The sequence below is a fragment of the Brassica napus genome, unplaced genomic scaffold, assembly GCF_020379485.1.
Source record: "Brassica napus cultivar Da-Ae unplaced genomic scaffold, Da-Ae ScsIHWf_1473;HRSCAF=2065, whole genome shotgun sequence".
Taxonomy (NCBI): domain Eukaryota; kingdom Viridiplantae; phylum Streptophyta; class Magnoliopsida; order Brassicales; family Brassicaceae; genus Brassica; species Brassica napus.
Genome location: NW_026014884.1, coordinates 116,238 through 260,416, shown reverse-complemented (window position 1 = coordinate 260,416; position 144,179 = coordinate 116,238). Strand labels below are relative to the sequence as shown.

Below are 144,179 nucleotides of genomic sequence, written 5' to 3'. Positions count from 1 at the left end.
TGTTCCACGAGAGAACCAAGCACATTGAAGTTGATTGCCACAAGGTGAGGCAGATGATCATCCTAGGAGTCATCTTGCCATGCTACACAAGGAGTGAAGATCAGTTGGCTGATGTGTTCACCAAGGCTGCAAGACAGAAGACAATGGAGTCAATTCACATCAGGTTGGGCCTCATTGATCTTGGGAAGAGAAGGAGATGATCCCCTTTGGCTGTGAGGTCTTTACTCTTTTTCCCTCATCAAGGTTTTGTCCCAATGGGTTTTCCTTGGTGAGGTTTTTAATGAGGAAGATCTCATGGCTGTCCAAGCTTAGACTTTCACAAAGCTAAGCTTGAGGGGGAGTGTTGAGATGAGTTGAGGCATTTGAGGTAAAGACACAAAGGAATTGAGAACATAAAGAGAGAGCAAAGAGTTAAGAGGAGGAATGAGCTGACAAGGATGGTACGGACGGATAGGCCGTACCATTGGTCGTACAAAGGTAAAAGCGGCCAAGTAACTCTCCGGGTAACTTACATGGACCGACTTGAAGTTACACTTGACCAAAGCCTTATCCGAACGTTGGAGAGGATAAGGGAGGCGCGGCTTGACAGCTAGGATGTGAGATTTTCAGAGATCTCAGGTTGTGTGTGTGTATAAGCTCCAATGGAGCAAGATGAGAAGATTAGAGTTTGTTTTAGATGATTTTAGAGAGAGAGTTTTATAAGAGTGTTTATGTGTTTACTTAAATCAGAAACAAGAGACTTTGAGAGATTAAGAGTATAAGAAAGGGAGAGTTTAAAGGGAATCTGATTCAAGAACACATTTCATTATGAAGTGGAGAGGGGAAATCCCCCAAACTCCCTTAAGGCTCAAAATCGCCTCTTACAAGCTTATTTATAAGCTTAATAGGTTTGCACAATCTGAAACCTAAATCTAATGGATAATATTAACTTGAGAGAATGGATGGTGTAGATGAGAGCTTGGTATTGCAATCTGTGTGATGTCTTGTGATTGGCTGAGGGCTGATGATATCTGATTGGCTGATTCAAACTGGTCAAAGGGAAGGCTGTTCTCCCATTGGCTCCTTATAGGCTCCCATGTATCAAGCCTTCATTCAGACCATGTTCATGGTCGTGCCCCCCTTTGGCTTTACAGCCAAGGCCAGCCTGTCCATCCTCCAAAGTAACCAATCAGCTCCATCTTTGCTCTCATTGGCCGCTTGCCTCCACAAAGGATCTTCTTGATTTCCTTTTGATGCTTCACGACCAGACTTCTTTTTATTATCCCTAAGTATGCACAAAGTCTCCCGGACATGTTCTGATCACGCCCTAAGTTTGCACATCTTGTCTCGGACTTTGCACCACCTCAAAACATCTCAAATGGCCAAGTTGTGTATCCTCGGGTTGTCTCGGTCCGTACGGATCCGTACAGGTCCGTACCATCCGTACTGCCTCGCCCTAAGTATGCACACTTGCCCATTTGCTCCCAAACACTCTTCTAAGTCCCTCCTGGACTTGGCCCTATCTTTGCACAGCCATATGAGCACTTCTGGACACCTTTAAACACTCCTAAAGTCTTCATAGATAATCTCCGGAGGTCTTGCCCTATTCTTGCTCAAGACTCAATCTCAACTCAACACTTCACCACTCCATTTCTTTTCTTCAAGTCAACACTCCCCCTCAAGCTTGACTCTAGCTGATCCTAAGTCAAGCTTGGAACCTTGAAGAACTTCCTCATTAAAAACCTCACCAAGGAAAACCCTTTGGGACAAAACCTTGATGAGGGAAAAAGAGTAAAGCCTCCAATGAAAGTTTAAGAGAATGAAATGATTTAGAGAAGATTAAGGACCAGAATGAGAGATTATGAAGAGATTAGACTAGAATCATGTTTAGGAGAGTATGAACTTCAAGAGATAAACTCAGAACTGTACGATTTCTTATTAATGACAAGAGTTACAATATATAGTGTGAGATCATAAGGTTTTTCGAAATCAAAGAGATAAGCTAAGCATGTGAAGTCAACAAGGAGAAGATAAGCTTTCTTTGGACCGGCCAATCAGCTTCTCCACACGCTTGGAGCATCCGGCATCTTCGACCAAGATGCTCTTGCCTTTCCAGCTGTGCCAGCCGGTCAAGCCGCGCCTCTTCTTATCCTCCAACGGTCTGATCCATCAGCCAAAGTCTCTCCTTTCCACATGAGTTACTCGGGTAACTCATTGTGACCGTGGTCGAGGTTTCACCCATCTGAATGTGTACGGACCGTACGGCCTTGTACGGCCTTGTACGGTCAGGCCATTGTGAACCTCTCCCATCACACCAATGCTTAACACACCCTCTTCAGCCTTAACCCCTTTGTGCTTCACATCTTTATACTCAACTCTTCAACACTCCCCCTCAAGCTTAGCTTTATGAAGTCTAAGCTTGGACACTATGAGATCTTCCTCATTAAAAACCTCACCAAAGAAAACCCATTGGGACAAAACTTTGATGAGGGAAAAAGAGTAAAGACCTCATAGTAAGGGGCTCAGCTCCTAGGTGAAAGATCAATGAGTCCCAACCTGATGTAGATGGACTCCATTGTCTTCATCCTTGCCGCTTTTGTGAACACATCAGCAAGTTGATCCTCACTCCGTGTGTAGCATGGCAGAATCACTCCCAAGACTATCATCTGCCTCACCTTGTGACAATCCACTTCAATATGCTTGGTTCTCTCGTGGAAGACTGAGTTAGAGGCAATGTGGATTGCGGCTTGGTTATCACAATGCATTGTCATTGGCGCCACTTGCTAAATCCCAATGTGCTTCAAGATCCCCTTGATCCATACCAACTCATTAGTGAGCTTCAGCATTGCTCTATACTCTGCCTCCGCACTAGAACATGAGACCACCTTTTGCTTCTTGCTTTTCCAAGTCACAAGGTTCCCTCCAATGAAGGTGCAGTAGCCGGTTGTGGATCTTCTGTCTGCTCTATCTCCAGCCCAATCTGCATCACAGTAGCCAACAACTTCTGTACTCCTATTGCATCCCATCCAGACTCCTTGGCCTTGTGATCCGTTGAGATAGCTCAGCACTCTATCTACCATTCTCCAATGGTGATCCTTTGGAGCTTGCATGTGTTGGCTCACCTGATTCACAGCAAAGCAGATATCAGGACGTGTGATTGTTAGGTAGATTAGCTTACCTACTAGCTTCCTATAAAGCTTAGGGTCATGGAACAGCTTGCTGTCTTCAAGCTCCCCCTCTCTTGGTACTTTGTACCCATCCTCCATTGGCATTTTTGCGGTTTGTCCTCCAAGTTTACCTGCATCTTTCAAAAGATCAAGTGTATATTTCCTTTGGGACATGAATAATCCTTCCTTGGATCTACAAATCTCAATCCCAAGAAAGTATTTCATCTCTCCAAGATCTTTAATCTCAAACACAGATTTGAGATAGTCTTTGGTTTCTTGTATTCCAACCTTATCACTCCCAGTAATGATAATGTCATCAACATAAACCAATAGACAGATGATACCTGAGGTTGTGTTTAGAGTAAACAAGGTATGATCCAGTTCAGACTTCCTGAAGCCTTTTCCATTCAGTGTAGTACTCAGCTTGTGATACCAGGCTCTAGGCGATTGCTTCAATCCATAGATAGCCTTCTTCAATCTTAAGACATTCCCTGGCTTCACAAGATTCTCAAGACCCGGAGGAGGCTGCATATACACCTCATCTTCAAGTTCTCCTTGTAGAAATGCATTCTTCACATCCATTTGCCACAATCCCCATTCAAGGTTAGTGGCAATTGATAAGATGATCCGGATGGTGTGAAGCTTGGCTACTGGAGCAAATGTGTCTATGTAGTCCTCTCCATATGTCTGTGTGAACCCTCTAGCCACAAGCCTTGTTTTCTTCCTATCAACCGTCCCATCTGGTCTATACTTGATTGTAAATATCCATTTACATGAGACTGCCTTCTTCCCTTTAGGTAGCCCACTCTCATACCAGGTTCCATTCTTAACCATTGCATCAGCCTCATCCGCAACTGAGTTTCTCCACTCTTTGTCTTTCATTGCCTCCTCATATGTCCTTGGTATGTAGCTTGCATCCAAACTTGTCATAAAGGCACAATGCTCGTTTGGGAACTCAGCAAATGAACAGACAGCTTGACTAGGATGTGAAACGGCTTGAGCATTGTAATAGACTCTGGTATTGGTCCAGTTAGATGGATCCTTCCTTACTCTCGTACTTCTTCTCAATGGCACTGTCTCCATAATTGGCTCACTGACCACCTCAGGTTCTATAGCCGTTTCATTCAGTACCTCTACCTCTTCCCTTTCTTCAGGTTGTATCTCCATCTGATCTCTTCTTCCTTCAGTTGCATCTTCATTGTGCATCCCTTGTTGATCAGGACTTGAGCTCCCTTCATTCTCATGAGCTGTACAAGACTTGTTTCCCCCTTCATGATCAGCATGGGATGTGTCTTCAGCTTCATTTTGAACTGGTGCTTCTCGCCCTTTTGGATCCTGGGTTGTATTGATCCCAAGACCATCCAAGATCATCCTAAGACTCGCGGCCTTATCAGATGGTTGAGCTAGATCTTCCAGATCTTCCCAGCTCCTTTCTTCATAGTAGCCTTTAGTTTCTATGAACTTAACGTCCCTTGAAACTAAAAGTCTTCTTGTTTGCGGATCAAAGCATTTGTATCCTCTTTGTGTTGTTGAGTACCCCACAAACATGGCTTTGGTACTCTTAGGCTCCAACTTGTTCCTCATGTCTCCTGGAATCAGCACATAACATAGACTTCCGAACACTCTCAAATGACTTAGGAATGGCTTGACCTTATTAAGTACTTCAAATGGTGAGTGATCTTCCAAGACTCTTGTAGGGATTCGGTTGATCAAGTAGCAGGCTGAGATCACAGCATCACTCCAAAATCTCTTTGGGACATTGGTTTAACATCATTGATCTTGCAACCTCCAATAGATGTCTGTTCTTTCTCTCAGCCACACCATTTTGTTGTGGAGTGTAAGGACAGCTAGTTTGATGAAGGATTCCATGTAAGGCTAGATGTTGCTTGAAGGCATTGTGATTTTTAAAGAGATCTCTACTCTGGCTGTATGTGTGTGTGTATAAACTCCAATGGAGAAAGATGAGAGCTTGTTCTAAATGATTTAAGAACAAAGATTGATGAGAGTGTTTAAGTGTTTAAGAGACTAAAGAGAATGAGATTAAGAGACTGTGAGACTAAGAGAATAAGTGTTTAGAGATTAGAGTTTCAGATTCAAGAACTAGTTTTTCATTTCCATGAAGGAGAGGGGAAATCCCCCATTCTCACTTAGAGCTTACAAATCGTCTCTGCCTCTTATTTAAATAGGACAGACTGTTTTCTACTAGGGTTTACAGTCAGATACATCACACATGTGAAGTCAAACAAGGAGGAGCCTTATTTTGAATTCTATGGACCATAAGCTTCACATGCTTGGCCAATAGGAAGCTTGGGCGTTCCTGGTCTTTACACAGGCTGTCATGAGCTGTCTTGTTGACTGAATAAGCCAATAGGAGTGAAGACCTTATCCATACACGGACAGAAGCAAGGGCATCTTGCCTGATCCTTTCCAAGGCCATCCAAGATGCCATTTTGATCCCTTCTTCATGTATAAGGTCCAAATGAGTTTCTCCATGCCTTGTGACCCAAGACATGACCAGACCATGCTGTACGGACTTCCTGGCCGTACACATTGTGCCCTAAGCTTGCACATTCCTCAACTATGCTCAAATGGTCGAGATGATAAGTTTTGGGTTGCCCTGGTCCGTACGGTCCGTACAGTCCGTACGGCCGTCCGTACAGATCGTCCTAACTTTCTTATTAACCATTTCAGCCTAAACTCCTCCAATGTCCTCCCAAGTCTGATTAGAACCCTTCTTGGACATTTTCCCAATCTTGTATCAGCTTCTCATCACTTCTGAAGCTTCATAGAACTCTTCTTAAGATCTTCAAGAGCTTGCCCTATATGTACAAGCTCCATTCTTCTCTTCAGTTCAACACTCCCCCTCAAGCTTGACTTTAGGAGATCCTAAGCCAAGCTTGGAACTCTGAAGAGTCTCCCTCATTAAAAACCTTACAAGGAAAACCCATTGGGACAAAACCTTGCAAGGGAAAAAGAGTAGAGCTCTCCAAAGCCTAGGGATTGGCCAGTGAGCCCTTGTGCCTTAGAACCAGTGTGGTTGGACACAAGAAGCTCTGGATCACGGCCTAATAGGTGCAGCAACTCTTCACAGCTTTGCGCACACTTCACACTTCAGCTTCACCTCTTCTTGGAACCGATTTGAAGTCTCCCCCCTCTCAACTGACTTCTCAGCCATCTTAGAGAAGCTAGGACACTACCAGATCATCTTTAAAACACCAGTGAGCCTGATCAACACTTCACACACTGCTTGCCCTCCTCATAGACCTGGTTTGGATCTCCCCCTCTCAACAGACTTCACAGCCACCTTAGAGAAGCTAGGAAATGACCAGGAACACCTTTAGTGAGGCTCAAGCAATGGTACCTGATACATTATCCCAAAGGTGCATCAGTACCTATCAAAACCAAGAAAGTGAATATCCTGCATCACACTTGATGCACACAATCTCACACTTCAATCATAATCTTTTTAAGTATCTTTTCACGCACAAGCAATGAATAAGATGAATGAAGAAGATTTGAAGAAAGAGTTTAAAAGTCTAAGGGAACTTCCCTTGTGTTTTTGTGAGTTTCCTAACTCGGCCAATGCACCATCTTCATGGCATCATCAACTTCTTGGAAAGGCAGAATGGATTCATCAGCTTCTCCTCAATCACCTCTCATTGAAGCCGCATTGATGGAGAGCCTTCTTCCTCACTCGCCAAGGCTGCTCTGAACAGCCTCTTGCCTAGACACGCCACTGACTTGGTCCGGTTGATGATCCTTGTAGAAGCTTTTGCAAAAGACTTGTTACTGACCATGGATCATATGCATTAAGACTCCCCCTCAAGCTTAGAACCAAGACTAGAAGGAGCTAAGCTTGTGATGATCCTATGCATCTCCATGGTCTAATAACTATCATCTTTTATGATAGCTTTCTTCTTGTGAGTTTACTCTCTTCCTTAACCAGGAACTAGGGTGTTTGAATCACCATAGAGAGTCTCACAAGACACACCTCTCATTGCATAATGACCCATGCTACACTTCCTGTAGACTAAGGACTAGATATGTCCAATGGTATTATGCAATGGCCATCTCTCATTGCATATTCTATCACACTACACTTCCTGTAGATTATGGACTAACATGTCCTAGTGATGATATGCAATGGCACAAGACCTTTGTCTTTACATTCTTGGTTGTTGGCGAGTTACATATATCACATTTCTTGTGTACCTAACACCACCATAACTCAATGCTAGATCAGATCATCCCATTGGGACCAAACCAAGATCATCCATCCTGTTTGATCACCAATGCCACAACAATATATAAACCTTGAAACAAGCCAATCAATCAAGGCAAGAACAAGCAGTTTTAAATCTCTAAAATGACAATGCAAGCTTTAAACAATACATTGACAATTTAGGCTCATTTTAAATGCATCAATACATGAATGCACAATCTTAAAGCATTAACTACATGAATGCAACAATCTTAAAGCATTAGCTATATGAATGCACCAGGTTCAATCCGTGAGCAATATTAAAGCTATGCACAACAGTTCCAATCAATACCAATGATGCAAGCAACTTAGACAGTTTCTAATTGATGCAAGACAATCAATGATGGATTAAACATAGGCAATAGCATCAGATAACAATAGGATTGAACTTAGACAGTATGAGACATGCTTATGTATGCAAAACAGCTTATCAATCATGATGCAAGCAGCAGAGACATTCTACTCAATTCTACAACACATTCATGATGATTTCAAGCTATGGCAATACACAAGACAATGCAATGAACAGAACATGAGATTTTGGGACTCTAGACATTACTTAATATCAATAAGACCATGCAGCAGCAAAATATTTCCAGTGCAATTAGCCTAGACATTCTACTAGAAGCTATAAACTCTTAATGTAAATTTGGGAAAGCACAGAGTATAATCAAGAGATAGACCTATCAAGACATATTAAAAATAGATGAGACTAGGTTTACTCCCTTGTTGAAGATGGTGAGGAGTGGTCTCTTCATTTCGCCACTTGAGTCCTCACTTGCTAAGCTTAACAGCTTCTCCTTTCATCACACAAGCTCACTAACACTCCTTCTCAAGCTTGAGACCGAGTATAGGGAAGGTCCAAGCTTGAAGGTGAGCGCTTACTAAGCTTCATGAACAACCTTGTGGGAACACCTCCATCTTCTTCAGACTTGATGCTTACTTCCCCACTTAACCACCATTGCACTGAGGAGATACCTCAGCTTACTCTCCAAGTACTTCTTATTCGAAGCTCATTGAGTCGCTTTCATCTTCCCTCTACTTCGGCTGCATCTACACATGATCAGCTTGCAATGGCCTTGAGGAACCAGGTCATTGAGCTTAGAGGATCTTCTGGTAGCTCACTTGAATCCACACCTCAAGCTTGACTTAGTATAGGTGCAAGCTTGAAGTGAGTCTCAATGAGACTTCAAACCGGGAGCGCATCACTACCTACAGCTGCGCTTAACCCAACCGATCTGCCATTGCCTTCAGCTCCAATGCCTTCAGGTCATCAGTCTCCCCAAGACTTAGGTGATGACCTTTACTTGTGTGTCTCCATGAACCAGGAGCACATCACTATTACTAGCTGCGCTATCTCAACCGGCCATACACACAAGTCTTTCTCCATTGCTTTAACAATGGCAAAGTCTTCCTCTTCTACTTGGATGGATGGTGAGCAAAGAACACTTCTTGTGAACCTGAAACACCACTCAAACTCCAGCAAAGATAAGACACAATTGCATTGGGATCCATCCTTGACTTCATCAAGTTTGATCACCAATGTCTCAAGCTTTATAGCATTAGATAGAATCAAGACAATGTCAAGTTCTTATCTATGCAAACAACCATTCTCTAAATACAAAGCAAGACCTTATCAGATTCAAGTCAGCGTATTTAGGCAATTTTAACAACTCCTTAATATGCAACTTAGACTTTAATCTAAATGCAACAATACAAGGCAGCAACAAAGCAGTATGCATTAATCTTAATCAGTTTCTAACTCATGAAAGCAAGCATGATAATATAATCTATCATCTTAACAAGACAAGTTAATTTAGAACTGACATTAAGCATTTAACCATTTTCAATAGTATTGATGTCAATTCTTGATTAATAAATCATCAAGTTTGATTCCCAATATCACAAGCAATGCAACAGATAGACACAAGGCATTATCAAGTTCTAATCTTTGCAAGCTCACTCTCTAAGTACAAGCAAGATCATAACAGATTCAAGACAAGTTACTTAGGCATTTTTAAATGCTTCTTTACTCAGCAATTTAGACATGAATCTAATGCTTCAATGTAAGACAGCCACAAGACTATATGCAACAGCTTCCAATTCAGTTTCAATCCATGTATGCAAGCAGATTCAATTAATCACAACAAGCATTACTATGAACCGGAGCTAACCATATTAAACAATCTTAATCACCAAATAAGGCTCTTTAAGCATACTGAGACAGATTCTAAAGTATTCATTTAGCAATCTTTAAACAGTCCTCAGGATTTCAATCACATCACAACATCACAACCAGTCAATATACTCAAGCTTTATACAAGAGAAAGAGGTTTCTTACAGCCAAGGAACTAGTGTTAGTTCCTTGAAACTCCATAGAACATGGCAAGACAGTGAGCTGTTGGTGTCGATTCCAACTTCTCCTTCTCCCATGGACCTTTCTCTTGAACTTTCCATGTCAAAGACCACACCTTTCTTCATGTTGAATTCGCCACACCAGTACCAGCTGAAAGCTATCACCTTTCTTCTTGGACAGTGGATAAGAACTAGCTTGGACATAGCTTTGAAGCATGGTTGATTAGACCACCTCATACACCATTGCTTCCAAGGTTCTTTCTTCTTCATGGGCTTCATGAGAGAGTGTAGATCAGCCAGAGACAGCTTCTGGACACCATGGATGAGCACACCTTCTTCTTGAGGAGTAGAACAGCCGGCTGGACCATGGAGCTTCTTCTTGGCTTCAAGCGACATGGAGGTGAGCTATGAGCTTCAGCGGAAGCAAGAACCAAGTTCTAATCAACCTGGCTCTGATACCATGTGATTTTTAAAGAGATCTCTACTCTGGCTGTATGTGTGTGTGTATAAACTCCAATGGAGAAAGATGAGAGCTTGTTCTAAGTGATTTAAGAACAAAGATTGATGAGAGTGTTTAAGTGTTTAAGAGACTAAAGAGAATGAGATTAAGAGACTGTGAGACTAAGAGAATAAGTGTTTAGAGATTAGAGTTTCAGATTCAAGAACTAGTTTTTCATTTCCATGAAGGAGAGGGGAAATCCCCCATTCTCACTTAGAGCTTACAAATCGTCTCTGCCTCTTATTTAAATAGGACAGACTGTTTTCTACTAGGGTTTACAGTCAGATACATCACACATGTGAAGTCAAACAAGGAGGAGCCTTATTTTGAATTCTATGGACCATAAGCTTCACATGCTTGGCCAATAGGAAGCTTGGGCGTTCCTGGTCTTTACACAGGCTGTCATGAGCTGTCTTGTTGACTGAATAAGCCAATAGGAGTGAAGACCTTATCCATACACGGACAGAAGCAAGGGCATCTTGCCTGATCCTTTCCAAGGCCATCCAAGATGCCATTTTGATCCCTTCTTCATGTATAAGGTCCAAATGAGTTTCTCCATGCCTTGTGACCCAAGACATGACCAGACCATGCTGTACGGACTTCCTGGCCGTACACATTGTGCCCTAAGCTTGCACATTCCTCAACTATGCTCAAATGGTCGAGATGATAAGTTTTGGGATGCCCTGGTCCGTACGGTCCGTACAGTCCGTACGGCCGTCCGTACAGATCGTCCTAACTTTCTTATTAACCATTTCAGCCTAAACTCCTCCAATGTCCTCCCAAGTCTGATTAGAACCCTTCTTGGACATTTTCCCAATCTTGTATCAGCTTCTCATCACTTCTGAAGCTTCATAGAACTCTTCTTAAGATCTTCAAGAGCTTGCCCTATATGTACAAGCTCCATTCTTCTCTTCAGTTCAACAGGCATTGCTTGTATATTCCCCACCATTATCTGATCTGAAAATCTTAAGCTTGGCATTATAATGGTTAGAAACATAAGCTTGAAAGTTTTTAAATGCTTCAAGAACTCTATCCTTAGTTTTAATGAGTGTTATCCAGGTGTATTTGGATTTTTCATCAATGAATGTTACAAAATACTTATAATTTTCCCTAGACAAGCAAGGAGCAGTCCAAACATCAGAATGCACAAGATCAAAGCATTTCTCATAGATAGTAGTTGAGTTTTTAAAGACTGTCTTACAATGTTTGCCCAAGATACATGCTTCACATTCATTATTTTTAAACATGACACCTGGTAACATTAAGCTTAAAGCTCTAACATGTGGATGGCCTAATCTAGCATGCCATAATGCATCATTATTCAAACTGGAAATAGAACTAAACGAGAAACTTGAATTGGAAATGGGAGCTATGTCTTCTAGCATATAAAGCTCTCCTTTGGTAACTCCCTTGCCAATCATCTTTCTTGTGTCAATATCCTGAAACTTCACATCATTAGGACTAAAGATAACATTACAATGTAAATCAGTAGTACATCTTTTAACAGATAATAAATTTGATGTGAATTCAGGCATATAGAAAGCTTTAGACTCCTTATCAAACAGATTTAGATTTCCTATCCCTTTAATTGCAATTCTATCACCATTTGCAATCATCACATTACCACAAGCAGGTTCTATATCCTTAATAAGACTAGTGTAACTAATCATGTGATGAGATGCACCTGAATCTACAATCAAGGGTTTTATCACATTTTTAGCAGCAAGGGTTCTAGGCAAATCATTCAAGCTGTTTAGAAATCTAGATGCATCATTCATCTCACTGTTATGACTTAGATAACCATGAGTTCTATCTATGTATGATGCAGCAAGAGAGTATCCTAGAGGAGTGTTCATACAGTTACCATTCTCCTTGAGAGCTTTGATAAGAGCATCAATGTCTGATCTCCTTATCATCTCACCATCAGTGCTCTTCCCCGGAATGTGCTGAGTGGTTAAGGCCTTCCCTTCACCTTCTCGCATGGCCTGTCCAGCTCCAGATGTTCCAGCTTCACTAGCTCCATCAGATAGATGCGCCCTTGCCTCTCTATCCTTCATGAACTTGGTGGGCTTGAGATGGGGGTGTAGAATCCAGCATTGGCTCCTCTTATGGCCCTGCTTCTTGCAATGATCACACTTCCCTCCAAACCTTCCCTCCTCAGTCCGGTAAGCTGCTTTGTTTGCTTGGATAGCATCAGCTTGATTTGCGAGTGTAAGCTCCCCCTTTCCTCCAAACAACCCAACTGATCCCTCCTCTCTTTGTATCTGCGCACATACATCTTCAATGGAAGGGAGCTTTGGTGATCTCAAGATGTGTTTGATGAGATCATTGTAGACCGGGTTCAAGGTGAGCAACAACCCAAACACTTGATCCTGCTCTCTTCTCTCCATGAGAACATCTTGATCAGTGGTGTTAGGCCTCAGCATCTCTAGCTCAGACCATAAGGCTCTGAACTTTCCCAAGTGTTTAGTAAACTCCACCTCTTCTTGCACAAGCGTGTTGATTGATCCCTTCAACTCAAACACACGGCTCAGATTAGAGATGTTACCATAGACCTTTTGGAGCGTATCCCACAGGTCCTTTGGCGTCTCACAGTAGCTGTAGGCTTCTAAGATTGAAGCTTCAAGTGATCCATGTAGTACCGTAAGCACCTTCAGGTCATCTTGATCCCACTTCTCTTGATCTACCACCATCAGCTCTTGACCGCCTTCTCCTTCTTTAGCAACTGGTTTTGGAGCTCCCTCTGAGATATGGCTCCATAAACCCTTGCTCCCAACTGCCGCCTTCACCAAGCGAGACCACAACAGGTAGTTAGTACCACCCTTCAATGTAACCGCAACCGAGAGAGCCTTGCTCTTGCTTTTTTCCATTCCAAATGCTTAAGACCAACCGTGATTGAAATGAAGCTGAAGATTACTGAGATTTAGAAACCAGGAAATGGGGAACCTGGCTCTGATACCATGAAAGTTTAAGAGAATGAAATGATTTAGAGAAGATTAAGGACCAGAATGAGAGATTATGAAGAGATTAGACTAGAATCATGTTTAGGAGAGTATGAACTTCAAGAGATAAACTCAGAACTGTACGATTTCTTATTAATGACAAGAGTTACAATATATAGTGTGAGATCATAAGGGTTTTCGAAATCAAAGAGATAAGCTAAGCATGTGAAGTCAACAAGGAGAAGATAAGCTTTCTTTGGACCGGCCAATCAGCTTCTCCACACGCTTGGAGCATCCGGCATCTTGGACCAAGATGCTCTTGCCTTTCCAGCTGTGCCAGCCTGTCAAGCCGCGCCTCTTCTTATCGTCCAACGGTCTGATCCATCAGCCAAAGTCTCTCCTTTCCACATGAGTTACTCGGGTAACTCCTTGTGACCGTGGTCGAGGTTTCACCCATCTGAATGTGTACGGACCGTACGGCCTTGTACGGCCTTGTACGGTCAGGCCATTGTGAACCTCTCCCATCACACCAATGCTTAACACACCCTCTTCAGCCTTAACCCCTTTGTGCTTCACATCTTTATACTCAACTCTTCAACATCCAAGGCCTAGGGATTGGCCAGTGAGTCTTTGTGCCTTACCAGCAATGTAAGGGACACAAAGACTCTGGATCATGGCCCTCATTTGATGCAAGATAGAACCCACTCCTCTTGCTCATCATCAACACTTCTTGTACTCTTCTTTAGACAGATCTTGGTCTCTCCCCCTTTCTCACAACCTTCTTGGTTGTATCAAGTGCTCGGACTACCAGATCTTCCTTGATAGATACAAGCTGATTCTTGGCTGCTTCTTCTTCATGAGTCACCACCATGTTACTGAAACCTTCATGACAGGATGTTTCAGACTGTAGTACCAATCACCTCACTCTAGAGGCCGCATTGGTGATTGCTTCTTCATCCTTCATTATGCTTCATAACTGATCTGCTCCTCTTCTTGAATAACCACCAAGTACTCTCAGATCATGTAAGCTTCAACACTCCCCCTCAAGCTTGAGACTCTCACAGGAACAAGCTTGGATGGATAGCTTCATGATCTGTACCATTACTCCATTGCAACACCTTCTGAACTCGCCATCTTCATGGAGTGCTTGTGGAAGCTTCAGCTACCTCTTCAGTCACCTCACACTAGAAGCCGCACTGATAGAGTCTTCATCTTCTCACAGCCAAGAGTGCTCTGAACACTCTCTTGCCTAGACACGCCACTGCCTAGACCCGGATGGCTCCTTCTTCTTCAGTTGCTTGCAATGGACCTTCTGAACCTTCTTGGTCCGACTGATAGCTCACTAAACTCCCCTCCTCAAGCTTGGATTGAGTATAGGTCCAAGCTTGCAAGTGAGCTTCAGTGAAACTACACACCAGTGGCGCATCACCACTTCTTTCTCAACTCTCCATTGCTCCACACAATGGGCACAGTCTTCCTCTTTCAACTCGGATGGATGGTGAACCAAGAACACCTCTTGTGAACCTGAAACATCACTCAAACTCCAGCAAAGATAAGACACAAGTGCATTGGGTCAACCCTTGATGCATCATCAAGTGTGAACACCAATGTCTTTAAGCAATGCAACAGATTAAACTAGACATTTTCAAGTTCTAATCTTTGCAAGCAAACTCTCTAAGCACAAGCAAGATCCCTTCAAGATTCAAGACAAGCTACTTAGGCAATTTTAATGCTCCTTAATCTGCAACTTAGACATGAATCCAATGCATCAATACAAGGCAGCAACAACAGTCAATGCTTCACATTTAAACTTGGTTTCATTTCATGAAAGCAATCAGGTTTAGACATTACTACTATCATCCTAAAAGACAATCATTATGAACCAGTATGCAAGCAACAACTTCTCAGTCACCAAACACAACTCAATAAGTATCCTGGGACAGATTCTAAACAATTGTTTATTTAGCAATCTTAACACATCCTCAGGTTGTTCAATCACAACACCACAACACAACCTGTCAATATACTCAAGCTTTATACAAAAGGAAAGAACTTTCTTACAGCCAAGGACCTTTGTATAGATCCTTGATTCCATTGGACAGATTCTGAGTTGTTAGTGTGCACTCCAACGCCTCCATCTTCCATGGACCTTTCCTTTTGAACCACCATGTCTTAGCTCCCACCTTTCTCCATGTTGTACACGCCACACCAGTACAAGCAGCAAGCTTTCTTCTTGAGAAACTTCTTCTTGGACTTTGAATAGCAAGAACCAGGAACTGGCTTTGCTAGAGAGGGTAGCTAATCCACTCCATTGCCTTTGTTTCCTTGGATCTTCTTTCTTCAAGGGCGACATGGGATGATGAGGAACAGCACCAGACAGCTTCAGGACTCCAGGATGAACACGCCTGCCTCTTGAGGTGTTGAACAGCCGGATTGAACAGACAGCTTCTTCTTGGTTGTAATGGACATGGGAGTGAGCTCTGAGGTTTGCGGAAGCTTCAACCAGATTCAGATGAACCTGGCTCTGATACCATGTGAGATTTTCAGAGATCTCAGGTTGTGTGTGTGTATAAGCTCCAATGGAGCAAGATGAGAAGATTAGAGTTTGTTTTAGGTGATTTTAGAGAGAGAGTTTTATAAGAGTGTTTATGTGTTTACTTAAATCAGAAACAAGAGACTTTGAGAGATTAAGAGTATAAGAAAGGGAGAGTTTAAAGGGAATCTAATTCAAGAACACATTTCATTATGAAGTGGAGAGGGGAAATCCCCCAAACTCCCTTAAGGCTCAAAATCGCCTCTTACAAGCTTATTTATAAGCTTAATAGGTTGGCACAATCTGAAACCTAAATCTAATGGATAATATTAACTTGAGAGAATGGATGGTGTAGATGAGAGCTTGGTATTGCAATCTGTGTGATGTCTTGTAATTGGCTGAGGGCTGATGATATCTGATTGGCTGATTCAAACTGGTCAAAGGGAAGGCTGTTCTCCCATTGGCTCCTTATAGGCTCCCATGTATCAAGCCTTCATTCAGACCATGTTCATGGTCGTGCCCCCCTTTGGCTTTACAGCCAAGGCCAGCCTGTCCATCCTCCAAAGTAACCAATCAGCTCCATCTTTGCTCTCATTGGCCGCTTGCCTCCACAAAGGATCTTCTTGATTTCCTTTTGATGCTTCACGACCAGACTTCTTTTTATTAGCCCTAAGTATGCACAAAGTCTCCCGGACATGTTCTGATCACGCCCTAAGTTTGCACATCTTGTCTCGGACTTTGCACCACCTCAAAACATCTCAAATGGCCAAGTTGTGTATCCTCGGGTTGTCTCGGTCCGTACGGATCCGTACAGGTCCGTACCATCCGTACTGCCTCGCCCTAAGTATGCACACTTGCCCATTTGCTCCCAAACACTCTTCTAAGTCCCTCCTGGACTTGGCCCTATCTTTGCACAGCCATATGAGCACTTCTAGACACCTTTAAACACTCCTAAAGTCTTCATAGATAATCTCCGGAGGTCTTGCCCTATTCTTGCTCAAGACTCAATCTCAACTCAACACTTCACCACTCCATTTCTTTTCTTCAAGTCAACACTCCCCCTCAAGCTTGACTCTAGCTGATCCTAAGTCAAGCTTGGAACCTTGAAGAACTTCCTCATTAAAAACCTCACCAAGGAAAACCCTTTGGGACAAAACCTTGATGAGGGAAAAAGAGTAAAGCCTCCAAGGCCTAGGGATTGGCCAGTGAGTCTTTGTGCCTTACCAGCAATGTAAGGGACACAAAGACTCTGGATCATGGCCTCTTCATTCTTCCCATGCCTTGTACTCTCCTTACTGCCTGATCTTGGCCTCTCCCCCTTTCACCTAACCTCTTGTTAGGTTGAAGTGCTCGGACACACCAGATCAGCCTCTTCTTGGAGATACAACACTCTTGCTGAGTCTTGGCTGCTTCTTCTTCTTCTAGAGTCGCCACCTTGTTGCTGGAACTACATGAGGATGCTTCAGCCACTCTCCAATCACCTCAACACTTGAAGCCGCCTTGGACATTGCTTCTTCATCCTTCATCATACTTCCCAACAGGTTGCTTCCTCTTCTAGAATAACCACCAAGCTCATTCTGATCATGTAAGCTTCAACACTCCCCCTCAAGCTTGAGACTCTCACAGGAACAAGCTTGAACGGATGGCTTCATGATCAACACACACACACCATTGCAGCCTCTTCTTGAACTCGCCATCTTGAATGGAATGCTTGTGGAAGCCTCAGCTATCTCTTCAACCACCTCACACTAGAAGCCGCCTTGATAGAGTAGCCTTCATCTTCTCACAGCCAAGAGTACTCTGTCTTAGTTTGAGTAATCTCTTGAATAGACTCGCCACAGCCTAAACCCGGATGGCTCCTTCTTCAGGTGCTTGCAATGGACTTCTTGGATCGCCTAGGAAGCTCACTCAACTCCCCTCCTCAAGCTTGGCCTAATCTAGGTTCAAGCTTGAAGTGAGCTTCAGTGAGACTTCACACCAGTGGCGCCATATCACACTAGTAACCACTCTCCATTGCACACACAATGGGCAACAAGTCTTCCTCTTATACTCGGATGGATGGTGAGCAAAGAACACTTCTTGTGAACCTGAAACATCACTCAAACTCCAGCAAAGATAAGACACAATAGTATTGGGATCAATCCTTGATTAATCATCAAGTTTGATTCCCAAATATCACAAGCATTGCAACAGATTAAACAAGTCATTTTCAAGTTCTAATCTTTGCAAGCAAACTCTCTAAGCACAAGCATGATCTTAACAGATTCAATACAAGCTACTTAGGCAATTTTTAAAGCTTCTTTACTCAGCAATTTAGACATGAATCTAATGCTTCAATGTAAGACAGCCACAAGACAGTATGCAATAACTTTAAAACGGTTTCAATCCATGTATGCAAGCAGATTTAAGCAATCACAACAAGCATCACTATGAACCTTAGTTAAGCACTACTATCAACAACCAATATCAGACCCAATGCATAACCTTAGGTGATCTCATTTCATGAAAGCAATCAGGTTTAGACAACTTCTAACTCCCTAACAAGCCTCACTAGAATCAGGGTTAAGCATTTTTAAACTTTTCAACCACCAAACAAGACTTTTTAAGCATTATGGGACAAATTCATTTCATTTCATTTAGCAATCTTTAATATATCCTCAAGTTTTCAATCACAACACCACATCACAATCAGTTTAATATAATTTTCAGTTCAAATACTCAAGCTTTATACAAGAGAAAGAGATTTCCTTACAGCCAAGGAACTAGTGTTAGTTCCTTGAAACTCCTTAGTACATGGCAAGATCTGAGCTGTTGGTGTCGACCCCAACATCTCCTGCTTCCATGGACCTTCCTCTTGAACCCACCATGTCAAAGAGACCACCTTTCTTCATGAGAATCACCATGAGACTCGCCTGGATCTGGTTTGTTGAAGAGGCTAGCTAGACCACTTCATAACCTTTGCTTCCAAGGCCTTCTTTCTTCAAGGGTGGACATGAGAACGTGGAGAACAACCAGAGACAGCTACTGGACGCCATGTATGAGCCCACCTTCTTCTTGGAGAGGTTTTACAGCAGGCTGAACATGAAGCTTCTTCTTGGTTTGGAAATGACATGGGAGAAGCCTTGAGCTTAGCGGAAGCTTGAACCAAGTTCTAATGAACCTGGCTCTGATACCATATGAGATTTTAAGAGTCTAGGATGTGTGTGTGAAGAACAAGCCTCTTAGGGCAGAATAGAGTCTTGAAATGGTGAAGAAAGAATCTGATGAACTAGTATGAACTTAGATCAGAAACAAAGAGACTTTGAGAGATTAAGAGATTAGAGACTAAGAAAGGGAGAGATTAAGAGAATCTGATCAAGAACATACTTTATAATATGAAGGAGATGGGGAAATCCCCCATACTCTCTTAAGAGCTTTAATTTTCGTCCATACACATGCTTTTATAAGCTTTACACTTTGAAACATTAGAAACCCTTAATCTAATGGCTAGAAATGACTTGTGAAATGGATGGCTTGGATGTAGTCTTGTTTTGATCTTTGCAATCTTGGTGATGGCTTCTGATTGGTTAAGGAAGGCTGGCTGGTGATTGGTCCATTCAAACTGGTCAAGGCAAGGGCTGGCTTCTGATTGGTTCCTTAAAGGCTCCCATGAACCTTCCCACTTCTTTAGCTAGATACATGGTCCCCTTTGCTTTCCCTTTACACCTCTTGACAGCCTGTCCTTGTTGACCACGTCCTCTCTCTTCCTTATCCACAAACAGTCTGATTACAATCAGACAAGGTCGCCTAATCGCTCTCTAAACCGACGCCCTAAGTTTGCACAACTTCTGGTCGATCCTGGGTGAAGTACGGTTGATGGTACGGACCGCCTGTCCGTACCTCACCCTATTTTTGCACATCTCACCCAAACATCTCCAATGGTCAGACCTGACTCGGTTTGGGTCGCCCTAAGATTGCCCGGCCCGTCCGGTTTTGTACCGTCCGTATCGTCTGATCATCTGGTCGCCCTATCTTTGCACCATCACCCATCTGTCTCCAAATGGTGTCTAAGTCCCTCCTGGACTCAAACCCTATCTTTGCACAGCCTTCATGACACTTCTAGACTTCTCTAAACCTTCATGAAGCCTTGATAGACAATCTCTTAAGATCTTGTCCCTATTCTTGCTCAAGACCCAAACTCAACCCAACTCCTCCTTTGGCTCCATTTCTTTCTTCAAGTCAACACCTTGAGCCTCCTTTGCAACCGGTCATGCTCTTTTAATGGACTGGAGATGCTGAATCTTCACCCAACAGCCCCTCCTGGTGTTTATGAACGCTACTTGAACTTTCACCTCCAAAGGTTCCTCCTTTCTTCATCTCTTGAACTCGCCAGCTTCTGGAACTAGGGAAAGAACTCTTCTTCAAAGGTTTCCTCTTGGACAGAAGGAATGGCTCGCCTTGTATGGACTGGAACAGGAAGGAACCGCCATGATAAACCTCCATAATAGCTTCAGACATCTTCTTCTCGAAGTGAGAGAGCTGGCTGGACAGATCTTCATGGCTTGGCTTCATGGTGAGACAGACTTGTGACTTGAATGCGGAAGCTACAGCTCAGGTTCTGATGAACCTGGCTCTGATACCATGAGAGTTTATAAGGATTCACTCAAGGTGTGTGTGTAAGAAAGTGTTTAGGAGAGTTTATGTGAACAGATTTAAGACTTAGGAGTATGGGGGAGAGATTTAGAGTATGAAAGAGACTAGGTAACCAGATTAAAGAAACTGAGAGACTTGGAGAATAGATTAGAGACTTAGTATCAAGAACAGACTTTCATAGAACATGAAGGAGAAGGGTTTCCCCCTTACTCACTTAGTTATTACAAATCGCATACAAGAGGCTTTTATAAGCCTTTACATGTCACAAAGACTTAACCTAAATCCTAAGGCTGTAACTAATGGATAAAATGGATGGACAGGATGAGAGTAGACTGGTCCTGGTCTTCTTAGTGCAAGCTGGAAAGGATAGGCGCGCCTTTGACTGAATGGAGGGAGGAGATAGCTTCATTTGAATTACATGGCTAGGATGGATCCGTGAGTGACCAAGGCTGTAAAGGTAAAGCTCCTTTCCCTTTCCAGCCTGTCTCTTGACTCATCTGATCCTAAGGAATATTCCTCTCCTCCCTTAGCTTCCAACGGTCACATTTCTTCAAGCAAGCCACGTCCTAACTTTGCACTTCTCTTCTTTTGAGTTTCCCGGATGTGTGGTCGAGAGGTATAGTCGTACGGTCGATGGTACGGATCTCCTGTCCGTACCACTCTCCCTATTTATGCCCAATACTCTTCCTTCTTCTTCTGATGATCCACACACCTTCTCTTAGTTGCCCATGTCCGTACGAGGCCGTACACACACCCTATCTTTGCACCTTGGACCATCTTCTCTCAAACTCTTCCAAACCCTTCTTCGGATCAGTCTAAGTTCTTCCTGGACTTATCTCCACAAGATAACTACTTCAGAACACTTCTGAAGCTTGATTGAACTCTTCTAGACATCTTCTAGATCTTGCCCTATTATTGTACAAGCTCCATCTTCTCTTCAGTTCAACAATTGTCACAAGGTGAGGCAGATGATGATTCTTGGGGTGATTCTACCTTGTTATACTCGAAGTGAGGATCAGTTAGCAGATGTGTTCACAAAGGCAGCAAGGCAAAAGACAATGGAGTCCATACACATCAGGTTAGGACTCATTGATCTCTCGCCTAAGGGCTAGTCTATACACTCTCCTGATCATGTGATCTCTACTCTTTCCTCATTAAGGTTTTGTCCCAATGAGTTTTCCTTAATGAGGTTTTAATGAGAGAGATCTCTATGATTTTAGAGAATAGGAAAGGAATTGAGAAGTTTAAGAGAGATTTAAGAGTGTTTAAGAGAAAGTGTATGAGATTATCATGATGAACTAGAGAGAGAGACTCATGGAATCGTTTTTTTCATTAATCAAGACAGAGTTTACAATATATAGGATCAGATACAAGGGTTTTAGAGAGACTAAGCATGTGAGGTCAAGGATAAGGTTGCTTTAATTCAAACTTGATCCAATGGAAGCTGTCACACGTTTTTGGCATCTTGGACCAGGTTCCTTTTGCCTTTACAGCCTGTTCCAGCCTGTGTGGATAAGGCTCAGTCACTCTATCCATCCAAACGGTCATCTCCCTTAAGGTAAATCCCTTTGGCCGTTTACTCCTTTCACGCGGTAACTCCTCTTCTTGGTCGAGTGATGGATTGATCCGGACCGTACGGATGGTACGGCCGGTACGGCCTTGTACGGCCTGATCATTCCCAAGCTCTCCCTCTCTTTGCCTTCACACTATCTCATTCCCAACTCCTTAAGCCATCTTCTCCCATATTGATCAACTCATTTCAACACTCCCCCTCAAGCTTAACTTAGTATCTTAGTTAAGCTTGGAACAACCATGAGATCTTCCTCATTAAAAACCTCACCAAAGAAAACCCATTGGGACAAAACTTTGATGAGGGAAAAAGAGTGAAGAACTCATGGCTAAGGGGATCAGCTCCTTGGTGTAAGATCTATGAGTCCCAATCTGATGTGAATGGACTCCATAGTCTTCTGTCTTGCAGCCTTGGTGAACACATCCGCAAGTTGATCCTCACTCCTTGTATAGCATGGCAAGATTACTCCCAAGACAATCATCTGCCTTACCTTGTGACAATCAACTTCAATGTGCTTGGTTCTCTCATGGAAGACTGAGTTGGTTGCAATGTGTATAGCAGCCTGGTTGTCGCAATGCATGGTCATTGGAGTGGATTGAATAATCTCCAAGTGCTTCAGTATCCCTTTGATCCATACAAGCTCATTAGTCAGCTTTAGCATGGCTCGGTATTCAGCTTCAGCACTTGAGCATGAGACCACCTTCTGCTTCTTACTCTTCCAAGTTACTAAGTTCCCTCCAATGAATGTGCAGTAGCCGGTTGTGGACCTTCTATCTGCTCTATCTCCTGCCCAATCAGCGTCACAATATCCCACCACTTCAGTACTCTTGTTGCATCCCATCCATACTCCAAGGCTTGATGTCCCGTTCAGATACAAGAGGAGTCTCTCCACCATGCGCCAGTGATGTTCCTTTGGGACTTGCATATGCTGGCTCACTTGATTCACAGCAAAGCATATGTCTGGTCTTGTGATGGTGAGATAGATGAGCTTCCCTACCAGCTTCCTGTATAGCTTTGGATCATGAAAGGCCTTGCTATCTTCAACCTCCCCCTCACGTGGAATCTTGTATCCATCTTCAAGAGGCATCTTTGCTGTCTTATCTCCTTGTATACCTGCATCTTTCAAAAGATCAAGTGTATACTTCCTTTGGGAAATGAATAATCCTTCCTTAGATCTACACAACTCAATTCCAAGGAAGTATTTCATTTCTCCTAAGTCTTTGATTTCAAACACAGATTTCAAAAACTCCTTTGTGGCTTTTATACCAGCCTTATCACTACCAGTTATTATAATGTCATCAACATATACAAGTAGGCAAATGATACCTGAGGGTGTAGTGAGAGTGAAGAGAGTGTGATCCAGTTCAGACTTCTTGAACCCACGTCCGTTTAAAGTAGTACTCAATTTGTTGTACCATGCTCTAGGAGATTGCTTTAATCCATAGATGGCCTTCTTGAGTCTCAATACATTTCCAGGTTTCACAAGATGCACTAGACCTGGTGGGGGATGCATATACACTTCATCTTCTAGCTCTCCTTGAAGAAAGGCATTCTTTACATCCATCTGCCAAAGCTCCCACTCAAGATTCACAGCAAGGGACAATACAATCCTTATAGTATGTAGCTTGGCAACAGGAGCAAAGGTATCAATGTAGTCTTCCCCATATGTTTGAGTGTATCCTCTAGCCACCAGTCTAGTCTTCTTTCTCTCAATAGTTCCATCAGGTAGATACTTGATAGTGAATATCCATTTGCTTGTTACTGCCTTCTTCCCCTTTGGTAATTCACTTTCAAACCAAGTGTCATTCTTTATCATAGCATTAGCTTCATCACCCACTGATTCTTTCCAATCTTCATGTAGCATTGCTTCTTCATATGACCTTGGTACACTACTTTCATCTAAGCTTGTAATGAAAGCGCAATGTTCCTTTGGGTAACTGGCAAAGGAACACACAGCTTGAGAGGGATGCTTCACAGCTTGAGCATTGTAGTACACTCTCGTGTTTACCCAGTTGGAAGCATCCTTCTTCAACCGTGTGCTTCTCCTTAATGGAACTGGTTCCACCTCTACCACTGTAGGCTGAACCACTTCTCCTTCTACTTCATCTGGTTCCACTTCTTGAATGGGTTCTTCCTCGCTTTGTATCACACCTTGATCATGACCATCTGAGTCTTGATCTTCATGATCTTCAGGCTCAGCCTCATTTCCCCCCTCATGATCATGGTGTGATGATTCTTCAGCTTCATTAGCCTTTGTTGGTTGCTGATCCTGGGACATGTTGATTCCAAGTCCTTCCAGCACCAGCCTGAGACTTGTAGCTCGATCAGATGGTTGAGACAAATCTTCAAGATCTTCCCACTTTCTATCTCCATAAAAGCTCTTATCCTCCAAGAACTTAACATCTCTAGACACAAGAACTCTCCTGGCTTCTGAATCATAGCATTTGTATCCCTTTTGTGATGTTGAGTAGCCAATAAACATGGCTCTTGTGCTCTTTGCTTCTAGCTTATTCCTTAGCTCCCCGGGTACAAGTACAAAGCACACGCATCCAAAGACCCTCAAGTGATCCAGCACCGGTTTGCTTCTGTTTAGAACTTCATAAGGTGACTGATCCTCCAAGATCTTGGTTGGTATCCTATTGATCAGATAACAAGCCGAGATCACAGCATCACTCCAGAATCTTTTAGGCACGCTTGTGTGAAACATCATAGACCTTGCCACCTCCATCAGGTGTCTATTCTTTCTCTCAGCCACACCATTCTGTTGAGGAGTGTATGGACAACTTGTCTGATGTAGGATCCCATGTTGAGCTAGATGACTCTTGAATGCATTACCAGTATATTCTCCACCATTATCAGACCTGAAAATCTTAATCTTGGCATTATACTGGTTAGATACATAAGCTTGGAAGTTTTTAAATGCATCAAGAACCCTATCCTTTGTTTTAATGAGTGTTATCCAGGTGTATTTAGATTTTTCATCTATAAATGTGACAAAGTACTTGTAATTATCTCTAGATAAGCAGGGAGCAGTCCATACATCAGAGTGAACAAGATCAAAACACTTATCATAGATAGTAGTAGATCTTTTAAACACAGTCTTACAATGTTTTCCCAAGATACAAGCCTCACAATCATTATTTTTAAACATGACACCTGGTAACATTAAGCTTAAGGCTCTAACATGTGGATGTCCTAGCCTAGAGTGCCATAATGCTCCTTTACTTAAAACAGAACTCAGCAAACAACTAGAAATGGGGTTAATATCCTCAAGTACATAAAGATCCCCCTTGGTTACTCCTTGTCCAATCAACTCATTGCTCTCAATATCCTGAAATGTCACATTGTTAGGACTAAAGATAACATTGCATTGAAGATCATTGGTACATCTTTTAACAGATAAGAGATTAGAAGTGAATTCAGGCATGTAAAATGCCTTAGAGTTCTTATCAAATAGCTTTAAGTCTCCTACACCTTTAATAGGAATTCTGTCTCCATTTGCAATCATTACATGTCCATGAGCAGGTTCTATGTTTTTAATTAAGCTATCATCACTAATCATGTGATGAGATGCACCAGAGTCAACAATCAATGGTTTTATTCCCCTAGCTAGGTGAGTTCTAGGTGATTCATTTCTCAGTTTCAATTCCTCAATGATATCTATCAACCTATTCTCAGTCCTAGGCATCATATGAGCAGTGTAAGAGTAACCAAGAGTATTTCCGAATGTACCAGACTCCTTAAGAGCTTTGATGAGGGCATCAATGTCAGATTTGCGAATCACTTCATGCTCCAAACTCTTTGCGGCCGTGTAGTGAGTTGCCATTGCCTTTCCTGCGCTTTCACCCACTTGTGCACTTGAGCCTGCTCCTGATGGACCGGCTTCACTTGCTTCAGTAGACAGGTTAGCTCTGGCTTCTCGGTCTTTGTTGAACTTGGCCGGTTTGAGATGGGGATGAAGGATCCAGCACTGGCTCCTCTTGTGTCCCAACCTCTTGCAGTGATCACAATTGCCTCCAAACCTCCTCTCATCACCATACTTCCTCTCATCAGTCTTGTATGCTGCACGGTTAGCTTGTGCTCCTTCCTCAGCCTTGTTGGCTAGAGCTAAGTCTCCCTTGCTTCCGAAGAGTCCAAGTGACCCTTCCTCCTTCTGGAGTTGCGCACACACTTCCTCCATAGATGGTAGATTTGGCATCCTCAACATGTGCTTGATCACATCATTGAATGGAGGATCCAACGTCAACAGCAATCCAAACACCTGATCCTGCTCCCTCCTCTCCGTGAGTAGCTCTTGATCATTAGTGCTTGGCCTCAACGATTCAAGCTCAGACCACAACGATCTATACTTGCCCAAATGCTTGGTGAACTCCTCTCCATCTTGTACCAGCGTGTTGATAGCTTTCTTGATCTCATACACACGGCTCAGATTGGTAATGTTCCCAAAAGTCTTTTGGAGTACCTCCCACAGGTGTTTTGGAGTCTCGCAGTAGCTGTAGGCTTCCAAGAGATGTTCTTCAAGTGATCCTTGCAGCACAGATAGCACCATCAAGTCATCTTGAATCCACTTCTTTCCATCAGCAACCGCGAGCTCTCTTCCACCTTCTTCCTCACTGGCCACAAGTGCTGGAGCTCCATCTGTGATGTGATCCCATAACCCTAGCCTCCCAATGGCTGGCTTCACAAGCCTAGACCACAACAGGTAGTTTCCCCCACCCTTGAGTGAAATCGGAACCGTAATGACCTTGTTTCCTCCCATCTTGATTTGCTTGAACTTTGTTTAGAATCTCACAAGAAATAACTTTTATCTGAAGCTGAAGAACAAGAAATCTCAATACCACAGCCAACCTGGCTCTGATACCATATGATTTTAGAGAATAGGAAAGGTATTGAGAAGTTTAAGAGAGATTTAAGAGTGTTTAAGAGAAAGTGTATGAGATTATCATGATGAACTAGAGAGAGAGACTCATGGAATCGTTTTTTTCATTAATCAAGACAGAGTTTACAATATATAGGATCAGATACAAGGGTTTTAGAGAGACTAAGCATGTGAGGTCAAGGATAAGGTTGCTTTAATTCAAACTTGATCCAATGGAAGCTGTCACACGTTTTTGGCATCTTGGACCAGGTTCCTTTTGCCTTTACAGCCTGTTCCAGCCTGTGTGGATAAGGCTCAGTCACTCTATCCATCCAAACGGTCATCTCCCTTAAGGTAAATCCCTTTGGCCGTTTACTCCTTTCACGCGGTAACTCCTCTTCTTGGTCGAGTGATGGATTGATCCGGACCGTACGGATGGTACGGCCGGTACGGCCTTGTACGGCCTGATCATTCCCAAGCTCTCCCTCTCTTTGCCTTCACACTATCTCATTCTCAACTCCTTAAGCCATCTTCTCCCATATTGATCAACTCATTTCAACAATCTCATGGTCCTTCCAAGCTTGACTTGTTCCACATGGTCAAGCTTGAGGGGGAGTGTTGAGATGAGAGAATAAAGAGTTGATATATTGAGAGAGGAAGAGATTTGGAGCAGACAGTAACTTTGGAGTTTTACTGTGGTAACTTTATTTTAACCACAATAACTACTTGGGGAAGTTATCTGATGGGATGAGAAGGTAACTTAGTGAAGAGAAGAGATGAGATTCGACCAGAAAGGATAAGGAAGGATAAGGGAGCACTTTGACAGCCTGTATGATGCTGGAAAGGAGAGGATGCTTTTACACTAGTGCAAGCATGTGAGAAAGCACAGCCAAGTGATTCAAAAGGAGTTCCAGCCTGTCATTTGACTACACATGCTTATACATTTCGAATTTCCTTGTTGCTCTCTCTATTAATACTTGTAAACCTCATCAGTTATTAATTAATGGAGTTTTGAGTCTCTCTCTCTCTTGTTCTTAATCTCCAATCTTTTTAAGTCTCAGATTAAACTTAATCACTCTTTAAATCACAAAATCTAATAGAGAGGCTAACCATGAGTAGGAGTGAGAGCTCATGGAAGCCAACTGGGAGTAGGAGTGAGAGCTTCCAGAAGCTAACCATGAGTAGGAGTGAGAGCTCATGGAGGCTAACCGGGAGTAGGAGTGAGGGCTTCCGGAAGAAGAGAAGGTGCAGAATGCTATCCAAAGCTTCTATCAACATAGGAAAGGGTAGGAAGAGAGTTGTGGGAGAGTGTTCTTACTCAGCCTACATGGGGGAATCAGTAGAAGACAGTGGGGTGTTAAAAGAGCAGGAGAAAGGGAGTGGAGCTGATGATCGCATCACCAGGAAGGAATGGAGAGTGTTCATGGAACAAGTACAAGCCTTAGCAGCAAGCAGGAAGCATGCTATACAATCCGGAGCTTCTAAACCCATTGTGATTGATTCTGGAGCAAGTCATCATATGATCAGTGATAGGAGGCTTATAAGTGAGATCAAGGCTGCAACAGGGAGTGTTATGATAGCTAATGGTGCCATGATCCCAATAGAAGGAGTGGGAAAGCTAAAAATGTTTGAGAAGGACACGGCTGCCTTCTACATGCCTCAATTCACTTCAAATCTATTATCTGTGAAGAAATCTACCATTGATCTTGATTGTCAAGTAGTATTCAGACCTGATGAAGTGGAGTTTCAAGATTTGAAGACTGGGAGAGTCATTGGCAGAGGAGACAGCAAGAATCAGCTATACCACCTCAACTTGGCTAAGACCTCTAATCCCTTTGATTCTATTTGCTTGAGTAGTACTGCTGAGAAGATTGATAGTATTACTTGGCATGCTAGATTAGGACATCCTCATGCTCGTGCCATTGAATTGATAATCCCTAATATGTCATTCAATCACTTGAATTGTGAAGCATGCATATTTGGAAAGCATTGTAGGACTGTTTTCCCAACATCTGAGACTACTTATGAGCATTGCTTTGATCTAGTTCACTCGGATGTGTGGACCGCTCCATGCATGTCTAGAGACAGCCATAAATACTTTGTGACATTCATTGATGAGAAGTCTAAGTATGATATTTAGGGATCCTTAGAGTAACTAGAATATAAGTAAGAGTTTAAGTAGAGATTAGGAAGAGATTGTGAAAGATTAAGAGACTTGAGAGCTGTTTAGTGTCTAAGAGAGATTCACGGTGACTTAGGAAATTAGAGAGAGACTCAGAACTGTATGATCTTATTAATGAGTGAGGTTACATATTTATATTGTTCTAGACATTAGGGTTTTCGAAACACAAGAGTAGATAAGCATGTGAGGTCAAGGGAAGAGACTTTGCTTTTGTTTGAACCGGCCAATGACTAGCTTCACACGTTCGGGCATCTTCCTGATCCTGGTCCAAGATGCTCTTCCTTTCCAGCACTTGCCAGCCTGTCCTAGCTGTCAAGCCGCGCCTCCCTTATCCACTCCAACGTCTGGATAAGCTTTTGGTCGAGTGTAACTTCACCTCGGTCCATAAGAGTTACTCGGTGAAGTTACCATCCTAGTTTTACCTTGGTACGGTCAGTGTACGGATGGCCCGTCCGTACCATGCCTTAGTTTACTCTTAACTCCCTTTCCTTTCACTCCTTAGCTTTCTCATGTCCTTAACTCCTCAATGCCTTCACATATACCTCAACACATCTCAACACTCCCCCTCAAGCTTAGCTTTATGATAGTCTAAGCTTGGACAGCCATGAGATCTTCCTCATTAAAAACCTCACCAAAGAAAACCCATTGGGACAAAACTTTGATGAGGGAAAAAGAGTAAAGACCTCATGACTTAGGGGATCAGCTCCTTCTCTTCCCAAGATCTATGAGTCCCAATCTAATGTGAATGGACTCCATAGTCTTTTGTCTTGCAGCCTTAGTGAACACATCAGCCAACTGATCTTCACTCCGAGTGTAGCATGGTAAGATGACTCCTAGGATGATCATCTGCCTCACCTTGTGACAATCAACTTCAATGTGCTTGGTTCTCTCATGAAACACCGAGTTGGAGGCAATGTGAATAGCTGCTTGGTTATCACAATGCATTGTCATAGGTGCGGCTTGATCAATCTCCAAATGCTTCAAGATGCCTTTGATCCACACCAGCTCGTTGGTAAGCTTCAGCATAGCTCTATACTCAGCTTCAGCACTTGAGCAAGAGACCACCTTCTGCTTCTTACTCTTCCATGTAACTAAGTTGCCTCCAATGAATGTGCAATAGCCGGTTGTTGATCTCCTATCAGCTCTATCTCCTGCCCAATCAGCATCACAATAGCCCACCACTTCAGTGCTTCCATTGCACCCCATCCAGACTCCTTGATCTGGCGAGCCATTCAGATACATCAGTAGCCTCTCCACCATGTGCCAATGATGTTCCTTGGGAAGCTGCATATGTTGACTCACCTGATTCACAGCAAAACATATGTCAGGTCTTGTGATGGTAAGGTAAATCAATTTGCCAACAAGTTTTCTATAGAGTTTAGGATCATGAAATGGCTTGCTGTCTTCAATCTCCCCCTCTCTTGGTACTTTGTAGCCATCCTCCATAGGCATCCTTGCTGTCTTGCCTCCATAAGCACCTGCATCTTTCAAAAGATCAAGTGTATACTTCCTTTGGGACATGAATAACCCTTCCTTGGATCTACAAATCTCAATTCCAAGAAAGTATTTCATTTCTCCCAAATCTTTGATTTCAAACATGGATTTGAGAAACTCCTTGGTTGCTTTGATACCCTCCTTATCACTACCTGTGATAATGATATCATCCACATACACAAGGAGAGCAACCATACCTGAGGGTGTAGTGAGGGTGAAGAGTGTGTGATCTAACTCTGACTTCCTGAAGCCACGTCCATTCAAAGTTGTGCTCAACTTGTTATACCACGCTCTTGGTGACTGCTTTAAGCCATAGATAGCCTTCTTTAACCTCAGTACATTCCCTTTCTTCACTAGATGGTCTAGACCTGGCGGAGGATACATGTAGACTTCATCCTCAAGTTCCCCTTGTAAGAATGCATTCTTTACATCCATTTGCCACAATCCCCATCCAAGATTAACCGCCAAGCTTAGAACAATCCTAATGGTGTGTAGCTTAGCTACAGGGGCAAATGTCTCAATGTAATCCTCCCCATATGTCTGAGTGAACCCTCTTGCTACTAATCTAGTTTTCTTCCTCTCAATCTGTCCATCAGCCTTGTATTTGATTGTGAAGATCCATCTACTAGACACTGCCTTCTTCCCTTTTGGTAGTTCACTCTCATACCATGTATCATTCTTTATCATAGCTCCTGCCTCAGCTCCTACTGATTCCTTCCATTCCTTATCCTTCATTGCCTCTTCATAGCTTCTTGGGATGTGATTCTCATCCAAGTTTACCATGAAAGCACAATGTGCTTCTGGATATTGAGCAAAGGAGCACACGGCTTGAGAAGGATGCTCCACAGCTTGGGCATTGTAGTACACTCTCGTGTTTACCCAGCTAGAAGGATCCTTCTTTATCCTTGTACTCCTTCTTAGTGGCTGCACAACCGGTTCTTCTTCCTGTGCTTCTTCTACCACTTCGTTTTGAGAAGGTGTTTGTATCACACCATGATCATGCCCATGACCATCAGAACCTATGCTCTCTTCTCCTTCGTTCTCTACTCCTCCTTCATCTTGGTTAGCCTCTTGTATAGGCTCTTCATGCTCCTCTCCTCCCTCATGATCAAGGTGGGATGGTGAACCAACTTCAGGAGGTGTAGTCGTGTGATCTCTTGGATCCTGGGATGTACTGATTCCAAGACCTTCAAGGATGATCCGCAAGGTGGTGGCCTTGTCTGATGTTAAGTCCTTCAGGTCTTCTTGATTCTTTTCTTCATAGTACCCTCTATCTTCTAAGAACTTCACGTCTCTAGATACAAGTACTCTTCTTGCTATAGGATCATAGCACTTGTATCCTTTCTGTGTAGCTGAGTATCCTATGAATACAGCCTTGGTACTTCTTGCTTCTAGCTTGTTGCGCATCTCTCCTGGTTTGAGCACAAAGCATAGACATCCAAAGACTTTCAAGTAATCAAGAACTGGCTTGTACTTGTTTAGAACTTCAAATGGAGCCTTCTCATTCAGAATCTTGGTTGGAGTTCTATTGATCAAGTAACAAGCAGTGGCAACCGCATCACTCCAAAATCTCTTTGGAACGTTACTCTGAAACATAAGTGACCTTGCCACCTCCATGAGGTGCCTATTCTTCCTCTCAGCCACTCCATTTTGCTGTGGAGTATACGGACAACTTGTTTGATGTAGAATCCCATATTGTGATAAGTGTTGCTTGAATGCATTGCTTGTGTACTCTCCTCCATTATCTGATCTCAAAATTTTAATCTTAGCATGATAATGGTTAGTCACATAAGTTTGAAAGTTCCTAAATGCATCAAGCACCCTATCTTTGGTCTGAATTAAGGTTAACCAGGTGTATTTGGATTTTTCATCAATGAATGTGACAAAATACTTATAGCTATCTCTAGATAAGCAAGGGGCAGTCCACACATCTGAATGAACTAGATCAAAGCAATTCTCATAAACGGTAGTAGACTTTTGAAACACATTCCTACAATGCTTGCCTAAAATGCAAGCTTCACAATTTTTGTTTTCAAACACAACACCTGGTACCATTAAGTTCAAAGCTTTAACATGAGGGTGTCCTACTCTAGCATGCCACAATGCATGTTTATTCAACAAAGAAGCAGAAGTAAACGAGCAACTATAATCAGGAACAGAAGTGAGTTCTTCAAGCATATAGAGATCTCCTTTAGTCACTCCTTTCCCAATCAATCTACTGCTCTCAATATCCTGAAATTTCACATCATTAGGACTAAAGATAACATTGCATTGTAAATCATTAGTACATTTCTTTACAGATAATAGGTTTGATGTGAATTCAGGCATGTAAAAAGCTTTAGATTCTTTGTTAAACAACTTAAGCTTCCCTATTCCCTTAATAGGTATCTTATCTCCATTTGCTATCATTACATGCCCATGAGTAGGTTCTATATCCTTAATCAGTTTCTCATCACTTATCATATGATGTGATGCACCAGAATCAATAATCAATGGTTTATCTACTCGTTTAGCATTATGACATAGATTACTAAGTGATGGAGACATCCTATCATTTCTAGCAATGTGTGCATATCTATACTCATTCCTAGCTTCTAACCGTTCTACTAGTTCTCTAATCAAGTGATCATCCTTATATGCAATCATAGAGGCTCCAAAGGAATAACCATAAGTGTTACCGTTTTCCTTTAGCATTTTGAAGAGTGCATCAAGGTCTGATCTCCTGATGTAGTCATTGTTGCTGCATGAGCTTGAGGCGCCTGTGTAAGCCACCAGAGACTTCCCATTCCCATCATTGCCTCCATGACCATCCACCTCACTTGTCTTGATGGTGCCAGCTCCACTTGATCCTTCAGTCACATTTGCCCTTCCCTCACGCTCCTTCATGAACTTGGCCGGCTTGAGGTGTGGGTGTAGTATCCAACATTGGCTCTTCTTATGACCATGCTTCTTGCAATGATCACAGTTACCATTGAACTTCCTGTCCTCATACTTCCCGTGAGATGCCTTGTTAGCTTGTGGAGCTTCGGTTAAGTCCTCATGAGCTGCCTGATTGGCAAGAGAGAGCTCCCCCTTTCCTCCAAACAACCCCATAGACCCTTGCTCCCTTTGGATTTGCGCACACACATCCTCAAGGTCCGGAAGCTTGTCAGCCCTTAACATGTGCTGGATGAGTTGAGTGTAGGCCGGGTTCAACGTGAGAAGCAGCCCAAAGACCTTATCTTGCTCACGCCTCTCATTCAACTGATCAGGATCAGTTGTGCTCGGCCTCAGCATCTCCAGTTCTGACCATAAGGACCTGAACCTTCCCAAGTGCTTAGTGAACTCCATATCCTCTTGTACTAGACGGTTGATAGCTTGCTTCACTTCAAACACACGGCTGAGGTTGGAGATGTTCCCATACACCTTCTTCAGCGTGTCCCACAGCTCCTTGGCTGATTCACAGTAGCTGTAGGCATCCAAGATAGCTGGATCCAAGGATGCGTGTAAAACCGTCATCACCAGCATGTCTTCTTGTTGCCATTTCTCTACAGCCACTTCATTGGAGACCTCTTCTTGATCTCCTCCCTGAGTAATGAGTTTCGGAGCCTCCCCTGTTGTGATGTGCCCCCACAAACCCTTACTTCCCACCGCAGTCTTCACCATCCGAGACCACACAAGGTAGTTGTTACCTTTGAAAGTAACCGCTACCTTCATCCTCATGTTCATACCATGTTCCATCTTTGCTCAGCTTGACTTGAACAGCTTGAATCTGATGAAATCTTGAGTCTTGAATCACGTACACACACCAATCTTGAGTCTAGGATCGCGTAAACACACACTGAACGTAGCACAGCCCAAACACCTTCAAAGCCACTCGCGTGTAGCTTCAAAGCCTTCAGCTTGTAACTCTCTAAAGATCAAACCCCAGATTCTAATGAACCTGGCTCTGATACCATATGATATTTAGAGATCCTTAGAGTAACTAGAATATAAGTAAGAGTTTAAGTAGAGATTAGGAAGAGATTGTGAAAGATTAAGAGACTTGAGAGCTGTTTAGTGTCTAAGAGAGAATCATGGTGACTTAGGAAATTAGAGAGAGACTCAGAACTGTATGATCTTATTAATGAGTGAGGTTACATATTTATATTGTTCTAGACATTAGGGTTTTCGAAACACAAGAGTAGATAAGCATGTGAGGTCAAGGGAAGAGCCTTTGCTTTTGTTTGAACCGGCCAATGACTAGCTTCACACGTTCGGGCATCTTCCTGATCCTGGTCCAAGATGCTCTTCCTTTCCAGCCCTTGCCAGCCTGTCCTAGCTGTCAAGCCGCGCCTCCCTTATCCACTCCAACGTCTGGATAAGCTTTTGGTCGAGTGTAACTTCACCTCGGTCCATAAGAGTTACTCGGTGAAGTTACCATCCTAGTTTTACCTTGGTACGGTCAGTGTACGGATGGCCCGTCCGTACCATGCCTTAGTTTACTCTTAACTCCCTTTCCTTTCACTCCTTAGCTTTCTCATGTCCTTAACTCCTCAATGCCTTCACATATACCTCAACACATCTCAACACTAAGTATACATGGCTCACATTGCTTCCATCTAAAGATAGGGTGCTAGAAGCTTTTATGAACTTCCAAGCATATGTATCTAATCAATACAATGCCACTGTGAAGGTACTGAGATCAGACAACGGGGGTGAATACATCAGCAATGCCTTTAAGAGTCATCTAGCCAAGCATGGGATTGTGCATCAGACCAGTTGTCCCTACACACCACAGAAGAATGGTGTAGCTGAGAGGAAGAATAGGCACTTGATGGAGGTTGCTAGGTCGATGATGTTTCATGCAAATGTCCCAAAACCTTTTTGGGGAGATGCTGTACAGACTGCTTGCTATCTCATCAACCGGGTCCCAACCAAGATACTGAAGAATCTGGTGTAGCCATGAGTAGAGACATTGGGGAGCTGAGTGAGTCTGACGAGGAAGAGCCAGACTTGAGAAAAGAAGAGCCAGACTTGAGAAGAGAAGAACCAGACTTGAGAAAAGAAGAGCCAGACTTGAGAAGAGAAGAACCAGACTTGAGCAGAGAAGAACCAGACTTGAGCATAGAAGAACTAAATGAGCTAGCCAGCTTGTGGAGTGGACCAGTAACCAGATCAAGGCTGAGAGCACAAGAGGAGAGGCTCCAGGAGATAGCCAAAATCGTGGGTCTTGGATCAAGACAAGGAGATCAAGATAAACCAGCCTGTTGGTTTAATTTAATTACTTTGTAAGGGCTTTGGTTATTGGGCTTTCATTTAATTTAAACCAAAGACAATTAGGATTTTAAAATAAACCAATTTCAATTGGATTAGGATTAGAATTAGAATTAAACCATCCTGGTTTACTTCTAGGGTTTCTGTTTGTCGATTTCTTTAAGAACATGGGGGGAGGCAGCTTTGTTTTCTCAACTTTCAATCTAAGAATTATTCAGTCAACTTTGTTGTCTTGTCTCTAGCTTTCTCTGTTCAGCTCAAGAACATTGATCTCACTTAAAGGAAGGAATTCCTGTGAATCCCATCTTAGACAATACAAGGTGATCTTGTGTCTTTGAGTAGCAAACCATCTCTGTTGCCATTCCATAGCTTCAGAGAGACGTCCATAGTCCAGCAGAGTGCTAGTAGCCTCCAAGGACATCCCTATTTCGTTCCCCCTTCAAGTGATCCAGGAGCAGAAGCCATACCCAGGCTGCACCAAGTGGTATCAGAGCCACTTGAAGGTTAGGGTTTGCGATTTTGACTACTCAGATCATTCATTCCATCAAACACTTCTCTTATCTTTCTATCTGTTGTAAGCCAGCTGAGCCAACCCTGCAAATCAAAAAAAAAAAAAAAAAAGAGATCTCTGATCCAAATCAAAAAAAAAAAAAAAAAGCTGAAGAGTAATCCAGCTAGCTGAAGAGAAATCCAGCTCAGGGTGGTAAAGTCAGCTGGTGCCTAAATCTCTTAATACTTTCTTTCTGATTCATTGGGGTTTAGTTCTAGATCTTAAGTGTAGAACTTTGTTTTTCAACTGAACTTGTGGGAAGAGCTGAGACTTGGCGATTTGAAAACTTGAGTGAGAGAGAGATACTTTTGTTCTTGGCTTTGTGTTTTCTCTAACTATTTCAGGAACAATGAGTGAAGAGAGACGAGATGGAAAGCAACCAGAGGGTTCAGGAGAACCGGCTGTCCAGCAAATCAACCTCAACCAAGTTCAATTTGAGGCTATGATGGCTGAGATAAGCAGAAGAATGCAAAATACTTACAACCTTGCACAACAAGCTAATGAAAACTTACCTGGTGTTAATGCAGGGCAAGAGAGGGATGCGGGTGCTGCTGGAGCTCAGAGAGCACGCATTGGACCTATAAGAGGGCCACGAGTTGAGATTGGGGGTCGTGGGGTTTATGGAGAACATTATCAAGAAGATTCAACTGATGAAAGTGATGATGGATCTCAGGCTAGTCAGCATGGTAGAAACTACAACCGTAGGCGACCAGCTACTGATAACCTAGGCAATCTCAAGCTTAGAATCCCTCCATTCCATGGGAAGAATGATCCTGATGCTTACTTAGAGTGGGAGAAGAAGATTGAACTGGTTTTCAATTGCCAGCAGCTCACTGAGGAGAGAAAAGTGAGACTAGCAGCTACTGAATTCTGTGGATATGCTATTAGCTGGTGGGATCAGATTGCTACTACCAGGAGACGCAATGGAGAGCCTCAAGTAGCTTCCTGGTTTGAGATGAAAACTGTGATGAAGAAGAGATTTGTTCCTAATCACTATGGAAGAGATCTACACCAGAAGTTGAGAAGGCTTTCTCAAGGGTCTAAGAGTGTAGAGGACTATCACCAGGAGATGGAAACACTCATGTTAAAAGCTGATTTAGAAGAAGGTGTAGAAGCTACTATGGCTAGATTCCAAGGAGGTCTTAACAGAGATATACAAGATAGGTTGGAGCTACAAGAGTATGAGGACATGGATGAACTGCTACATAAGGCTATTTTGATTGAGCAGCAGAACAAGAGGAAGAGCTCTACCCGGTCTTCATACACTCCTGCTTCAAAACCGGCCTACTCCAAGGAAGATAAGCCAGGGGATAAGTCCAAGGACGGTTCTTCTTCAGTAGAGACCAAGAGAGATGACAAGGGTAAAGGAGTTGCCACATCTACTAAGACCAGGAACATTAAGTGTTTCAAGTGTCATGGCTTTGGTCACTATGCTAATGAGTGCACCAACAAGAAGGTGATGACTATCTTAGCCAACGGGGAGGTGATATCTGAAGAGGAGGACGCCGGCCAAGAGTCAGATGAGGAAGGCGTGGAGTACCCTGTCCGTGGAGAGCTACTAGTCACCAGGAGACTTCTCAATGCTCAACCTAAAGCCAAAGAAGATGAGCAAAGGGAAAACTTGTTCCACACCATATGTTTGGTTCAAGAAAAGGTTTGTAGCCTGATCATTGATGGAGGCAGCTGTACTAATGTAGCAAGTGCTGAGTTGGTGGAGAAGTTGGGTCTTCAAGTGTTTCAACATCCTAAACCATATCTCTTGCAATGGATCAATGATGAGGGTGGATTAAAGATCACCAAACAAGTGAAGGTCTTGCTATCAGTGGGAAAGTACCAGGATGAGATCACTTGTGATGTAGCACCCCTTGAAGCTAGCCACATCCTTCTTGGTCGTCCATGGCAGTATGATAAGAGATCAGTACATGATGGCTTCACCAACAGATACACTTTTATCCATAAGGAGAAACAAGTTACCCTGGCGCCAATGACCCCTCAGGAGGTACACCAGGATCAGATGCATCTCAAAATGAAGAGAGGAGAGTCCAAGGCCGCCAGCAAGTCCTTGCTTCTTGAAGAGACCAGCCAGGTAAGTAAACTCAACCTCTTTGCTACTGCTAAAGATATCAAAACTGCTGTGATTGAACAATCAAATTTGATACTAGTGGTTTATAAAGAATTGTTGAGCTCTACTACTAACCCTGCTCCTGAGATTCCAGAGGAGATTGAGTGCCTTTTGCAGGAGTATAGAGATGTGTTCCCAGAGGACAATCCAATAGGTCTGCCGCCTATAAGGGGAATAGAGCACCAGATTGATTTTGTACCAGGAGCTACTTTACCAAACCGTCCAGCATACAGGACCAACCCTGTGGAAACCAAGGAGCTTCAGAAACAAGTCAATGAGCTAATGGATAAGGGACATATCAGGGAGAGTTTTATGAGATTTAAGGATATAGATGATTATCTGAGTTTAGAAAGGATTATAGAAGAGAATAAGAGATTAAGAGACAGATTAGAGACTAATGGAGAATCATAATGAAATGAGTATAGAGAGAGATTGTTTAGAACTGTCTAGTCTTTATTAAGGGATGAGATTACATATATATAGGTCCATACACTTAGGATTTTCGAATACATAAGCATGTAGAGTCAAAGGAGAGCCTAAGCTTTAATTTGAACCGGCCAATGGGTGTCTCCACACGTTTGAAGCATCTTTCTTATCCAAGACCAGATGCTCTTCCTTTCCAGCCCTTGCCAGCCTGTCCTAGCTGTCAAGCCGTGCCTTCCTTATCCTCTCAACGTTTGGATAAGGTCTTGGCCGAGTGTAACTTCTCCTCAGTACATCAAAGTTACTTGGATAGTTACTTGACCGCTTTCACCTTGTACGGCCTGGTCACTTGTACGGCCTGGTACGGCCTCTCCATCCGTACCATCCCCTTCACCTTATTCAGCCTCTTAACCCTTTTGCTCTCCTTATGATCTCAACTCCTTTGTGTCTTTACTTCACATGTCTCAACTCATCTCAACACTCCCCCTCAAGCTTAGCTTTGTAAAAGCCTAAGCTTGGATGGCTATGAGATCTTCCTCATTAAAAACCTCACCAAGGAAAACCCATTGGGACAAAACCTTGATGAGGGAAAAAGAGTAAAGACCTCACAGCCAAGAGGATCAGCTCCTTCTCTTCCCAAGATCAATGAGGCCCAACCTGATGTGAATGGACTCCATTGTCTTCTGTCTTGCAGCCTTGGTGAACACATCAGCTAACTGATCTTCACTCCTCGTGTAACATGGCAAGATGACTCCTAGGATGATCATTTGCCTCACCTTGTGGCAATCAACTTCAATGTGCTTGGTCCTCTCATGAAACACCGAGTTGGATGCAATGTGAATGGCTGCTTGGTTATCACAATGCATTGTCATTGGTGTGGCTTGATCAATCTCCAAATGCTTCAAGATGCCTTTGATCCACACCAACTCGTTGGTAAGCTTCAGCATAGCTCTATACTCAGCTTCTGCACTTGAGCAAGAGACCACCTTCTGCTTCTTACTCTTCCATGTCACCAAGTTGCCTCCAATGAATGTGCAATAGCCTGTGGTTGATCTCCTGTCTGCTCTATCACCAGCCCAATCTGCATCACAGTATCCAACCACTTCAGTGCTTCCATTGCAACCCATCCATATTCCTTGGTCAGGTGAGCCGTTGAGATACATCAAGATCCTCTCCACCATGCGCCAATGATGCTCCTTAGGAACTTGCATATGTTGACTCACCTGATTGACAGCAAAACAAATGTCAGGTCTAGTTATGGTAAGATAAATCAATTTGCCAACTAGTTTTCTATAGAGTTTAGGATCCTGATAAGGTTTGCTGTCTTCAATCTCCCCCTCTCGTGGGACTTTGTAACCATCCTCCATAGGCATCCTTGCAGTCTTGCCTCCATAAGCACCTGCACCTTTCAAAAGATCAAGTGTATACTTCCTTTGGGACATGAATAAACCTTCCTTGGATCTACATATCTCAATTCCAAGAAAGTATTTCATTTCTCCCAAATCTTTAATCTCAAACATGGATTTAATGAACTCCTTGGTTGCTATGATACCTTCCTTATCACTTCCTGTGATAATGATATCATCAACATACACAAGAAGTGCAATCATACCTGAGGGAGTTGTGAGTGTGAAGAGAGTGTGGTCTAGTTCAGACTTCTTGAAGCCTCGTCCATTCAGAGTAGTGCTCAGCTTGTTGTACCAAGCTCTTGGTGATTGCTTCAGCCCATAGATAGCTTTCTTCAATCTCAACACATTCCCTCTCTTCACTAAGTGTTCTAGGCCTGGAGGTGGATGCATATATACTTCATCCTCAAGTTCACCTTGTAAGAATGCATTCTTCACATCCATTTGCCATAACCCCCATCCAAGATTCACAGCCAAGCTTAATACAATCCGTATTGTATGTAGTTTAGCTACTGGTGCAAAGGTTTCTATGTAATCTTCTCCATAAGTTTGAGTGAAACCTCTTGCTACTAGCCTTGACTTCTTCCTCTCAACCTTTCCATCAGCCTTATACTTGATTGTGAATATCCATTTACTACTCACAGCCTTCTTCCCTTTTGGTAACTCACTCTCATACCATGTATCATTCTTGATCATGGCTCCTGCCTCAGCTCCAACTGATTCCTTCCATTCTTTATCCATGATTGCTTCTTCATAGCTTCTTGGAATATAGTTCTCATCCAAGTTAACCATGAATGCACAATGTTCTTCAGGGTATTGAGCAAAGGAACACACAGCTTGAGAAGGATGCTCCACAGCTTGGGCATTGTAGTACACTCGCGTGTTTACCCAAGAGGAAGGATCCTTTCTAAGCCTTGTGCTTCTCCTCAATACTGGTTGTTCTTGCACTTGAACCGGCTCATCTTGTATATGTGGTTCTTGTGCTTCATCTCCTTGGTCTTGCTCACCTTGATGATGAGAACCTGAGTTGAACTCTTCTCCTTCTTCACTCAAGCCGACTCCTTCTTGGCCATTTTCTTGAGTTTCAGGTTCACTTCCCCCCTCATGATCAAGGTGAGGTGTTTGAGCAGCTCTACTTGGTTCATTTGAGCTCTCTTCTGGTTGTCTATTTCTTGTGGACTGATCCTGATTCATCTTGATACCAAGACCTTCCAAAATAATCCTTAAGACTCCAGCCTTATCTGATGTGAGGTCCCTCAAGTCTTCTTGATTCTTCTCTTCATAGTATCCTCTTTCTTCAATGAACTTCACATCTCTAGATACAAGTACCCTTCTAGCTTCTGGATCATAACACTTATATCCCTTTTGAGTTGTTGAGTAGCCAATGAACATTGCCTTTCGGCTTCTTGCTTCTAGCTTGTTCCTCAACTCTCCTGGTACCAACACATAACACAAGCATCCAAACACTTTCATATATGCCAAAGATGGCTTGCGCTTGTTCAGTACCTCAAATGGTGCTTGATCCTTCAACACCCTTGTCGGCATTCGGTTGATTAGATAGCAAGCAGTGGATACAGCATCACTCCAGAATCTCTTAGGTACATTGGCTTGGAACATCAATGACCGAGCCACCTCCATCAAGTGCCTGTTCTTCCTCTCAGCTACACCATTCTGTTGTGGTGTGTAGGGACAGCTTGTTTGATGAAGTATTCCATGATGATCTAGATGACTTTTGAACGCATAGCTTGTGTACTCTCCTCCATTATCTGATCTCAAAATTTTAATCTTAGCATGATAATGGTTAGTCACATAAGCTTGAAAGTTCTTGAATGCATCTATCACCCTATCTTTTGATGGAATAAGTGTTAACCAGGTGTATTTAGATTTTTCATCAATGAATGTGACAAAGTACTTATGATTGTCTCTAGAGAAACTAGGTGCAGTCCACACATCAGTATGAATCAAATCAAAGCAATTTTCATAAACAGTAGATGTTCTTGGAAACACATTCTTACAATGCTTGCCTAAGATGCAAGCTTCACACTTATCATTTTCAAAAACCACACCTGGTAACATCAAGTTTAAAGCCCTCTCATGGGGATGACCTAGTCTAGCATGCCACAATGCATTTTTATTCAAACTAGAAGCAGAAGTAAATGAGCAGTTATGATTGGAAACAGAATCAAGCTTCTCAAGCATGTATAACTCTCCCTTTGTGACTCCTTTTCCAATCAATTGGCTGCTCTCAATATCCTGAAACTTCACATCATTAGGACTGAATATAACATTGCAATTCAAATCAGTAGTACATTTCTTAACTGAAAGTAGATTTGATGTGAATTCAGGAATGTAAAATGCTCTAGTGTTTTTATCAAATAGCTTTAAGTTTCCTATTCCCTTAATAGGTATCTTATCTCCATTTGCAATCATCACACATCCATTAGTAGGTTCTATATCTTTAATCAGGTTGGTGTCACTAATCATATGATGAGATGCACCTGAATCTATAATCAATGGTTTGTATGCATTGCTAGCATGATGGCAGATACAGTTTGATCTATATGCATTCATCCTAGCATTTCTATCAATGTACTGCTCAATTCCAGCCTTACTATCAATCCTAGCAATCTCAGCCTCATCGTGAGTCATTTCTATAGTTCTAGCAATCAAAGAAGCACCAAATGACTGCCCATGAATGTTACCATTATCCTTGAGCATTTTGATGAGTGCATCCATCTCGGACCTCCTGATGAAGTCTTGATCATTGCCTCGGGGGTTGCTAGTTCCAGTATAGGTCACCAAAGCTTTTCCATTTCCTTCACGGTTCTCCACCTCAGCTCCTTTGTTGGATGGCCCTGCTCCGCTTGATCCTTCAGTCATATGAGCTCTTGCCTCTCTCTCCTTTATGAACTTGGCCGGCTTCAAGTGGGGATGGAGTATCCAGCACTGAATCTTCTTGTGCCCATACCTCTTGCAATGATCACAGTTCCCATTGAACTTCTCATACTTGTTGTAGCCAGCTTTGTTAGCTTGTGGAGGCTCTTCTCGGTCAGATTGCACAGCATTTGCAAGAGATAAGTCTCCCTTGCCTCCAAACAAACCCATTGAGCCCTGCTCCCTCTGTATCTGAGCACAAACATCCTCAAGGTCAGGTAGCTTCTCGGACCTTAGCATGTGTTGAATGAGACCATTGTAGCTTGCGTTCAATGTGAGCAACAACCCAAAGACCTTGTCCTGCTCACGCCTCTCATTTAGAAGCTCTGGATCAACCGTGCTTGGTCTCAACATCTCCAGCTCTGACCACAGTGTCCTGAACCTCCCCAAGTGCTTAGTAAACTCCATGTCATCTTGGGTTAACTCGTTGATTGCCTTCTTGACTTCAAACACTCGGTTCAGGTTAGAAACGTTTCCATATACCTTCTTCAGCGTGTCCCACAGCTCCTTGGCTGTCTCACAGTAGCTGTAAGCATCTAGGATAGCCGGCTCCAAGGAGGCATGAAGGACTGACATTACCATCATGTCTTCTTGTTGCCACTTCTCCACAACACTCTCCTCGGAGCTCTCTGCGTCACCCTCTTGAGTAATCGCCTTTGGAGCTTCACCAGACGTGATATGCCTCCACAAACCCTTGCTTCCCACAGCAGTCTTCACCATCCTAGACCAGACTAGGTAGTTGCTTCCTTTGAATGTCACCGCGACCTTCATCTTCATAATACTTTCCATCTTGAACAGCTTGACGTCTACAGCTTGAACAACTGGTTAGATCTTGTACTGAGAACCCACGCTGCTCTCTAGAACACAGATTTACTCTTGAGTCTTCAAATGAACCTCCCACGGATCACCGAGACACACACAAAACACTTTGAGCTTTTGAACTCTCAAGAAACTCTCAAACACACTCACTTGTTCTCTTAAAGTTTCAAACTTGAATCCTTAAGAGAGTCACTCACGAACTCAGATTTCAATCAACCTGGCTCTGATACCATATGAGATTTAAGGATATAGATGATTATCTGAGTTTAGAAAGGATTATAGAAGAGAATAAGAGATTAAGAGACAGATTAGAGACTAATGGAGAATCATAATGAAATGAGTATAGAGAGAGATTGTTTAGAACTGTCTAGTCTTTATTAAGGGATGAGATTACATATATATAGGTCCATACACTTAGGGTTTTCGAATACATAAGCATGTAGAGTCAAAGGAGAGCCTAAGCTTTAATTTGAACCGGCCAATGGGTGTCTCCACACGTTTGTGATAGTTTTAATGATGTTAAGAGTAATCTGAGTGTTTAGAGAAGATTAGAATGAGTTTAGAAAAGATTAAAGTCTGAAATAAGATTTGGAGTCTAGAGAGAGTTTTAGAGAGACTAAGAGAGACTCATAACTTGCTTGATTGTATTAATGAGAGTGTTTACAACTTTATAAGAGAAGAGACAAGGGTTTTCGTAGCTAAGAGGATAAGGTAAGCATGTGGAGTCAAAGGCCATTTCAAACTTGTCCAATGAGGTGAGCCGCGCGTTTGAGCCTTCATTAGCTGGCTCATACCTTTTGCTTTTCCGTGTCCAGCTGTGCCAGCCTGTCCAAGACTCTCCCTTATCCTTTCCAACGGTCTGATCCATCCACAAATGCCAAGGTAACTTCTCCTCTTTACTTAAGTAACTCGGATAACTTATGGTGAGCTTTGGTTGAGCTTTGGTCGATCCTATCTTGTACGGCCTGTCCTGTCATGTACGGCCATGTACGGCCTTGTATGGACAGGCTGATCCCAAAGCTCCCAAACCTTCCTATCCTTCCTCTTCTTCATTCTACTCAACCCTCATCTCCATTCTTCACTTGACACTCTTCATCTCAACACTCCCCCTCAAGCTTAGCTTTGTGAAAGACTAAGCTTGGACAGCCATGAGATCTTCCTCATTAAAAACCTCACTAAGGAAAACCCATTGGGACAAAACCTTAATGAGGGAAAAAGAGTAAAGATCTCATGACTAAGGGGATCAGCTGCTTCTCTTCCCAAGATCAATGAGGCCCAATCTGATATGAATGGACTCCATTGTCTTTTGCCTTGCAGCCTTGGTGAATACATCAGCCAACTGATCTTCACTCCTAGTATAACATGGCAAGATGACTCCTAGGACAATCATCTGCCTCACCTTGTGGCAATCAACCTCAATGTGCTTTGTTCTCTCATGGAACACCGAGTTGGAGGCTATGTGAATGGCGGCCTGGTTGTCACAATGCATTGTCATTGGAGTGTCTTGTGCTATCTCCAAATGCTTCAAGATGCCCTTGATCCAAACTAGCTCGTTTGTAAGCTTCAGCATGGCTCTATATTCAGCTTCTGCACTAGAGCATGACACCACCTTCTGTTTCTTACTCTTCCAAGTCACCAAGTTGCCTCCAATGAATGTGCAATAGCCGGTTGTTGATCTTCTGTCAGCTCTATCACCTGCCCAATCAGCATCACAATAGCCCACCACTTCTGTGCTTCCATTGCACCCCATCCATACACCTTGATCCGGCGAGCCATTTAGATACATCAGCAACCTCTCCACCATACGCCAATGATGTTCCTTGGGAAGCTGCATGTGTTGACTCACCTGATTCACAGCAAAGCATATATCAGGTCTTGTGATGGTTAGATAAATCAATTTTCCAACAAGTTTTCTATAGAGTTTAGGATCATGAAATGGCTTGCTGTCTTCAATCTCCCCCTCTCTTGGTACTTTGTAGCCATCCTCCATTGGCATTCTTGCTGTCTTGCCTCCATAAGCACCTGCATCTTTCAAAAGATCAAGTGTATACTTCCTTTGGGACATGAACAAACCTTCCTTGGATCTACAAATCTCAATTCCAAGAAAGTATTTCATTTCTCCCAAGTCTTTTATTTCAAACATAGACTTTAGAAACTCCTTGGTTGCTTTGATACCTTCTTTATCACTTCCTGTGATAATGATATCATCCACATACACAAGGAGAGCAACCATACCTGAGGGTGTAGTAAGGGTAAAGAGAGTATGGTCCAATTCTGACTTCCTAAAGCCTCGGCCATTCAGAGTTGTGCTCAGCTTGTTGTACCATGCTCTTGGTGATTGCTTCAGCCCATAGATAGCCTTCTTTAACCTCAGTACATTCCCTCTCTTCACTAGATGTTCAAGACCTGGTGGAGGATACATATAGACTTCATCCTCAAGTTCTCCTTGTAGAAATGCATTCTTCACATCCATTTGCCACAATCCCCATCCAAGGTTCACAGCCAAGCTTAAAACAATTCTAATTGTGTGTAGCTTGGCTACTGGTGCAAATGTCTCAATGTAATCCTCTCCATATGTCTGAGTAAACCCTCTTGCTACTAGTCTAGTTTTCTTCCTCTCAATCGACCCATCAGCCTTGTACTTGATTGTAAAGATCCATCTACTAGACACTGCCTTCTTCCCTTTTGGTAGTTCACTCTCATACCATGTATCATTCTTTATCATAGCTCCTGCCTCAGCTCCTACTGATTCCTTCCACTCCTTATCCTCCATTGCCTCTTCATAGCTTCTTGGAATGTGATTCTCATTCAAGTTTACCATAAATGCACAATGTGCTTCTGGATATTGACTGAAAGAACACACGGCCTGAGTAGGATGCTCCACAGCTTGGGCATTGTAGTACACTCTCGTGTTTACCCAACTGGAAGGGTCCTTTCTCAGCCTTGTACTTCTTCTTAACATTGGCCCTTCTTGTGCCATCTCTTGTTCTTCTTCTTGTGACAACATTTCGGATCTTTCTTCTCCTAGCTGACTTGCTTCAGCTCCCTCTTCCCTTAGCTGATCATTAGCTTCTTCTTGTTGATCATCTGATTCCACACCTTGATCATGAGAGCCAGAACTCTCTTCTCTACTTGTTTCTTCACGCTCAAGGTTTGGAGTTCTTGTTTCATTCCCCCCTTCATGCTCAAGGTTGGAAGTCTGATGATCCGGTGCTGGAGTTGTGCTTCTCCCCCCCTGATGTCCTTGGTTCATGTTGATTCCAAGCCCTTCTAGGATCAACCTCAAGGTTTCAGCTCTATCAGATGTAAGATCCTTCAAATCTTCTTGAATCTGCTCTTCATAATATCCTTTTTCTTCAACAAACTTTACTTCTCTAGATACTAACACTCTCCTTGTGTTAGGATCATAGCACTTGTATCCTTTCTGACTTGATGAGTATCCAATGAACATTGCCTTTGAACTCTTAGCTTCTAGCTTGTTTCTTATCTCTCCAGGCACCATCACAAAACACAAACATCCAAAGATCTTCATATGCTCGAGTGAAGGTTTGTACTGATTCAATACCTCAAATGGTGATTGTCCTTGAAGGATCAGAGTTGGTGTCCTGTTGATGAGATAACAAGCCGTAGCAACTGCATCACTCCAAAACTTCTTAGGCACATTGGATTGAAACATCATGGACCTGGCTACTTCCATCAAGTGCCTGTTCTTCCTTTCAGCCACACCATTCTGTTGTGGTGTATAGGGACAGCTTGTCTGATGAAGTATTCCATGTTGAGATAGATGTAGCTTGAATGCTTGTCCTGTGTACTCTCCTCCATTATCTGACCTAAAATTTTTTATCTTGGCATTGTAATGGTTAGTCACATAGGCTTGAAAGTTTTTAAATGCATCAAGTACCCTATCTTTGGTTGGAATTAAAGTTAACCAGGTGTATTTGGATTTTTCATCAATGAAAGTTACATAGTACTTATGATTGTCTCTAGAAAGGCAAGGTGCAGTCCAAACATCAGAATGAATAAGATCAAAACATTTTTCATAAACAGTAGTAGACTTGGTAAAGACAGTTCTACAATGCTTGCCTAAGATGCAAGCTTCACACTCATTATTCTCAAAGGAAACACCTGGCAACATCAGTTTTAAAGCCTTATTATGAGGGTGTCCTAATCTAGCATGCCACAATGCATTTTTACTTAAACTAGAACCAGAAACAGAAGTAAACGAGCAGCTATAACTAGAAACAGGAGCAAGATCTTTGAGCAAATACAATTCTCCTTTAGTCACTCCCTTTCCAATCATCTTGCTGCTTTTAATATCCTGAAACTTCACATCATTAGGACTGAATATGACATTGCATTGCAAATCAGTAGCACATTTCTTAACAGATAACAAGTTTGAAGTAAATTCAGGCATATAAAAGGCTTTAGTCTCCTTACCAAACAGTTTAAGACTTCCTATTCCTCTAATAGGTATCTTATCTCCATTAGCTATCATCACATTACCATTCATTGGTACAATGTCTTTAATTAAACTAGTGTCACTTATCATATGATGAGATGCACCAGAATCAACTACTAAAGGCTTAATGGTATGTGACCTAGCAATATGAGCAAGGATACTAGATGGTTTGAATACATGATCATTCCTAGCAAAACTAGCCGTTCTAGATTGGTTTAACATCTCAATCACACTTTCATGCATCCTATCAGTTCTAGTTAGATTCTCATCATTCTCTATAGCCCTAGCACCAAAGGAATAAGCAAATGTGTTACCATGCTCTTTAAAGAGCTTGATGAGAGCATCCAGGTCGGATCTCCTTAGATACTCTTGATCATAGTTCCCACGGTTGCTTGGGGCTCCAGTGTAGGCTACAAGAGACTTCCCATCACCTCCTTCACGCCCATCTATCTCCTTTCCTTTGCTTGGACCAGCTCCACTCGTTCCATCTGATACATTAGCCCTTGCCTCACGGTCCTTCATGAACTTTGCCGGTTTGAGATGTGGGTGAAGGATCCAGCATTGACTCTTCTTGTGGCCATGCTTCTTGCAGTGATCACAGTTCCCATTGAACCTCCTCTCCTCATACTTCCCATGCGCAGCAGCCTTATTTGCTTGTGTAGCTTCATTCCCTTCCTCTTGAGTCGCTTGGCTTGCAAGGGAAAGGTCTCCTTTCTTGGCAAACAACCCAATGGAGCCTTGCTCCTTCTGAATCCGCGCACACACATCCTCAAGGTCAGGTAGAGTGTCTTCTCTAAGCAGGTGCTGGATGAGACCATTATACGCCGGGTTGAGGGTGAGAAGTAGGCCAAAGACCTTGTCTTGCTCTCTTCTCTTGTTGAGCTCATCTGCATCTGTAGTGCTTGGCCTTAACATCTCCATCTCGGACCATAGTGATCTGAATCTCCCAAGGTGTTTAGTGAACTCCATATCCTCTTGTACCAGGTTGTTAATCGCTTGCTTCACCTCAAACACCCTGCTCAAGTTTGATGTATTCCCATACACCTTCTTCAGTGTGTCCCACAGTTCCTTAGCAGACTCACAGTAGCTGTAGGCATCTAAGATTGCTGGCTCAAGGGATGCGTGAAGCACTGACATCACCAGCATGTCCTCTTGATACCACTTCTCAGCCGCGTTGCTTGCAGCCTCACCATCATCCTCTCCTTGAGTGATGAGTTTTGGAGCTTCTCCGGGGTTGATATGCTTCCACAACCCCTTGCTTCCCACCGTGGTTCTCACCATCCTTGACCATACCAAGTAGTTGTTTCCCTTGAAACACACGGCTACCTTCATGTTCATGTTCATCCCACTCTCCATGTTGAATGATGAACTCTCTAAGCTTCAGGAACTCTATCTTGAGTTGAATGACTTGTAGAAACCCTCACAGCCTCGATCTTCAACCCACGCAGCTTCAGACAACACACCACAACTAGTCTTGAACTTGAAAAGTACCCGGAACCTCTCAAACACCCAAGAACACACAAGAGTTTCTTCAAAGCTTCAAACTTGTAACTTCAAAGAATCTCACACGACCTCAGGCTCTCACTAACCTGGCTCTGATACCATGATAGTTTTAATGATGTTAAGAGTAATCTGAGTGTTTAGAGAAGATTAGAATGAGTTTAGAAAAGATTAAAGTCTGAAATAAGATTTGGAGTCTAGAGAGAGTTTTAGAGAGACTAAGAGAGACTCATAACTTGCTTGATTGTATTAATGAGAGTGTTTACAACTTTATAAGAGAAGAGACAAGGGTTTTCGTAGCTAAGAGGATAAGGTAAGCATGTGGAGTCAAAGGCCATTTCAAACTTGTCCAATGAGGTGAGCCGCGCGTGTGAGCCTTCATTAGCTGGCTCATACCTTTTGCTTTTCCGTGTCCAGCTGTGCCAGCCTGTCCAAGACTCTCCCTTATCCTTTCCAACGGCCAAGGTAACTTCTCCTCTTTACTTAAGTAACCGGATCTTATGGTGAGGTTTGGTTGAGCTTTGGTCGATCCTATCTTGTACGGCCTGTCCCTGTCATGTACGGCCTGTACGGACATGATCCCAAAGCCTTCTTCAACTCAACCCTCATCTCCATTCTTCACTTGCATCTCATTCTTATGATCTCAAGCCTCCTTTCTGCCTTCCTCCTCTCAACGTTCAGGTCTTGGCCGAGTGTAACTTCTCCTCAGTACATCAAAGTTACTTGGATAGTTACTTGACCGCTTTCACCTTGTACGGCTTGGTCACTTGTACGGCCTGGTACGGCGTCTCCATCCGTACCATCCCCTTCACCTTATTCAGCCTCTTAACCCTTTTGCTCTCCTTATGATCTCAACTCCTTTGTGTCTTTACTTCACATGTCTCAACTCATCTCAACAAGTTTGAGTCCTTGTGCTGTACCTGTCCTCTTGGTACCAAAAAAAGATGGAAGCTGGAGGATGTGTGTGGACTGCAGAGCCATCAACAACATAACAGTTAAGTACAGACACCCTATTCCTCGCTTAGATGATATGCTAGATGAGTTACATGGTTCATGTTGTTGAGATGAGATCACTTTGAGATGAGATCATGAGATGAAGTGTTGAGTAATGTATGTGAGGAGAGAGTATGAAGTGGTGAAGCATTAGGAAGAAAGGGATTGAGGAGGCTTAGTCCGTACAATCCGTACAGGCCGTACATGAGGAGTGGCCGTACAAGTCTTGGGTAATACTCTTCACTATTCAGGATGGTTACTTGTGAAAAGGGTGATGGTAACTATGGAGAGTTACCAGCACTTGATCAGACCGTTGAGAGAAGGATAAGACCGCGACTTGGCAGGCTGTATGCAGCTGGAAAGGGAAAGCAACCTTATCCATTCATCCCACACATGTGGAGTCTCCCATTGGCTTAGTTTGAAACCGGCGCCTAGCTCTTCCTTGACTTCACATGCTTTGCTTACTTTACCTTTAGGAAAACCCTTGTATCTTCTCCTATATATTTGTAAACTCTTCATTAATGATAATCTGACAGTTCTTGACACTAAAACAATCTCTTAGACTCAAAGGCTCTCAATCATGATCATACACTAAACTCTTAGCTAAACTCGTCCTAAATAAACTCTAGACTCTTTCTAATCTCTTTCTTTCCTTATATCAAACTCAGATTCTCTAAAACTTATATGGTATCAGAGCCAGGTTCATCATAATCTGGGTTTGAGTACTAGATGTTGAGATAAGGAGATGAAGAGTTGATACATGGATAGAGGAAGGGATTTGGAGCAGGCAGTAACTTTGGTGATTTACCACAGTAACTTTATTGTTACTGTGGTAACTGAGTTATAAGACTTGGGAAGTTACCTTGCACCTATTTGGAGAGTGAAACACGCCAGGGGGAGTATGGATAAGCAAGGAGGAGTTTGGATAAGGTCTGGTCAAGGGAAGAAAGCTTTAGACAGGCTGGCACAGCTGGAAAGCTAAAGCAAGATACCCAAGCATGTGAGGAACCTTATTGGCTAGTTTGAATAAGGCATCTTTGACTACACATGCTTCTTATCCTAGCTAGACTGAACCTGGACGTTTTTATGTATCCCTACTCTATATATGTTGTAAACTCTCTCATTAATCAATCTAATGGAGTTTTGAGTATTCTCTCTTGTTCTTTATTCTCTTAGTCTCTCTTAAATCTCCAAATCTACACTAATCATCTCTTGATATTTATTCATCACTCTACATACACAAAAGTGTTTATGGTATCAGAGCCAGGTTGGCAAGGAAGGGAGTGGTGATTTGCGAGAATCTGTTGTGTGTTCTTGAGCTGTTCTTGAGCTGTTCTTCAGTTTCTGGGTATTTGGGAGGTTGTCTGGTCGATTCAAGCAACCTCAACAGGAGATGAAGCACAGGTTTAGTAAATCTTTGGGGCGTGAAGAAGAAATGGATGGAGTGTGTTCAAGATGGATAAAGGGAGCTTTGGAAAGCTGTGGGTTATGGAGCAGTCATGGAAAGGGGAAACCTTTCATGGAAATGGCTACTGAAGAAGGTCAGACAAGAGGTCTGAATCTGGGAAATGAAGTTGTTCAAGGAGACACTACAAAGAGTGAAATTGAAGCAACTTTAGGCAAGTCCAAGCTTGTAAGAGTCGTTGAGGACAAAGGGATGATCCGCGGCTTGAGACAAGGAAGGGATGAGTGTTATCAGCTTGTGGGAAGGCTGAGAGAAGTATGGTCAGAGTTAGATGTGGTGAAGGCACACACATCAAATCCGAGATGTGGTCAAGAAAGGAGGAAGCAAGATGTGATCTTTGGCTTCCTTATGGAAGAGGTATGTGAGCTTGTTAAACACAATTGTGATGTGTGGGAGATGAACAGGAAACCAGAAAGATGGAAGGGAGGTACAAGCTGTAAGAAGGGAAGGTTGAGAAAACTTTCCAAGGAGTGGTTAATGAAGAGAAGGGCATGGAGAAAGGGTAGCGAGTCTGAGCACTTAAGTGACAGGATGAGTGTGATCTTGAAGAGAATCAAGGATATACTTCAGCAGATGGTTATAGGAGAGTGTTCATACTCAGCTTACTTGGGAGAATCAGTAGAAGATGGTGTAAGTACAAGGAGGCAGGAGACCAAAGGAGGAGAGGATCCAATCACAAAGAAAGAATGGGATGAGTTTGTTAAGTGTGTGTATGAACTGATTGCAAGAAAGAAGCAAGGTGCTCTAGCTGCAAGTGAGAAGCAAAGCGATTCCTACACAGCCTCTAAACCTATCATAATTGATTCTGGAGCAACACATCATATGATCAGTGATAGGAGTCTGATAAGTGATGTCAGGGCTGCAACAGGGTGTGTTACCATAGCTAATGGCGCTCAGATCCCAGTAGAAGGAATGGGAAACCTCAAGCTGTTTGAGAAGAGCTCAACCGCCTTATATCTGCCTCAGTTCACTTCAAATCTGATATCTGTTAAGAAAGCTACAATTGATCTGGATTGTCAAGTAGTATTCAGGCCAAATGAAGTTGAGTTTCAAGATTTGAAGACTGGAAGAGTTATTGGCAGAGGGGACAGCAAGCATCACTTATATCATCTCCAAACAGCTAAGACTCTTAATCCCATTAACTCTATGTGCCTGAGTAGTGCTGCTGATAGGTGTGATAGTATGACTTGGCATGCTAGATTAGGACATCCTCATGCTCGTGCAATTGAGTTAATCATGCCTAATATGTCATTTAATCACTTGGAGTGTGAAGCATGCATATTAGGAAAGCATTGTAGGACTGTCTTTCCAGCATCAAAGACTATATATGAGCATTGCTTTGATCTAGTTCACTCAGATGTGTGGACATCTCCGTGTGAGTCTAGGGATAGCCAGAAGTACTTTGTAACTTTTATTGATGAGAAATCAAAGTATACATGGGTCACTTTGATTCCCTCTAAAGATAGAGTCCTAGAAGCCTTTATGAACTTCCAAGCATATGTAACTAATCAATACAATGCTACTGTGAAGGTGCTAAGATCTGATAATGGAGGAGAATACACTAGCAATGCATTCAAGAGTTATCTAGCAAAGCATGGGATTGTGCAGCAGACAAGCTGTCCTTACACACCACAGCAGAATGGGGTGGCTGAGAGAAAGAATAGGCACTTGATGGAGGTAGCAAGGTCAATGATGTTTCATGCAAATGTTCCAAAGAGGTTTTGGGGGGATGCTGTTCAGACTGCATGCTATCTCATCAACAGAGTTCCGACCAAGATCCTAAAGAATCTGTCTCCCTTTGAGGTATTGAACAAGACTAAACCACACCTTGATCATTTGAGAGTCTTTGGGTGTTTATGTTATGTGATGGTTCCCGGAGAGAGGAGGAACAAGCTAGAAGCAAAGAGTACTAAAGCTATGTTCATTGGGTACTCAATCACTCAGAAAGGGTACAAATGTTATGATCCAATAACCAGGAGGGTTTTGGTATCCAGAGAAGTGAAGTTTGTGGAGTCTAAAGGATATTATGAGGAGAAGAAATGGGAAGACCTAGAGGATCTGTCCCGAGCTCCAACAGAGAAGGCAACAACACTGAGAGTGTTGTTGGAGAGGCTAGGGATAGGATTATCCCAAGATCAGAAACCAGGAAGGAGAGAACCTTCTAACCAAGCTGGAGAAGCTGGAGAAACAACCCCTCTTGATCATGAGAGGGGGAATGGATCTGAATCAGAGGAGCAGGAGCAAAACCAAGAGGATTCAGGACAGCATGATCACGAGGAGACACATGAAGTAGAGAATGTTGTTCAGTCTACTGGTACAGAGGAGAGTGAGGATCAGTCAGATGGAAATGAGCAGGGAGAACCTACTGGCTTAGGAGAAGAAACACAAGATAATATTCAGGCTGAAGAACACGTTGAGACCCTGCGGAGGAGCACAAGGATAAAGAGGGATCCTTCCAACTGGGTAAACACGAGAGTGTACTACAATGCCCAGGCTGTGGAGCATCCTTCTCAAGCTGTGTGTTCCTTTGCTGAGTTTCCAGAGGAGCATCATGCCTTTATGATTAGTCTGGATGAGAGTTATGTACCAAGGACTTATGAAGAAGCTATGTTAGACAAGGAATGGAAAGAATCAGTGGGAGCTGAAGCAGGTGCTATGATCAAAAATGATACATGGTATGAGAGTGAGCTGCCTAAGGGAAAGAGGGTTGTATCTAGTAGATGGATCTTCACAATCAAGTATCTAGCAAATGGACAGATTGATAGGAAGAAGACCAGATTGGTTGCAAGAGGGTTTACACAGACCTATGGAGAGGATTACATTGATACCTTTGCACCAGTAGCTAAGCTACATACAGTTCGGATTGTGTTGTCCATTGCAACAAACTTGGAGTGGGATTTGTGGCAGATGGATGTGAAGAATGCTTTCTTACAAGGTGAGCTAGAAGATGAGGTATACATGCTTCCTCCTCCTGGTCTTGAGCATCTAGTAAAACCAGGAAATGTTTTGAGATTGAAGAAGGCAATCTATGGGCTGAAGCAGTCTCCTAGAGCTTGGTACAGGAAGCTGAGTACAACCCTGAATGGCAGAGGATTCAGGAAGTCTGAACTGGATCATACACTCTTCACTTTGGTTACTCCATCAGGGATCATTGTGATACTGGTATATGTGGATGATTTGATTATCACAGGGAGTGATAAGGCTGGGATTAAAGCCACTAAAGAGTTCCTCAAGTCTGTGTTTGACATCAAAGACTTGGGAGAGATGAAGTATTTCTTGGGGATTGAGATATGCAGATCCAAGGAGGGTTTGTTTATGTCTCAAAGGAAGTATACAATGGATATGCTGAAGGAGACTGATGTACTTGGAGGAAAGGTAGCAAAGACACCTCTTGAGGAGGGGTATAAGGTCTTGCGTGAGGGGGAGGTTGAAGAGAAGCAATTGTTTGAGGATCCTAAGCTATACAGGAAGATGGTTGGCAAGTTGATCTACTTGACCATCACACGGCCAGATATATGTTTTGCAGTGAACCAAGTGAGTCAGCATATGCAGGCGCCAAAGGTACATCATTGGAAGATGGTTGATAGGATACTGAGGTATTTGAGTGGCACGCCTGGTCAAGGAGTTTGGATGGGTTGCAATGGCAGTACAGAAGTGGTTGGGTATTGTGATGCTGATTGGGCAGGAGATAGAGTGGACAGGAGATCAACTACTGGATATTGTACATTCATTGGAGGGAACTTGGTTACTTGGAAGAGTAAGAAGCAAAAGGTTATCTCTTGTTCAAGTGCTGAAGCTGAGTATAGAGCCATGTTGAAGCTGACAAACGAATTGGTGTGGATCAAGGGGATCTGGAAGCATCTAGAGATTGAGCAGAGTACTCCTATGACTATGCATTGTGATAATCAAGCAGCTATCCACATTGCCTCCAACTCAGTGTTTCATGAGAGAACAAAGCACATAGAGGTGGATTGTCATAAGGTGAGGCAGATGATTATCTTAGGAGTGATTCTGCCATGTTATACAAGGAGTGAAGATCAGCTTGCAGATGTGTTTACCAAGGCAGCGAGATTGAAGACAATGGAGTCCATACTATCCAGGCTTGGACTCATCGATCTTACTCCCAGGAGCTGAGCCCCTTAACCATGGAGTGTTGAGATGAGTTGAGACATGTGAAGTAAAGACACAAAGGAGTTGAGATCATAAGGAGAGCAAAAGGGTTAAGAGGCTGAATAAGGTGAAGGGGATGGTACGGATGGAGAGGCCGTACCAGGCCGTACAAGTGACCAGGCCGTACAAGGTGAAAGCGGTCAAGTAACTATCCAAGTAACTTTGATGTACTGAGGAGAAGTTACACTCGGCCAAGACCTTATCCGAACGTTGAGAGGATAAGGAAGGCACGGCTTGACAGCTAGGACAGGCTGGCAAGGGCTGGAAAGGAAGAGCATCTGGTCTTGGATAAGAAAGATGCTTCAAACGTGTGGAGACACCCATTGGCCGGTTCAAATTAAAGCTTAGGCTCTCCTTTGACTCTACATGCTTATGTATTCGAAAACCCTAAGTGTATGGACCTATATATATGTAATCTCATCCCTTAATAAAGATTAGACAGTTCTAAACAATCTCTCTCTATACTCATTTCATTATGATTCTCCATTAGTCTCTAATCTGTCTCTTAATCTCTTATTCTCTTCTATAATCCTTTCTAAACTCAGATAATCATCTATATCCTTAAATCTCATATGGTATCAGAGCCAGGTTGATTGAAATCTGAGTTCGTGAGTGACTCTCTTAAGGATTCAAGTTTGAAACTTTAAGAGAACAAGTGAGTGTGTTTGAGAGTTTCTTGAGAGTTCAAAAGCTCAAAGTGTTTTGTGTGTGTCTCGGTGATCCGTGGGAGGTTCATTTGAAGACTCAAGAGTAAATCTGTGTTCTAGAGAGCAGCGTGGGTTCTCAGTACAAGATCTAACCAGTTGTTCAAGCTGTAGACGTCAAGCTGTTCAAGATGGAAAGTATTATGAAGATGAAGGTCGCGGTGACATTCAAAGGAAGCAACTACCTAGTCTGGTCTAGGATGGTGAAGACTGCTGTGGGAAGCAAGGGTTTGTGGAGGCATATCACGTCTGGTGAAGCTCCAAAGGCGATTACTCAAGAGGGTGACGCAGAGAGCTCCGAGGAGAGTGTTGTGGAGAAGTGGCAACAAGAAGACATGATGGTAATGTCAGTCCTTCATGCCTCCTTGGAGCCGGCTATCCTAGATGCTTACAGCTACTGTGAGACAGCCAAGGAGCTGTGGGACACGCTGAAGAAGGTATATGGAAACGTTTCTAACCTGAACCGAGTGTTTGAAGTCAAGAAGGCAATCAACGAGTTAACCCAAGATGACATGGAGTTTACTAAGCACTTGGGGAGGTTCAGGACACTGTGGTCAGAGCTGGAGATGTTGAGACCAAGCACGGTTGATCCAGAGCTTCTAAATGAGAGGCGTGAGCAGGACAAGGTCTTTGGGTTGTTGCTCACATTGAACGCAAGCTACAATGGTCTCATTCAACACATGCTAAGGTCCGAGAAGCTACCTGACCTTGAGGATGTTTGTGCTCAGATACAGAGGGAGCAGGGCTCAATGGGTTTGTTTGGAGGCAAGGGAGACTTATCTCTTGCAAATGCTGTGCAATCTGACCGAGAAGAGCCTCCACAAGCTAACAAAGCTGGCTACAACAAGTATGAGAAGTTCAATGGGAACTGTGATCATTGCAAGAGGTATGGGCACAAGAAGATTCAGTGCTGGATACTCCATCCCCACTTGAAGCCGGCCAAGTTCATAAAGGAGAGAGAGGCAAGAGCTCATATGACTGAAGGATCAAGCGGAGCAGGGCCATCCAACAAAGGAGCTGAGGTGGAGAACCGTGAAGGAAATGGAAAAGCTTTGGTGACCTATACTGGAACTAGCAACCCCCGAGGCAATGATCAAGACTTCATCAGGAGGTCCGAGATGGATGCACTCATCAAAATGCTCAAGGATAATGGTAACATTCATGGGCAGTCATTTGGTGCTTCTTTGATTGCTAGAACTATAGAAATGACTCACGATGAGGCTGAGATTGCTAGGATTGATAGTAAGGCTGGAATTGAGCAGTACATTGATAGAAATGCTAGGATGAATGCATATAGATCAAACTGTATCTGCCATCATGCTAGCAATGCATACAAACCATTGATTATAGATTCAGGTGCATCTCATCATATGATTAGTGACACCAACCTGATTAAAGATATAGAACCTACTAATGGATGTGTGATGATTGCAAATGGAGATAAGATACCTATTAAGGGAATAGGAAACTTAAAGCTATTTGATAAAAACACTAGAGCATTTTACATTCCTGAATTCACATCAAATCTACTTTCAGTTAAGAAATGTACTACTGATTTGAATTGCAATGTTATATTCAGTCCTAATGATGTGAAGTTTCAGGATATTGAGAGCAGCCAATTGATTGGAAAAGGAGTCACAAAGGGAGAGTTATACATGCTTGAGAAGCTTGATTCTGTTTCCAATCATAACTGCTCATTTACTTCTGCTTCTAGTTTGAATAAAAATGCATTGTGGCATGCTAGACTAGGTCATCCCCATGAGAGGGCTTTAAACTTGATGTTACCAGGTGTGGTTTTTGAAAATGATAAGTGTGAAGCTTGCATCTTAGGCAAGCATTGTAAGAATGTGTTTCCAAGAACATCTACTGTTTATGAAAATTGCTTTGATTTGATTCATACTGATGTGTGGACTGCACCTAGTTTCTCTAGAGACAATCATAAGTACTTTGTCACATTCATTGATGAAAAATCTAAATACACCTGGTTAACACTTATTCCATCAAAAGATAGGGTGATAGATGCATTCAAGAACTTTCAAGCTTATGTGACTAACCATTATCATGCTAAGATTAAAATTTTGAGATCAGATAATGGAGGAGAGTACACAAGCTATGCGTTCAAAAGTCATCTAGATCATCATGGAATACTTCATCAAACAAGCTGTCCCTACACACCACAACAGAATGGTGTAGCTGAGAGGAAGAACAGGCACTTGATGGAGGTGGCTCGGTCATTGATGTTCCAAGCCAATGTACCTAAGAGATTCTGGAGTGATGCTGTATCCACTGCTTGCTATCTAATCAACCGAATGCCGACAAGGGTGTTGAAGGATCAAGCACCATTTGAGGTACTGAACAAGCGCAAGCCATCTTTGGCATATATGAAAGTGTTTGGATGCTTGTGTTATGTGTTGGTACCAGGAGAGTTGAGGAACAAGCTAGAAGCAAGAAGCCGAAAGGCAATGTTCATTGGCTACTCAACAACTCAAAAGGGATATAAGTGTTATGATCCAGAAGCTAGAAGGGTACTTGTATCTAGAGATGTGAAGTTCATTGAAGAAAGAGGATACTATGAAGAGAAGAATCAAGAAGACTTGAGGGACCTCACATCAGATAAGGCTGGAGTCTTAAGGATTATTTTGGAAGGTCTTGGTATCAAGATGAATCAGGATCAGTCCACAAGAAATAGACAACCAGAAGAGAGCTCAAATGAACCAAGTAGAGCTGCTCAAACACCTCACCTTGATCATGAGGGGGGAAGTGAACCTGAAACTCAAGAAAATGGCCAAGAAGGAGTCGGCTTGAGTGAAGAAGGAGAAGAGTTCAACTCAGGTTCTCATCATCAAGGTGAGCAAGACCAAGGAGATGAAGCACAAGAACCACATATACAAGATGAGCCGGTTCAAGTGCAAGAACAACCAGTATTGAGGAGAAGCACAAGGCTTAGAAAGGATCCTTCCTCTTGGGTAAACACGCGAGTGTACTACAATGCCCAAGCTGTGGAGCATCCTTCTCAAGCTGTGTGTTCCTTTGCTCAATACCCTGAAGAACATTGTGCATTCATGGTTAACTTGGATGAGAACTATATTCCAAGAAGCTATGAAGAAGCAATCATGGATAAAGAATGGAAGGAATCAGTTGGAGCTGAGGCAGGAGCCATGATCAAGAATGATACATGGTATGAGAGTGAGTTACCAAAAGGGAAGAAGGCTGTGAGTAGTAAATGGATATTCACAATCAAGTATAAGGCTGATGGAAAGGTTGAGAGGAAGAAGTCAAGGCTAGTAGCAAGAGGTTTCACTCAAACTTATGGAGAAGATTACATAGAAACCTTTGCACCAGTAGCTAAACTACATACAATACGGATTGTATTAAGCTTGGCTGTGAATCTTGGATGGGGGTTATGGCAAATGGATGTGAAGAATGCATTCTTACAAGGTGAACTTGAGGATGAAGTATATATGCATCCACCTCCAGGCCTAGAACACTTAGTGAAGAGAGGGAATGTGTTGAGATTGAAGAAAGCTATCTATGGGCTGAAGCAATCACCAAGAGCTTGGTACAACAAGCTGAGCACTACTCTGAATGGACGAGGCTTCAAGAAGTCTGAACTAGACCACACTCTCTTCACACTCACAACTCCCTCAGGTATGATTGCACTTCTTGTGTATGTTGATGATATCATTATCACAGGAAGTGATAAGGAAGGTATCATAGCAACCAAGGAGTTCATTAAATCCATGTTTGAGATTAAAGATTTGGGAGAAATGAAATACTTTCTTGGAATTGAGATATGTAGATCCAAGGAAGGTTTATTCATGTCCCAAAGGAAGTATACACTTGATCTTTTGAAAGGTGCAGGTGCTTATGGAGGTAAGACTGCAAGGATGCCTATGGAGGATGGTTACAAAGTCCCACGAGAGGGGGAGATTGAAGACAGCAAACCTTATCAGGATCCTAAACTCTATAGAAAACTAGTTGGCAAATTGATTTATCTTACCATAACTAGACCTGACATTTGTTTTGCTGTCAATCAGGTGAGTCAACATATGCAAGTTCCTAAGGAGCATCATTGGCGCATGGTGGAGAGGATCTTGATGTATCTCAACGGCTCACCTGACCAAGGAATATGGATGGGTTGCAATGGAAGCACTGAAGTGGTTGGATACTGTGATGCAGATTGGGCTGGTGATAGAGCAGACAGGAGATCAACCACAGGCTATTGCACATTCATTGGAGGCAACTTGGTGACATGGAAGAGTAAGAAGCAGAAGGTGGTCTCTTGCTCAAGTGCAGAAGCTGAGTATAGAGCTATGCTGAAGCTTACCAACGAGTTGGTGTGGATCAAAGGCATCTTGAAGCATTTGGAGATTGATCAAGCCACACCAATGACAATGCATTGTGATAACCAAGCAGCCATTCACATTGCATCCAACTCGGTGTTTCATGAGAGGACCAAGCACATTGAAGTTGATTGCCACAAGGTGAGGCAAATGATCATCCTAGGAGTCATCTTGCCATGTTACACGAGGAGTGAAGATCAGTTAGCTGATGTGTTCACCAAGGCTGCAAGACAGAAGACAATGGAGTCCATTCACATCAGGTTGGGCCTCATTGATCTTGGGAAGAGAAGGAGCTGATCCTCTTGGCTGTGAGGTCTTTACTCTTTTTCCCTCATCAAGGTTTTGTCCCAATGGGTTTTCCTTGGTGAGGTTTTTAATGAGGAAGATCTCATAGCCATCCAAGCTTAGGCTTTTACAAAGCTAAGCTTGAGGGGGAGTGTTGAGATGAGTTGAGACATGTGAAGTAAAGACACAAAGGAGTTGAGATCATAAGGAGAGCAAAAGGGTTAAGAGGCTGAATAAGGTGAAGGGGATGGTACGGATGGAGAGGCCGTACCAGGCCGTACAAGTGACCAGGCCGTACAAGGTGAAAGCGGTCAAGTAACTATCCAAGTAACTTTGATGTACTGAGGAGAAGTTACACTCGGCCAAGACCTTATCCGAACGTTGAGAGGATAAGGAAGGCACGGCTTGACAGCTAGGACAGGCTGGCAAGGGCTGGAAAGGAAGAGCATCTGGTCTTGGATAAGAAAGATGCTTCAAACGTGTGGAGACACCCATTGGCCGGTTCAAATTAAAGCTTAGGCTCTCCTTTGACTCTACATGCTTATGTATTCGAAAACCCTAAGTGTATGGACCTATATATATGTAATCTCATCCCTTAATAAAGACTAGACAGTTCTAAACAATCTCTCTCTATACTCATTTCATTATGATTCTCCATTAGTCTCTAATCTGTCTCTTAATCTCTTATTCTCTTCTATAATCCTTTCTAAACTCAGATAATCATCTATATCCTTAAATCTCATATGGAGTCTCCACTCTTTTTCCCTCATCAAAGTTTTATCCCAATGGGTTTTCTTTGGTGAGGTTTTTAATGAGGGAGGTCTTCATGGTTTCCAAGCTTGACTTGTTCCACATGGTCAAGCTTGAGGGGGAGTGTTGAGATAAGGAGATGAAGAGTTGATACATGGATAGAGGAAGGGATTTGGAGCAGGCAGTAACTTTGGTGATTTACCACAGTAACTTTATTGTTACTGTGGTAACTGAGTTATAAGACTTGGGAAGTTACCTTGCACCTATTTGGAGAGTGAAACACGCCAGGGGGAGTATGGATAAGCAAGGAGGAGTTTGGATAAGGTCTGGTCAAGGGAAGAAAGCTTTAGACAGGCTGGCACAGCTGGAAAGCTAAAGCAAGATACCCAAGCATGTGAGGAACCTTATTGGCTAGTTTGAATAAGGCATCTTTGACTACACATGCTTCTTATCCTAGCTAGACTGAACCTGGACGTTTTTATGTATCCCTACTCTATATATGTTGTAAACTCTCTCATTAATCAATCTAATGGAGTTTTGAGTATTCTCTCTTGTTCTTTATTCTCTTAGTCTCTCTTAAATCTCCAAATCTACACTAATCATCTCTTGATATTTATTCATCACTCTACATACACAAAAGTGTTTACTAGAACACTCAAGAACACATCAGCCGCTTAGCTTTCATCCGAGTGATTCTGAAATGGAAAGCAACAAGGCAGTGGTTCCGGTTACTCTCAAGGGGGGTAACTACCTTTTGTGGTCTCATTTGGTGAAGACAGCAGTGGGGAGTAAGGGTTTATGGGGACACATCACACAGAGTGAAGCCCCAAAGCTCATTACTTATGAAGGCGACAAGGAGATCGTCGAGTGCGATGAAGAGAAGTGGGAGCAAGATGATCAGCTGGTGATGTCCATACTCCAACGGTCTCTTGAAGTGTCTATCCTGGAGGCATACAGCTACTGTGAGACAGCAAAGGATCTTTGGGACACGCTAAAGAAGGTTTATGGTAACATCTCAAACTTGAGCCGTGTGTTTGAAGTGAAACGTGCTATCAACAGCATGACACAGGAGGATATGGAGTTTATTAAGCACCTTGGGAGGTTCAGAGCCTTGTGGTCTGAACTGGAGATGCTGAGGCCAGGCACAACCAACCTAGATGAGCTGGCTGAGAGACGTGAGCAAGACAAGGTGTTTGGGTTGCTACTCACGTTGAATCCAAGCTACAACAGCCTCATCAAACACATCCTGAGGTCCGGGAAGTTACCTGACCTTGAGGACGTGTGTGCACAAGTTCAGAAGGAGGAAGGTTCTATTGGTCTCTTTGGAGGAAAAGGAGAGATCACACTTGCAAACCAAGCTGAGGTTCCGCAAGCAAACCGTGCAAGCTCTAACCAGTATGATGCAAAGAAGTTCACGGGAAATTGTGATCATTGCAAGAGACAAGGTCACAAGAAGAACCAGTGCTGGATCTTGCATCCTCATCTGAAGCCGGCCAAGTTCTCAAGAGAAAAAGATGGGAGAGCCAATGTCTCGTATGCTGGAAGTGATCCGGGAAGTTCAAGTGTTGCTGGGAGCTCAGGCCAAGCTGGAGAGGGCGGGACACGTGAGCCTGGAGATAGCAAGGCCCTGGTGACTTACACACCTCAGCCAAGCCTTCAGAACAACCGTGAGAACGAGTACCTAAGGAGATCAGACATTGACTCCCTCATCAAAATGCTAAAGGAGAATGGTAACACACTTGGTACTCTTGGTTACTCCTTTGGTGCATCATATGAATCGTGTAGTATTGCTAGAGAACCTGATCATTCAAGCATTGCTTATAAACCTACTAGCATACTAGGACAGTCTCATATTGCACACAATCTGTTTAAACCATTGGTAGTTGATTCAGGAGCTTCTCATCATATGATTAGTGATACTAGTTTGATTAGAGACATTGAACCTACAAATGGACATGTCATGATTGCAAATGGAGATAAAATCCCAATTAGAGGAATTGGCAAGCTAAAATTGTTTGATAAAGACTCTAAAGCATTTTATATGCCTGACTTCACATCAAATCTATTATCTGTAAAGAAGTGTACTACAGATCTTAATTGCAATGTTATATTTAGTCCTAATGATGTGAAGTTTCAGGATATTGAGAGCAGCCAATTGATTGGAAAAGGAGTTACCAAGGGAGATTTATATTTACTTGAAGAACTAGCTCCTGTTTCTGATTACTTATGCTCATTTACTTCTGCTTCTATGATGAATAAAAATGCATTGTGGCATGCTAGACTAGGTCATCCCCATGTTAGGGCTTTAAACTTAATGTTACCAGGTGTGGTATTTGAAAATAAGGATTGTGAAGCTTGCATTTTAGGCAAGCATTGTAAAACTGTGTTTCCCATTTCATCTACTGTTTATGACAAATGCTTTGATCTAATTCACTCTGATGTTTGGACTGCTCCTTGCTTGTCTAGGGATAGTTTTAAATACTTTGTCACATTCATAGATGAAAAATCGAAATACACCTGGATAACACTTATTCAAACCAAAGATAGGGTGCTTGAAGCTTTTAAGAATTTTCATAACTATGTGACTAACCATTACAATGCCAAGATTAAAATTTTGAGATCAGATAATGGTGGGGAATACACTGGTCAAGCCTTCAAGCAACATCTAGCACAACATGGGATACTACACCAAACGAGTTGTCCTTATACTCCTCAGCAAAATGGAGTGGCTGAGAGAAAGAATAGGCATCTCATGGAGGTGGCAAGGTCAATTATGTTTCAAGCAAATGTTCCTAAGAGGTTTTGGAGTGATGCTGTGGCTACATCTTGTTATCTAATCAACCGGATCCCAACTAAGATTCTACATGATCAGTCTCCTTTTGAAGCCTTGAACAAGTACAAGCCATCATTGGAGCATATGCGAATCTTTGGATGTCTATGCTTTGTCCTTATGCCAAAAGAGTTGAGAAACAAGCTTGAAGCAACCAGCACAAGAGCTATGTTTGTTGGCTACTCTACTACTCAAAAGGGTTACAAGTGCTATGATCCTACTACTCGAAGAGTTCTAGTCTCTAGAGATGTAAAGTTCATTGAAGCTAAGGGGTTCTATGAGGAAAAGAATCAAGATGAGCTGCTAGAGTTGACAAGAGAGTCAGATAGAGCGGCCAGCCTTAGAAGTATTCTAGAGGGGCTTGGGATACATACTACCCAGGATCCGAAGGAGAGACGCAGTACAACAACCATGTTGAGATGAGCTGAGTATATGGAGATGAAGAGAGAAGGAGTTGAAGAGAAGAGGAGATGAAGTACTTAGGGAAGTTTGGGAGAGTATGGTACGGTAGGCCGTACAAGGCCGTACAAGGCCGTACCATCCAAACCTCAACCAAAACTTACCATACCTTATCCAAGTGAGACGGTAACTAAGGAGGAGTGACTTGGGTAGCTTAGGGAGAGGATCAGACCGTTGAAAGGATAAGGGGACGCGGTGCCAGGCTGGAACAGGCTGGAAAGCTAAAGCACCTTTAGTCCAAGATGCCATAAGCGTGTGATGCATCCTAGTGGTTGATTTGAATCCATTGCCTTGACTACACACGGCTCAATAGTGCTCATTTCCCCTCTTGTAAACCCTTGTGTTCCTCTTATAAATATGTAACCTCACTCATTAATATTATTAAGAAAGTTATGAGTCTCTCTTAGTCTTTACTCTCAACATGATTCGATCCTAGACTTCTAATCTCATTTCATACTCAAATCTCTTCTAAATCACTTCTAATCTTTCTTATTTACTCAGATTACTCTACTCAATCCTAAAAGTGATATGGTATCAGAGCCAGGTTCATAGGAAACTTGGTTTCGTTGAGTTCTTTAAAGATTCAAGATTGAAGCTTTGAAGAGACAGTTTGGTGTTCGTGTGTTCTTAAGCGGTTCTGGGTAATCTTTCTGAGTTCTATTGGTTGTGTGAGGTGTTATTGAAGCTGTGTGGTGTTCGCTCAAGACAAGTTACCTCAAGAGAAAGTTATTGAAGTCTAAAGGGTTCTACATTCAACATGGAGAGTGGGATGAACATGAACATGAAAGTGGCGGTGTGTTTCAAGGGAAACAACTACTTGGTGTGGTCTCGGATGGTGAGAACCACAGTGGGAAGCAAGGGGCTTTGGAAACACATCACGCCAGGAGAAGCTCCAAAGCTCATCACTCAAGGAGAGGCTGAAGATGAAGCCGCAAGCAAAGCAGAAGAGAAGTGGCATCAAGAGGACATGTTGGTGATGTCTGTGCTCCATGCGTCCCTTGAGCCGGCTATCCTGGATGCATACAGCTACTGTGAGTCTGCTAAAGAGCTGTGGGATACTTTGAAGAAGGTGTATGGCAACACTTCAAACCTAATCCGAGTGTTTGAGGTGAAGCAAGCTATCAACAACCTTGTACAAGAAGACATGGAGTTCACTAAGCATCTAGGAAGATTCAGAAGCCTCTGGTCCGAGATGGAGATGCTTAGGCCAAGCACAACGGATGCTGATGAGCTTAACAAGAGGAGAGAGCAAGATAAGGTCTTTGGGTTACTCCTCACCCTAAACCCGGCGTACAACGGTCTCATCCAGCACTTACTTAGGGAGGATACTCTACCTGACCTTGAGGATGTGTGTGCACGGATTCAGAAGGAGCAAGGCTCCATTGGGCTGTTTGGGAAGAAAGGAGATCTTTCCCTTGCAAGTCAAGCAACTCAAGAGGAGGGGAGTGAAGCTCCACAAGCAAACAAGGCTGCGCATGGGAAGTTTGAGGAGAGGAGGTTCAATGGGAGTTGTGATCACTGCAAGAAGCATGGTCACAAGAAGAGCCAATGCTGGATACTCCACCCCCACCTCAAGCCGGCTAAGTTCATGAAGGATCGTGAGGCAAGGGCTAATGTCTCGGATGGTACAAGTGGTGTTGGTACAAGCAAAGGAAAGGAGATAGATGGGCGTGAGGCAGGTGATGGGAAGTCTCTTGTAGCCTACACTGGAGCACCAAGCAACCGTGGGAACAATGATCAAGAGTATCTAAGGAGATCCGACCTTGATGCTCTCATTAAGTTGTTCAAGGAGAATGGTAACACATTTGGGTATTCATTTGGTGCTAGTGTAGTAGAGAACTATAAGAATCTAACTAGAACTGATAGGATGCATGAGAGCTTGATAGAAATGGTAAATCAATCTAGGATTGCAAACTTTGCTAGAAATGATCATACATTCAAACCATCTAATATCCTTGCACATATTGCTAGTTCTCATGACATTAAGCCATTAGTGATTGATTGAGGAGCATCTCATCATATGATAAGTGATACTAGTTTGATTAAAAACATTGTACCAATGAATGGAAATGTGATGATTGCTAATGGAGATAAGATTCCTATTAGAGGAATAGGAAGTCTTAAACTGTTTGATAAGGAAACTAAAGCTTTTTATATGCCTGAATTTACTTCAAACTTGTTATCTGTTAAGAAATGTGCTACTGATTTACAATGCAATGTTATATTCAGTCCTAATGATGTGAAGTTTCAGGATATTAAAAGCAGCAAGATGATTGGAAAGGGAGTGACTAAAGGAGAACTATATTTACTTGAAGATCTCACTCCTGTTTCTAGATATAGCTGCTCGTTTACTTCTGTTTCTGGTTCTAGTTTAAGTAAAAATGCATTGTGGCATGCTAGATTAGGACACCCTCATAATAAGGCTTTAAAACTGATGTTGCCAGGTGTTTCCTTTGAGAATAATGAGTGTGAAGCTTGCATTTTAGGCAAGCATTGTAGAACTGTCTTTACCAAGTCCACTACTGTTTATGAAAAATGTTTTGATCTCATTCATTCTGATGTTTGGACTGCACCTTGCCTGTCTAGAGATAGCCATAAGTACTATGTAACTTTCATTGATGAAAAATCCAAATACACCTGGTTAACCTTAATTCCAACCAAAGATAGGGTACTTGATGCATTTAAAAACTTTCAAACCTATGTGACTAACCATTACAATGCCAAGATAAAGATTTTTAGGTTAGATAATGGAGGAGAGTACACAGTGTTGAGATGAGGTAATAAAGAGTGAATACATTGATAGAGAAAGAGGATTGAGACATACAGTAACTTTGGAGTTTTACCACAGTAACTTTGTTTTACTGTGGTAACTAAGTAAAAGCTTGGAAACTTACCTTGCTTCACCTTGGAGAGTTAGCCACGACCAAGGAGCTTCTGGATAAGGAAGGGGCAGTCTGGATAAGGTTTCCTCACAGCTAGAGAGGCTGGAGACAGGCTGTAAAGTAGACAGCATCTAGTAAAAGATGCCAAAGGGATCAAGCATGTGAAGACTCCCATTGGCTGCTTTTGGATAGCTCTCTTTGACTACACATGCTCTGAATCTCTACCCTATCAGATACATTTCGAAAATGGATTGTCTCACTCATATAAATATGTTGTAAACCTCATCTTTAATAATTAATGGAGTTTTGAGTATTCTCTCTATTCTCTCTCTACTTATTCTCTTAATCTCTTTAATCTTACACAAAACAATCTGATTGTTCTTAAACACACTCTAATACACAAAAGTGTTTATGGTATCAGAGCCAGGTTACTAAAAGGGTGGAAGTGTGTTATTCATGTTCTTAAAAATCTGGTTTTGTGTTCTTGAGCTGTTCTTGATGTTCTTGAGTGTTCTTGGTGGTTTTGAGCTCTGTTCTTCATTTGCTGGGTTTTATTGAGGACATCTGATGGAGTCAAACGTGAGCAGAGAGATGAAGACAAGATCAAGTTATCAAGTGAAGAAAGGGAGAGAAAATGAGTGGATCTGGTCAGGTTGGGTAGAGACAGCTTTGGAAAGCTGTGGGATTTGGAGTAATCATGTAAAGGAAGAGCCTTTAAAGGTGAGAGCTGCTGAGAAAGATCAGACAGCAAGTTTGAAGGAGATTCAAGTAAAGGTAGAACCTTTAAAGGAGGTAGCTGCTGAAGAAGGTCAGACAGCAAGGTTGGAGGTTCATGAAGCCAAGGGCGTGATCTATAGTCTAGGACAAGGGAAGGACGAGTTGTATCAGCTTGTGGGGAGGCTGAGAGAAGTAGAATCAGAGTTGGGTATGGTGAAAACTCATACAGGAAGGAGGAAGCAAGATGTGATCTTTAGCTTTCTTATGGGAGAGATATGTGAGCTGGTTGAACACATTTGTGATGTGTGGGAGATAAACAAGAAGCCAGGTAGATGGAAGAGAGGTACAAGCTGCAAGAAGGGAAAGTTGAGAAAGCTTTCTAAGATGTGGGTTATGATGAGCAGATTATGGAGGAAGGATATCAAGGAGAGTATGCAAGTAGGAGAGTGTTTCTACTCAGCTTACATGGGAGAATCTGAAGAGAGCAGTGGGGTTATGAGGAAGCTAGAGTCAAAAGGAGCGGATGAACCTGTCACAAAGGATGAATGGGATGAGTTTGTCAAGTATGTGTATGCTTTGGCTACGACCCGGAGACAAGGTGCTCCTGCCAAAGCATCCACATCCAACAAACCCATCATTATTGATTCTGGAGCAAGTCATCACATGATTAGTGACAGAAGCTTAATGAGTGATGTAAAGAAAGCTACTGGGGGTGTGATGATAGCAAATGGTGATAGGATTCCAATAGAAGGAGTTGGAAAGCTCAAGCTATTTGATAAAGACTCAGATGCCTTCTACATGCCACAATTTGCTTCAAATCTACTATCTGTGAGGAAAGCCACGATTGATCTTGGCTGTCAGGTAGTCTTCAGGCCAGATGATGTTGAGTTCCAAGATTTGAAGACTGGAAGGGTCATTGGGAGAGGAGACAGCAAGAATAATCTATACCAGCTCCAATTGGCTAAGATCTCTAAACCCTTTGATTCTATGTGTTTGAGTAGTACTTATGAGAAGATTGATAGTAGTACTTGGCATGCTAGATTGGGACATCCTCATGCTCGTGCTATTGAATTGATAATTCCTAATATGTCATTTAATCACTTGGAGTGTGAAGCATGCATATTAGGAAAGCATTGTAGGACTGTTTTTCCAACATCAGAAACTACTTATGAGCATTGCTTTGATCTAGTTCATTCAGATGTGTGGACTGCTCCTTGTTTGTCTAGAGATAGCCAGAAGTACTTTGTGACATTCATTGATGAGAAGTCTAAGTATACTTGGCTTACATTGCTTCCATCTAAAGATAGGGTGCTAGAAGCATTTATGAACTTCCAAGCATATGTATCTAATCAATACAATGCTACTGTGAAGGTACTGAGATCAGATAATGGAGGTGAATACATCAGCAATGCCTTCAAGAGTCATCTAGCCAAGCATGGGATTGTGCATCAGACTAGCTGCCCTTATACACCACAGCAGAATGGTGTAGCTGAGAGGAAGAACAGGCACTTGATGGAGGTTGCTAGATCAATGATGTTTCATGCAAATGTACCAAAACGCTTTTGGAGTGATGCTGTGCAGACTGCTTGCTATCTCATCAACCGGGTTCCAACCAAGATATTGAAGAATCTGTCTCCATTTGAAGTGTTGAACAAGAGCAAACCTGTCATTGATCACCTACGTGTCTTTGGGTGTGTGTGCTATGTCATGGTTCCAGGAGAGCAGAGAAACAAGCTGGAGGCAAAGAGTACTAAGGCTATGTTCATTGGTTACTCTATCACTCAGAAGGGGTACAAGTGCTATGATCCTGAAGCAAGGAGGGTGATGGTATCTAGAGAAGTGAAGTTTGTTGAAACAAAAGGTTATTATGAAGAAAAGGAGTGGGAAAATCTGAAAGGTTTGTCTCAAGCTCCATCTGATAAGGCAACAATACTGAGAGTGTTGTTGGAGAAGCTTGGGATAGGGTTATCCCAGGATCAGGAAGCAGGAAGGAGAGAGCCTTCCAATCAGACTGGTGGAGCTGGAAGAACAACTCCTCTTGATCATGAGAGGGGGAATGGAACTGAATCTGGTGAGCAAGAGCAAAACCAAGAGAATTCAGGTCTTCATGATCAAGATATATCACAAGAAGTTGAGAACAATGTTCAGTCTAGTGGAGAAGTGGATGAGGTTCAGTCTAGTGGAGAAGTGGATGAGGTTCAATCTAGTGGAGAAGAGCAAGTGGAGCCGGCTAGTGTGCAAACTGAAGATCAGGTTCAAGCTTTGAGGAGGAGCACAAGGATAAAGAGGGATCCTTCCAACTGGGTAAACACGAGAGTGTACTACAATGCCCAGGCTGTGGAGCATCCTTCTCAAGCCGTGTGTTCCTTTGCTGAGTTTCCAGAGGAGCATTATGCCTTTATGATTAGTCTGGATGAGAGTTATGTACCAAGAACTTATGAAGAAGCTATGTTAGACAAGGAATGGAAAGAATCAGTGGGAGCTGAAGCAGGTGCTATGATCAAAAATGATACATGGTATGAAAGTGAGCTGCCTAAGGGAAAGAAGGCTGTATCTAGTAGATGGATCTTCACAATCAAGTATCTAGCAAATGGACAGATTGATAGGAAGAAGACTAGATTGGTTGCAAGAGGATTTACACAGACCTATGGAGAAGATTACATTGATACCTTTGCACCAGTAGCTAAGCTGCACACAGTTCGGATTGTGTTGTCCATTGCGACAAACTTGGAGTGGGATTTGTGGCAGATGGATGTGAAGAATGCTTTCTTACAAGGTGAGCTAGAAGATGAGGTATACATGCTTCCTCCTCCTGGTCTTGAGCATCTAGTAAAACCAGGGAATGTTTTGAGATTGAAGAAGGCAATATATGGGCTTAAGCAGTCTCCTAGAGCTTGGTACAGGAAGCTGAGTACAACTCTCAATGGGAGAGGATTCAGGAAGTCTGAACTTGATCATACACTCTTCACTTTGGTTACTCCATCAGGGATCATTGTGATACTGGTATATGTGGATGATTTGATTATCACAGGGAGTGATAAGGCTGGGATTAGTCACTAAAGAGTTCCTCAAGTCTGTGTTTGATATCAAAGACTTGGGAGAGATGAAGTATTTCTTGGGGATTGAGATATGCAGATCCAAGGAGGGTTTGTTTATGTGTCAAAGGAAGTATACAATGGATATGCTGAAGGAGTCTGATGTACTTGGAGGAAAGGTAGCCAAGACACCTCTTGAAGAGGGGTATAAGGTCTTACGTGAGGGGGAGGTTGAAGAGAACCAGTTGTTTGAGGTTGCTAAGCTGTATAGGAAGATGGTTGGCAAGCTGATCTACTTGACTATTACCAGGCCAGATATATGCTTTCCTGTGAATCAAGTGAGTCAACATATGCAGGCGCCAAAGGTCCATCACTGGAAGATGGTTGATAGGATACTGAGGTATCTGAGTGGGACGGCTGGACAAGGAGTTTGGATGGGCTGTAATGGCAGTACAAAAGTGGTTGGGTATTGTGATGCTGATTGGGCAGGAGATAGAGTGGACAGGAGATCAACTACTGGGTATTGTACATTCATTGGAGGGAACTTGGTTACTTGGAAGAGTAAGAAGCAGAAGGTTATCTCTTGTTCAAGTGCTGAAGCTGAGTATAGAGCCATGTTGAAGCTGACAAACGAGTTGGTGTGGATTAAGGGGATCTTGAAGCATCTAGAGATTGAGCAGAGCACTCCTATGACTATGCATTGTGACAATCAAGCAGCTATCCACATTGCCTCCAACTCAGTGTTTCATGAGAGAACAAAGCACATAGAGGTGGATTGTCATAAGGTGAGACAGATGATTATCTTAGGAGTGATTCTACCATGTTATACAAGAAGTGAAGATCAGCTTGCAGATGTGTTTACCAAGGCAGCGAGATTGAAGACAATGGAGTCCATACTATCCAGGCTTGGACTCATTGATCTTACTCCCAGGAGCTGAACCCCTTAACCATGGAGTCTCCACTCTTTTTCCCTCATCAAAGTTTTATCCCAATGGGTTTTCTTTGGTGAGGTTTTTAATGAGGGAGGTCTTCATGGTTTCCAAGCTTGACTTGTTCCACATGGTCAAGCTTGAGGGGGAGTGTTGAGATGAGGTAATAAAGAGTGAATACATTGATAGAGAAAGAGGATTGAGACATACAGTAACTTTGGAGTTTTACCACAGTAACTTTGTTTTACTGTGGTAACTAAGTAAAAGCTTGGAAACTTACCTTGCTTCACCTTGGAGAGTTAGCCACGACCAAGGAGCTTCTGGATAAGGAAGGGGCAGTCTGGATAAGGTTTCCTCACAGCTAGAGAGGCTGGAGACAGGCTGTAAAGTAGACAGCATCTAGTAAAAGATGCCAAAGGGATCAAGCATGTGAAGACTCCCATTGGCTGCTTTTGGATAGCTCTCTTTGACTACACATGCTCTGAATCTCTACCCTATCAGATACATTTCGAAAATGGATTGTCTCACTCATATAAATATGTTGTAAACCTCATCTTTAATAATTAATGGAGTTTTGAGTATTCTCTCTATTCTCTCTCTACTTATTCTCTTAATCTCTTTAATCTTACACAAAACAATCTGATTGTTCTTAAACACACTCTAATACACAAAAGTGTTTACACAGGACAAGCATTCAAACTACACCTATCTCAGCATGGAATCCTTCATCAGACAAGCTGTCCCTATACCCCACAACAGAATGGTGTGGCTGAGAGGAAGAACATGCATTTGATGGAAGTAGCCAGGTCTATGATGTTTCAATCTAACGTGCCTAAGAAGTTTTGGAGTGATGCAGTTGCTACGGCTTGTTATCTCATCAACAGGACACCAACTCTGATTCTTCAAGGACGATCACCATTTGAGGTACTGAATCAGTACAAACCCTCTCTAGAGCATATGAAGATCTTTGGATGTTTGTGTTTTGTGATGGTGCCTGGAGAGATAAGAAACAAGCTAGAAGCTAAGAGTTCAAAGGCAATGTTTATTGGATATTCATCAAGTCAGAAAGGATACAAGTGCTATGATCCTAACACAAGGAGAGTGTTAGTATCTAGAGAAGTGAAGTTTGTTGAAGAAAAAGGATACTATGAGGAGCAGACTCAAGATGATTTGAAAGATCTCACTTCTGATGGAGCTGAAACATTGAGGATTATCCTAGAGGGTCTTGGAATCAACATGAATCAAGGTGGAAGAAGCACTACTCCAGTACCGGATCATCAGACCTCCAATCTTGACCATGAGGGGGGGGAATGAAACAAGAACTCAAAACCATGAAGATGAGATTTTTATAGGATTAACTCAAGGTGTGTGTGAGAAAGTGTTTAGGAGAGTTTATGTGAACAGATTTGAGACTTAGGAGTATGGGGAGAGATTTAGAGTATGAAAGAGACTAGGTAACAAGATTAAAGAGACTGAGAGACTTAGAGAATAGATTAGAGACTTAGTATCAAGAACAGACTTTCATAGAACATGAAGGAGAAGGGTTTCCCCCCTTACTCACTTGGTTCATACAAAATGCCACATATAAGCTTATATATGCTCTTACAAGATGCAAATCATAAACCTAAATCTAATGGCTGATATAACTTGAATTTAAATGGATGGACAGGATGGAGAGTAAGGCTGGTCGTGATTCTCCATTGGCTGTGCTCTTGTTGCTTCATGATTGGCTCATTTGAATCTGGTCAATGTGGAGACTGGCGCCTGATTAGTTGCTGTAAGGCTCCCTTGAACTTTCCCATATATCAGACTAGATACATGGTCAATACACAGCTCTTGGCCAGCCTGTTCCAGCCTGTCTTTGGCGCCAGCTCCCTTCTTTTGTCTTCTTCTCTTAAGAGCTTATTTTGTCTTCTTCTCTTAAGAGCTGACCTCTGCCCTATTTTTGCACCAACTTCAAATGTGCTCTACTAGTCGACTGGTAAACTTTCGGGATGTCTCGGTCCGTACAGATCCGTACAGTCCGTACAACGTCCGTACCAAATCCGTACGGCCAGTCCCTAAGTTAGCACACTCTCCCAAATACTCTTCTAAGTCCCTCCTGGACTTCGCCCTATCTTTGCACAACCATCAGATCACTTCTGGACAATCCCTGAAGGACTTGCCCTATCTTTGTACCAGACCCAACTCCTCCATACTTCTCCTTTCACTCCATTTCTTTCTTCAAGTTAACATTCTAGAGCTTGCCCTATTATTGTACAAGCTCTATCTTCTCTTCAGTTCAACACTCCCCCTCAAGCTTAACTTTAGTTGATCCTAAGTTAAGCTTGGAACTCTGAAGAGTCTCCCTCATTAAAAACCTTACAAGGAAAACCCATTGGGACAAAACCTTGCAAGGGAAAAAGAGTAGAGCTCTCCAAAGCCTAGGGATTGGCCAGTGAGCTCTTGTGCCTTAGAACCAGTGTGGTTGGACACAAGACGCTCTGGATCACGGCCTACTAGGTGCAGCAACTCTTCACAGCTTTGCGCACACTTCACACTTCGGCTTCACCTCTCCATGGAACCGGTTTGAAGTCTCCCCCTCCCAACTGACTTCACAGCCATCCTAGAGAAGCTAGGACACAACCAGATCATCTTCAAAACACCAGTGAGGCTGATCAACACTTCACACACTGCTTGCCCTCTTTATAGAACTGGTTTGGATATCCCCTTCTCAACAGACTTCACAGCCACCTTAGAGAAGCTAGGAAATGACCAGGAACACCTTTAGTGAGGCTCAAGCAATGGTACCTGATACATTATCCCAAAGGTGCATCAGTACCTATCAAAAACAAGACAATGAATATCCTGCATCACACTTGATGCACACAATCCCATAATTCAATCATGATCATCTTAAGTATCTTTTCAAGCACAAGCAATGAATAAGATGAATGAAAAAGATTGAAGAAAGAGTTTAAAAGTCTAAGGGAACTTCCCTTGTGTTTTTGTGAGTTTCCTAACTCGGCCAATGCACCATCTTCATGGCATCATCAACTTCTTGGAAAGGCAGAATGGATTCATCAGCTTCTCCTCAATCACCTCTCATTGAAGCCGCATTGATGGAGAGCTTTCTTCCTCACTCGCCAAGACTGCTCTGAACAGCCTTTTACCTAGACACGCCACTGACTTGGTCCGGTTGATGATCCTTTGTAGAAGCCTTTGCAAAGACTTGTTACTGACCATGGATCATATGCATTAAGACTCCCCCTCAAGCTTAGAACCGAGACTATAAGGAGCTAAGCTTGTGATGATCCTATGCATCTCCATGGTCTAATAACTATCATCTTTCATGATAGCTTTCTTCTTGTGAGTTTACTCTCTTCCTTAACCAGGAACTAGGGTGTTTGAATCACCATAGAGAGTCTCACAAGACACACCTCTCATTGCATAATGACCCATGCTACACTTCCTGTAGACTAAGGACTAGATATGTCCAATGGTATTATGCAATGGCCATCTCTCATTGCATACTCAATCACACTACACTTCCTGTAGATTATGGACTAACATGTCCTAGTGATGATATGCAATGGCGCAAGACCCTCGTCTTTACATTCTTGGTTGTTGGCGAGTTACATGTATCACTTTCCTTGTGTACCTAACACCACCATAACTCAATGCAAGATCAGATCATCCCATTGGGATCAAACCAAGATCATCCATCCTGTTTGATCACCAATGCCACAATAATATATGATACTTGAAACAAGCTAGACAATCAAGACAAGAATATGCAAAGACAATGTATGCTTTCAACAATACACTGATCCCTTTAGATTCAATTTAGTTTCAGTTTTTTTTATTTTTTTTTTTAAATGCAACAATAGATGAATGCATTAGATTACACACTAACCATATGAATGAACCAGATTCAATTCAAATGAACACAAGACTAGATGGTACTTATGCAATCAAGACAATAAGCGTGACTATGATTCAAGTAGCTTATGCTTATGCTCACTAGTTTTATCACAGCCAATGATTCAAGTAGCTTAGACATACTTCTAAATGCTTATAAGACATCACTGATGGATTTAACTATGGCATAGCAACACTCAGAACTGGACTGAGTCAAGACAAGTAGATTTCAATCTCTAACAATGACAATGCAAGTTCTAGATACTACAATGACATCCTAGGTTATTATGATTATTAAGTTCTCTAAATGCAATGCAAGCTTACATCAGTACATTTGCAATTTAGGCTCATTTTTAAATGCATTACTACATGAATGCACAATCTTAAAACATCAGCTATATGAATGCAACAGGTTCAATCCATGATTAATATTAAAGTTATGCACAACAGTTTCAATCAGAACCAATGATGCAAGCAACTTAGACAATTTCTAATTGATGCAAGACTTTCATTGATGGATTAAACATAGACAGTAGCATCAGATAACACTAGGATTGAACTTAGACAGTATGAGATATGCTTATGTATGCAAAATAACTTATCAATCATGATGCAAGTAGCAGAGACATTCTACTCAATTCTACAACACATTCATGATGATTCAAGTTTATGACCACACCCAAGACAATGCAATAAACAGACAGTGAGTTTCTGGGACTCTAGACATTACTTATTATCAATAAGACAATGCAGTAGCAACACAATTTCAGTGCAATTAGCCTAGACATTCTACTAGAAGCTATAAACTCTTAATGGAATTAGGGAAAGCACATAGTATAATCAGGAGATAAACCTATCAAGACATATTAAGGTAGATGAGATTAGGTTTACTCCCTTGGTTAAGATGATGAGGAGTGGTTCTCAACGTTACCACTTGAATCCTTACTTCTTCTTCTTCTTCTCTTATTGCAATCACCCTTCTGAATTCACCACCATGATGGAATGCTTGTGGATGCTTCAGCTACTTCTTCAATCACCTCACAATAGAAGCCGCCTTGATAGAGTAGCCTTCTTCTTCACACAGCCAAGAGTGCTCTGTCTTAGTTTGAGCACCCTCTTGAATAGGCACGCCACTGCTTAGACCCGGTTGGCTTCTTCTTCTGGTACTTGCAATGTTGAGAAGAAGAACACTAGTGAGTTTTACAACCATCTGTGCTTCTCCCTTCTTGTAACACCTCTCCATTGTACACACAATGGGCATCATTCTTTCTCTTTCAACTTGGATTTGATGATGAACTAGGAACACCTTTTGTGAACCTGAAACATCACTCAAACTCTAGCAAAGATAAGACACAATTGCATTGGGATCAATCCTTGACTTCATCAAGTTTGATCACCAATGTCTCAAGCTTTATAGCATTAGATAGAATCAAGACAATGTCAAGTTCTTATCTATGAAAGCAACCATTCTCTAAATACTAAGCAAGACCTTATCAGATTCAAGTCAAAGTATTTAGGCAATTTTAACCATTCCTTAATATGCAACTTAGACTTTAATCTAAATGCAACAATAAACAGGGGCAGTATGCATTAATCTTACTCAGTTTCTAACTCATGAAGGCAAGCATGATTAGATAATATAATCTATCATCTTTAACAAGACATGTTTATTTAGAACTGACATTAAGCATTTAACCATTTTCAATAGTACTGATGTCAAATCTTGATTAACAACTTATCAAGTTTGATTCCTACTATCACAAGCAATGCAACAGATAGACACAAGGCATTCTTCAAGTTCTATTCTTTGCAAGCTAACTCTCTAAGTACAAGCAGGATCCTAACAGATTCAAGACAAGTTACTTAGGCACTCTTAAGAGCTTCTTTACTCAGCATTTAGACATGAATCTAATGCTTCAATGTCAGACAGCCAGCAGATTCATTTCATGAAAAGCAATCAGGTTTAGACGTCTACTAACTCCCTGACAAGCATCATTATATCCAGGACTACACAGTTCTCAGCATTACTTCAATCAATTTTCAGTTCATGAGCACAGGATTCAAACAATAAGTTTTAATATCTTAGCAAACTCATGACTGAACTAGAGCAATCACTTTATTCTTCAAAACACTAATCAAGCCTTTGAAGCATCCTGGGATATACACAGAACATCAATCACCACACCACCTCAACATTTCTATACTCAAGCTTTTTAATAAAGAGGGAAAGAGATCCAGCTTACAGCCAAGGAACTTTTACTAGTTCCTTGAATCTCCATGGTTCATGGCCAGATGTTGAGCTCTTGGTGTCGTATCACACCCCTTCTTCTTTCATGAACCATCCTCTTGACCCCACCATGGCTGAGACACCTCATTTCCTCCCTTTCAAGTCGCCAAACCAGTCCCAAGTAGAAAGCTATCACCTTTCTTCTTGAACCACCACTAAGACTCAAGGATCTAGCTCTTGAAGAGTGTTGTCAAACAGCTTCAAGGCTTTGTTCTTCAGGGTCTCCTTTCTTCAGGTTGAGCTTGATAAGTCAGGATAGAGCACATACAGCTTCTCAAGCACCTCAGATGTGTTTATCTTCCTCATGAAGATGAACAAACGTTGGCTGGACTAAAGAGCTTCTTCTTTGCTTCAAACAGCCATGGAGGTGGGCTTGAGCTTTGCGGAAGTTAGATACCAGGTTCTGATGAACCTGGCTCTGATACCATGAGATTTTTATAGGATTAACTCAAGGTGTGTGTGAGAAAGTGTTTAGGAGAGTTTATGTGAACAGATTTGAGACTTAGGAGTATGGGGAGAGATTTAGAGTATGAAAGAGACTAGGTAACAAGATTAAAGAGACTGAGAGACTTAGTATCAAGAACAGACTTTCATAGAACATGAAGGAGAAGGGTTTCCCCCCTTACTCACTTGGTTCATACAAAATGCCACATATAAGCTTATATATGCTCTTACAAGATGCAAATCATAAACCTAAATCTAATGGCTGATATAACTTGAATTTAAATGGATGGACAGGATGGAGAGTAAGGCTGGTCGTGATTCTCCATTGGCTGTGCTCTTGTTGCTTCATGATTGGCTCATTTGAATCTGGTCAATGTGGAGACTGGCGCCTGATTGGTTGCTGTAAGGCTCCCTTGAACTTTCCCATATATCAGACTAGATACATGGTCAATACACAGCTCTTGGCCAGCCTGTTCCAGCCTGTCTTTGGCGCCAGCTCCCTTCTTTTGTCTTCTTCTCTTAAGAGCTTATTTTGTCTTCTTCTCTTACGAGCTGACCTCTGCCCTATTTTTGCACCAACTTCAAATGTGCTCTACTAGTCGACTGGTAAACTTTCGGGATGTCTCGGTCCGTACAGATCCGTACAGTCCGTACAGATCCGTACAGTCCGTACAACGTCCGTACCAAATCCGTACGGCCAGTCCCTAAGTTAGCACACTCTCCCAAATACTCTTCTAAGTCCCTCCTGGACTTCGCCCTATCTTTGCACAACCATCAGATCACTTCTGGACAATCCCTGAAGGACTTGCCCTATCTTTGTACCAGACCCAACTCCTCCATACTTCTCCTTTCACTCCATTTCTTTCTTCAAGTTAACATTCTAGAGCTTGCCCTATTATTGTACAAGCTCTATCTTCTCTTCAGTTCAACAGAAGAGACAAGTAGAGAAGAGAGTTCTGGTTCTCATGATCAAGCTGAGGAATCAAATGATCAACAAGGAGCTGAAGAGAGTCAGCTAAGGGAAGAAGGAGCTGAAGCAAGTCAGCTAGGAGAAGAAAGATCTGAACCAAGTGTACTGCCACAAGAAGAAGAACAAGAGATGGTGCAAGAAGGGCCAGTGTTGAGAAGAAGTACAAGGCTGAGAAAGGATCCTTCCAGTTGGGTAAACACAAGAGTGTACTACAATGCCCAAGCTGTGAAGCATCCTACTCAGGCCGTGTGTTCTTTTGCTAAATATCCAGAAGCACATTGTGCATTCATGGTAAACTTAGATGAGAATCACATTCCAAGAAGCTATGAAGAGGCAATGAAGGATAAGGAATGGAAGGAATCAGTAGGAGCTGAGGCAGGAGCTATGATCAAAAATGATACATGGTATGAGAGTGAACTACCAAAAGGGAAGAAGGCAGTATCTAGCAGATGGATCTTCACAATCAAATACAAGGCTGATGGGCAGATTGAGAGGAAGAAGACTAGATTAGTAGCGAGAGGGTTCACTCAAACATATGGAGAGGATTACATTGAGACATTTGCACCAGTAGCCAAGTTACATACCATTAGAATTGTACTAAGCTTGGCAGTTAATCTTGGATGGGGATTGTGGCAAATGGATGTGAAGAATGCATTCTTACAAGGAGAACTTGAGGATGAAGTATACATGTATCCTCCACCTGGTCTTGAACATCTAGTGAAACGAGGGAATGTACTGAGGCTAAAGAAGGCTATCTATGGGTTGAAGCAATCTCCAAGAGCTTGGTACAACAAGTTGAGCACAACTCTGAACGGCCAAGGCTTTAAGAAGTCAGAATTGGATCATACTCTCTTTACCCTCACTACTCCCTCAGGTATGGTTGCTCTCCTTGTGTATGTGGATGATATCATTATCACAGGGAGTGATAAGGAAGGTATCAAAGCAACCAAGGAGTTTCTAAAGTCTATGTTTGAAATAAAAGACTTGGGAGAAATGAAATACTTTCTTGGAATTGAGATTTGTAGATCCAAGGAAGGTTTGTTCATGTCCCAAAGGAAGTATACACTTGATCTTTTGAAAGGTGCAGGTGCTTATGGAGGCAAGACAGCAAGGATGCCAATGGAGGATGGCTACAAAGTACCAAGAGAGGGGGAGATTGAAGACAGCAAGCCATTTCATGATCCTAAACTCTATAGAAAACTTGTTGGCAAATTGATTTATCTTACCATCACAAGACCTGATATATGCTTTGCTGTGAATCAGGTGAGTCAACACATGCAGCTTCCCAAGGAACATCATTGGCGTATGGTGGAGAGGCTGCTAATGTATCTGAATGGCTCGCCGGATCAAGGAGTATGGATGGGGTGCAATGGAAGCACAGAAGTAGTGGGCTATTGTGATGCGGATTGGGCAGGTGATAGAGCTGACAGGAGATCAACAACCGGCTATTGCACATTCATTGGAGGCAACTTGGTAACTTGGAAGAGTAAGAAACAGAAGGTGGTGTCATGCTCAAGTGCAGAAGCTGAATATAGAGCTATGCTGAAGCTTACAAACGAGCTAGTTTGGATCAAGGGCATCTTGAAGCATTTGAAGATAGAACAAGCCACTCCAATGACAATGCATTGTGACAACCAAGCAGCCATTCACATAGCCTCCAACTCGGTGTTCCATGAGAGAACAAAGCACATTGAGGTTGATTGCCACAAGGTGAGGCAGATGATTGTCCTAGGAGTCATCTTGCCATGTTATACTAGGAGTGAAGATCAGTTGGCTGATGTATTCACCAAGGCTGCAAGGCAAAAGACAATGGAGTCCATTCATATCAGATTGGGCCTCATTGATCTTGGGAAGAGAAGTAGCTGATCCCCTTAGTCATGAGATCTTTACTCTTTTTCCCTCATTAAGGTTTTGTCCCAATGGGTTTTCCTTGGTGAGGTTTTTAATGAGGAAGATCTCATGGCTGTCCAAGCTTAGGCTTCCACAAAGCTAAGCTTGAGGGGGAGTGTTGAGATGAGCTGAGTATATGGAGATGAAGAGATAAGGAGTTGAAGAGAAGAGGAGATGAAGTACTTAGGGAAGTTTGGGAGAGTATGGTACGGTAGGCCGTACAAGGCCGTACAAGGCCGTACAAGGCCGTACAAGGCCGTACAAGGCCGTACCATCCAAACCTCAACCAAAACTTACCATACCTTATCCAAGTGAGACGGTAACTAAGGAGGAGTGACTTGGGTAGCTTAGGGAGAGGATCAGACCGTTGAAAGGATAAGGGGACGCGGTGCCAGGCTGGAACAGGCTGGAAAGCTAAAGCACCTTTAGTCCAAGATGCCATAAGCGTGTGATGCATCCTAGTGGTTGATTTGAATCCATTGCCTTGACTACACACGGCTCAATAGTGCTCATTTCCCCTCTTGTAAACCCTTGTGTTCCTCTTATAAATATGTAACCTCACTCATTAATATTATTAAGAAAGTTATGAGTCTCTCTTAGTCTTTACTCTCAACATGATTCGATCCTAGACTTCTAATCTCATTTCATACTCAAATCTCTTCTAAATCACTTCTAGTCTTTCTTATTTACTCAGATTACTCTACTCAATCCTAAAAGTGATAAACCACACAACCTACCGAGGCATCAAATGTAGATCATGGGGGGGGAAAACACACCTGAACCAGCTGAAGTACATGTTGAAAGTCATGATCAAGAAGGCTCAGGTGATCATGATCAAAGTATGATGCAGGAAGATAGGGAGGTACCAAGCCAAGATCAAGAGGAGGAAACTAATGCAACTACAACTGAACCTGAACCAGAGCCGGCGGTGCAGCCATTGAGAAGAAGCACCAGAGTGAGAAAGGATAGTTCCAACTGGGTAAACACGAGAGTGTACTACAATGCCCAGGCTGTGGAACATCCCTCTCAAGCTGTGTGTTCCTTTGCTCATTATCCAGAAGAACATTGTGCCTTTATGGTAAGCTTAGATGAGAGCCATGTACCAAAGTCATATGAGGAAGCCATGAAGGACAAGGAGTGGAGGGAATCAGTAAGAGCTGAATCCAATGCAATGATCAAGAATGACACTTGGTATGAGAGTGAGTTACCTAAAGGAAAGAGAGCAGTGTCTAGTAGATGGATCTTTACAATCAAGTACCAAGCAAATGGACAGATTGATAGAAAGAAGACTCGTTTGGTTGCAAGAGGATTCACTCAAACATATGGAGAGGATTATATAGACACATTTGCGCCAGTTGCTAAGCTACATACCATCAGGATTGTCCTATCACTTGCGGTGAATCTTGAGTGGGGCTTGTGGCAAATGGATGTAAAGAATGCATTCCTACAAGGAGAACTAGAAGATGAAGTGTATATGTTACCTCCTCCTGGTCTAGAGCACTTGGTGAAGAAAGGGAATGTTCTCAGACTAAAGAAAGCTATCTATGGTCTAAAACAATCACCACGGGCATGGTACAACAAGTTGAGCACAACTCTGAATGGAAGAGGCTTTAGGAAGTCAGAGCTTGATCATACTCTCTTTACACTCAACACACCTTCAGGTATTGTCGTTCTACTTGTGTATGTAGATGACATCATTATAACAGGTAGTGATAAAGAAGAGATACAAGCCACTAAAGACTTTCTTAAATCTGTTTTTGAGATTAAAGACTTGGGAGAGATGAAATACTTCCTTGGGATTGAGATATGTAGATCCAAGGAAGGTTTGTTTCTATCCCAAAGAAAGTATACACTTGATCTGTTGAAAGATGCAGGTAAGCTTGATGGAAAGACGGCCAAGACTCCCTTGGAAGATGGATACAAGGTTCCACGTGAGGGGGAGATTGAAGACAGTCCACCATTCAAGGATGCAAAGCTTTATAGAAAGCTAGTGGGTAAGCTCATATACCTAACCATCACACGTCCTGATATTTGTTTTGCTGTGAACCAGGTGAGTCAGCATATGCAAGTTCCAAAAGAACATCATTGGGGAATGGTGAACCGGATCTTGATGTATCTTAATGGCTCAGCGGATCAAGGAGTGTGGATGGGGTGTAATGGGAGTACAAAAGTTGTAGGCTACTGTGATGCAGATTGGGTAGGAGATAGAGCAGATAGAAGGTCCACAACCGGCTACTGCACATTCATTGGAGGGAACTTAGTAACTTGGAAGAGTAAGAAGCAGAAGGTGGTCTCATGCTCAAGTGCTGAAGCTGAATACCGAGCCATGCTGAAGCTGACTAATGAGCTTGTATGGATCAAAGGGATACTGAAGCACTTGGAGATTATTCAATCCACTCCAATGACCATGCATTGTGACAACCAGGCTGCTATACACATTGCCACCAACTCAGTCTTCCATGAGAGAACCAAGCACATTGAAGTAGATTGTCACAAGGTGAGGCAAATGATTCTCCTTGGAGTCATCTTACCATGTTACACGAGAAGTGAAGATCAGCTAGCAGATGTGTTCACAAAGGCAGCAAGACAGAAGACAATAGAGTCCATTCATAGCCGGCTAGGACTCATTGATCTCACGAGAAGGAGCTAAGCCCCTTGGCTATGAGGTCTTTACTCTTTTTCCCTTACCAAAGTTTTGTCCCAATGGGTTTTCTTTGGTGAGGTTTTTAATGAGGAAGATCTCATGGCTATCCAAGCTTAGACTTTCACAAAGCTAAGCTTGAGGGGGAGTGTTGAGATGAGATCACTTTGAGATGAGATCATGAGATGAAGTGTTGAGTAATGTATGTGAGGAGAGAGTATGAAGTGGTGAAGCATTAGGAAGAAAGGGATTGAGGAGGCTTAGTCCGTACAATCCGTACAGGCCGTACATGAGGAGTGGCCGTACAAGTCTTGGGTAATACTCTTCACTATTCAGGATGGTTACTTGTGAAAAGGGTGATGGTAACTATGGAGAGTTACCAGCACTTGATCAGACCGTTGAGAGAAGGATAAGACCGCGACTTGACAGGCTGTATGCAGCTGGAAAGGGAAAGCAACCTTATCCATTCATCCCACACATGTGGAGTCTCCCATTGGCTTAGTTTGAAACCGGCGCCTAGCTCTTCCTTGACTTCACATGCTTTGCTTACTTTACCTTTAGGAAAACCCTTGTATCTTCTCCTATATATTTGTAAACTCTTCATTAATGATAATCTGACAGTTCTTGACACTAAAACAATCTCTTAGACTCAAAGGCTCTCAATCATGATCATACACTAAACTCTTAGCTAAACTCGTCCTAAATAAACTCTAGACTCTTTCTAATCTCTTTCTTTCCTTATATCAAACTCAGATTCTCTAAAACTTATACATGTGTCTTTTCTAAGATTGATTTAAAGAGTGGTTACCACCAGATTAGAATGAAAGAAGGAGATGAGTGGAAAACTGCTTTTAAAACTAAGCTAGGATTGTATGAATGGCTTGTGATGCCTTTTGGACTTACTAATGCACCTAGTAGTTTCATGAGGTTAATGAATCATGTCTTGAGAGCTTTGATAGGACGATTTGTAGTTGTTTACTTTGATGATATCCTGATTTACAGCAAGACTATGAAAGAACATGTTAACCACTTGAAACAAGTTCTGGATGTGCTTAGAAAAGAAAATCTGTATGCTAACTATAAAAAGTGTTCTTTTGGCACAGATAACCTTATCTTTTTAGGTTTTGTTGTGACTTCACAGGGCATACAGGTTGATGAGGAAAAAGTGAAGGCTATCAGGGAGTGGCCGATTCCTAAATCTATTGGAGAGGTCAGAAGTTTTCATGGACTTGCTGGCTTCTACAGGAGGTTTGTGAGAGATTTCAGTACAGTTGCAGCACCACTGACTGAAGTAATCAAAAAGAGTGTAGGTTTCACTTGGGGACCAACCCAAGAAGATGCATTTCAAATGCTAAAAGAGAAGTTAACAAGTGCTCCCTTACTTGCACTTCCTGACTTTTCTAAAACTTTTGAAATTGAATGTGATGCATCTGGTATTGGAATTGGAGCTGTGTTGATGCAGGATAAGAAACCCATAGCTTACTTCAGTGAGAAACTAGGAGGCGCCACCTTGAACTATCCTACCTATGACAAGGAGCTGTATGCCTTGGTGAGAGCTTTACAAGTGTGGCAACATTACTTGTGGCCTAAGGAGTTTGTGATCCATACAGATCATGAATCCCTTAAACATCTCAAAGGGCAACAGAAGCTGAACAAGAGACATGCCAGGTGGGTGGAGTTCATTGAGACCTTTCCTTATGTCATCCACTACAAGAAAGGTAAGGAGAATGTAGTGGCTGATGCACTCTCCAGAAGGTATACTCTTTTATCTTCAATGGAAACTAAACTCTTAGGCTTTGAACATATTAAATCTTGCTATGCTAATGATCCTGAGTTTAAAGATGTGTTTAGAGAATCTGAGAAACATGCTAGTGGAAAATTCTACCAAGTAAAAGGATTTCTTTTCTATGATAACCGCCTGTGTGTTCCTAGTGGCTCTTTGAGAGAATTGTATGTTAGGGAAGCTCACGCAGGAGGGCTGATGGGACACTTTGGAGTCGCCAAAACACTCTCCACCTTGCAGGAGCACTTCTACTGGCCGAGTATGAAGAAAGAAGTGGAGCGTGTGTGCTCAAGGTGTGTCGTGTGCAAACAAGCCAAGTCTAAGGTCCAACCAACAGGTTGGTATACACCTCTCCTATTCCTACTGCACCATGGATTGATATCTCTATGGACTTTGTCTTAGGATTGCCTAGGACTAGGAAAGGAAGAGATAGTATCTTTGTGGTTGTTGATAGATTTTCTAAGATGGCTCACTTCATACCTTGTCATAAAACTGATGATGCATCTTTGGTAGCTGATCTATTCTTTCGAGAAGTTGTTAGATTGCATGGTATGCCTAGGACTATAGTTTCTGATAGAGATACTAAGTTCCTTAGCTATTTCTGGAAAACTCTGTGGGGAAAGTTGGGAACTAAGCTATTGTTTTCAACTACTTGTCATCCCCAAACTGATGGTCAAACTGAATCAGTCAATAGGACATTGTCTACTCTTTTGCGTGTTGAGATGTGTTGAGGTATATGTGAAGGCATTGAGGAGTTAAGGACATGAGAAAGCTAAGGTGTGAAAGGAAAGGGAGTTAAGAGTAAACTAAGGCATGGTACGGACGGGCCATCCGTACACTGACCGTACCAAGGTAAAACTAGGATGGTAACTTCACCGAGTAACTCTTATGGACCGAGGTGAAGTTACACTCGACCAAAAGCTTATCCAGACGTTGGAGTGGATAAGGGAGGCGCGGCTTGACAGCTAGGACAGGCTGGCAAGGGCTGGAAAAGAAGAGCATCTTGGACCAGGATCAGGAAGATGCCCGAACGTGTGAAGCTAGTCATTGGCCGGTTCAAACAAAAGCAAAGGCTCTTCCCTTGACCTCACATGCTTATCTACTCTTGTGTTTCGAAAACCCTAATGTCTAGAACAATATAAATATGTAACCTCACTCATTAATAAGATCATAGAGTTCTGAGTCTCTCTCTAATTTCCTAAGTCACCATGATTCTCTCTTAGACACTAAACAGCTCTCAAGTCTCTTAATCTTTCACAATCTCTTCCTAATCTCTACTTAAACTCTTACTTATATTCTAGTTACTCTAAGGATCTCTAAATATCATATGGTATCAGAGCCAGGTTCATTAGAATCTGGGGTTTGATCTTTAGAGAGTTACAAGCTGAAGGCTTTGAAGCTACACGCGAGTGGCTTTGAAGGTGTTTGGGCTGTGCTACGTTCAGTGTGTGTTTACGCGATCCTAGACTCAAGATTGGTGTGTGTACGTGATTCAAGACTCAAGATTTCATCAGATTCAAGCTGTTCAAGTCAAGCTGAGCAAAGATGGAACATGGTATGAACATGAGGATGAAGGTAGCGGTTACTTTCAAAGGTAACAACTACCTTGTGTGGTCTCGGATGGTGAAGACTGCGGTGGGAAGTAAGGGTTTGTGGGGGCACATCACAACAGGGGAGGCTCCGAAACTCATTACTCAGGGAGGAGATCAAGAAGAGGTCTCCAATGAAGTGGCTGTAGAGAAATGGCAACAAGAAGACATGCTGGTGATGACGGTTTTACACGCATCCTTGGATCCAGCTATCTTGGATGCCTACAGCTACTGTGAATCAGCCAAGGAGCTGTGGGACACGCTGAAGAAGGTGTATGGGAACATCTCCAACCTCAGCCGTGTGTTTGAAGTGAAGCAAGCTATCAACCGTCTAGTACAAGAGGATATGGAGTTCACTAAGCACTTGGGAAGGTTCAGGTCCTTATGGTCAGAACTGGAGATGCTGAGGCCGAGCACAACTGATCCTGATCAGTTGAATGAGAGGCGTGAGCAAGATAAGGTCTTTGGGCTGCTTCTCACGTTGAACCCGGCCTACACTCAACTCATCCAGCACATGTTAAGGGCTGACAAGCTTCCGGACCTTGAGGATGTGTGTGCGCAAATCCAAAGGGAGCAAGGGTCTATGGGGTTGTTTGGAGGAAAGGGGGAGCTCTCTCTTGCCAATCAGGCAGCTCATGAGGACTTAACCGAAGCTCCACAAGCTAACAAGGCATCTCACGGGAAGTATGAGGACAGGAAGTTCAATGGTAACTGTGATCATTGCAAGAAGCATGGTCATAAGAAGAGCCAATGTTGGATACTACACCCACACCTCAAGCCGGCCAAGTTCATGAAGGAGCGTGAGGGAAGGGCAAATGTGACTGAAGGATCAAGTGGAGCTGGCACCATCAAGACAAGTGAGGTGGATGGTCATGGAGGCAATGATGGGAATGGGAAGTCTCTGGTGGCTTACACAGGCGCCTCAAGCTCATGCAGCAACAATGACTACATCAGGAGATCAGACCTTGATGCACTCTTCAAAATGCTAAAGGAAAACGGTAACACTTATGGTTATTCCTTTGGAGCCTCTATGATTGCATATAAGGATGATCACTTGATTAGAGAACTAGTAGAACGGTTAGAAGCTAGGAATGAGTATAGATATGCACACATTGCTAGAAATGATAGGATGTCTCCATCACTTAGTAATCTATGTCATAATGCTAAACGAGTAGATAAACCATTGATTATTGATTCTGGTGCATCACATCATATGATAAGTGATGAGAAACTGATTAAGGATATAGAACCTACTCATGGGCATGTAATGATAGCAAATGGAGATAAGATACCTATTAAGGGAATAGGGAAGCTTAAGTTGTTTAACAAAGAATCTAAAGCTTTTTACATGCCTGAATTCACATCAAACCTATTATCTGTAAAGAAATGTACTAATGATTTACAATGCAATGTTATCTTTAGTCCTAATGATGTGAAATTTCAGGATATTGAGAGCAGTAGATTGATTGGGAAAGGAGTGACTAAAGGAGATCTCTATATGCTTGAAGAACTCACTTCTGTTCCTGATTATAGTTGCTCGTTTACTTCTGCTTCTTTGTTGAATAAACATGCATTGTGGCATGCTAGAGTAGGACACCCTCATGTTAAAGCTTTGAACTTAATGGTACCAGGTGTTGTGTTTGAAAACAAAAATTGTGAAGCTTGCATTTTAGGCAAGCATTGTAGGAATGTGTTTCAAAAGTCTACTACCGTTTATGAGAATTGCTTTGATCTAGTTCATTCAGATGTGTGGACTGCCCCTTGCTTATCTAGAGATAGCTATAAGTATTTTGTCACATTCATTGATGAAAAATCCAAATACACCTGGTTAACCTTAATTCAGACCAAAGATAGGGTGCTTGATGCATTTAGGAACTTTCAAACTTATGTGACTAACCATTATCATGCTAAGATTAAAATTTTGAGATCAGATAATGGAGGAGAGTACACAAGCAATGCATTCAAGCAACACTTATCACAATATGGGATTCTACATCAAACAAGTTGTCCGTATACTCCACAGCAAAATGGAGTGGCTGAGAGGAAGAATAGGCACCTCATGGAGGTGGCAAGGTCACTTATGTTTCAGAGTAACGTTCCAAAGAGATTTTGGAGTGATGCGGTTGCCACTGCTTGTTACTTGATCAATAGAACTCCAACCAAGATTCTGAATGAGAAGGCTCCATTTGAAGTTCTAAACAAGTACAAGCCAGTTCTTGATTACTTGAAAGTCTTTGGATGTCTATGCTTTGTGCTCAAACCAGGAGAGATGCGCAACAAGCTAGAAGCAAGAAGTACCAAGGCTGTATTCATAGGATACTCAGCTACACAGAAAGGATACAAGTGCTATGATCCTATAGCAAGAAGAGTACTTGTATCTAGAGACGTGAAGTTCTTAGAAGATAGAGGGTACTATGAAGAAAAGAATCAAGAAGACCTGAAGGACTTAACATCAGACAAGGCCACCACCTTGCGGATCATCCTTGAAGGTCTTGGAATCAGTACATCCCAGGATCCAAGAGATCACACGACTACACCTCCTGAAGTTGGTTCACCATCCCACCTTGATCATGAGGGAGGAGAGGAGCATGAAGAGCCTATACAAGAGGCTAACCAAGATGAAGGAGGAGTAGAGAACGAAGGAGAAGAGAGCATAGGTTCTGATGGTCATGGGCATGATCATGGTGTGATACAAACACCTTCTCAAAACGAAGTGGTAGAAGAAGCACAGGAAGAAGAACCGGTTGTGCAGCCACTAAGAAGGAGTACAAGGATAAAGAAGGATCCTTCTAGCTGGGTAAACACGAGAGTGTACTACAATGCCCAAGCTGTGGAGCATCCTTCTCAAGCCGTGTGCTCCTTTGCTCAATATCCAGAAGCACATTGTGCTTTCATGGTAAACTTGGATGAGAATCACATCCCAAGAAGCTATGAAGAGGCAATGAAGGATAAGGAATGGAAGGAATCAGTAGGAGCTGAGGCAGGAGCTATGATAAAGAATGATACATGGTATGAGAGTGAACTACCAAAAGGGAAGAAGGCAGTGTCTAGTAGATGGATCTTCACAATCAAATACAAGGCTGATGGACAGATTGAGAGGAAGAAAACTAGATTAGTAGCAAGAGGGTTCACTCAGACATATGGGGAGGATTACATTGAGACATTTGCCCCTGTAGCTAAGCTACACACCATTAGGATTGTTCTAAGCTTGGCGGTTAATCTTGGATGGGGATTGTGGCAAATGGATGTAAAGAATGCATTCTTACAAGGGGAACTTGAGGATGAAGTCTACATGTATCCTCCGCCAGGTCTAGACCATCTAGTGAAGAAAGGGAATGTACTGAGGTTAAAGAAGGCTATCTATGGCTTAAAGCAGTCACCAAGAGCGTGGTATAACAAGTTGAGCACAACTTTGAATGGACGTGGCTTCAGGAAGTCAGAGTTAGATCACACACTCTTCACCCTCACTACACCCTCAGGTATGGTTGCTCTCCTTGTGTATGTGGATGATATCATTATCACAGGTAGTGATAAGGAGGGTATCAAAGCAACCAAGGAGTTTCTCAAATCCATGTTTGAAATCAAAGATTTGGGAGAAATGAAATACTTTCTTGGAATTGAGATTTGTAGATCCAAGGAAGGGTTATTCATGTCCCAAAGGAAGTATACACTTGATCTTTTGAAAGATGCAGGTGCTTATGGAGGCAAGACAGCAAGGATGCCTATGGAGGATGGCTACAAAGTACCAAGAGAGGGGGAGATTGAAGACAGCAAGCCATTTCATGATCCTAAACTCTATAGAAAACTTGTTGGCAAATTGATTTACCTTACCATCACAAGACCTGACATATGTTTTGCTGTGAATCAGGTGAGTCAACATATGCAGCTTCCCAAGGAACATCATTGGCACATGGTGGAGAGGCTACTGATGTATCTGAATGGCTCGCCAGATCAAGGAGTCTGGATGGGGTGCAATGGAAGCACTGAAGTGGTGGGCTATTGTGATGCTGATTGGGCAGGAGATAGAGCTGATAGGAGATCAACAACCGGCTATTGCACATTCATTGGAGGCAACTTAGTTACATGGAAGAGTAAGAAGCAGAAGGTGGTCTCTTGCTCAAGTGCTGAAGCTGAGTATAGAGCTATGCTGAAGCTTACCAACGAGCTGGTGTGGATCAAAGGCATCTTGAAGCATTTGGAGATTGATCAAGCCGCACCTATGACAATGCATTGTGATAACCAAGCAGCTATTCACATTGCCTCCAACTCGGTGTTTCATGAGAGAACCAAGCACATTGAAGTTGATTGTCACAAGGTGAGGCAGATGATCATCCTAGGAGTCATCTTACCATGCTACACTCGGAGTGAAGATCAGTTGGCTGATGTGTTCACTAAGGCTGCAAGACAAAAGACTATGGAGTCCATTCACATTAGATTGGGACTCATAGATCTTGGGAAGAGAAGGAGCTGATCCCCTAAGTCATGAGGTCTTTACTCTTTTTCCCTCATCAAAGTTTTGTCCCAATGGGTTTTCTTTGGTGAGGTTTTTAATGAGGAAGATCTCATGGCTGTCCAAGCTTAGACTATCATAAAGCTAAGCTTGAGGGGGAGTGTTGAGATGTGTTGAGGTATATGTGAAGGCATTGAGGAGTTAAGGACATGAGAAAGCTAAGGTGTGAAAGGAAAGGGAGTTAAGAGTAAACTAAGGCATGGTACGGACGGGCCATCCGTACACTGACCGTACCAAGGTAAAACTAGGATGGTAACTTCACCGAGTAACTCTTATGGACCGAGGTGAAGTTACACTCGACCAAAAGCTTATCCAGACGTTGGAGTGGATAAGGGAGGCGCGGCTTGACAGCTAGGACAGGCTGGCAAGGGCTGGAAAGGAAGAGCATCTTGGACCAGGATCAGGAAGATGCCCGAACGTGTGAAGCTAGTCATTGGCCGGTTCAAACAAAAGCAAAGGCTCTTCCCTTGACCTCACATGCTTATCTACTCTTGTGTTTCGAAAACCCTAATGTCTAGAACAATATAAATATGTAACCTCACTCATTAATAAGATCATACAGTTCTGAGTCTCTCTCTAATTTCCTAAGTCACCATGATTCTCTCTTAGACACTAAAAAGCTCTCAAGTCTCTTAATCTTTCACAATCTCTTCCTAATCTCTACTTAAACTCTTACTTATATTCTAGTTACTCTAAGGATCTCTAAATATCATATTGCGTGCCATCATTAAGAGTAACATTAGGACATGGAAGGATTGTTTACCACATGTAGAGTTTGCATATAACAGAGCAGTGCATTCAGCTACTAAACTCTCACCTTTTCAAGTTGTTTATGGTTTTAACCCATTGTCTCCTCTTGATTTATTTGCTTTACCTTTAAAAGAGCAAACTAACCTTGATGGCAAGCAAAAGGCCGAGTTTGTTTTGTCTTTGCATGAGCAGGTCAGGAAGAACATTGAGGAGAGAACCAAGATGTATGAGAGGCAGAAGAACAAGGGGCGCAAGGAGCTAGTACTTGAACCGGGTGATCTTGTGTGGATTCACATGAGAAAAGAGAGGTTTCCTGTTGAGAGGAAATCAAAGTTGCTACCAAGGAAAGATGGACCTTTCAGAGTGCTGAAGAGAATCAACAACAATGCCTACCAGATCGATCTTGAAGGGAAATACACAATCAGTTCTACTTTCAATGTTTCTGACTTGGACCCTTTTATTGCAGATGATTTTGATTTGAGGTCAAATCCTTTTAAAGGAGGAGGGGATGGTGTAGCCATGAGTAGAGACATTGGGGAGCTGAGTGAGTCTGACGAGGAAGAGCCAGACTTGAGAAAAGACGAGCCAGACTTGAGAAGAGAAGAACCAGACTTGAGAAAAGAAGAGCCAGACTTGAGAAGAGAAGAACCAGACTTGAGCAGAGAAGAACCAGACTTGAGCAGAGAAGAACTAAATGAGCTAGCCAGCTTGTGGAGTGGACCAGTAACCAGATCAAGGCTGAGAGCACAAGAGGAGAGGCTCCAGGAGATAGCCAAAATCGTGGGTCTTGGATCAAGACAAGGAGATCAAGATAAACCAGCATGTTGGTTTAATTTAATTACTTTGTAAGGGCTTTGGTTATTGGGCTTTCATTTAATTTAAACCAAAGACAATTAGGATTTTAAAATAAACCAATTTCAATTGGATTAGGATTAGAATTAGAATTAAACCATCCTGGTTTACTTCTAGGGTTTCTGTTTGTCGATTTCTTTAAGAACATGGGGGGAGGCAACTTTGTTTTCTCAACTTTCAATCTAAGAATTATTCAGTCAACTTTGTTGTCTTGTCTCTAGCTTTCTCTGTTCAGCTCTGATAGTTTTAATGATGTTAAGAGTAATCTGAGTGTTTAGAGAAGATTAGAATGAGTTTAGAAAAGATTAAAGTCTGAAATAAGATTTGGAGTCTAGAGAGAGTTTTTAGAAAGACTAAGAGAGACTCATAACTTGCTTGATTGTATTAATGAGAGTGTTTACAACTTTATAAGAGAAGAGACAAGGGTTTTCGTAGCTAAGAGGATAAGGTAAGCATGTGGAGTCAAAGGCCATTTCAAACTTGTCCAATGAGGTGAGCCGCGCGTGTGAGCCTTCATTAGCTGGCTCATACCTTTTGCTTTTCCGTGTCCAGCTGTGCCAGCCTGTCCAAGACTCTCCCTTATCCTTTCCAACGGTCTGATCCATCCACAAATGCCAAGGTAACTTCTCCTCTTTACTTAAGTAACTCGGATAACTTATGGTGAGGTTTGGTTGAGCTTTGGTCGATCCTATCTTGTACGGCCTGTCCTGTCATGTACGGCCATGTACGGCCTTGTACGGACAGGCTGATCCCAAAGCTCCCAAACCTTCCTATCCTTCCTCTTCTTCATTCTACTCAACCCTCATCTCCATTCTTCACTTGACACTCTTCATCTCAACACTCCCCCTCAAGCTTAGCTTTGTGAAAGACTAAGCTTGGACAGCCATGAGATCTTCCTCATTAAAAACCTCACTAAGGAAAACCCATTGGGACAAAACCTTAATGAGGGAAAAAGAGTAAAGATCTCATGACTAAGGGGATCAGCTGCTTCTCTTCCCAAGATCAATGAGGCCCAATCTGATATGAATGGACTCCATTGTCTTTTGCCTTGCAGCCTTGGTGAATACATCAGCCAACTGATCTTCACTCCTAGTATAACATGGCAAGATGACTCCTAGGACAATCATCTGCCTCACCTTGTGGCAATCAACCTCAATGTGCTTTGTTCTCTCATGGAACACCGAGTTGGAGGCTATGTGAATGGCGGCCTGGTTGTCACAATGCATTGTCATTGGAGTGTCTTGTGCTATCTCCAAATGCTTCAAGATGCCCTTGATCCAAACTAGCTCGTTTGTAAGCTTCAGCATGGCTCTATATTCAGCTTCTGCACTAGAGCATGACACCACCTTCTGTTTCTTACTCTTCCAAGTCACCAAGTTGCCTCCAATGAATGTGCAATAGCCGGTTGTTGATCTTCTGTCAGCTCTATCACCTGCCCAATCAGCATCACAATAGCCCACCACTTCTGTGCTTCCATTGCACCCCATCCATACACCTTGATCCGGCGAGCCATTTAGATACATCAGCAACCTCTCCACCATACGCCAATGATGTTCCTTGGGAAGCTGCATGTGTTGACTCACCTGATTCACAGCAAAGCATATATCAGGTCTTGTGATGGTTAGATAAATCAATTTTCCAACAAGTTTTCTATAGAGTTTAGGATCATGAAATGGCTTGCTGTCTTCAATCTCCCCCTCTCTTGGTACTTTGTAGCCATCCTCCATTGGCATTCTTGCTGTCTTGCCTCCATAAGCACCTGCATCTTTCAAAAGATCAAGTGTATACTTCCTTTGGGACATGAACAAACCTTCCTTGGATCTACAAATCTCAATTCCAAGAAAGTATTTCATTTCTCCCAAGTCTTTTATTTCAAACATAGACTTTAGAAACTCCTTGGTTGCTTTGATACCTTCTTTATCACTTCCTGTGATAATGATATCATCCACATACACAAGGAGAGCAACCATACCTGAGGGTGTAGTAAGGGTAAAGAGAGTATGGTCCAATTCTGACTTCCTAAAGCCTCGGCCATTCAGAGTTGTGCTCAGCTTGTTGTACCATGCTCTTGGTGATTGCTTCAGCCCATAGATAGCCTTCTTTAACCTCAGTACATTCCCTCTCTTCACTAGATGTTCAAGACCTGGTGGAGGATACATATAGACTTCATCCTCAAGTTCTCCTTGTAGAAATGCATTCTTCACATCCATTTGCCACAATCCCCATCCAAGGTTCACAGCCAAGCTTAAAACAATTCTAATTGTGTGTAGCTTGGCTACTGGTGCAAATGTCTCAATGTAATCCTCTCCATATGTCTGAGTAAACCCTCTTGCTACTAGTCTAGTTTTCTTCCTCTCAATCGACCCATCAGCCTTGTACTTGATTGTAAAGATCCATCTACTAGACACTGCCTTCTTCCCTTTTGGTAGTTCACTCTCATACCATGTATCATTCTTTATCATAGCTCCTGCCTCAGCTCCTACTGATTCCTTCCACTCCTTATCCTCCATTGCCTCTTCATAGCTTCTTGGAATGTGATTCTCATTCAAGTTTACCATAAATGCACAATGTGCTTCTGGATATTGACTGAAAGAACACACGGCCTGAGTAGGATGCTCCACAGCTTGGGCATTGTAGTACACTCTCGTGTTTACCCAACTGGAAGGGTCCTTTCTCAGCCTTGTACTTCTTCTTAACATTGGCCCTTCTTGTGCCATCTCTTGTTCTTCTTCTTGTGACAACATTTCGGATCTTTCTTCTCCTAGCTGACTTGCTTCAGCTCCCTCTTCCCTTAGCTGATCATTAGCTTCTTCTTGTTGATCATCTGATTCCACACCTTGATCATGAGAGCCAGAACTCTCTTCTCTACTTGTTTCTTCACGCTCAAGGTTTGGAGTTCTTGTTTCATTCCCCCCTTCATGCTCAAGGTTGGAAGTCTGATGATCCGGTGCTGGAGTTGTGCTTCTCCCCCCCTGATGTCCTTGGTTCATGTTGATTCCAAGCCCTTCTAGGATCAACCTCAAGGTTTCAGCTCTATCAGATGTAAGATCCTTCAAATCTTCTTGAATCTGCTCTTCATAATATCCTTTTTCTTCAACAAACTTTACTTCTCTAGATACTAACACTCTCCTTGTGTTAGGATCATAGCACTTGTATCCTTTCTGACTTGATGAGTATCCAATGAACATTGCCTTTGAACTCTTAGCTTCTAGCTTGTTTCTTATCTCTCCAGGCACCATCACAAAACACAAACATCCAAAGATCTTCATATGCTCGAGTGAAGGTTTGTACTGATTCAATACCTCAAATGGTGATTGTCCTTGAAGGATCAGAGTTGGTGTCCTGTTGATGAGATAACAAGCCGTAGCAACTGCATCACTCCAAAACTTCTTAGGCACATTGGATTGAAACATCATGGACCTGGCTACTTCCATCAAGTGCCTGTTCTTCCTTTCAGCCACACCATTCTGTTGTGGTGTATAGGGACAGCTTGTCTGATGAAGTATTCCATGTTGAGATAGATGTAGCTTGAATGCTTGTCCTGTGTACTCTCCTCCATTATCTGACCTAAAAATTTTTATCTTGGCATTGTAATGGTTAGTCACATAGGCTTGAAAGTTTTTAAATGCATCAAGTACCCTATCTTTGGTTGGAATTAAAGTTAACCAGGTGTATTTGGATTTTTCATCAATGAAAGTTACATAGTACTTATGATTGTCTCTAGAAAGGCAAGGTGCAGTCCAAACATCAGAATGAATAAGATCAAAACATTTTTCATAAACAGTAGTAGACTTGGTAAAGACAGTTCTACAATGCTTGCCTAAGATGCAAGCTTCACACTCATTATTCTCAAAGGAAACACCTGGCAACATCAGTTTTAAAGCCTTATTATGAGGGTGTCCTAATCTAGCATGCCACAATGCATTTTTACTTAAACTAGAACCAGAAACAGAAGTAAACGAGCAGCTATAACTAGAAACAGGAGCAAGATCTTTGAGCAAATACAATTCTCCTTTAGTCACTCCCTTTCCAATCATCTTGCTGCTTTTAATATCCTGAAACTTCACATCATTAGGACTGAATATGACATTGCATTGCAAATCAGTAGCACATTTCTTAACAGATAACAAGTTTGAAGTAAATTCAGGCATATAAAAGGCTTTAGTCTCCTTACCAAACAGTTTAAGACTTCCTATTCCTCTAATAGGTATCTTATCTCCATTAGCTATCATCACATTACCATTCATTGGTACAATGTCTTTAATTAAACTAGTGTCACTTATCATATGATGAGATGCACCAGAATCAACTACTAAAGGCTTAATGGTATGTGACCTAGCAATATGAGCAAGGATACTAGATGGTTTGAATACATGATCATTCCTAGCAAAACTAGCCGTTCTAGATTGGTTTAACATCTCAATCACACTTTCATGCATCCTATCAGTTCTAGTTAGATTCTCATCATTCTCTATAGCCCTAGCACCAAAGGAATAAGCAAATGTGTTACCATGCTCTTTAAAGAGCTTGATGAGAGCATCCAGGTCGGATCTCCTTAGATACTCTTGATCATAGTTCCCACGGTTGCTTGGGGCTCCAGTGTAGGCTACAAGAGACTTCCCATCACCTCCTTCACGCCCATCTATCTCCTTTCCTTTGCTTGGACCAGCTCCACTCGTTCCATCTGATACATTAGCCCTTGCCTCACGGTCCTTCATGAACTTTGCCGGTTTGAGATGTGGGTGAAGGATCCAGCATTGACTCTTCTTGTGGCCATGCTTCTTGCAGTGATCACAGTTCCCATTGAACCTCCTCTCCTCATACTTCCCATGCGCAGCAGCCTTATTTGCTTGTGTAGCTTCATTCCCTTCCTCTTGAGTCGCTTGGCTTGCAAGGGAAAGGTCTCCTTTCTTGGCAAACAACCCAATGGAGCCTTGCTCCTTCTGAATCCGCGCACACACATCCTCAAGGTCAGGTAGAGTGTCTTCTCTAAGCAGGTGCTGGATGAGACCATTATACGCCGGGTTGAGGGTGAGAAGTAGGCCAAAGACCTTGTCTTGCTCTCTTCTCTTGTTGAGCTCATCTGCATCTGTAGTGCTTGGCCTTAACATCTCCATCTCGGACCATAGTGATCTGAATCTCCCAAGGTGTTTAGTGAACTCCATATCCTCTTGTACCAGGTTGTTAATCGCTTGCTTCACCTCAAACACCCTGCTCAAGTTTGATGTATTCCCATACACCTTCTTCAGTGTGTCCCACAGTTCCTTAGCAGACTCACAGTAGCTGTAGGCATCTAAGATTGCTGGCTCAAGGGATGCGTGAAGCACTGACATCACCAGCATGTCCTCTTGATACCACTTCTCAGCCGCGTTGCTTGCAGCCTCACCATCATCCTCTCCTTGAGTGATGAGTTTTGGAGCTTCTCCGGGGTTGATATGCTTCCACAACCCCTTGCTTCCCACCGTGGTTCTCACCATCCTTGACCATACCAAGTAGTTGTTTCCCTTGAAACACACGGCTACCTTCATGTTCATGTTCATCCCACTCTCCATGTTGAATGATGAACTCTCTAAGCTTCAGGAACTCTATCTTGAGTTGAATGACTTGTAGAAACCCTCACAGCCTCGATCTTCAACCCACGCAGCTTCAGACAACACACCACAACTAGTCTTGAACTTGAAATGTACCCGGAACCTCTCAAACACCCAAGAACACACAAGAGTTTCTTCAAAGCTTCAAACTTGTAACTTCAAAGAATCTCACACGACCTCAGGCTCTCACTAACCTGGCTCTGATACCATGATAGTTTTAATGATGTTAAGAGTAATCTGAGTGTTTAGAGAAGATTAGAATGAGTTTAGAAAAGATTAAAGTCTGAAATAAGATTTGGAGTCTAGAGAGAGTTTTTAGAAAGACTAAGAGAGACTCATAACTTGCTTGATTGTATTAATGAGAGTGTTTACAACTTTATAAGAGAAGAGACAAGGGTTTTCGTAGCTAAGAGGATAAGGTAAGCATGTGGAGTCAAAGGCCATTTCAAACTTGTCCAATGAGGTGAGCCGCGCGTGTGAGCCTTCATTAGCTGGCTCATACCTTTTGCTTTTCCGTGTCCAGCTGTGCCAGCCTGTCCAAGACTCTCCCTTATCCTTTCCAACGGTCTGATCCATCCACAAATGCCAAGGTAACTTCTCCTCTTTACTTAAGTAACTCGGATAACTTATGGTGAGGTTTGGTTGAGCTTTGGTCGATCCTATCTTGTACGGCCTGTCCTGTCATGTACGGCCATGTACGGCCTTGTACGGACAGGCTGATCCCAAAGCTCCCAAACCTTCCTATCCTTCCTCTTCTTCATTCTACTCAACCCTCATCTCCATTCTTCACTTGACACTCTTCATCTCAACAAGCTCAAGAACATTGATCTCACTTAAAGGAAGGAATTCCTGTGAATCCCATCTTAGACAATACAAGGTGATCTTGTGTCTTTGAGTAGCAAACCATCTCTGTTGCCATTCCATAGCTTCAGAGAGACGTCCATAGTCCAGCAGAGTGCTAGTAGCCTCCAAGGACATCCCTATTTCGTTCCCCCTTCAAGTGATCCAGGAGCAGAAGCCATACCCAGGCTGCACCAGAATCTGTCTCCATTTGAGGTGCTGAATAAGAGCAAGCCTTTTTTTGATCACCTACGAGTATTTGGGTGTGTATGCTATGTCATGACTCCAGGAGAACAGAGAAACAAGCTGGAGGCAAAGAGTACTAAGGCTATGTTCATTGGATACTCTATCACTCAGAAGGGATACAAGTGCTATGATCCTGAAGCAAGGAGAGTGATGGTATCTAGAGAAGTGAAGTTTATTGAATCAAAAGGGTATTATGAAGAAAAGGAGTGGGAAAATCTGAAGGATTTGTCTCAAGCCCCATCTGATAGAGCAACAACACTGAGGGTGCTGTTGGAGAAGCTAGGGATAGGGTTATCCCAGGATCAGGAATCTGGAAGAAGAGAGTCTTCCAATCCGACTAGTGAAACTGAAAGAACAACTCCTCTTGATCATGAGAGGGGGAATGGAACTGAATCTCATGAGCAAGTGCAAAATCAAGAAGATTCAGGCCAGCATAATCAAGAGGTGACACAGGAAGTAGAAAGTGATGCTCAGTCTAGTGGAGATGGGCAAAGAGAGTCTACTGGCTCAGATGAGAGTGGAGAGTGGGAAGGAGATCCTAATGGGTCAAATGAGAGTGGTGCTCAATCAAGTGAAGATGGGCAAGAGCCACAAGAAGAACAAGTTCAGGAGCTAAGGAGGAGCACAAGGGTGAAAAGAGATGCTTCCAACTGGGTAAACACGAGAGTGTACTACAATGCCCAGGCTGTGGAGCATCCTTCTCAAGCTATGTGTTCCTTTGCAGAGTTTCCGGACGAGCATACAGCCTTCACAGTAAGCTTGGATGAGAGCTATATTCCAAGGACATATGAAGAAGCTATGGCTTTAAAGGAGTGGAGAGATTCAGTTGCTGATGAGTCCGGAGCCATGATTAAGAATGGAACGTGGTATGAGAGTGAGCTGCCTAAAGGGAAGAAGGCAGTGGCTAGTAAATGGGTGTTCACAATCAAGTTTCATCCTGATGGGAGAATAGAGAGGCGCAAATCTAGGTTGGTGGCAAGAGGATTTACTCAGACATATGGTGAGGACTATGTTGAGACCTTTGCTCCTGTGGCTAAACTTCATACTATCAGGATTGTATTATCTTTAGCTGTGAATCTTGAGTAGGATTTGTGGCAAATGGATGTGAAGAATGCATTCCTTCAAGGAGAGTTGGAAGATGAAGTATACATGCATCCACCACCAGGTCTTGAACATCTAGTAAAGAAGGGTAATGTGTTGAGGTTGAGGAAAGCTATCTATGGTCTCAAGCAGTCTCCAAGGGCGTAGTACAACAAGTTGAGTACTACACTGAATGGGAGAGGGTTCAGAAAGTCAGAATTGGATCACACTCTCTTTACCCTAACCACCTCATCTGGTATTGTGGTGTTGCTTGTGTATGTGGATGATATCATCATCACAGGCAGTGATAAGGAAGGCATCAAGGCTACAAAGGAGTATCTCAAGGCAAGCTTTGAGATTAAAGACTTGGGGGAAATGAAGTATTTTCTTGGGATTGAGATATGCAGATCAAAGGAAGGATTGTTTATGTCCCAAAGGAAGTATGTGATTGATCTCTTGAAGGGAGCAGATGCCTATGGAGGAAAGACAGCCAATATGCCAATGGAGGATGGTTACAAGGTTCCACGTGAGGGGGAGATTGAGGATAGCAAGACGTTCCATGATCCTAAGCTATATAGGAAGCTGGTGGGGAAGTTGATTTATCTTACCATTACTAGACCTGATGTGTGTTTTGCGGTGAATCAAGTCAGTCAACACATGCAAGTTCCTAAGGAGCACCATTGGCGGATGGTGGAAAGGATCTTGATGTATCTGAATGGAACTACTGGTCTTGGAGTATGGATGGGATGTAACAAGAGTACTGAGGTTGTAGGCTACTGTGATGCAGATTGGGCTGGAGACCGAGCAGACAGAAGATCAACCACAGGCTATTGTACATTCATTGGTGGTAACTTGGTCACTTGGAAGAGTAAGAAGCAGAAGGTAGTGTCTTGCTTCAGTGCTGAGGCCGAGTATAGAGCAATGCTGAAGCTTACAAATGAGCTAGTGTGGATAAAAGGGATTTTGAAGCATCTGGAGATTATTCAAGCAACGCCAATGACAATGCATTGTGATAGCCAAGCAGCTATCCACATTGCATCTAATTCTGTGTTCCATGAGAGAACAAAGCACATTGAGGTTGATTGTCACAAGGTGAGGCAGATGATGATTCTTGGGGTGATTCTACCTTGTTATACTCGGAGTGAGGATCAGTTAGCAGATGTGTTCACAAAGGCAGCAAGGCAAAAGACAATGGAGTCCATACACATCAGGTTAGGACTCATTGATCTCTCGCCTAAGGACTAGTCTATACACTCTCCTGATCATGTGATCTCTACTCTTTCCTCATTAAGGTTTTGTCCCAATGGGTTTTCCTTAATGAGGTTTTAATGAGGGAGATCTCATGGTTCTTCCAAGCTTGACTTGTTCCACATGGTCAAGCTTGAGGGGGAGTGTTGAGATGAGAGAATAAAGTGTTGAGATGAAGTGATGAAGAGTTGATACATGGATAGAGGAAGAGAGTTGGAGCAGACAGTAACTTTGGAGATTTACCACAGTAACTTAATTGTTACTGCGGTAACTAAGTTAAAAGGCTTTGGAAGTTACCTTGCATCCATTTGGAGAGTGAAACACGCCAGGAGGAGTCTGGATAAGCAAGGAGGAGTTTGGATAAGGTCTGGTCAATGCTAGAGAGCTTTAGACAGGCTGGCACTAGCTGGAAAGTTAAAGCAAGATACCCAAGCATGTGAGGAACCTTATTGGCTAGTTTAAATCAAGCATCTTTGACTACACATGCTTCTGATCCTAGCTAGACTGAACCTGGACGTTTTAGTGTATCTCTTATCTATATATGTTGTAAACTCTCTCATTAATCAATCTAATGGAGTTTTGAGTCTCTCTCTCTCTTGTTCTTAATCTCCAATCTCTTTAATTCTCAGATTAAACTTAATTGTTGAGATGAGGTGATGAAGAGTTGATACATGGATAGATGAAGAGTATTGGGGCAGATGGTAACTTTGGAGTTTTACCACAGTAACTTTAGTTTTACTGTGGTAACTAAGTTAAAGGCTTAGGAAGTTACCTTGGATCACTTTGGTGAGGAGAAGCACGCCCAAGAGGAGTATGGATAAGGGAGGAGCTGTTTGGATAAGGTCTGGTCATAGTTGGAAAGGTAAAGCTACTTTACAGCCTGTCCAAGCATGTGAAGCCTCTCAGCAGCCAGCTAGCCTTGACTTCACATGCTTTGAGTCCCATTTCGAAATCCCCTTTGTATTGTTGAAGCTTACATGATCTGAGAGTACTTGGTGGTTATTCAAGAAGAGGAACAGATCAGTTATGAAGCATAATGAAGGATGAAGAAGCAATCACCAATGCGGCCTCTAGAGTGAGGTGATTGGTACTACAGTCTGAAGCATCCTGTCATGAAGGTTTCAGTAACATGGTGGTGACTCATGAAGAAGAAGCAGCCAAGACTCAGCTTGTATCTATCAAGGAAGATCTGGTAGTCCGAGCACTTGATCACAACAAGAAGGTTGTGAGAAAGGGGGAGAGACCAAGATCTGTCTAAAGAAGAGTACAAGAAGTGTTGATGATGAGCAAGAGGAGTGGGTTCTATCTTGCATCAAATGAGGGCCATGATCCAGAGTCTTCGTGTCCCTTACATTGCTGGTAAGGCACAAAGACTCACTGGCCAATCCCTAGGCCTTGGAGGCTTTACTCTTTTTCCCTCATCAAGGTTTTGTCCCAAAGGGTTTTCCTTGGTGAGGTTTTTAATGAGGAAGTTCTTCAAGGTTCCAAGCTTGACTTAGGATCAGCTAAAGTCAAGCTTGAGGGGGAGTGTTGACTTGAAGAAAAGAAATGGAGTGGTGAAGTGTTGAGTTGAGATTGAGTCTTGAGCAAGAATAGGGCAAGACCTCCGGAGATTATCTATGAAGACTTTAGGAGTGTTTGAAGGTGTCCAGAAGTGCTCATATGGCTGTGCAAAGATAGGGCCAAGTCCAGGAGGGACTTAGAAGAGTGTTTGGGAGCAAATGGGCAAGTGTGCATACTTAGGGCGAGGCAGTACGGATGTTGACTTGAAGAAAAGAAATGGAGTGGTGAAGTGTTGAGTTGAGATTGAGTCTTGAGCAAGAATAGGGCACGACCTCCGGAGATTATCTATGAAGACTTTAGGAGTGTTTGAAGGTGTCCAGAAGTGCTCATATGGCTGTGCAAAGATAGGGCCAAGTCCAGGAGGGACTTAGAAGAGTGTTTGGGAGCAAATGGGCAAGTGTGCATACTTAGGGCGAGGCAGTACGGATGGTACGGACCTGTACGGATCCGTACGGACCGAGACAACCCGAGGATACACAACTTGGCCATTTGAGATGTTTTGAGATTGTGCAAAGTCCGGGACAAGATGTGTAAAGTTAGGGCGTGATCAGAACATGTCATGGAGGCTTTGTGCACACTTAGGGCTGAGTAAAAGGAGTCTGGTCGTGGAGCATCAAAAGGGAATCAAGGAGATCCCTTGTGAAGGCAAGCGGCCAATGAGAGCTGAGATGGAGCTGATTGGCTACTTTGGAGTATGGACAGGCTGGCTGTAGCTGTAAAGTGAAAGACAGCCTTTACCATGAACCTGATCTGAATAAGGGCTGGATACATGGGAGCCTATAAGGAGCCAATGGGAGAACAGCCTTCCCTTTGACCAGTTTGAATAAACCAATCAGATATCAACTAGCTCTCCTCCAATCAAGACAGATCACACAGATTGCAAGACCAACTTTCCATCCTAGCCATCCATTCATTACAAGTTAATATTATCCATTAGATATAGGTTTCAGATTGTGTAAACCTATTGAGCTTATAAATAAGCATGTAAATGGCGATTTGGAGCCTTAAGGGAGTTTGGGGGATTTCCCCTCTCCACTTCATAATGAAATGTGTTCTTGAATCAGATTCCCTTTAATCTCTCCCTTTCTTATACTCTTAATCTCTCAAAGTCTCTTGTTTCTTATTTAAGTAAACACAGAAACACTCTTATAAACCCTCTCTCTAAAATCACCTAAAACAAACTCTAATCTTCTGAGCTTGCTCCATTGGAGCTTATACACACACACAACCTGAGATCTCTGAAAATCTCACATGTATCAGCCTTATCTCTTCATTTATAACTTGTATCTGAGACATTAAATCAATTAATGGAGTTTTGAGTATTCTCTCTATTCTCTCTCTACTTATTCTCTTAATCTCTTTAATCTTACACAAAACATTCTGATTGTTCTTAAACACACTCTAATACACAAAAGTGTATATGGTATCAGAGCCAGGTTATTAAAAGGGTGGGAGTGTGTTATTCTTGTTTTTAAAAATCTGGGTTTGTGTTCTTGAGCTGTTCTTGGTGTTCTTGAGTGTTCTTGGTGGTTTTTGAGCTATGTTCTTCATCTGATGGGTTTGATGAGGGCATCTGATGGAATCAAACGACTTTAGCAGAGAGATGAAGACAAGATCAAGTTATCAAGTGAAGAAAGGGAGAGAAAACGAGTGGATCTGGTCAGATTGGGTGAAAACAGTTTTTGGAAGCTGTGGGATTTGGAGTAATCAGATAAAGGAAGAACCTTTAAAGGAGTTGGTTATTTTTGAAGATGAAGCTGTTCAAGAGATCACTAGAAAGAGTGGGATTGAAGCAGCTAGTGAAGAAAGGTCCAAACTTGTGAAGGGCAGTGAGGACAAGAGAGAGATCCGTGACTGGAAACAAGGAAAGGATGAGCTTTATCAGCTTGTGGGAAGGCTGAAAGAAGTGTGGCTGGAGCTTACAGCAAGGCCAGAGGTAATTCAAGAAAGGAGAGAACAAGATGTTATCTTTAACTTTCTTGTGAATGAGATGTGTGAGCTTGTTCAATACATTTGTGATGTGTGTGAGAAGAACAAGAAGTCAATTCAGTGGAAGGGTGTTACAAACTGTAAGAAGGGAAGGTTGAGAAAGCTTTCCAAAGTATGGTTCATGAGGAGAAAGGCTTGGAGGAAGGACAGTGAGTCTGGTTATCTAAGTGACAAGATGAGCTTGAAGATGATCAAGGAGGCTGCGCAACTAGTGGTGAGAGGAGAGTGTTCTTACTCAGCCTACATGGGTGAATCAGTAGAAGACAGTGTGGTGTTAAGAGAGCAGAAGAAAGAGGGTGGAGCTGATGATTGCATCACCAGGAAGGAGTGGAGAGTGTTCATGGAACATGTACAAGCTTTAGCAGCAAGCAAGAAACATGGTGTACAATCCGGAGCTCCTAAACCCATTGTGATTGATTTTGGAGCAAGCCATCATATGATCAGTGATAGGAGACTTATAAGTGAGATCAAGGCTGCAACAGGGAGTGTTATGATAGCTAATGGTGCTATGATCCCAATAGAAGGTGTGGGAAAGCTCAAACTGTTTGAGAAGGACACAACTGCCTTCTACATGCCCCGGTTCACTTCAAATCTGTTATCTGTGAAGAAAGCTACCATTGATCTTGATTGTCAAGTAGTATTCAGACCTGATGAAGTGGAGTTTCAAGATTTGAAGACTGGGAGAGTTATTGGCAGAGGGGACAGCAAGAATCAGCTATACCATCTTCAAATGGCTAAGAATTCTAAACCCTTTGATTCTGTGTGCTTAAGTAGTGCTGTTGATAGGTGTGATAGTATGACTTGGCATGCTAGATTGGGACTTCCTCATGCTCGTGCAATTGAATTGATCATGCCTAATATGTCATTTAATCACTTGGAGTCTGAGGCTTGCATATTAGGAAAGCATTGTAGGACTGTGTTCCCAACTTCTGAGACTACTTATGAGCATTGTTTTGAATTGATCCACTCGGATGTGTGGACATCTCCATGTGTGTCTAGGGACAGCCAAAAATACTTTGTGACATTCATTGATGAGAAGTCAAAGTATACTTGGCTCACATTGCTTCCATCTAAAGATAGGGTGTTAGAAGCTTTTATAAACTTCCAAGCTTATGTTACTAATCAGTACAATGCTACTGTGAAGGTACTGAGATCAGACAATGGAGGTGAATACATCAGCAATGCCTTCAAGAGTCATCTAGCCAAGCATGGGATTGTGCATCAGACTAGCTGCCCTTATACACCACAACAGAATGGTGTAGCTGAGAGGAAGAACATGCACTTGATGGAGGTTGCTAGATCAATGATGTTACATGCAAATGTCCCAAAACGTTTTTGGAGTGATGCTGTGCAGACTGCTTGCTATCTCATCAACCGGGTTCCAACCAAGATATTGAAGAATCTGTCTCCATTTGAAGTGTTGAACAAGAGCAAACCTTTCATTGATCACCTACGTGTCTTTGGGTGTGTGTGCTATGTCATGGTTCCAGGAGAGCAGAGAAACAAGCTGGAGGCAAAGAGTACTAAGGCTATGTTCATTGGTTACTCTATCACTCAAAAGGGGTACAAGTGCTATGATCCTGAAGCAAGGAGGGTGATGGTATCTAGAGAAGTGAAGTTTGTTGAAACAAAAGGGTATTATGAAGAAAAGAAGTGGGAGGATCTGAAGGATTTATCTCAAGCTCCCTCTAATAAGGCAACAATACTGAGAGTGTTGTTGGAGAAGCTAGGGATATGTTTATCCCAGGATCAGGAACAAGGGAGGAGAGAGCCTTCTAATCAAGCTGAAGAAGCTGGAAGGACAACTCCTCTTGATCATGAGAGGGGGAATGGATCTGAATCAGGTGAGCAAGAGCAAAACCAAGAAGATTCAGGTCATCATTATTAGATTTAGTGATTTAAAGAGTGATTAAGTTTAATCTGAGAATCAAAGAGATTAGAGATTAAGAACAAGAGAGAGAGAGACTCAAAACTCCATTAGTCTTATTAATGATGAGGTTACAATGTATATATAGAGAGATCAGATACAAGAGATCAGATACAAGGGTTTCCATTTGATCACTATTCTAAGCATGTGGAGTCAATGGGAAGAGGCTCCTCATTTCAAACTCAGCCAATGAGAAGGTGGGCGTGTATGAGGCATCTTGGACTGAGATGCTTTGCCTTTCCAGCCTGTCACAGCCTGTCAAGGCTCTCCACCTTATCCTCACCTCAGCGCACACTCCTCTCTTCCTGGTAAGTTTCCCTTTACCCATTTCACTCTCAAGTAACTCCTTTCACTAAGGTAACTTCCTTTTAACCCTTTTTACCACAGTAACTAATATTTACTGTGGTAACTTTCTCCACCCAAGTAACTTCAACACTCCATAACTTCTCCTCATCTCAACACTCCCCCTCAAGCTTGACCATGTGGAACAAGTCAAGCTTGGAAGAACCAAGAGATCTCCCTCATTAAAACCTCATTAAGGAAAACCCATTGGGACAAAACCTTAATGAGGAAAGAGTAGAGATCACATGATCAGGAGAGTGTATAGACTAGTCCTTAGGCGAGAGATCAATGAGTCCTAACCTGATGTGTATGGACTCCATTGTCTTTTGCCTTGCTGCCTTTGTGAACACATCTGCCAACTGATCCTCACTCCGAGTATAACAAGGTAGAATCACCCCAAGAATCATCATCTGCCTTACCTTGTGACAATCAACCTCAATGTGCTTTGTTCTCTCATGGAACACAGAATTAGATGCAATGTGGATAGCTGCTTGATTATCACAATGTATTGTCATTGGCGTTGCTTGAATAATCTCTAGATGCTTCAAAATCCCTTTTATCCACACTAGCTCATTTGTAAGCTTCAGCATTGCCCTATACTCGGCCTCAGCACTGGAGCAAGACACTACCTTCTGCTTCTTACTCTTCCAAGTGACTAAGTTACCACCAATGAATGTACAATAGCCTGTGGTTGATCTTCTGTCTGCTCGGTCTCCAGCCCAATCTGCATCACAGTAGCCTACAACCTCAGTACTCTTGTTACATCCCATCCATACTCCAAGACCAGTAGTTCCATTCAGATACATCAAGATCCTTTCCACCATCCGCCAATGGTGCTCCTTAGGAACTTGCATGTGTTGACTGACTTGATTCACCGCAAAACACACATCAGGTCTAGTAATGGTAAGATAAATCAACTTCCCCACCAGCTTCCTATATAGCTTAGGATCATGGAACGGCTTGCTATCCTCAATCTCCCCCTCACGTGGAACCTTGTAACCATCCTCCATTGGCATCTTGGCTGTCTTTCCTCCATAGGCATCTGCTCCCTTCAAGAGATCAATCACATACTTCCTTTGGGACATAAACAATCCTTCCTTTGATCTGCATATCTCAATCCCAAGAAAATACTTCATTTCCCCCAAGTCTTTAATTTCAAAGCTTGCCTTGAGATACTCCTTTGTATCCTTAATACCTTCCTTATCACTGCCTGTGATGATGATATCATCCACATACACAAGCAACACCACAATACCAGATGAGGTGGTTAGGGTAAAGAGAGTGTGATCCAATTCTGACTTTCTGAACCCTCTCCCATTCAGTGTAGTACTCAACTTGTTGTACCATGCCCTTGGAGACTGCTTGAGACCATAGATAGCTTTCCTCAACCTCAACACATTACCCTTCTTTACTAGATGTTCAAGACCTGGTGGTGGATGCATGTATACTTCATCTTCTAACTCTCCTTGAAGGAATGCATTCTTCACATCCATTTGCCACAAATCCCACTCAAGATTCACAGCTAAAGATAATACAATCCTGATAGTATGAAGTTTAGCCACAGGAGCAAAGGTCTCAACATAGTCCTCACCATATGTCTGAGTAAACCCTCTTGCCACCAACCTAGACTTGCGCCTCTCTATTCTTCCATCAGGATGAAACTTGATTGTGAACACCCATTTACTAGTCACTGCCTTCTTCCCTTTAGGCAACTCACTCTCATACCACGTTTCATTCTTAATCATGGCTCCGGACTCATCAGCAACTGAATCTCTCCACTCCTTTAAAGCCATAGCTTCTTCATATGTCCTTGGAATATAGCTCTCATCCAAGCTTACTGTGAAGGCTGTATGCTCGTCTGGAAACTCTGCAAAGGAACACATGGCTTGAGAAGGATGCTTCACAGCCTGGGCATTGTAGTACACTCTCGTGTTTACCCAGTTGGAAGCATCTCTCTTCACCCTTGTGCTCCTCCTTAGCTCCTGAACTTGTTCTTCTTGTGGCCCATCTTCACCTGATTGAGCACCACTCTCATTTGAACCATTAGGATCTCCTTCCCACTCTCCACTCTCATCTGAGCCAGTAGACTCTCTTTGCCCATCTCCACTAGACTGAGCACCAGTCTCTACTTCCTGTGTCACCTCTTGATTATGCTGGCCTGAATCTTCTTGATTTTGCACTTGCTCATGAGATTCAGTTCCATTCCCCCTCTCATGATCAAGAGGAGTTGCTCTTTCAGCTTCACTAGTCGGATTGGAAGACTCTCTTCTTCCAGATTCCTGATCCTGGGATAACCCTATCCCTAGCTTCTCCAACATCACCCTCAGTGTTGTTGCTCTATCATATGGAGCTTGAGACAAATCCTTCAGATTTTCCCACTCCTTTTCTTCATAATACCCTTTTGATTCAATAAACTTCACTTCTCTAGATACCATCACTCTCCTTGCTTCAGGATCATAGCACTTGTATCCCTTCTGAGTGATAGAGTATCCAATGAACATAGCCTTAGTACTCTTTGCCTCCAGCTTGTTTCTCTGTCCTCCTGGAGTCATGACGTAACATACACACCCAAATACTCGTAGGTGATCAATAAAAGGCTTGCTCTTATTCAGCACCTCAAATGGAGACAGATTCTTCAGAATCTTGGTTGGGACTCGGTTGATGAGATAGCAAGCAGTCTGTACCGCATCTCCCCAAAAGCGTTTTGGGACATTTGCATGAAACATCATCGACCTAGCAACCTCCATCAAGTGCCTATTCTTCCTCTCAGCTACACCATTCTGCTGTGGTGTGTAGGGACAACTGGTCTGATGCACAATCCCATGCTTGGCTAGATGACTCTTAAAGGCATTGCTGATGTATTCACCTCCGTTGTCTGATCTCAGTACCTTCACAGTGGCATTGTATTGATTAGATACATATGCTTGGAAGTTCATAAAAGCTTCTAGCACCCTATCTTTAGATGGAAGCAATGTGAGCCATGTAAACTTAGACTTCTCATCAATGAATGTCACAAAGTATTTATGGCTGTCTCTAGACATGCATGGAGCAGTCCACACATCCGAGTGAACTAGATCAAAGCAATGCTCATAAGTAGTCTCAGATGTTGGAAAAACAGTCCTACAATGCTTTCCTAATATGCATGCTTCACAACTCAAGTGATTGAATGACATATTAGGGATTATCAATTCAATGGCACGAGCATGAGGATGTCCTAATCTAGCATGCCAAGTAATACTATCAATCTTCTCAGCAGTACTACTCAAGCAAATAGAATCAAAGGGGTTAGAGGTCTTAGCCAAGTTGAGGTGATATAGCTGATTCTTGCTGTCTCCTCTGCCAATGACTCTCCCAGTCTTCAAGTCTTGAAACTCCACTTCATCAGGTCTGAATACTACTTGACAATCAAGATCAATGGTAGCTTTCTTCACAGATAATAGATTTGAAGTGAACTGAGGCATGTAGAAGGCAGCTGTGTCCTTCTCAAACAGTTTTAGCTTCCCCACTCCTTCTATTGGGATCATGGCACCATTAGCTATCATAACACTCCCTGTTGCAGCCTTGACCTCACTTATAAGCCTCCTATCACTGATCATATGATGACTAGCTCCAGAATCAATCACAATGGGTTTAGAAGCTCCGGATTGTATAGCATGCTTCCTGCTTGCTGCTAAGGCTTGTACTTGTTCCATGAACACTCTCCATTCTTTCCTGGTGATGCGATCATCAGCTCCACTCCCTTTCTCCTGCTCTTTTAACACCCCACTGTCTTCTACTGATTCCCCCATGTAGGCTGAGTAGGAACACTCTCCCACAACTCTCTTCCTACCCTTTCCTATGTTGATAGAAGCTTTGGATAGCATTCTGCACCTCCTCTTCTTCCGGAAGCCCTCACTCCTACTCCCGGTTAGCCTCCATGAGCTCTCACTCCTACTCATGGTTAGCTTCTGGAAGCTCTCACTCCTACTCCCAGTTGGCTTCCATGAGCTCTCACTCCTACTCATGGTTAGCCTCTCATCATCTCTCATTATCTCATACGCCCTTCTTATAAGCACACAGACCTCTTCCATTTCCGGAAGCTGTTCCCCTCTTAGAACCATCTCCACCAGCCACCCATATGATGACTCCATGCTCGCCAAGAGCTTCAAGACTGTCGCTTGCTCTTGTGTAGTATCCCCATCCACATGGGATCTCAACCCTTGTAGTTCAACCCACAAATGTTGTAGCTTCTTCACATGGTTGTTAAACCCTTCTCTTCCTGGTTTATCTTCACTAATCACCTTCTTGACTTCATACACTCTCCTAAGACTGATCTTGTTCTCATAAACATCTTCAATCTTCTCAAGCAGTGTACCTTCTTCAAGACTAAAGCAATTTCCACTTGTTTCTCTTGCTGTCTGATCTTTCTCAGCAGCTTTACCCTTCAAAGACTCTTCCTTCTCATGGTTTCTCCAAACTCCACACCTGTTCAGAGTTGTTTTCATCTGTGAGAACCACCCCCACTCATTCCCTCTCTCTTTCTTCTCTTCACGCCTTGTTGTACCAGATTGAAGCAGCTCCATCTTCTTTAGCCTAGATCTTCACTCCAATGCTTCTAATCTCACACGCCAAGCTTAACTACAAGCTAGACCCCTCTTCTGACCTTGTCAAACACCTAAAGAGACTCCCTTGAAGCTGACTCTCCAAAAGAAACACCAACAGACACAAACTTGACTTTTAAAGGATCTAGCTCTTGAAAAATCTCAAGAACTCTTAAGAACACTCAAGAACACTCAAGAAGATTTGGAACCACGAAATCACTCTCTCCTTTTAAAGGAACCTGGCTCTGATACCATATTAGATTTAGTGATTTAAAGAGTGATTAAGTTTAATCTGAGAATCAAAGAGATTAGAGATTAAGAACAAGAGAGAGAGAGACTCAAAACTCCATTAGTCTTATTAATGATGAGGTTACAATGTATATATAGAGAGATCAGATACAAGAGATCAGATACAAGGGTTTCCATTTGATCACTATTCTAAGCATGTGGAGTCAATGGGAAGAGGCTCCTCATTTCAAACTCAGCCAATGAGAAGGTGGGCGTGTGTGAGGCATCTTGGACTGAGATGCTTTGCCTTTCCAGCCTGTCACAGCCTGTCAAGGCTCTCCACCTTATCCACACCCTTATCCTCACCTCAGCGCACACTCCTCTCTTCCTGGTAAGTTTCCCTTTACCCATTTCACTCTCAAGTAACTCCTTTCACTAAGGTAACTTCCTTTTAACCCTTTTTACCACAGTAACTAATATTTACTGTGGTAACTTTCTCCACCCAAGTAACTTCAACACTCCATAACTTCTCCTCATCTCAACAATCATAATCAAGAGGATGATGCTCAGTCTAGTGGAGATGGGCAAGGAGAGTCTACTGGTTCAGGGGAGAGTGTGGCTCAGTCTACTGGTTCAGATGAGAGTGTGGCTCAGTCTACTGGTTCAGAGGAGAGTGGAGCTCAGTCTAGTGAAGGTGTGCAGCAAGAAGCACAAGAAGAAGAACAAGTTCAGGTTTTGCGGAGAAGCACAAGGATAAAGAGGGATGCTTCCAACTGGGTAAACACGAGAGTGTACTACAATGCTCAGGCTGTGGAGCATCCTTCTCAAGCCGTGTGTTCCTTTGCAGAATATCCAGAAGAGCACATGGTGTTTATGTGTAACTTGGATGAGAGTGAGATACCAAGATCTTATGAAGAAGCTATGAAGCACAAGGTTTGGAGAGATTCAGTAGGAGATGAAAGGGATGCAATGATCAGGAATGACACTTGGTATGAGAGTGAGTTACCTAGAGGGAAGAAGGCAGTTTCAAGCAGATGGATCTTCACCATCAAATATCTTGCAAATGGGGAGATAGATAGGCACAAGACCAGGCTGGTTGCAAGAGGATTTACACAGACTTATGGAGAACATTACATTGATACTTTTGCACCAGTGGCCAAGCTTCACACAATTCGAATTGTGTTATCCATTGCAACAAACTTGGAGTGGGATTTGTGGCAGATGGATGTGAAGAATGCTTTCCTGCAAGGTGAGCTAGAAGATGAGGTATATATGCTTCCTCCTCCTGGTCTTGAGCATCTAGTGAAGCCAAGAAATGTTTTGAGATTGAAGAAAGCTATATATGGGTTGAAGCAATCTCCTAGAGCCTGGTACAGGAAGCTGAGTACAACACTCAATGGGAGAGGGTTCAGGAAGTCTGAACTAGATCACACACTCTTCACACTGGTCGGACCATCAGGGATCATTGTGATTCTAATGTATGTGGATGATTTGATTATCACAGGAAGTGATAAGGCTGGGATTAAAGCCACTAAAGAGTTTCTCAGGTCAGTATTTGATATCAAAGACTTGGGAGAGATGAAGTATTTCTTGGGGATTGAGATATGCAGATCAAAGGAGGGTTTGTTCATGTCTCAAAGGAAGTATGCAATGGATATGCTGAAGGAAACTGATGTGCTTGGAGGAAAGATAGCTAAGACACCTCTTGAGGAGGGGTATAAGGTCTTGCGTGAGGGGGAGGTTGAAGAGAACCAGTTGTTTGAGGATGCTAAGCTGTATAGGAGGATGGTTGGAAAGCTGATCTACTTGACGATTACAAGACCTGATATATGCTTTGCAGTGAATCAAGTGAGCCAGCATATGCAGGCACCAAAGGTTCATCATTGGAAGATGGTTGATAGGATACTGAGGTATTTGAGTGGCACGTCTGGTCAAGGAGTTTGGATGGGTTGTAATGGCAGTACAGAAGTGGTTGGATATTGTGATGCTGATTGGGCAGGAGATAGAGTGGACAGGAGATCAACTACTGGGTATTGTACATTCATTGGAGGGAACTTGGTCACTTGGAAGAGTAAGAAGCAGAAGGTTATCTCCTGTTCAAGTGCTGAAGCTGAGTATAGAGCCATGTTGAAGCTGACAAACGAGTTGGTGTGGATCAAGGGGATCTTAAAGCATTTGGAGATTGAGCAGAGTACTCCTATGACAATGCATTGTGACAATCAAGCAGCTATCCACATTGCTTCTAACTTAGTCTTTCATGAGAGGACGAAGCATATAGAAGTTGATTGCCACAAGGTAAGGCAGATGATTATACTTGGAGTGATATTGCCATATTATACAAGAAGTGATGTGTTTACTAAGGCAGCGAGATTAAAGACAATGGAGTCCATACTATCAAGACTTGGACTCATTGATCTTACTCCTAGGAGCTGAGCCCCTTAACCATGGAGTCTCCACTCTTTTTCCCTCATCAAGGTTTTATCCCATTGGGTTTTCCTTGGTGAGGTTTTTAATGAGGGAGGTCTTCATGGTTTCCAAGCTTGACTTGTTCTACATGGTCAAGCTTGAGGGGGAGTGTTGAGATGAGGTGATGAAGAGTTGATACATGGATAGAGGAAGAGTATTGGGGCAGATGGTAACTTTGGAGTTTTACCACAGTAACTTTAGTTTTACTGTGGTAACTAAGTTAAAGGCTTAGGAAGTTACCTTGGATCACTTTGGTGAGGAGAAGCACGCCCAAGAGGAGTATGGATAAGGGAGGAGCTGTTTGGATAAGGTCTGGTCATAGTTGGAAAGGTAAAGCTACTTTACAGCCTGTCCAAGCATGTGAATCTCAGCAGCCAGCTAGCCTTGACTTCACATGCTCTGAGTCCCATTTCGAAATCCCCTTTGTATCAGCCTTATCTCTTCATTTATAACTTGTATCTGAGACATTAAATCAATTAATGGAGTTTTGAGTATTCTCTCTATTCTCTCTCTACTTATTCTCTTAATCTCTTTAATCTTACACAAAACATTCTGATTGTTCTTAAACACACTCTAATACACAAAAGTGTATATTAATCACTCTTTAAATCACAAAATCTAATAACAAAGTGATTCATCCTGGTTTGATTGGAACGATGAAGAAGCTGTGCTATTCCCAAACTTGAAAGCTGTAATCACCTGATTTGAAAGTGGGATAACTTCTTCGTGCCAACTCCTATTGTGAGATTTGAGAGCTCTGGCTGTGTATGTGTAAGAAAAGCCATTAAAGGCAAAGATAAGGTCTTGAACTAGTTGAATAAGAGGTCTGATGAAACTAGTGTGAACTTGAATCAGAAACAAAGAGACTTTGAGAGATTAAGAGATTAGAGACTAAGAAAGGGGTAGATTAAGGGAATCTGATCAAGAACACACTTTTATAATTATGAAGGAGATGGGGAAACCCCCCATACTCTCTTAAGAGAGTTACAAACGCCCATGAGGGTCTTTATATAGGTTTTACACTCTTGCAAACTCATAAACCTATATCTAATGGATATAAATAACTTAAGAGGAATGGATGGTGAGGATGAGTTGGTCTTGTTGTAATCTGAGTGATGTGTGCTGATTGGATAAGCTAAGCTGGCTCACTTTAATTCAAACCAAGGCAAGCTGGCTCCTTGCTTGTGATTGGCTCTCCTTAGGCTCCTCCTAATCTTCCCATGCATCTGTCCAGGTTCATGGTCGTGGCTCCCTTCTCTTTACAGCAAGAGACAACCTGTCCAAGACCAGAACTAGCCAATCACACACAAGAAAGCTCCCATTGGTTGTTTGCCTCCACAAAGCATCTTCTTGATTCCCTTTGACTAGATTCAAACCTTGGTGCCTTATCCATATACTATGCACTCTTCACATCCTGAATAGTGACCCAAATAGTGAATAGTCAACCTGAATAGTGACTAGTGATTCACTATTCACTTTTACACCAACTTGCCCAAACTTCTCCAATCTTACTGTGGTAACTCTCCAAAGTTACTGTGGTAACTTTGGAGTTACTGTCTGACCCAAATCTTCTCTAAATGGTGTCTAAGTCCCTCCTTGACTTAACCCTATCTTTGCACACTCACCAGACCACTTCTGGAGCCTTAAGACTCTCCCAAAGCCTTAACATACAACCTCTGAAGATCTTGCCATGTCTTTGCACAAGCACCAACTCAACTCATCACTTTTGCTTCTCCACTTCTTCTCTTCAAGTTAACACTCCCCCTCAAGCTTGACTCTAGCTGATCGTAAGTCAAGCTTGGAACCTTGAAGAACTTCCTCATTAAAAACCTCACCAAGGAAAACCCTTTGGGACAAAACCTTGATGAGGGAAAAAGAGTAAAGTCTCCAAGGCCTAGGGATTGGCCAGTGAGTCTTTGTGCCTTACCAACAATGTAAGGGACACAAAGACTCTGGATCATGGCCTCTACAATCATCCCACGCCTTGTACTCTCCTTACTGCCTAATCTTGGTCTCTCCTCCTTTCACCTAACCTCTTGTTAGGTTGAAGTGCTCGGACACACCAGATCAGCCTCTTCTTGGAGATACAACTTCTCTTACTGAGTCTTGGCTGCTTCTTCTTCTTCTAGAGTCGCCACCTTGTTGCTTGAGCTACATGAGGATGCTTCAGCCACTCTCCAATCACCTCAACACTTGAAGCCGCCTTGGACATTGCTTCTTCATCCTTCATCATACTTCTCAACAGGTTGCTTCCTCTTCTAGAATAACCACCAAGCTCTCTTGGATCATGTAAGCTTCAACACTCCCCCTCAAGCTTGAGACTCTCACAGGAACAAGCTTGAATGGATTGCTTCTTCTTGATTCCCTTTGACTAGATTCAAACCTTGGTGCCTTATCCATATACTATGCACTCTTCACATCCTGAATAGTGACCCAAATAGTGAATAGTCAACCTGAATAGTGACTAGTGATTCACTATTCACTTTTACACCAACTTGCCCAAACTTCTCCAATCTTACTGTGGTAACTCTCCAAAGTTACTGTGGTAACTTTGGAGTTACTGTCTGACCCAAATCTTCTCTAAATGGTGTCTAAGTCCCTCCTGGACTTAACCCTATCTTTGCACACTCACCAGACCACTTCTGAAGCCTTAAGACTCTCCCAAAGCCTTAACATACAACCTCTGAAGATCTTGCCATGTCTTTGCACAAGCACCAACTCAACTCATCACTTTTGCTTCTCCACTTCTTCTCTTCAAGTTAACACTCCCCCTCAAGCTTGACTCTAGCTGATCCTAAGTCAAGCTTGGAACCTTGAAGAACTTCCTCATTAAAAACCTCACCAAGGAAAACCCTTTGGGACAAAACCTTGATGAGGGAAAAAGAGTAAAGTCTCCAAGGCCTAGGGATTGGCCAGTGAGTCTTTGTGCCTTACCAACAATGTAAGGGACACAAAGACTCTGGATCATGGCCTCTACAATCATCCCACGCCTTGTACTCTCCTTACTGCCTAATCTTGGCCTCTCCTCCTTTCACCTAACCTCTTGTTAGGTTGAAGTGCTCGGACACACCAGATCATCCTCTTCTTGGAGATACAACTTCTCTTACTGAGTCTTGGCTGCTTCTTCTTCTTCTAGAGTCGCCACCTTGTTGCTTGAGCTACATGAGGATGCTTCAGCCACTCTCCAATCACCTCAACACTTGAAGCCGCCTTGGACATTGCTTCTTCATCCTTCATCATACTTCTCAACAGGTTGCTTCCTCTTCTAGAATAACCACCAAGCTCTCTTGGATCATGTAAGCTTCAACACTCCCCCTCAAGCTTGAGACTCTCACAGGAACAAGCTTGAATGGATTGCTTCATGATCCTCACACACACACCATTGCAGCCTCTCCTCTGATCTTGCCATCTTGATGGAATGCTTGTGGAAGCTTCAGCTATCTCTCCAATCACCTCACTCTTGAAGCCGCCTTGATAGAGTATCCTTCATCTTCTCACAGCCAAGAGTACTCTGTCTTAGTTTGAGTACTCTCTTGAATAGACTCGCCACAGCCTAAGCCCGGATGGCTCCTTCTTCAGATGCTTGCAATGGACTTCTTGGATCGCATGGAAGCTCACTAAACTCCCCTCCTCAAGCTTGGATTGAGTATAGGTCCAAGCTTGCAAGTGAGCTTCAGTGAGACTTCACACTAGTGGCGCATCACCACTTCTTTCTCAACTCTCCATTGCTCCACACAATGGGCAAAGTCTTCCTCTTTCAACTCGGATTGATGATGAACTAAGAACACATCTTGTGAACCTGAAACATCACTCAAACTCCAGCAAAGATAAGACACAAGTGCATTGGGTCAACCCTTGATGCATCATCAAGTTTGAACACCAATGTCTTTAAGCAATGCAACAGATTAAACTAGACATTTTCAAGTTCTAATCTTTGCAAGCAAACTCTCTAAGCACTAGCATGATCCTAACAGATTCAATACAAGCTACTTAGGCAATTTTAAAGCTTCTTTACTCAGCATTTAGACATGAATCTAATGCTTCAATGTAAGACAGCCATTTGACAGTATGCACTAACCTTAATCAGTTTTAATTCATGAATGCAACAATACAATCCATCACACATTCATTTATAACTTAGGCTAAGCATTACTATCATCACTTAACATCAGACAATGCATTACTTTCAATCTGTTTTCAGTTCATGAGCTTCAAACAATATCATTTCACATTTAGCAAACTCATTACTTAACAGGAGCAAGCATTTTACTCTTTAAACACAAAACAAGCCTTTAAAGCATCCTGGGACAGATTCAACTAATTTTATTTAGCAATCACACATTATCCTCAGGTTTTTCAATCAATACACATCACAATAACCAGGCACAGTCACAACACAAGCTCATTATCAAGAAGGGATAGTATTAGCTTACAGCCAAGGAACCGGTTTGGTTCCTTGAACCTCCAATGGCTTTTGGCTCACGGTTTTGTTGGACATGAGAGTTGTTGAACTGAAGAGAAGATGGAGCTTGCACAATAATAGGGCAAGCTCTAGAAGATGTCAAGAAGAGTTCAATCAAGCTTCAGAGGTGTTCTGAAGTAGTTATCTTGTGAAGTTAAGTCAAGGAAAATATACCAAAGGGATAAGAGTGAGCTGTATGTGCAAGCTGGAAAGGTAAAGGTGCTTTACCTTTACAGCAAGACCAATCTCTTCCCTTCATTCAAATGAAGCAATCTGAGCTCTCCATTCAGTCAAAAGTCACCAGCTATCACCAGAACATCAAAGACCACTCTTCTCTCATCCTAGCCATTCAATCTATCTTTTATTTACAGCCTTAGGATCTAGGTTTGTGATCTGAGTTGTGTAAAGGCATATAAAAGCCTTGTATATGCGATTGTAAACACTTAAGTGAGTAAGGGGGTTTCCCTTCTCCTTCTCTAATCTGAAACACTTTCTTAGTCTCTCTAGTCTCTCATCCTGAATCTCTATACACGTTCTCAGTCTTGTTACTAATCTCTTAAACACTTAGACACACAAACACTCATTAAACTTCCTTTCTCTCAAATCGCTTCCAAGCTCTCTCTCTTTACCCATTTGGGTTTCATACACACATAAAACCTGAGTTCTCTTAAATCTCACATGGTATCAGAGCCAGGTTCATTAAAACTTGGTTCCAGCTTCCGCTAAGCTCAAAGCTCACTCCCATGCCATTTCCAAACCAAGAAGAAGCTTCATGTTCATTTGGTTGTTCAACCTCTTCAAGAAGAAGGTGTGCTCATCAATGGAGTCCAGAAGCTGTTCTTGGTCGTTCCCCACTCTCTCATGGTCGTCCTGAAGAAAGGAGGCCATTGGAAGCATGTCCAAGCCATTCCCATTCACTGTCCAAGAAGAAAGGTTAAAGCTTTCAACTTGTACCTGGTATGGCGACTCAAAAATGAAGAGAGGAGGTGTCTTAGGCATGGTGGGATCAAGAGAAAGGTCCATGAAAGAAGGAGATGTAGGAGTTGACACCAACAGCTCGGATCTTTCCATGTACTAAGGAGTTTCAAGGAACTAACACTAGTTCCTTGGCTGTAAGGAAATCTCTTTCTCTTGTATAAAGCTTAAGTGTATGAACAGGTTGTGATGTTGTGATGTGATTGGAAACCTGAGGATTGTTTAAAAGATTGCTAAAATGAAGTTGCTTTAGAATCTGTCCCAGGATACTTTAAGAGTCTCGTTTGGGTATTGAAATTTTTTAGTATGCTTAGCTCCGGTTCATAGTGATGCTTGTTGTGATTAATTAAATCTGCTTGCATACATGGAGTGAAACCGAATTTAAAGCTGTTGCATATAGTCTTGTGGCTGTCTTACATTGAAGTATTAGATTCATGTCTAAGTACTGAGTAAAGAAGCTCTTAAGAATGCCTAAGTAACTTGTCTTGAATCTGTTAGGATCTTACTTGTACTTAGAGATTTAGCTTGCAAAGAATAGAACTTGATAATGCCTTGTGTCTATCTGTTGCATTGCTTGTGATATTGGGAATCAAACTTGATAATTTATTAATCAAGATTTGACATCAATACTATTGAAAATGGTTAAATGCTTAATGTCAGTTCTAAATTAATTTGTCTTGTTAAGATGATAGATTATATTATCTAATCATGCTTGCTTTCATGAGTTAGAAACTGATTAAGATTAATGCATACTGCCTTGTATTGTTGCATTTAGATTAAAATCTAAGTTGCATAAAATTGCCTAAATACTTTGACTTGAATCTGATAAGGTCTTGCTTAGTATTTAGAGAATGGTTGCTTGCATAGATAAGAACTTGACATTGTCTTGATTCTATCTAATGTTATAAAGCTTGAGACATTGGTGATCAAACTTGATGAAGTTAAGGATTGATCCCAATGCAATTGTGACTTATCTTTGTTAGAGTTTGAGTGATGTTTCAGGTTCCCAAAAGGTGTTCCTAGTTCATCATCAAATCCGAGTTGAAAGAGAAAGAATGATGCCCATTGTGTGTACAATGGAGAGGTGTTACAAAAAGGGAGAAGCACAGATGGTTGTAAAACTCACTGGTGTTCTTCTCCTTAACATTGCAAGTACCTGAAGAAGAAGCTAACCGGGTCTAGGCAGTGGCGTGCCTATTCAAGAGGGTGCTCAAACTAAGACAGAGCACTCTTGGCTGTGTGAAGAAGAAGACTACTCTATCAAGGCGGCTTCTATTGTGAGGTGATTGAAGAAGTAGCTGAAGCATCCACAAGCATTCCATCATGGTGGCAAATTCAGAAGGGTGATTGCAATAAGAGAAGAAGAAGAAGTGAGGATTCAAGTGGAAACGTTAAGAACCACTCCTCATCACCTTAAACAAGGGAGTAAACCTAGTCTCATGTATCTTAATTTGTCTTGATAGGTTTATCTCCTGATTATACTATGTGCTTTCCCTAATTCCATTAAGAGTTTATAGCTTCTAAGTAGAATGTCTAGGCTAATTGCACTGAAATTTTTTTGCTGCTGCATTGTCTTATTGATAGTAAGTAATGTCTAGAGTCCCAGAATCTCATGTTCTGTTTATTGCATTGTCTTGGATGTTGTCATAGCTTGAATCATCATGAATGTGTTGTAGAATTGAGTAGAATGTCTCTGCTGCTTGCATCATGATTGATAAGTTATTTTGCATACATAAGCATATCTCATACTGTCTAAGTTCAATCCTAGTGTTATCTGATGCTATTGCCTATGTTTAATCCATCAATGAAAGTCTTGCATAAATTAGAAATTGTCTAAGTTGCTTGCATCATTGGTTTTGATTGAAACTGTTGTGCATAGCTTTAATATTGCTCATGGATTGAACCTGTTGCATTCATATAGCTAATGCTTTAAGATTGTGCATTCATGTAGTAATGCATTTAAAAATGAGCCTAAATTGCAAATGTACTGATGTAAGCTTTGCATTTAGAGAACTTAAGTATAGAACTTGCATTGTCATTGTTAGAAATTGAAATCTTCTTGTCTTGACTCAGTCCAGTTCTGATTGTTGCTATGCCATAGTTAAATCCATCAGTGATGTCTTATAAGCATTTAGAAGTATGTCTAAGCTACTTGAATCATTGGCTGTGATAAAACTAGTGAGCATAAGCATGAATTGAGTCACTCTTGTCGCCTTGATTGCATAAGTATCATCTACACTTGTGTTCCATTTGGATTGAATCTGTTTCATTCATATAGTTAGTGTGTAACCTAATGCATTCATCTATTGTTGCATTTAAAAAAAAAAAAAAAAACTGAATTGATTGTCTTTACTTGATTGTCTTGATTGTCTAGCTTGTTTCAAGTATCATATATTATTGTGGCATTGGTGATCAAATAGGATGGATAATCTTGGTTTGATCCCAATGGGATGATCTGATCTTGCATTGAGTTGTGGTGGTGTTAGGTACACAAGGAAATGTGATACATGTAACTCGCCAACAACCAAGAATGTAAAGACAAGGGTCTTGCGCCATTGCATATCATCACTAGGACATGTTAGTCCATAATCTACAGGAAGTGTAGTGTGATTGAGTATGCAATGAGAGATGGCCATTGCATAATACCATTGGACATATCTAGTCCTTAGTCTACAGGAAGTGTAGCATGGGTCATTATGCAATGAGAGGTGTGTCTTGTGAGACTCTCTATGGTGATTCAAACACCCTAGTTCCTGGTTAAGGAAGAGAGTAAACTCACAAGAAGGAAGCTATCATGAAAGATGATAGTTATTAGACCATGGAGATGCATAGGATCATCACAAGCTTAGCTCCTTATAGTCTCGGTTCTAAGCTTGAGGGGGAGTCTTAATGCATATGATCCATGGTCAGTAACAAGTCTTTGCAAAGGCTTCTACAAAGGATCATCAACCGGACCAAGTCAGTGGCGTGTCTAGGTAAGAGGCTGTTCAGAGCAGTCTTGGCGAGTGAGGAAGAAGGCTCTCCATCAATGCGGCTTCAATGAGAGGTGATTGAGGAGAAGCTGATGAATCCATTCTGCCTTTCCAAGAAGTTGATGATTCCATGAAGATGGTGCATTGGCCGAGTTAGGAAACTCAAAAAAAACACAAGGGAAGTTCCCTTAGACTTTTTAAACTCTTTCTTCAATCTTTTTCATTCATCTTATTCATTGCTTGTGCTTGAAAAGATACTTAAGATGATCATGATTGAATTATGGGATTGTGTGCATCAAGTGTGATGCAGGATATTCATTTTCTAGTTTTTGATAGGTATTGATGCACCTTTGGGATAATGTATCAGGTACCATTGCTTGTAGCCTCATTAAACAGTTCCGGGGAATCTCCTAGCTTCGCTAAAGGGGCTGTGAAGTCTGTTGAGAGGGGGAGACCCTAAACCTAGTCTATGAAGAGGGCAAGCCGGGTGTGAAGTATTGATCAGCCTCACTAGTGTTTTGAAGATGATCTGGTCGTGTCCTAGCTTCTCTAAGATGGCTGAGAAGTCAGTTGAGAGGGGGAGACTTCAAACCGGTTCCATGAAGAGGTGAAGCTGAAGTGTGAAATGTGCGCAAAGCTGTGAAGAGTTGCTGCACCTGTTAGGCCGTGATCCAGAGCTTCTTGTGTCCAACCACATTGGTTCTAAGGCACAAGAGCTCACTGGCCAATCCCTAGGCTTTGGAGAGCTCTACTCTTTTTCCCTTGCAAGGTTTTGTCCCAATGGGTTTTCCTTGTAAGGTTTTTAATGAGGGAGACTCTTCAGAGTTCCAAGCTTGGCTTAGGATCTCCTAAAGTCAAGCTTGAGGGGGAGTGTTGAACTGAAGAGAAGATGGAGCTTGCACAATAATAGGGCAAGCTCTAGAAGATGTCAAGAAGAGTTCAATCAAGCTTCAGAGGTGTTCTGAAGTAGTTATCTTGTGAAGTTAAGTCAAGGAAAGACTTAAACTGATCATGTGAAGGCTTTGGAGGAGTTAGAGAGAAGATGGAAGTGTGGTGCAAAGATACGGCCATGGTACGGCCTAGGGCGATCCAAGAAGGTGTATGGGTCAACCATAGAACATGTTTGGATGAAGGTGCAGATATAGGGCGAGTGTACAGACCTCAAGGCCGTACAGCGACCGTACATCCAATCCAGTTTGGCCATCACCTGGATCAGCCTTGTTCAGAGTTGTGCAATGTGTGGGCGCGGGTTAAGTTTCCTATAGTGACCGTTGGAGTGTGAGAGGCAAGGAGAATATACCAAAGGGATAAGAGTGAGCTGTATGTGCAAGCTGGAAAGGTAAAGGTGCTTTACCTTTACAGCAAGACCAATCTCTTCCCTTCATTCAAATGAAGCAATCTGAGCTCTCCATTCAGTCAAAAGTCACCAGCTATCACCAGAACATCAAAGACCACTCTTCTCTCATCCTAGCCATTCAATCTATCTTTTATTTACAGCCTTAGGATCTAGGTTTGTGATCTGAGTTGTGTAAAGGCATATAAAAGCCTTGTATATGCGATTGTAAACACTTAAGTGAGTAAGGGGGTTTCCCTTCTCCTTCTCTAATCTGAAACACTTTCTTAGTCTCTCTAGTCTCTCATCCTGAATCTCTATACACGTTCTCAGTCTTGTTACTAATCTCTTAAACACTTAGACACACAAACACTCATTAAACTTCCTTTCTCTCAAATTGCTTCCAAGCTCTCTCTCTTTACCCATTTGGGTTTCATACACACATAAAACCTGAGTTCTCTTAAATCTCACAAGAGTATGGATCGTCACCCAGCCTCTCCTCCTTCTACTCATGGCCTCCTTCTTGTTTCTCACACCCAAAGACCCCTCCTTGCTCCATACTATCAAGCCGGCTTCTCTTCACTTCACTTCATCTTTCTTGTAGCCGGATGTAACAAGCTCTTGGACAAGGAGTTTTGGCTTGAGGTTCATGACGCCTCTCCATCCTCCTTTGCTTCCAATGAGACTCTCTCCATCAGGTACAGTCAGAAACGGCTTAAGGGACAGGATAACACTCCACGGTTTCAAGTCTCTTCTTCTTCAAGAGTTGAACTCGGATGGACATGACTTCAAGGGTTTGGTTTGAGCTGAGATAAGAGCTGTGGATTTGCGGAAGCTCAGCTTAGGTTCTGATGAACCTGGCTCTGATACCATGTGAGATTTGAGAGCTCTGGCTGTGTATGTGTAAGAAAAGCCATTAAAGGCAAAGATAAGGTCTTGAACTAGTTGAATAAGAGGTCTGATGAAACTAGTGTGAACTTGAATCAGAAACAAAGAGACTTTGAGAGATTAAGAGATTAGAGACTAAGAAAGGGGTAGATTAAGGGAATCTGATCAAGAACACACTTTTATAATTATGAAGGAGATGGGGAAACCCCCCATACTCTCTTAAGAGAGTTACAAACGCCCATGAGGGTCTTTATATAGGTTTTACACTCTTGCAAACTCATAAACCTATATCTAATGGATAGAAATAACTTAAGAGGAATGGATGGTGAGGATGAGTTGGTCTTGTTGTAATCTGAGTGATGTGTGCTGATTGGATAAGCTAAGCTGGCTCACTTTAATTCAAACCAAGGCAAGCTGGCTCCTTGCTTGTGATTGGCTCTCCTTAGGCTCCTCCTAATCTTCCCATGCATCTGTCCAGGTTCATGGTCGTGGCTCCCTTCTCTTTACAGCAAGAGACAGCCTGTCCAAGACCAGAACTAGCCAATCACACACAAGAAAGCTCCCATTGGTTGTTTGCCTCCACAAAGCATCTTCTTGATTCCCTTTGACTAGATTCAAACCTTGGTGCCTTATCCATATACTATGCACTCTTCACATCCTGAATAGTGACCCAAATAGTGAATAGTCAACCTGAATAGTGACTAGTGATTCACTATTCACTTTTACACCAACTTGCCCAAACTTCTCCAATCTTACTGTGGTAACTCTCCAAAGTTACTGTGGTAACTTTGGAGTTACTGTCTGACCCAAATCTTCTCTAAATGGTGTCTAAGTCCCTCCTGGACTTAACCCTATCTTTGCACACTCACCAGACCACTTCTGAAGCCTTAAGACTCTCCCAAAGCCTTAACATACAACCTCTGAAGATCTTGCCATGTCTTTGCACAAGCACCAACTCAACTCATCACTTTTGCTTCTCCACTTCTTCTCTTCAAGTTAACACCTATGAGATTTATTAAACTTCCTGGTGATTCTCCACCACTTTTTGTATCCAAATCAAGCTTTTCACAAAGTGATTCATCCTGGTTTGATTGGAACGATGAAGAAGCTGTGCTATTACCAAACTGGGAAACTGGAATCACCTGATTTGAAAGTGGGATAACTTCTTCTTGCCAACTCCTATGAAATTTATTCAACTTCCTGGTGATTCTCCACCACTTTATGTATCCAAATCAAGCTTCTTACAAAGAGATTCATCCTGGTTTGATTGGAACGACGAAGAAGCTGTGCTATTCCCAAACGGGGAAACTGGACTTACCAGATTTGAAAGTGGGATAATTTCTTCATGCCAACTCCTATGAGATTTATTCAACTTCCTGGTGATTCTCCACCTCTTTATGTATTCAAATCAAGCTTCTCACAAAGTGATTCATCCTGGTTTGATTGGAACGACGAAGAAGCTGTGCTATTCCCAAACTGGGAAACTGGAATCACCTGATTTGAAAGTGGGATAACTTCTTCTTGCCAACTCCTAGGAGATTTATTCAACTTCCTGGTGATTCTCCACCACTTTATGTATCCAAATCAAGCTTCGTACAAAGTGATTCATCCAGTTTTGATTAGAACGACGAAGAGGCTGTGCTATTCCCAAACTGGGAAACTGGAATCACCTGATTTGAAAGTGGGATAACTTCTTCATGCCAACTCCTATGAGATTTATTCAACTTCCTGGTGATTCTCCACCACTTTATGTATCCAAATCAAGCTTCTTACAAAGTGATTCATCCTGGTTTGATTAGAACGACGAAGAAGCTGTGCTATTCCCAAACTGGGAAACTGGAATCACCTGATTTGAAAGTGGGATAACTTCTTCATGCCAACTCCTATGAGATTTATTCAACTTCCTGGTGATTCTCCACCACTTTATTTATCCAAATCAAGCTTCTTACAAAGTGATTCATCCTGGTTTGATTAGAACGACGAAGAAGCTGTGCTATTCCCAAACAGGGAAACTGGAATCACCTGATTTGAAAGTGGGATAACTTCTTCATGCCAACTCCTATGAGATTTATTCAACTTCCTGGTGATTCTCCACCACTTAATGTATCCAAATCAAGCTTCTTACAAAGTAATTCATCCTGTTTTGATTAGAACGATGAAGAAGCTGTGCTATTCCCAAACTGGAAAACTGGAATCACCTGATTTGAAAGTGGGATAACTTCTTCATGCCAACTCCTATGAGATTTATTCAACTTCCTGGTGATTCTCCACCACTTTATGTATCCAAATCAAGCTTCTTACAAAGTGATTCATCCTGTTTTGATTAGAACGACGAAGAAGCTGTGCTATTCCCAAACTGGAAAACTGGAATCACCTGATTTGAAAGTGGGATAACTTCTTCATGCCAACTCCTATGACATTTATTCAACTTCCTGGTGATTCTCCACCACTTTATGTATCCAAATCAAGCTTCTTACAAAGTGATTCATCCTGTTTTGATTGGAACGACGAAGAAGCTGTGCTATTCCCAAACTAGGAAACTGGAATCACCTGATTTGAAAGTGGGATAACTTCTTCATCCCAACTCCTATGAGATTTATTAAACTTCCTGGTGATTCTCCACCACTTTTTGTATCCAAATCAAGCTTCTCACAAAATGATTCATCCTGGTTTGATTGGAACGATGAAGAAGCTGTGCTATTCCCAAACTTGAAAGCTGGAATCACCTGATTTGAAAGTGGGATAACTTCTTCATGCCAACTCCTATGAGATTTATTCAACTTCCTGGTGATTCTCCACCACTTTATGTATCCAAATCAAGCTTCTTACAAAGTGATTCATCCTGGTTTGATTAGAACGACGAAGAAGCTGTGCTATTCCCAAACTGGGTAACTGGAATCACCTGATTTGAAAGTGGGATAATTTCTTCATGCCAACTCCTATGAGATTTATTCAACTTCCTAGTGATTCTCCACCACTTTATGTATCCAAATCAAGCTTCTTACAAAGTAATTCATCCTGTTTTGATTAGAACGACGAAGAAGCTGTGCTATTCCCAAACTGGGAAACTGGAATCACCTAATTTGAAAGTGGGATAACTTCTTCATGCCAACTCCTATTGTTGAGATGAGATCACTTTGAGATGAGATCATGAGATGAAGTGTTGAGTAATGTATCTGAGGAGAGAGTATGAAGTGGTGAAGCATTAGGAAGAAAGGGATTGAGAAAGCTTAGTCCGTACAATCAGTACAGGCTGTACATGAGGAGTGGCCGTACAAGTCTTGGGTAATACTCTTCACTATTCAGGATGGTTACTTGTGAAAAGGGTGATGGTAACTATGGAGAGTTACCAGCACTTGATCAGACCGTTGAGAGAAGGATAAGAACGCGGCTTGACAGGCTGTATGCAGCTGGAAAGGAAAAGCAACCTTATCCATTCATCCCACACATGTGGAGTCTCCCATTGGCTTAGTTTGAAACCGGCGCCTAGCTCTTCCTTGACTTCACATGCTTTGCTTACTTAACCTTTAGGAAAACCCTTGTATCTTCTCCTATATATTTGTAAACTCTTCATTAATGATAATCAGACAGTTCTTGACACTAAAACAATCTCTTAGACTCAAAGGCTCTCAATCATGATCATACACTAAACTCTTAGCTAAACTCGTCCTAAATAACCTCTAGACTCTTTCTAATCTCTTTCTTTCCTTATATCAAACTCAGATTCTCTAAAACTTATATGGTATCAGAGCCAGGTTCATCATAATCTGGGTTTGAGTACTAGAACACTCAAGAACACATCAGCCGCTTAGCTTTCATCCGAGTGATTCTGAAATGGAAAGCAACAAGGCAGTGGTTCCGGTTACTCTCAAGGGGGGTAACTACCTTTTGTGGTCTCGTTTGGTGAAGACAGCAGTGGGGAGTAAGGGTTTATGGGGACACATCACACAGAGTGAAGCCCCAAAGCTCATTACTTATGAAGGCGACAAGGAGATCGTCGAGTGCGATGAAGAGAAGTGGGAGCAAGATGATCAGCTGGTGATGTCCATACTCCAACGGTCTCTTGAAGTGTCTATCCTGGAGGCATACAGCTACTGTGAGACAGCAAAGGATCTTTGGGACACGCTAAAGAAGGTTTATGGTAACATCTCAAACTTGAGCCGTGTGTTTGAAGTGAAACGTGCTATCAACAGCTTGACACAGGAGGACATGGAGTTTATTAAGCACCTTGGGAGGTTCAGAGCCTTGTGGTCTGAACTGGAGATGCTGAGGCCAGGCACAACCAACCTAGATGAGCTGGCTGAGAGATGTGAGCAAGACAAGGTGTTTGGGTTGCTACTCACGTTGAATCCAAGCTACAACAGCCTCATCAAACACATCCTGAGGTCCGGGAAGTTACCTGACCTTGAGGACGTGTGTGCACAAGTTCAGAAGGAGGAAGGTTCTATTGGTCTCTTTGGAGGAAAAGGAGAGATCACACTTGCAAACCAAGCTGAGGTTCCGCAAGCAAACCGTGCAAGCTCTAACCAGTATGATGCAAAGAAGTTCACGGGAAATTGTGATCATTGCAAGAGACAAGGTCACAAGAAGAACCAGTGCTGGATCTTGCATCCTCATCTGAAGCCGGCCAAGTTCTCAAGAGAAAAAGATGGGAGAGCCAATGTCTCGTATGCTGGAAGTGATCCGGGAAGTTCAAGTGTTGCTGGGAGCTCAGGCCAAGCTGGAGAGGGCGGGACACGTGAGCCTGGAGATAGCAAGGCCCTGGTGACTTACACACCTCAGCCAAGCCTTCAGAACAACCGTGAGAACGAGTACCTAAGGAGATCAGACATTGACTCCCTCATCAAAATGCTAAAGGAGAATGGTAACACACTTGGTACTCTTGGTTACTCCTTTGGTGCATCATATGAATCGTGTAGTATTGCTAGAGAACCTGATCATTCAAGCATTGCTTATAAACCTACTAGCATACTAGGACAGTCTCATATTGCACACAATCTGTTTAAACCATTGGTAGTTGATTCAGGAGCTTCTCATCATATGATTAGTGATACTAGTTTGATTAGAGACATTGAACCTACAAATGGACATGTCATGATTGCAAATGGAGATAAAATCCCAATTAGAGGAATTGGCAAGCTAAAATTGTTTGATAAAGACTCTAAAGCATTTTATATGCCTGACTTCACATCAAATCTATTATCTGTAAAGAAGTGTACTACAGATCTTAATTGCAATGTTATATTTAGTCCTAATGATGTGAAGTTTCAGGATATTGAGAGCAGCCAATTGATTGGAAAAGGAGTTACCAAGGGAGATTTATATTTACTTGAAGAACTTGTTGAAATGAGCTGATCAATATATGAGAGAAGATGTCCTAAGGAGTTGAAGAAGAGATGAGATGGTGTGAAGGAATGGAAAAGATGGGTTAGGGATCGACCAGGCCGTACAAGGCCGTACAGGCCGTACCATCCGGACCATGGTCGATCCATAACTCGCCCAAGTCATCTTTTACCCGAGTAAAAGGAGTTAACAGCCAAAGGGGATTTTACCATGAAGAGATGACCGTTTGGATGGCTAAGGGAGCTGGGTCTTATCCACACAGGCTGGAACAGGCTGTAAAGGCAAAAGGAACCTGGTCCAAGATGCCTTAAAACGTGTGACAGCTCCCATTGGATCAAGTTTGAATTAAAGCAACCTTATCCTTGACCTCACATGCTTAGTCTCTCTGAAACCCTTGTATCTGATCTTATATATTGTAAACTCTGTCTTGATTAATGAAATAACTCGATTTGATGATAATCTCTCTCTAGTTCATCATGTTTCTCTTTTACATATCATAAATCATCCCATCTTCCCTTAATCTCACCATAATCTCTTTCTACACTCTCAATACCTATTCTCATCTCTAAAATCACATGGTATCAGAGCCAGGTTGGCTGTGGTATTGAGGTTTCGAGTGTTCTTCAGCTTCAGTCTAAACTCATTTTCTTTTCTCTTTCGGATCAAACTAAACAAGATGGAGGGAATCTACAAGGTCATTACGGTTCCTGTTGCTTTGAAGGGTAGTGGGAACTACCTGTTGTGGTCTAGGCTTGTGAAGACAGCCATTGGGAGGCTAGGGTTATGGAGTCACATCACGGATGAGGCACCTAAACCGGTGGCCAAAGTAGGAGAAGGAGGTGAAGGTGATGGAGATCAAGTTGCTGCTGCCGAGAAGAAATGGATTCAAGAAGACTTGATGGTGCTCTCAGTACTACAAGGATCCCTTGAAGTCCATCTCCTAGATGCCTACAGCTACTGTGAGACTCCTAAACACCTGTGGGAAACCCTCCTGAAGACGTTTGGGAACACTACCAACCTAAGCCGGGTGTTTGAGCTCAAGAGAGCCATCAACAACCTTGCGCAAGAAGAGGAGGAGTTCTCTAAGCACTTGGGAAAGTACAGGTCACTCTGGTCTGAGCTAGAGACCTTGAGGCCAAGCACCATTGATCAAGAGACGCTCATGGAGAGGCGGGAACAAGATCAAGTGTTTGGTTTGATGTTGACGTTGAATCCGGCCTTTGGTGATGTTATTAAGCATATCCCAAGGTCTCCAAACCTTCCATCTATGGAGGAAGTGTGTGCACAGCTTCAAAAGGAAGAAGGGACTCTCGGCTTGTTTGGGGGAAAAGGGGATGTGGCTCTTTCCAACAAGGCTGAGGCAATCCAAGCAAACAAAGCTACTTACCGTGGAGAGGAAAGGAAGTTCAGTGGCAACTGTGATCATTGCAAGAAGCCGGGGCATAAGAGGAGTCAGTGCTGGATCCTACACCCTCATTTGAAGCCAGCCAAGTTCAACAAGGAGAGGGAGGGACGAGCTCACCTTTCTGCAGAGACTAGTGAAGCCGGCACATCAGGAGCTGGTTCATTGGATCATGCGGGTGAAAGTTATAAGAATCTAAGAATGAAATGATTAAGATAGAACTTGGGTAGATTATGAGAGATTATGAAGAGTTTAGTGTAGAATCATGATTGAGAGAGTATGATAAGAGAAAGGGAAACTCAGAACTGTGTGTTTATTATTAATGACAAGAGTTACAATATATAGTGAGAGATCAGTAGGGTTTTCGAAATCATAAAGGAGAGCTAAGCATGTGAAGTCAACAAGGTTAGGATAAGCTCTCTTTAACTCGGCCAATCAGCGTTCCCACATGCTTGGAGCATCTAGGATCTTGGACAAAGATGCTCTTGCCTTTCCAGCTGTGCCAGCCTGTAAAGCCGCGCCTCTCTTATCCTCCAACGGTCTTATTTCATCAGCCAAAGCCCCTTCTCTTCCCATAAGTTACACGGGTAACTCCTTGTAACCGCGGTCAAGGTTTCACTTGTCTGAATGTGTACGGACCGTACGGCCTTGTACGGCCTTGTACGGTCAAGCCAATATGAACCTCTCCCATCACACCAATGCTTAACATACTCTCTTCAGTCTTAACCCCTTTGTACTTCACACTTGTATACTCAACTCTTCTCAACACTCCCCCTCAAGCTTAGCTTTGTGAAGTCTAAGCTTGGACACTATGAGATCTTCCTCATTAAAAACCTCACCAAAGAAAACCCATTGGGACAAAACTTTGATGAGGGAAAAAGAGTAAAGACCTCATAGTAAGGGGCTCAGCTCCTTGGTGACAGATCAACGAGTCCCAACCTGATGTAGATGGACTCCATTGTCTTCATTCTTGCCGCTTTTGTGAATACATCAGCCAGTTGATCTTCACTCCTTGTGTAGCATGGCAGAATCACTCCCAAAACTATCATCTGCCTCACTTTGTGACAATCCACTTCAATGTGCTTGGTTCTCTCATGGAAGACTGAGTTGGAGGCAATGTGGATTGCTACTTGGTTATCACAATGCATTGTCATTGGCGCCACTTGCTCAATCTCAATGTGCTTCAAGATCCCCTTGATCCATACCAACTCATTAGTGAGCTTCAGCATTGCTCTATACTCTGCCTCCGCACTAGAACAAGAGACCACCTTCTGCTTCTTGCTCTTCCAAGTCACAAGGTTCCCTCCAATGAAGGTGCAGTAACCTGTTGTAGATCTTCTGTCTGCTCTATCTCCAGCCCAATCTGCATCACAGTAGCCAACTACTTCTGTACTCCCATCCAGACTCCTTGGCTTGGTGATCCGTTGAGGTAGCTTAGAACTCTATCTACCATTCTCCAATGGTGATCCTTTGGAGCTTGCATGTGTTGACTCACCTGATTCACAGCAAAGCAGATATCAGGTCGTGTGATTGTTAGGTAGATTAGCTTACCCACTAGCTTCCTATAAAGCTTAGGGTCATGGAACAGCTTGCTGTCTTCAAGCTCCCCCTCTCTTGGTACTTTGTACCCATCTTCCATCGGCATCTTCGCGGTTTGTCCTCCGAGTTTATCTGCATCTTTCAAAAGATCAAGTGTATATTTTCTTTGGGACATGAATAATCCTTCCTTGGATCTACAAATCTCAATCCCAAGAAAGTATTTCATCTCTCCAAGATCTTTTATTTCAAACACAGATTTGAGATAGTCTTTGGTTTCTTGTATTCCAACCTTATCACTACCAGTAATGATAATATCATCAACATAGACCAATAGACAGATGATACCTGAGGTTGTGTTTAGAGTGAACAAAGTATGGTCTAGTTCAGACTTCCTGAAGCCTTTTCCATTCAGTGTAGTACTCAGCTTGTGATACCAGGCTCTAGGTGATTGCTTCAATCCATAGATAGCCTTCTTCAACCTTAGGACATTCCCTGGCTTCACAAGACTCTCAAGACCCGGAGGAGGCTGCATATACACTTCATCTTCAAGTTCCCCTTGTAGAAATGCATTCTTCACATCCATTTGCCACAATCCCCATTCAAGGTTGGTAGCAATTGATAAGATGATTCGGATGGTGTGCAGCTTAGCCACTGGAGCAAATGTGTCTATGTAGTCCTCTCCATATGTCTGTGTAAACCCTCTAGCCACAAGCCTGGTCTTCTTCCTATCAACTGTCCCATCTGGTCTATACTTGATTGTAAATATCCATTTACATGACACTGCTCTCTTCCCTTTAGGCAGCTCACTCTCATACCAAGTCCCATTCTTGATCATAGCATCAGACTCATCCGCAACTGAGTTCCTCCAGTCTTCATCCTTTATAGCCTCCTCATACGTTCTTGGTATGTAGCTCTCATCCAGACTTGTTATGAATGCACAATGATCCCTTGGAAACTCGGCAAAAGAGCACACTGCCTGACTTGGATGAGCTACTGCTTGTGCATTGTAGTAGACCCTGGTGTTTGCCCAGTTAGATGGATCTTTCCTTACTCTTGTACTCCTCCTCAGAGGCGCAGGCACACTCTCCACAACTGGAGCACTAGTCATGTTCTCCATTTCTTCTTCCTCTTCTTCAGGTACAAGTGGTGTACCTCCACTTTGATCCCTTACTTCACTTGACTCTTCATCATTGATCCCACTTTGATCATGACTAGCTGAGTCTCTTCCTTCTTCATGTACCGCCTCAGACTTGTCTTCCCCCTCATGATCAATGTGGGATGTTTCTTCAGCTTCATTCCTAGTAGGCGTCTCTTGCGCCTTTGGATCCTGGGTTAGATTAATCCCAAGACCCTCTAAGATCATCCTAAGGCTTGTAGCCTTATCAGATGTTTGAGCTAGATCCTTCAGATCTTCCCAGCTCCTTTCTTCATAGTATCCTCTTGTTTCAATGAACTTGACATCTCTTGATACCAGAACTCTTCTTGATTCTGGATCAAAGCATTTATACCCCTTTTGAGTAGTTGAGTATCCCACAAACATTGCTTTTGTACTCCTCGGTTCCAACTTGTTTCTCATCTCCCCGGGGACAAGTACATAACACAAACACCCAAACACTTTAAGATGACTTAGAGATGGCTTGGTCTTGTTCAATACTTCAAACGGTGACTGATCTTCCAAGATTCTTGTAGGCACCCGGTTGATCAAATAGCACGCAGCTTGTACAGCATCACTCCAAAATCTCTTAGGTGCATTGGTTTGGAACATCATGGATCTAGCTACTTCCATTAGGTGTCTATTCTTTCTCTCCACAACCCCATTCTGTTGTGGAGTATAAGGACAGCTTGTTTGATGTAGAATCCCATGTAGAGCCAGATGTTGCTTGAAGGCATGACTTGTGTATTCTCCACCATTATCTGATCTGAAAATCTTAAGCTTAGCATTGTACTGGTTAGTTACATAAGTCTGAAAATTCTTAAATGCTTCAAGAACTCTATCCTTAGTCTTTATAAGTGTTATCCAGGTGTATTTTGATTTTTCATCAATGAATGTGACAAAGTACTTATAGTTTTCTCTAGATAAGCAAGGAGCAGTCCATACATCAGAATGTACAAGGTCAAAACACTTCTCATAGATAGTACTTGATTTCTTAAAGACAGTCTTACAATGTTTTCCCAGAATACATGCCTCACAATCATTATTTTTAAACATGACACCTGGTAACATTAAGCTTAAGGCTCTAACATGTGGATGACCTAATCTAGCATGCCATAATGCATCATCATTGATACTTGAACTAGAACTAAACGAGCAAATTGAACTGGAAATAGGAGCTAAGTCTTCTAGCATATAGAGTTCTCCCTTTGTCACTCCTTTGCCAATCATCTTACTTGTCTCAATATCCTGAAACTTCACATCATTAGGACTGAATATAACATTGCAATGTAAATCAGTAGTGCATTTCTTAACAGATAACAAGTTTGATGTGAATTCAGGCATATAAAGAGCTCTAGACTCTTTATTAAACAGTTTTAGATTTCCTATTCCTGTTATTGCAATCCTATCACCATTAGCAATCATTACATGACCCTGAGCAGGTTCTATGTCTTTAATCAAGCTATTATCACTAATCATGTGATGGGAAGCACCTGAATCTACAATCAGTGGTTTTATTACATTATGCGCAGCAAAGGTACTAGGTTGTCTCAGGTTATTTAATCTAGATGCACCACTTAACTTGAATTCAGGATCACTACTGAGATGAGCACAAGTCCTATCTAGATATGATGCAGCAAGAGAGTAACAAGGGTTATTTCCAATACAGTTACCATTCTCCTTGAGAGCTTTGATGAGGGCGTCTATGTCTGATCTCCGGATCAACTCGCCTTCAGTGCTCCTCAAGGGTGTGTGCTGAGTAGTTAAGGCTCTCCCCTCACCCTCACGCATTGCTGAGCCAGCCCCGGATGAGCTAGCTTCTCCTCCTTCATTAGATAGGTGCGCCCTTGCCTCTCTATCTTTCATGAACTTAGCTGGCTTGAGATGAGGATGTAGGATCCAGCACTGGCTCCTTTTGTGACCTAGCTTCTTGCAATGATCACAGTTGCCCCCAAACTTCCTCTCCTCACTCTTGTATGCCGCTTTGTTTGCTTGAGCTCCATCCGCATGGTTAGCTAAGGTGAGCTCCCCCTTTCCTCCAAACAGCCCCACTGACCCTTCTTCTTTCTGTATCTGAGCGCACACATCTTCAAGTGATGGTAGCTTTGGAGACCTCAGTATGTGTTTGATCAGATCGTTAAAGATAGGGTTCAATGTCAGCAACAGCCCAAACACTTGATCTTGAGCCCTCCTCTCCATAAGAGTGTCATGATCAGTGGTGTTGGGTCTCAGCATTTCTAGTTCAGACCATAAGGCTCTGAACTTTCCCAAATGCTTTGTGAACTCAACCTCTTCTTGCGCAAGTGTGTTGATTGATCTCTTCAACTCAAACACCCGGCTCAGATTGGATGTGTTCCCATAGACCTTTTGAAGAGTATCCCACAGGTCTTTTGGCGTCTCACAGTAGCTGTAGGCCTCCAAGATTGAAGCTTCAAGCGACCCATGAAGAACTGTCAACACCTTCAAGTCGTCTTGATCCCACTTCTCTTGGTCCGCTACCATCAGCTCTTGACCGCCTTCTCCCTCCGTAGAAACTGGCTTTGGAGTTCCATCTGAGATGTGACTCCACAAACCCTTGCTCCCAACTGCAGCTTTCACCAGGCGAGACCACAGCAAGTAGTTCCCACCTCCTTTCAACGTAACCGGAACCGTCAAAGTCTTGTTCTTGTCTTCCATGAGTGTGACCGTGAGTAGAGATGGTTTAGGAATGAAGATGGGGACTCTAGAGATTTAGAAACCAGGAAATGAGTAACCTGGCTCTGATACCATATAAGAATCTAAGAATGAAATGATTAAGATAGAACTTGGGTAGATTATGAGAGATTATGAAGAGTTTAGTGTAGAATCATGATTGAGAGAGTATGATAAGAGAAAGGGAAACTCAGAACTGTGTGTTTATTATTAATGACAAGAGTTACAATATATAGTGAGAGATCAGTAGGGTTTTCGAAATCATAAAGGAGAGCTAAGCATGTGAAGTCAACAAGGTTAGGATAAGCTCTCTTTAACTCGGCCAATCAGCGTTCCCACATGCTTGGAGCATCTAGGATCTTGGACAAAGATGCTCTTGCCTTTCCAGATGTGCCAGCCTGTAAAGCCGCGCCTCTCTTATCCTCCAACGGTCTTATTTCATCAGCCAAAGCCCCTTCTCTTCCCATAAGTTACACGGGTAACTCCTTGTAACCGCGGTCAAGGTTTCACTTGTCTGAATGTGTACGGACCGTACGGCCTTGTACGGCCTTGTACGGTCAAGCCAATATGAACCTCTCCCATCACACCAATGCTTAACATACTCTCTTCAGTCTTAACCCCTTTGTACTTCACACTTGTATACTCAACTCTTCTCAACAAAAGTGGAGGAAGAGCCGTAGCCCCTCTCCATCAAGGAGTAGGGAAGAACATGGAGCATGAGGTGATTAGGAAGTCTGACATTGACGCCCTGATCAAAGCTCTCAAGGAGTCTGGTAGCACACTCAGAAACACTCTTGGTTATTCTTATGCTGCTCATGTGTTACCTAGAACTTGTGATAAGTTGCTAGAGAACCTTGATAATATGAGGATTGAATCTGACTCATACAGGACCTTTACTGCTGATAGAATGCCTAGAAATGAATTCACATTGCTTGATCTCATTAGTAAATTGAAATTGGTAAGTGAAACACCTAGAAATCACATTGCTCAAGGAATAAAACCTTTGATTATTGATTCAGGTGCTTCACATCATATGATTAGTGATGATAGTCTTATAAAGAATATAGAACCTGCTCATGGACATGTAATGATTGCAAATGGTGATAGAATTCCTATTAGAGGTGTAGGGGACTTGAAACTGTTTAATAAGGATTCTAAAGCCTTATACATGCCTGAGTTTACTTCTAATCTATTATCTGTTAAGAGATGTACCAATGATCTTCAATGCAATGTTATTTTCAGTCCTAATGATGTGAAATTTCAGGATATTGAAAGCAGTAAGTTGATTGGGCAAGGAGTAACCAAAGGAGACCTTTATTTACTTGAAGACATTTCCCGTATTTCTAGTTCTAGTTGCTTGTTGAGTTCTGTGTTAAGTAGGGGTGCATTATGGCATTCTAGGCTAGGACATCCACATGTTAGAGCCTTGAGCTTAATGTTACCAGGTGTCATGTTTAAAAATAATGATTGTGAAGCTTGTATTTTGGGAAAACATTGTAAGACTGTGTTCAAGAGGTCCACTACTATCTATGATAAATGCTTTGATCTTATTCATTCTGATGTATGGACTGCTCCCTGCCTATCTAGAGATAATTACAAGTACTTTGTCACATTTATAGATGAAAAATCTAAATACATCTGGATAACACTAATCAAAACAAAAGATAGGGTTCTTGATGCATTTAAAAACTTTCAATCATATGTTTCTAACCAGTATAATGCCAAGATTAAGATTTTCAGGTCTGATAATGGTGGAGAGTATACTGGCAATGCATTCAAGAACCATCTAGCTCAACATGGGATACTTCATCAAACAAGTTGCCCTTACACGCCTCAACAGAATGGAGTGGCTGAAAGAAAGAATAGACATCTTATGGAAGTGGCTAGATCAATGATGTTTCAGATGAGTGTGCCAAAGAGATTTTGGAGTGATGCTGTGATTACTGCTTGCTACCTAATCAATAGGATACCAACCAGGATCTTAGAAGATAAAGCCCCATTTGAAGTTCTCAACAACAACAAGCCGGTACTAGATCACCTAAGAGTCTTTGGGTGTATAAGCTATGTTCTTGTCCCGGGAGAGAAAGAAACAAGCTGGAAGCAAAGAGTATCAAGGCTATGATGATAGGATACTCAACTACACAGAAGGGATACAAGTGCTTTGTTCCAGAAACAAGAAGGGTACTTGTATCTAGAGATGTCAAGTTCTTTGAAGAGAAGAGCTACTATGAGGACAAAGATTGGAAAGAGCTGGAGGATCTGTCACAACCTTCAGATAGGGCTACAAGCTTGAGACAGATACTAGAAGGTCTTGGGATTGGAATGTCCCAGGAGTCAAACGAAGATCAGTCACCTGAAGTACAGGAAGCTGAAGAACCATCTCACCTTGATCATGAGGGAGGGAATGGAACTGAGGAGGTGGATGAGAGTCAAGGTTTTGCGCATCATCCTGATCAAAGTGGAGTTGAACCAAGTAGTGAAGAGCGTAATGAGTTGCCAGAACAAGGAGAAGTTGAAACAACTGAAGTAGAAGCACCAGAGCAAACACAAACTGAGGTACCATTAAGGAGAAGCACACGGCTAAAGAGAGATGCTTCCAACTGGGTAAACACGAGAGTGTACTACAATGCCCAGGCTGTGGAGCATCCCTCTCAGGCTGTGTGTTCTTTTGCCTATTATCCAAAGGAGCATTGTGCATTCATGATGAGCTTAGATGAAAGCAGTATACCAAGATCATATGAAGAAGCAATGCAGTATGAAGACTGGAAAGAATCAGTGAGTGATGAAGCCAATGCCATGATAAAGAATGACACTTGGTTTGAAAGTGAGTTACCAAAAGGGAAGAAGGCAGTAACAAGCAAGTGGATATTTACTATTAAGTATCTACCTGATGGAACCATTGATAGAAAGAAGACAAGACTGGTGGCTAGAGGATACACTCAAACATATGGGGAAGACTACATTGATACCTTTGCTCCTGTTGCCAAGTTACATACAATAAGAATTGTATTGTCTCTTGCTGTGAATCTTGAGTGGGAGCTTTGGCAGATGGATGTGAAGAATGCATTTCTTCAAGGGGAACTAGAAGATGAAGTGTATATGTATCCACCACCAGGTCTTGAGCATCTTGTACAACCAGGGAATGTGTTGAGGCTCAAGAAAGCTATCTATGGGTTGAAGCAATCACCTAGAGCATGGTACAACAAGCTGAGCACTACTTTAAATGGGCGTGGATTTAAGAAGTCAGAATTGGATCACACCCTTTTCACTCTCACTACACCTTCAGGTATCATCTGTCTACTTGTATATGTTGATGACATTATCATAACAGGTAGTGATAAGGCTGGTATAAAAGCCACAAAGGAGTTTTTGAAATCTGTGTTTGAAATCAAAGACTTAGGAGAAATGAAATACTTCCTTGGAATTGAGTTGTGTAGATCTAAGGAAGGATTGTTCATTTCCCAAAGGAAGTATACACTTGATCTTTTGAAAGATGCAGGTATACAAGGAGATAAGACAGCAAAGATGCCCCTTGAAGATGGATACAAGATTCCACGTGAGGGGGAGATTGAAGATAGCAAGGCCTTCCATGATCCAAAGCTATACAGGAAGCTGGTAGGGAAGCTCATCTATCTCACTATCACAAGACCAGACATATGCTTTGCTGTGAATCAAGTGAGCCAGCATATGCAAGTCCCAAAGGAACATCACTGGCGCATGGTGGAGAGACTTCTCTTGTATCTGAACGGGACATCAAGCCTTGGAGTGTGGATGGGATGCAACAAGAGTACTGAAGTGGTGGGATATTGTGACGCTGATTGGGCTGGAGATAGAGCAGACAGAAGATCAACCACCGGCTATTGTACATTCATTGGAGGCAACTTGGTGACTTGGAAGAGTAAGAAGCAGAAGGTGGTGTCCTGCTCAAGTGCTGAAGCTGAGTATAGAGCCATGCTGAAGCTTACCAATGAGTTGGTATGGATCAAAGGGATCTTGAAGCATTTGGAGATAGAGCAAGCAACTCCAATGACCATGCATTGTGATAACCAAGCAGCTATACACATTGCAACTAACTCAGTCTTCCATGAGAGAACCAAGCACATTGAAGTTGATTGCCACAAAGTGAGGCAGATGATTGTCTTGGGAGTGATCTTGCCATGCTATACAAGGAGTGAGGATCAACTTGCGGATGTGTTCACCAAGGCTGCAAGACAAAAGACTAT

The 144,179-nt window shown here is 42.5% G+C and overlaps 1 pseudogene; it reads left to right on the top strand.

Annotated features, from left to right (window-relative positions):
- The first annotated feature begins 66,844 nt into the window (after window positions 1-66,844).
- LOC125597501 lies at window positions 66,845-126,067 on the top strand (annotated as a pseudogene).
- Window positions 126,068-144,179: the final 18,112 nt, after the last annotated feature.